The sequence below is a fragment of the Hydra viridissima genome, unplaced genomic scaffold (genome assembly GCF_058129835.1).
Source record: "Hydra viridissima isolate aposymbiotic clone 2 unplaced genomic scaffold, HvirCarnegie_v1 scaffold_6, whole genome shotgun sequence".
Taxonomy (NCBI): Eukaryota; Metazoa; Cnidaria; class Hydrozoa; order Anthoathecata; family Hydridae; genus Hydra; species Hydra viridissima.
In genome coordinates, this window is record NW_028324305.1 from 15,323,034 (window position 1) to 15,448,084 (window position 125,051).

The following is a 125,051-nucleotide window of genomic DNA, read 5'->3' on the forward strand; positions in this document are numbered from 1 at the left end:
TTGTCAATTGCAAATTTTCAAATTTCGTCTTATTCTGTTTTAACTAAAAAAGTCATTTCAAAACAAATATTCAATGTTGCAAAAAAAAAAAGTATCCTTCACGGGTTTTATGACTTTTTATGTTTTTATAGTAAGCTGAGGAAATTTGCTGTCGAATAAAAGACAAATCGTCAGGTTAGAATTATTTTGTTTTATCTCCTATTTTAGACGTTGAAAGAAAGTTTTTGATTTTTTTCTATAAGTAAAAATTACTTAAAATTTTATTGCTACTTTTTTAAGAAATAACTTATTCTATAAATGATTTATATTTAAAGAAACTATTTAGAAAAATTTAGATTTAAAAATAAAATGTATTTTAAAAGTAATCATTACTTAGTAAAATTAACAATTCATTTTCTCCCAACGTTTAAAATTAGAGATAGAACATAATAATTCTAACCTGACGAAATCCCCATCAATAAAGAGTTTTTTGGTTTTGTGAGAGCGAAGTTATATTTTATTCTAAAACTGGATTTATTTTTTTTTCGCCTTTCATTGCACAAAACTGTTTCGTTTAACAAGGAAAAAATTTTAACAAGGAGCTGACTTCGTTTACCTGAGTTTTGGCAAAATAAGAAAAAATGTTTTCAAATTTTAAATGTGTAGTTTTTAATCTTTGTTCATTTATTTAGTATTGTTTATGATAATTCTGGTCTTAAAAGTTTTTTACTTACTAAAAAACTAGTTTTTTAAAAAAATGGAATTCCTGGTTTTCAATATAAAATTTAAGTTTTGGAGTATTCAAAAATAATATTTTTTAGATATATTTTATAATGTAAGAAATGATTTGAAAAAAAAAAACAAATATTGTATATTTAAAAGTTTAATAGAAAAAGTGTGTAAATATTTAGCATATTGCTAATATATAAAGTAAACCAAGAATTCTTCTTCTGTTGATTATACTTCTGATCCTTCAGCTTCCGTATTGCTTTAAGTCAATCCATCTTTTGTCCCACATTTATTTGTAATTGTACCACTAAAATCTGCATTTTTTAAAATGAATTTTCCCTAGATTTCATGACACCTTGTTTTTCATTCATAAATGAAAGCCTTATATATGGTAACATTTTATTTGCCTTTTTTGTAATTAAGCATTATAAGATAAGGTTTTTTTAAAGAAGATTCATAAAAAGTTTCGAGTGATTGATCATTAAACGGCTTACACAACGGAAAGCTTTCTACTGACATTCTGAATTACGTATTTTCATGGCAAGCATACTCTTTCATATTTCCTCATTCTTGTTTTTATGGTACAAAATGCCCTATCACAAGACTGTCTTGGCTCAAGGAATCTGTGGACGATTTCAGTTAATTTCTCACTCTTTTCAAAATAAAAACAAAAACTGGGCTAAAGTTTGATTTTTATATTGGGATACGCAGTTGTTCGAGGTTTAAAATCTAGATACTGAGGTTCAATATAACACAGATAAAGAAAATGCTAAATTTTCAGAAGAACTGCTCTCAGACTTCATCTTTGAACAATATCAATTGGTTTGCATCAAAAGATTCAAAAGATCTTCACTAAGCTAGGAATGTTTTTACAATAAACAAGATCTTAATCTTAAGCAAAATGCAGGATAAAATCGTTTTCTTTGCATTTTCTTTTTCTTTGATTGCACGATTTTAGTATCACTAGTACTTGTTTGTACGATTGCAATAAAAAAAAAGCATATTTCTGCAAGATAGTCTAGATCCGAGAAGTTCAGCTGTATCTTTTGGCAGGCTTAGATCTCTCGTTAGATCGTTTAATTTAGAGTGTGAAATTAGCGGCGCCACATCCAGCTTATGATAAACCACGTACGTTTTGCGATTGCACATTTGGATATATTAAATCAGTTTTAGATTTTGAACTGTAGACAACAGTAGCAGTAAAAAAAAAAGAATGATATTCGACATGATCCCAGGGTTCATTTCATGACATAGGTGATTTTAAGTTATAGGTATTGTTCAGCCTTTTTGAACCATTTTTGTTGTTTCCCAACAACAAAATGTGGAATACAAATTTTATGTGGGATCCATTGCTAATTTTAGTTACCAATCAAAAAAAGCCAAAATGCATGTTACAAACAGTCTTCAGGAAATCAAATGTAAATATTTTTTTGTTTTACCAGCATGTGTTTACCAACGTATTTGCCACAAACGTCAAAAAAAGTTGTTCAGTGAGTTTAAACATGGGCGCGTTATCTTAAAATAAACATTAGGTAAACAAAATGTTGGTACTTATACAAAGCTCTGTCTCTATGTTTTAACCCTTTTCTAATAAAATAAATTGAAATTGGACGCACAAAAATGAAAATGCTCCGATAATGATTTCGTTACCAAGCGACCTAACGTTTCACCTTTTTTCGCATAATCAAAGTTTCTTGAGAAATTTCCATTCATAAGAATTCTTTCATAGAAACCAAGTTATAAAATTTAATTGACTTTTGTTGGTTATATAATAGTATATAATACTTTATCTGTTTTTCAATTGGTCAGCCTACCCAATAATATGATTGTGTTGGCTGAAATTATTGGCTATGGTCAAATATATTAATGCTTAACAGCAGAAAACCTAAATTAGCTGGAATTTTTTAGATATTTTTTTCGTAAGGAACATCCTAATATCTATCAAAATTAGGCACCAAATCGGAGGAGGGATTTTTCAATTCCGTTGCAAGCTTGACAAATATACTTTAAAATAAAAAGTTTCTTTAGGGTTCTACATGGAATCTTTGGGGTTCTTAACAACCTGAAGGGTTCTTGTTAATAAACCTAGGGTTCTTTACCATGTAAACTTACTTTACAATCCAAATTTCTATGCGTATAAATTATGGGGTTCGTTTATTGATTCAAGAGTTCACACAACATCTTGGTTTCGTTTATTGATCTAAGGGTTAACACAACATCTAGAGATGGGGCTCGCTTGTTAATGTTCACACAACATCTTTACTCATTTTAAAACATAGTGAAAATTAAACATAACCGATGAAATTTTTTTCTGGTTTGAGTACTTCAAAAAATCCTGTAAAATAGATCAAAAACTATTTCTCCATGTCTGCAAGACTGTCGATAGCGCTAAAATTAAGTTCGATGTTGGCTTTGGCCAACATTAAATTTTAGATCATTCAGGCTCGGGACCCTCCAATTTTCAGCTAAAAAAAAGAATATTTTGTATTTAGTAACTAATTTAATTACTTAAATTCATTTTGTATTTTAATTTTAATGTCCGTGTTATTTCTTACAACTGTTTCCTTTTTCTTTCCACGCTTAACTTTTTAAAGAGAGTAAAAAAAATTTTACCACTGTTACTGCTATGACGCAAACGCAAAATGAAGCAATTATGTATAACAGAAAAATACGCAAATACGAAAGAAATTTATTACTAATTTATTATTTATCAAAAAACAACAATTGATGGAAACTTTAAAAAACGTTTCTGCGCGCTTCTTCGCGTGTTTTGAAAATTTTTTAAAGCCCTCGTTTAGTTAAACATTTGATTTGAACAATTGTTAAGAAGGAAGATGGTTTGTTAAAAATTTGAAAGAAACTCTTCTCAAGATATTTGCAGCTATAAAACATTTAAAAACGGAGTAGTTATTAATGGTATGATTATGGATTGGGAGGCGTTCCTAGTTTTTTGGAAAGAATAAAAAATTATGACGCATACGTAGTAGAAGCATTGAGAAGTTAGAAGCTGATTTCTCATTAAGCGCTTCTGGGGACGTTTTTTTTTTTTTTTTTTTTCTACGTCCACTACCCAGGCATTTTATTTACTTTTAACAATAATATATAGAAACTTAGGTTAGAATCGTTACATATAGACACATATGCATTTGTTTCAACTTATGAATAAAGTTCTTCAAATAAACTCTTGTGTCTACTTGAACTAGGTAGACAACAATAATAATATATATACTCGTCTCCTGATATATAGCATTTATTTTCGTATAAAAAAATGTGTAATTGGTCAAGTTCTTTGTATTTCAACTTTATTCTATAGTAATTATATATAATTTAGTTATTTTTTAAGAAGCTCTTTTTAGTGCTAAGTGATTAGATAAAAAAAAAACTCTTTTTAGTGCTGAGTGGATATGTATATATGTACGTATACATGGATATATATGCATGTATATATCCATATATACATGTATATATATCCATGTATATATGGATATATACATGCATATATATCCATGTATACGTACATATATACATATCCACTCAGCACTAAAAAGAGTGTTTTTTTTTATCTAATCACTTAGCACTAAAAAGAGCTTCTTAAAAAATAACTAAATTATATATAATTACTATAGAATAAAGTTGAATATATATATATATATATATATATATATATATATATATATATATATATATATATATATATATATATATATATGCATATATGTGTGTGTGACAGTTTTATGTGTTTTATGTGATTAATTTTAATTTATTTTTTAAATATTAGCATGCTTTTTATGAAGTTAAAATTCTAGAAAGAAATATGGCAAGTAACTTTTCTTATACTTTACATATATTATGTTTTATATAAATTTACTTAACAGCTGCGTAAAGCACTACTGATACATAGTAATAGGTGACTCTGTGTTGGTACATAGTTTTTTACCGTACATTAATCAAAAGCTAATAATATGCTTATTAAACTGGATATTATATTTATTTTATACAGACTGACTTGGGGTTAAGTAGCAACCATGAAGAGGAAGTAAAAAAGTTCCTAAGGTTTGCTCGCTATAATAGAAATCAGCAAGTACGCTCAGTGGAAGGATGTTTTGAAGATCTCAAAGATGCAAGGTTAAAAAAATTTAGCAAAAATCTTTAGTTTTTATATATTTGAAAGAAATATTCATAGCTTTGGTCTTTGATGCTTTTTATATCTTTTATAATCTTATCAGAGTAATTTTTTGTATAAATAGTTTTATGAATGTAAAATATGAATAATATAATAACTCTTATAAAAATTCAGATATTCTTAACAATGTCAAATGTTTATAATTTATAAAGGATTTATATATATATATATATATATATATATATATATATATATATATATATATATATATATATATATATATATATATATATATATATATATATATATATATATATATATATGATTAGAAATGCGCTACTTAAGACTTACAATTTACTATGACTAAAAATTGGTCCTTAAATTTGAAATTAATTTTTTGACTGGAACTTAACTTGGTTTGAACTTAACTTTTAACTTTAAAATCTAATGGTGTAGACTTCATGAAGATACTTTCACTGTGGATGAAGTAGCAGATATGCTAGATGGACTCCAAACTGTAGTAAAAGCCTCTGTAGAATCTGAGCTCTTAAATGCAGCTCATACCAATGTTCTTTTGCTTGTGCAATTATTCACACAAGCAGAAAAATGGCATCTCAAGTTGCAAGCTGACATTTCTGAACTTGAAAACCAGTAGGCAAAATAAATTTTATGATTCTTACTGTAATATCTCTACAACTGTAATATGACTTTAAAATCATTTTGCTATATAAACACTTTTTTTCTGATTTTTTTCTTCTCAGAAAATTATTGAAAGAAATTGCAGATTTTGAAGAGCAGGAGAGTACTGGAAGAAAACCTAAAAATCAGGTATATGTTGTTTAGGCATGTTTAGGTAATGTACACATTGAAACAATATTATTTAGTTTTGACAACAGCTATTCTTTATTTCTTTTCTTTAAAAGAGTGCAAATCTAATATCACAAAAGACAAAACTTGAACCACTAAATGAAGGAGGCTCCACTGCTCTTTTACAAATGGTAAGTTTTTCAAGTTATTCAATTTTAAACAGCCACCTTTTGTCATTTTAAAAGAAGAAGTTTGATTTTATTAAAGAGTATAAAACAAAAAATTAACAACAGATAAATGAAAGGATTTTTTAAATTAAGAACTGATTGTGCTAAAATATATTTACAAAATAATTTTTAAATTTTTTTAATTTTTTTTTTATTTTTTTATTTTTTCTAAATGTTCAACAACATTCCTATTGCATCATTTTTTCATGATTTTTTTTCTTAAATTTAGACTTTTTTAAAAAAGAAAAGCTGTCAAAAACTTTTGATTATTTCAATAATTTATTGGTTTATAAGAGAAATAAAATTTCCACTTTTGTTTTTTATTTTTTCATTGGGTATTAATTATTCATACATTACTGAAGTCCATTAAGTGTTTCAAAATATTTCTCAGATTTAGCTTTGAAAAAAAAAAAAACTGCCCTCAGTTTTGGTTATTTTATTTTGTATGACTTTTACTGATGTTTTTACTGATGTAGCTTTTAAGTTTTTGAGTCAAGTATTTGACATGGTCATAAGGGGGCATGTCATGGCTATATGCTCCTATTCAGAACGTGAAATTTTGTCAGAGTTTATACAAACTCAAATGAAGGTAGAAATTATAAGTTCGTTTTTTTACTTGGAAAATATTTGTTATATATTTTGTCAATATTATGAAAGTTGACAAAGATTTTGTATTAAAATAGCTAAAGTGCTTTAACATTAAGAGCTATAACAGTTTGTTTTTTTTTATTATTAAAATAGAAAGAATTGTTTTTACTTAACTCTACAAAACATAATCATCAGAATTACTTTATAAGTTTTTTTAAACCTTTAAAGACTGTTTTATCAACAAGTAGTTTAAAATACTCTGTGTTGTTTTGTCATTGTGTATCTACAATAACTAGAAAAGAAATTTTTTCCTGCAGGAGATCAATCGGTTAAAAGAGGAAAATGAGGTACTTAGGAATAAAGTAAAAAGTCTGGAAAAAGCTGTATGTTTTTTTTTTCTTTTTCTCTTTATTCTTTATGTTCAGTTTTTGTTCTTATTTTCTTGCTGTAAATGGAAAAAAAGTTAGTGGGGCAATTTTATTTTGACTATAATTCAGTTTGTTTCTCATGTTGACAATGTTTTTTTGGGTTTTGTTTATTAAAAATTGAAGGCATCCTCTGGTTTGGATGAAGCATCAAGGTTACGTGCAGATTTGCACCAAGCTCAACAAGAAGCCAAGCATAAGAGCTCCCAATCACCAACAGTATGGCAGATTTTCTATTCAAAAATATATTATTTTAAACAAAAATATATTATTTTAAACAAAAATATATTATTTTTTTCTGTTTTATGTATTAACATTTTAAAGAAAGTTGCTGAACTAAAATTCTTGTTCAAAAACCTAAAAATCCAGTATTTATTATGCAGTATATTATATATATATTAGAAAAATATGAAATATTTGTAGTTCTAGCTATCTTGACAGTAGAAATAAACTAATGATAAAATTAATGTTTTTCCAGCCCGATGCTGAGATAAATGTTTTATCTGATAAGATTTCAATGTTGAGTTCCACTTTGCAAGAGGTTTGTTTTTTAAGATTTTAGTTTTTTTTCTTTTTTTTTTTTTTTTTATGTTTATTATGAATGTTTTACTTTTTATTTTCAACCCTAAAAATTTGATTTTAATAACTAATTCTAATAACTTGCTCTAATGACAAAATGGTGGGAAAAAAAAAAGACGAAATGGTGAAATGTAATGGTGAAAGTTTGTTTGTAAAATGTGTTTCAGGCCAAATTTCAATACAAACGAAAATGTTCTTCTATGGAAGAGGAGTTGGCTAGTACCAAGGTTTGTTGAGTTGTTGTATTGTTGTTGTTTGTTATATTGTAAACACAAGTTTTTGATGCAGAATATCATAGTACAAAACACAGATATATATATTTCTTTGGCGTGTTTTTTAATTTTTAGCATTACGTTCTCGCTTTGCAGCACGAGCTTGAAATCCTCCACGAGGTTCTTTTTTACTTACTTTATTTTAAATAAAAATCTTGCACTCAACTGGGGAATCCGATCGTGATTGTAAAATCTGCTACAGTATAAAAATTAAGCACAGGCTGTAAACGTTTATCTGCAAGTAAACTCTTAAGGATACTTGTAAAGCTGATTCTTGTCTGCATTTATTTCGAAAACTTCTATAGTAATAAGTTTTAGGAATTTTTGTAATTTAAAATGTAAAAAAAAATAAATTTGAAAACCAATTTCTTAAAATCCTTATAAAATTCTCAATAATTTACTTGCAAACAAGCGTGTCAAAACTCTTCAATATGATTAACTCCTCAATATGATTATCTCCTCCATATAGCTATCTCCTCAATATGAATAACTAAGTCTTTAAGGCTAAGCTTATAATATTGGAGGCTTGGGTTTTTTAATTCCTGCATTCCGGATTTTGATTCTGAACTAACGAATATAATTTTAGGAATTCGATAAGAAGTTTTCGGAAACCACTCAATTTAAAAACATGAAAAAGATGTTGGAAGGGAAGAACGTTCAAATTAAAGAACTCAGAGCTGTTCTCAAACGGTCAGTAATTTTCTTTGACTCGATTATGAAATTTAAACCAACTTATCATTTTTATACTTTTATTCTTATGAGATTATTTTCTTAAGGTTTTATTCTGTTTGTTACTGTTAATGAATTTTTATTATCATCATTATTATTTTTGTTTCCTTTTATGTTAGGTATGAACCCAATAGCGAGTTGTGAGCTTTGAAATATAACTTTAGGGTATTCACCAATCAAATAGCAGATATTTAGGGTACTCACCAATCAAATAGCAGATATTGTAAAAACTCTTTTAAAAAATTCTTAATTTATTAACTAGTTGTAAATAATTTAACAAATTGAAGCAAAATTTTTAAACGAGTTTTTTGTGTTTTTGATTGTAATTTTGTATATATGTTAAGAAACAAATGTTTCGTAAAAAAAAAACTAGAGAAAATAAACGTAAACATTGAATAGTCCCTCCGACGTCCACAATTATTTTTCGTAACTTAATTTTTTATCTGGTCTTTTTCAATTCAAATTTCTCACAAATAAAATCACCGATATAAACTTTTTTAACTCAATCTTTTAATGAATAAAATAATACGAGTCTGCAACTTAAATCATTTAAAAAAAAATCCATCGGAGATTTTTGAGATCGAATAAAACTGTTTTAAAACATCCCATTTTGATCAATACGACCCCCCTTCAATAACTATGACAGCTTCAAGTTGACTCTTAAACCTGCAACAGGTGGCCTGGATGTAATCTATTGGAAATGAATTTCAGACTTTGGCATTGTTCTCAAGGATTCAGATGTACTGAAATCAACTTTCTAAACAGCTTTGATTAAAACCGGAAGAATTTAGAAACCATACAATAAAACCAGTCCAAATACTATCACAGGTGCTGGATGTTTAGCCTGGAATGTGTAATTGGAATTTCTAGTTATTATTGCTAATAAAGCATGTGGCACACAATGAAATATGATAAAATTTAATTAAAATAATAAAAAAATTAAGGTTGCAAGTAATTTTATATAAACTTTAAAATTTTGTTTCTTTGTTTTTCGTTTTTTTACTTTTTTGCACTTGTAGCATTTATAAAACTAGAGGGGGGAGGGGGGCAGTATGTTGCTTTCTAGTTTTAAAATAATATCACTTTGTACATTTCTAAACATGGTAAGTCTGATAAATAATTTCACTTTGTACATTTCTAAACATGGTAAGTCTGATAAGTTTTCTTTGTTCGTTCATATTTACAGTTAAAGTAAAAACACGTAATTTGGAGCTATCAAAAACATACAGTCGAATAAAAATTCAAATAAAACCAACTTCTTTAATTATTGTGCAGCTGAACACGAATTTAAAGTAAACAAAGTATTTATGTTAATATAAACAAAAATTTCTAAGGAAGGTTCTAACTTATGAAATTAGGCATAAACGTACATTGCAAGTCGGCTAAACAGAAATTCAGTAACTCAAAAACAGTGGAAAGTCATATCGAAAGATTTCAACACGAATCGGAGTGGTTTAAAACGCTTTTAAGTCATAAAAAGAGTTGATTAAAATTATTATACTTGAAGCTAAAATGGATTCATTTATCGTAAAAAAAAAAAATTAAAGTTAATTGCAACGACACGTGAGATTAGAGGAAGTTTACGAAAACCTACTTTTACTGAAAATAGTGTTATGTTAAAATCAAGAGTTTTACCCATTTCCCCATTTGACATCCCCATTCCAGATGGTCAAATGAGAAACGGGGCACAGCAGATAAACTTAAGTTTAGTAATTTTGGATCAATGTCAAGGAGTATTTATGCAGACCACCAAGTAAAGAATTTACCCTCGCTGCATTAAAGATAGTAAAATTTGGTGGTCTCAAATTTTGTGAATTTCTCCCTATGAAATTAACATTTTTTTCTAATTTTATTTCCCACTGGATTCTCACAAGTTTTTTAAAAGTTAATATATTTTTTTTAAAAGTTAATTTTTTTTTTTTTTTAAATCAATATTTTTATTTTAAAAATTAATATATATTTTTTAAAAATCAAAAATTTTTTTTAAAAGGTAATATAAATTTTTTAAAAATTAATATTTAGAAGGAAAAAGTCAAAAAGAACTAACTTTTTTTTCATAAGATATGACGTATAAAGCTAAACTCTAAAAAAAAAAAATAATAAAAAAATCATGAGACGGACAATAAAATCACTGACAATAAAATATTTTTTTCTTAACATTAGTCATGTTATTTACTATTTATTTTATTTATTATATTTATTTTTTTCCATCACTGTACATCTAGAGAATGTCTAAAATCAAAATCTTCATCGTTCAAAGTTTTCAATTCTCATTTAAACTGGCTGTATACTATCTTTTCATCCAAAAATAATTCTAACTTTTTTTCGATTTCTGGTCAATTTATTCAGGATGAACCACATATCTATAAATTTTTTTAAATTTTTTACTTTTTGATAGTCTATTTTTAATCAATTTTTTAAAGGGAAGGAAAATTTTTTTACAAACTTCTAAAAACAAAAGATTGTTTTTCTTTGTTTAAGTATTTTGAGGGTAGTAACAAATTACCTAAACTTAGAAAAAAGTGCGGAATACCCAGGCTGAAGTACTTACCCTTTTTGATTGAAATTTTGAACATAAATCCACATCGATGTTTAGCAAGGGATGTAAGAAACAGATTTCTAAACTTTTTTTACAAATTGTACTAATTCTTTAAAAACCTGCTTTTAAGTAGGTGGTCTCCCTGAAATATAAAATTTTTCAATAAAAATTCCTACACCCCATTTACAACAGCATTAATGATCGCAATATAAATTTCTTTAAAGATGGTTTTACTCAACTTCAATCAATATTCTGCACCATACTTTCAGCCTTTATTTTGTCAAGCGACCCCCTGGGCTGGTTTAACAAAGTTTTTTTTTCTTTAATAAACATAGTTCAGATATTTTTTAATCAACTCTGAAAGTTTAATTGTCTAAAACGTATTGTGAAACATGGCAGGCACTAGAAAAAAAATGTTGCTGTTTTCTGGTAAGTATATGGCTTCTTTAAACGATGAAAGAAGCCATATCAAAAGGATATTTTCGCTTGGTACATGGCAGATGGTAATTACATAAGCTCTCCAACAGTTCTCCAAGCTCTCTTACATAATTGTCACACACGCAAATGAAGCAATAGAAACAGGCTTTGCACAACAAAGTGGACTTTTGAAAGGTCCACTTTGTTGGGCTTTGGATAAGTTTTCAAAGTTTAATGAAATCCAAATAATGTAAATTATTAAAACACAAATACACAGGTTGAAAAAAATAACCAACATGGTCTAAAATAGTACATATGTCGGGAGCTCAGCAACAATTTCTATCAAACACAAAAAACACATTGGTGCTCTCCAAAAAACATATCGGTGATCATATTAATCAGTTATCGAGACCAACTTTTAAGAAAATCTCTATGAATAGATATTCTAACATGTTCAGATAATTGTCCGAGTACAATTATCAAAACTAAGTTTGTGACAATACTGTTCTATGAATATATAACTATACGTAAAGTTTAAGCTAAAAACAAAAATAACATATAAAGATGGTTTTAATTTACGTAATAAAAAGAATCACTTTACAAAGTAAATTTCAAAAACGTATGATGCAAGTTATATTATCGATTGCATAATTAGTATTGGTGACCTATAGAAAACTTTTACGCGTACCAAATTTACAGAATGTAGCTGATAGTGTGTCACCAAATTGCTTTGCGATTTCTTTAAAAATTGTTTTAACTTTTATAACTGTTATATTTTACAACAGTTATTAAAAAAGTCTACAACTTGTTTTTCGGGAGCAAAGCAGGAGATCTAGACCCGTTGAAGAGAGGGGAGTGTAGGTGTGGGAAGGGGGGGGGGGAATGGTTGGGAGTTCCCCCTGGGCCTTGCACTGGGTGAGTCCCCACCAGTTGGATTGATGAAAAAGCCATTGTAGATGTACCCTAATAGCCATTTAAATTGCCCATCAGCTTTTCTTCATATGTGTCTTATCTTCTGAATGATCCTATTTTATGCAACAGCAGGGGGTAAGGTATGTGGAAAATGATGTTAGCAGACCATTCCCAATCAAAATCAATACAGTTTAAACGCATAATGTTAAGCAGTTATCCAGCTTAACATTATGCGTTCAAATTGTAGTTTCATGCTCTCATAATATTCCTCAATTTTTAGGTACACAGCATTTTTTTTTCCTAAACTCAAACTTCCCTTTTAAACCCCCTTTAAAAAAACAAAGGTCGGTTTTTTTAGAAATGTTTACAGCTACCGGTTGTTCATTTTCTGCTCTTTCATTATTAAATGATCCATAAAACAGCTCTGGATTATAATTCTCTTCTAAAAATGTTGCACAAATTTTTAGAAAACTCTCCATCAATCATTACCTGAAATAGGTTTCGTATTTTGCTTTGTAAAAGTCATAAGATATGTTAAATAATAGTTTTAAAACATGCAATTATCTAGGTCCCATTTTGACTTAGATGATTTCCTCAGAATTTGCCTAACAAAAAACTAATGCTTGCTCTATAAGATTCTATGTGATATTCATGAACTGATTTTTTTTTTTCTTATATTGAATTTATTTTGCATCTTACATTTCATCTAACAAAATTTCTTTGTGATTTATGGAGAAATTCAAGCGTTTCAATTCAATTCAATTCAAATTACCTGAAAGTTGTTTATTCTTTCCTTGAAAATGTGGTTGTCTCGTAGTTTGTGATTTATGGAGTATTCAAGCGTTTACCTGAAAGTTGTTTATTCTTTCCTTGAAAATGTGATTGTCTCGTAGTTTGGCAATTTTGGCAAAAAAAAATAAAAAAATATTAAAAACAAAATAATTCACTTCATGAATGCTCCTCATCAGAGCACTACTATTTATGCTACGTTTACGTTTTTGCAAGAGTTATACTTACGTTTTTGCTGAGAGAGGGTTAATGTATTTGGGGAGGATAAATGATTGCCTTTATTAAAAATTTAAATAAAATTGATAGAATCAAATTGCAGAGTAAAAAGATCAACCTAACAATAATTTAATAGTAATTGTGTGTAATCACGTGTTAACAAATCACGTGGTAGTAAATTAAATCGTGGTTCGCCATTTTTTTCTCTCATACTGACTACTTTTGACTTCATAAGTCAAAAGATTTGAAAATACTAATATAATTAAAAACCAGATTTGTCAAAAATTTGAGTTTGGAAGAAAAACTAGGCGTTTTTAGCATCCTTGTTTAAATTTTCCGTAAAGTTTAGCGATTTGGCTTTCATCTGAGAATTTTTTGCTGTTAACGAAGGCAAATTTATACAAAATTAAGATAAGCCTTCAACTGAAACTCTACTATTTGAAAAACTTTTCCATTTGAAAAATATCTTCTATTTGAAAAAACTCCTCAAGCACGATTAATGTGACTAGGTTCCACACCTTTTTTGGTCCCCTTCCCTCAAAAACAAGGCCTATTTATGAGACTGACTTTGGAATAGGATTTTTAAGTTTTGAACTTAATTCAGTTGCTGATCATAAAAATTACTATTTTTATATGATTGAATAGAGAAATAACAAATTGGTAATGGATTGCGTCCACAAAAAAAAGCTTTTCTAGTGAAAGATCCTATTTACTACGATAACTCCCATTAGATAAAAATTTTTCGTCTGTAGAAAAATTATCCTTATTAAATCTTATCTTATTATTTTACCATTTTTAATACGTAGCGGCGTTTTAACTATTAAAAACTTAACAACGGCAACAGGAGATAAATCAGCAGTTTAAAAGACTTACGTTTCAGTACAAACTTTTACACTATACCAATGGGCACAGTGATCGCTGCGTAATAGGCAGTAGCGGGCAATAATTGGCATATCTACGTAATATGTAGGTATTTACAAAACTGGTCATAACTTTTAAAGTCACAAAAATTTTTATTTATTCCTTTCAGTGTAATACACTACCAATAAAAAGGCTGCATAAAATGCCAAAAGGTTATTGAAAGTTATTGTTAATTTCAAAATATCTGTAAATCACAAAAAACGTATAAAACATAACATCAATAAGAAGTATATATTTATGCATATATTTACATATATTGAAATGTAAAAAGAGTAAACAATTGCAGGGGGTTACTTTAGATACTAATAGAATTAATATAAAATATCCACATTATTCTACATGTTTAAAAAACTATATGCAAACCTACGTTTATTTGTCGAGCCAACTTTACTAACTGTAAATTTATTACTTAGACGAAATTTTACGAATGAAGATAACGATGGCAAATGAATTACAACTATTACATATAAATCTGAACATTGTTGTTACTACTACAATATGCGGATTCTGGGACATTGATACTTTTCCATACTTAAGGAATTCAAGATGGCGTCGTGTTTTTAATTTTTTAATTTTTTAATTTCTGCAATCATTTTTGTTGACTTACCTTTTTTGTGTCCTCGTGTTCTAGACCAAAGAGTTGATCATAGTCCATAAATGTAAAGCGCGGTTTTAGTTTGTAATGCCCAATAGCCAAGGTGTGAATTCCGTCTTGCAAGATGTGTCTTTTGTCATCGTTAGCGCTGAGTGCGACTTTGTTGATCTCTTCGGTGTAAATGTTATGCTGATGAGATCGGATAACGTTCATAGCTGCAAGCTTTTCATTTCCACTTAATAAGCAGTCTTTATAATCTTGATGAGTGATTTTCTTTTCAACTACGCATTTCTGAATACCTTTGCATTTTTTCTCTTCTTTTTTTTCATTAAAGACCTCATAGGAGTAGAGCTTAGGACGAAGTCCTACAAACTCTTTAATTAGTTTTCCACCAGCCTCGTCTTTGAACATACCGATAATCTTATTATTTAACCCTACTTTAAACCCAGCGTTTTCAATAGCAGGATGGTCTTTAGAAAAGTTGCTCGTGTCAAATTTTTCAAGTACATCGTTAGCAATGTCCTGATAAAAATCTTCTGTTTCTATTTCGTAAAACAGAGAGTCAGTATCAGTCATGAGTAATTTCAGCTTATCCCCGTATTTAGGTTTCATGTAGTCGTAGTGGTGTTGAAACATGAGTGTTTTGCTCAAATCGAGGATGCTCATTCCCAAGTAAACAGGCTTGTCGTAGTAGACAATTGTTCTTTTCATGTGAACCGCAGCAAGGTTTTCATCAAAAATTCTGTTTCGTTCATATCGAGGGCTTTTAGATAATTTTAAGACTTCTTTTCTCGTGGTAACAAGCCTAACATCAACGCGTTTTAGAATATTCTCCATGGTCTTGCCAAAGACAGAGTTATTCATGAGTTTAAAAAATTCTTTATCAGATTCATTTTTAGCCTCGGTTCTTAATCTAGTGTTGAGGTCAATATATTGTTTCATAAAAGTTTCTTCTTCAAAGGTGATACCACGATGAATTTTTGTAATAACTAATCCCATCCGTTCATAGAGTTTTAGGTTTTCATGATGAATGACATATTTCTCCTTGTTGTTTAAAGTAGGGACCAGCTTTTCCACTTTTCCAATAGTTAATCTTTCAGGAGCTAAAGGATAGTCGTTGTGTAAATCGTGTAGACTTTCAGGATAGGTTAAATCGACTTCGAGAATGCAAGGTATGGATTTCCAATTGGAGAGTTCCTCTTCAGTCATCCATCTGAATCCTCTAAAAGGAAGAGGCTTACACATAGCCCATCCATACAAATTGTTAGCGTCTAAATATTGTAGGAATGTAGATGGTTTTGAAGGATTGTAGGAATTGTTCATGTATTTGTTATTAGCAGTTCCATATCGATTGGAGATCATGCTAATTCCACCACGTATACCTTTTTGTATCATGTTGAGCATATTAATATCAGTTAACAATTCCAATTTAATTTTAGTTTTCTTTAACATAGCGTCCCAAGCCAAACCAGGGGATGTGTAATACCAAGCAGGATCAAGACCGTAATGACTGAGACATGTGTTTCTGAAATCTTCAAATGCATCTGCAAGTATCAAGACGTCTGAAATATTATATAATTCGTGATAGTCTTTAAAGGTTTTACATCCAAATTCGCTATAAACGTTTTGAGCATGTGCATAGTCTTTCACTGTTGCTGATTCATCTTTTAGCTTGGAATAGAATGCTTCAATAGGAGGTAATTGCGTTTCAGTGAATTTCTCAATGGAGTTCACCCAGTCATAAGGGTAAATACCTTTTTTCCTTATCAAATTAAACTGTTTTTTTTCTTTATAATGTTCAGCTACGTTTTTGCACTGTTCGTCAGTTAGATTTTTAGCTAGTTTTTCTAAACCGAAGGGTAAGAATCTGATGCTGTCAATAAACCTTAGCTCTTTCATTACTTCCTTTAGTTTACCTTTCTTATCAGTGAATTCTCTCACTTTGATTTTTTTCGAGAAGCTGATATATTTTTCTTCATTGTTGGGTATACAATTGAGCTTTCCACCTAATTTCTTGATGAACAAATGAGCGTCATAACCGGACAAATTATGAAAGACAACAGGAATGAATTTTGGAAGTTTATAATTCAAGTTGCATTTGTTATGAGCAGCTCCTCGATACTTTCCAGTTAAATGACAGTGATCCCACACTTTGTCACTGTTAAGATCTGATTCACAAATATGACATAGAGTTGCAGTCTCAAAATTCTTTTCATCCTCATCCGTTACCACTTTCTTTTTTACTATATCAATCTTGTCGAAAATCTTTATAAGGTCAGCTTCAAGCATGGTTATAAACTTTTGAGCTACGTCATCGTCATCGCTTTCTGCTGTGTACATAACTGGTTTTTCTTTGTAAAGGCTGTCGTCAAAGCATTTGATGTAATAGCAGAAGGAGCTTGGAACGTGCTTTTGATATTGATTGGTGTATGACTCTTTCGAATTTGGGGTGCAAGTGCTGATAGGCTTTGTGAAACTTTCAAAGTCTGCGTATACGATGTACGGAACCCTCATAGACTTGCTATAGTTTTTAAATTCAACAGTTGCTCCTTCTTTAGGAAGTTCGATTCTTACTGGAGCGTTATTATAGCAGTCTTCTCGATGTTTTTGGAGCTTTTCTTCCTGGTCATAACCTTGCAGACAATTTCGGCAATAATGTTGTTTTCTTTTTGTTTTTGATGTTTGTGAAGATAATAACCGACTCAAACTTTTAATGAGACAGTAATGGTCAGTGTCGTCGTTTGAAATAAACAACAAATCAACACAGTGCTTTCGATCTGTAAAATCAGATACTCGCAAAGGGTAAAGTTTTTCATTTTCATACCCAAAGACGTTCACGCTAATGTCAGGATTATTTTTCTCAAACTTATCGATTTTATTAAGCTTAACAGGAAACTCTATTCCATCCCAATTCAGCTCTTCTGATTTTAGAACCAAGTCTTCATCGATTCTTTCGTTATGCGTATTTTTTAAATTCAACGCTCGAGTGACTGACCATTTAAAGCATTGATCATCCTTGTTTTCCATGTTGATGATCGCCTTTTTGTCTTTCAGCTCTTTAGGCAGCTCCATATAGGAAGAACCGCTGATAGGTTCATAAGCAGTAAAGTTAATGTCCATCCTTATAATCTTAGACAGGATACTATTAGATCCTAAAGCATTGTATTTAGCACTACTTTCCAAGACTTTTTCTTCCATTTCGCTTATGAGCGTTCTTACATCTGTAGCTGCTAGAACAATCTCTGATCTTGATGAAAAGCTTGCTTCCCGAGTCACTTCTTCACCAGTCATCATGCTTACAGATTTCATTTTACACGTTAAAATAATTCTTACTCTGGTGTTTCTTTCCACTTCCATGGTTTGAATAGCAGACTCTCTTACCAAATTAAAAAAGGATGCAATGTCTTGGTATCGAGAAGAAGGTGTGTAAGAAAATTGTCTCACAGAACTCTCCGCTGAATGTTCAGTCATTTTAAACTTTACTTTAATTGGTTTTACCACAGGTTGTTTTACAGCAGGTTGTTTATACTCTGTTTTTGATACAAGCGATTTGATAGACTTTATCTTTTCATCGATTTTGTTCACTGCTTCGCTTACCTGATTCTTGACTACTTCGGGAACGTAAGGCTCCACCCATTCTTTAACATCATTTAACTTAGTTTTAACATAGGACGTCACACTTTTTGTAACTCTCGTCAGAGTTGAAAATAAACCAGGTCTTGGTGCTGGAACCGGTCTAGGTGTCATGACAGGCGATGAATCTAAAACAGGTTCGTCAAGGATAGGCCTTTGCAAATGAGCTGGTTTTGGAGCAATAGGAGGCTTTACCATAGGTCTTGGTGGAATGATTGCTGGTTTCGGAGCAATAGGAGGTTTTACTACAGGTCTTTCAGGACTAACAACAAGTCTTACTTTTGCAGGCTTTATTGAAACTTTTGTCGGCTTAACAGAAACTTTTACAGCTGGCTTAACAAACCTAACCACAGTAGACCTTTCATTAGTATGCAAAGGTCTTGCCTCAGTCGTTCGTCTACGAAAAGAAGCAGGAGCAGATACAACTCTAGGTGGCTGCAAAGCCATTAAAAGTTCTCCTTTTCTCATTTTAGAGTAACCTCTTATTTTTTGCTCTTTAGCAATTTCTTTTAATTCTTTCACAGTTTTACTTTCCATTTTTATTACGGAAAGATTTTTGTTTAAGCCACTTTCATTTTTTTGCTTTTTAGCATCAGTTTTATCACCCATTTTATTAATGGAAAGAAATTTTTTTTCGATGCATTCAATTTTTTGCTCTTTAGCAATTAAATCTGGTTTTGAAGAATAGATACTCATTTTTATTATACCAAGATTTTCTTTAAGTCAATTCAATTTTTTAAATCTTGGCACACTTTCAGCATATTTTCTTCTTCGAAAAGTTTTTACCGTTTTTTAATTCTCCCGTGAAAAGAATTAAAAAATTATTTAGAAAGACGTGAATACATATTTTTAATCTCTCTAATATTTTCAGTGATTATACGACATTTATTACGTCCGCTAGCATTTAGTTTCCAATTTGTTCCGATCAGGAATTTATTACGCAGATAAATGTCTTCTTTTATAATTCTGATCACTTCTTCAAAAGGTGCTACTTCAACCATTTCTTTGAAAATGATTCGATGTTCCTTTGGAAGTTTTCTTACGTTTTTTAGAAATTTAAGCAAACTTTTTGATTTAGCCGTATCAGAAGTTGACTCAAAGCTATCATCAAGAGCATTTAAAAGATCATCCTTTTGCATGCTTTCCATCTTTTTTTATTTATGCCAAGAATTTTATTTAAGTCAATTTTTTAACATGCTAAAAGTTAAAAAAATCAATTTTGCTGCTTTTTACGTTTTTCAAGCTTTTCAGAATTTAAAAATTCAATCTTGATTCCATCATCCACCTTTCCATCTCGACGCTCTAAATATCTCCATCCACGTCCAGTCCCTGCCATCGCTTTGTAAAGAGACTTGTATTCAGTCACCTCACCTGTTTCAATGTTGGTTATTCTCACAGTGATAGGCTTTTTCTTAACTAAACTAAGCCATTCCCATTTCGGATCAACAGGTTTTTTTTCTTTTGGAGGAGGCTTTACTTTTTTTTCTTTTGCTCTTTCTAAAATCTCATCTTTACTGATCAAATTATTTTCAACCGCAAGCATCATCAACGTTATTAAATCATCTGCTGTTTTACTAACGCCGTTTTCATTCAACAAATTTTTCAAATACGATGTTGTATATCTCATTTTTATTATACCAAGATTTTTTTTAAGTCAATTCAAAAATCATGATTCTTTAGAATACTCTCCAATGACTGGTCTTGTGTTTTTTATTGCTTTCACAAGCTCATCCTTTTTCATTTCCGAGTAACCTTTTATCGCATGGCTTTTACCTAATTCACGCAATTCTTTTACCGTTTTGCTATCCGTTTTTATTCAGATAAAAAACTAATAAACAGCAGTCATGTTGGTTCCATCTGAAACAAATTTAAGCAGTTTGTCAGAAATAACCACTGCAAAAATAATGGTATTTGCAATAGTTGAAGTTCGAAATTTAAGGTTTACCACTAATTCAGCTGTTTCCGACGTCATTCTTTCTTTTTGCTTGCTGATATCCACAAAGAACAACGGATATAATTTTATATATTCAAGCAAGCTTAACCCAGATTGACAAACAAGTTCATTTGTACCGTAATATTTATCATCAAAAGAGAACGCATCTGAATAAGCCATGACCACTCTCTTTTCTCCAAAATTCAAGTCGTAATTGTAATTTGGATACTTTATTCCATTAACAGTCACGTAAAAATTGCTAACATCACAATGGTCAAATAGTGATGGATTAACTGTTTGACTGGAATTTCTGTTTGTCTGAAGTCCGAACAAGATAAATCTTGGAATGCTTTTGTCAGTGACTCTTCCAAGCGACCAGGTAAATTCTGTTTGACCGGCTGGAATAAGCTGTCTTTCACATTTGTTTGATTTATAAGCCACTTGAATGGGAATTTTTTGAGCTATTAAATTCATGAAATCAGTCTTTTTCGAAATATCCAATTCAACGCGAGGCATATAAAGTCTGAATTTTTTAAGGTTGATCATTCCTCCACTAACGCTCTCCGCTCTATAAATCGCATCATCACATTCTTTCTTTGTAAAGGTGATGGTATGCCTAAACCCATAAACAACTTTGTCATAGGTTTCGCAAAATCCAAAAATGTGTTTCAACGGAATTTTAAACGAAAAAGCTCCAACGGATGTAGTGTCTGCAAACAAGTGGTCTCGTCTAACATTGAATCCTGAATTTCCAACAAGATTTGACGTATCCATATACCACATCTGTTTTAATCCATCAGCAAACTGAAATCCATAAGGATATTTCATCAATCCAAGTATGGTGGTGGCTGGACCTGGATACATCACTCTTTCCACTTGCTCTCCCGACAAGTCATAAGTCACATCATTAAACAAATACATCAAAGCGTTGTTCACCAGTGCAATGTTGTCTTTAGCATCGTAAAAGGTTCCATCGCTCTTTTTCAACACTCCTTCAATAAGAATGTAAGCCTCTGATGGTACTGTTTGAATCGATTGACAGTCAATCTCAAAAGTAATCGTGCCTGAAGAATTTAAATCGAGATTGGTTGGAAGGTACTCAAAAAAATCAACTTTTTCAATACCAATATCATACTCTGGGTTCTCAGTAACTCTTAATCGCTCAGTACTTATCATTTTTTATATAATAAAAAATTATTTAATTCATTTAAATGTCTCTCATTGCAAGACATTGCAAGTTTATAACAAGTCATCGCAATAGAATGCTATCTTCATACTATTTTCATGCCCTGCCCCATTTTCACCAGGTCTTGAATTCGAATCGCGTTCTTTTTAGACATTTTCTTAATTTGAATAGATGAACCAGTCTTTAATTTTTCAATGGTCTTTTTACCTTTATCAATAGCCACGTCTTTAGCAGCGGAGATGGCTGAAAGGGCTAACTCTGTCCCAGCAGATTTTGCAGCTGTAATCGCTTCTTGCCCAATTTTGCTTGATGCAGCATTTTTAAGCAAATTCACTGTTGCTTTTGATACACTTGACGCAGCTGCTCTTTTTATGAAATTTTTAATCATGTCTACAATACCACCTCCACCAACAACGTTCTTTTTCACATATCTTCTTTTGTTCACAATGAGCATTTTTTAAATAAAACAATTTTTTTTAAATAATTTTATCAATAGCCTTCATTAACGATTTATATTCCTCTTTATTAATCTCTCCTTGTCTCAACAGCTCATCGCAAATAGCAACAGCCTCGTTTCTTGAAGCCGTGTTTCCAGCATGCCAAGCAGCTATACTCAATTCAAGCTTTTCCACCAACGCATTAGGATCGCTTGGAAGAATAATGACACCGCGACCTTTTTTACCTTTTTCAATACGCATCATTTTTTCCCAAATAGGAGCAATAAGTTGTTGATACTTTGGTCTTCTTGATGATTTCGGTTTATGCGGTTGCGAATCAGATCTTATAGCATCACTGTCCATTAAAATTTTTTCATAATTTTGCAAATCTTCATCGGTATAGCTCTTTGGTATTGTTAATTCAGTCATCAGTTCCCAAAGACCTTTTGTTCCATTATACTTTTCTTCACCGACAATGATATCATTTCCATCTATTTCAACCTCCATTTTTCCAATGTACATTTTATCTCCAACTTTGTTCACTTCAAAAGGCATTTTGGATACAAATTTTCCTTTAAGCATCTTTTCATTGCTCTCAATGATAGGTTTAAATAGCTTGCTCACATCAGCTTGAAAATTCGTATCTGAAATGTTGTCATTCACGCTGTTCTGATAAATCCTCTTTCGTCTATCATTAATTTCTTTCACAATTTCATCCCTTTTATTCAGGTCTTGTATTTTAAAGAAAAACATCTTTTTAAAATACGTGGAAAAAAAACATAAATTGGTTTTTACGGCTACGTTGATCCTTTCTTAAACAAATTGTTAAACGTTTGAATCGCGTCTTCTCGTCCTTTTTGGATCAAGTTTTCTTTAGTAACTTCATCTATCCCCTTGTTGGTTTTGGTTCGTATTTCCTCCATCAAGGATTTAAATTTTTGAAGCTCATCAATAATCAATTGAAACTCTGAATCGTTTATTTTTCCATCCATCAACGCTTTGGAAATGTGCTCGCTAATCGTATTCAATTTCGACTCTGCCAACACTTTGATCTTTTCATGCTTCTCTGCTTTTAATGCTAGTTTTTTGTTGACTTGTCCTCCTACAATGGATAAAAACCCCATTCCAATAGCCACACCTTCACACGCAATTGCAACAGGGGTAGCAGCGATGGTTGATAAAAGACCAATTCCAGTCACACCCAAAGCAATGCATAAGGTTTGGATTGTATTATCTACATTAGAAATGATCCTAAACACGCGATGGTACTTTTTGCTTAGATGAACTCGCTTTGCTTTTTCACTCTCTATCTCTTTCTGAATCTCGCTTATTTTATGAAGCCTATAAACATGCCCTTCATCTACAGGAGCTGATGGAAGAACTGGATAAAGTTTTTCATTCAATATTTCCATTTTTTATTAATAAAAAAAACTATTTTAAATCAATATAGTTAATCTTGCAAAGTTTTTCTCCTTTTTTAACGGTGACTTCCTTGTTGTTATAATTGTGTATGGTTATAAATATCTCATCCACAGACTCGGAAAAAATAGCATCGTTTTTGAAATAATTCAATTGGTTGCTTATTTTATTCATCAAAGTGACGACAGCAATTCCTTTGTCTAATTGTAAACCTACAGACAACGATATCTGCTTGTGAGATACAGGAGGAAATTTAATGTCTTGTTGAGCAAAAATCTCATATTGTTTGTTAACGTTGAAATAAGGTGGATGATCTAACGTTTTCGTAGACACAATAATGTTGTTTGGTTTTCTTTCCTCCAACTCTCTAACCCTCTCTTCCAAAATTTTTAATTGCAAATCCAAACTATGAACTTCTGCTGAGGCAACATTTCTAAAAAACTTGTGAGGAGCATGCATTTTACATATTAAAAATAAATTTTTTAGATCATTTTATTCTTTATATGTGAGGAATAAAATGATTATCGTTTTAAGCAGCAGAAGCACACACTCTATATTCATCCTTTTTAAAACCTTCAATCAACGCCTCAATCTTTAATCTATTTCTTTTCTCCTCCTCATCATTGATGTAAATGATAAAGTTGTTTCCACCCGTTTCATTACGCATATCTTCTAACAATTCATTATATATATAATCATCATATTCATTTTGTTCTTCAACACTCATCGAATTGTAATCTAAAACTATAGTATCATTGTAAGGTCCATTGTAAGGTAAATCTTCAGGATCAACATCTTCTGAACTAGGCAAACTAAATACAGCAGCTTCGTCTAAAACATTAAAATCATCATCGCTTAAATAATATCTTTCCATAAATTCTTGCGTAAATTTTTCAGTATATTCTTCCATAAATTGTTCATAAATTTCTTCTATTTCATAAGTAAATTCATCTCTCTCTATCAACTCTAACGCATATTCTTCAAGACTAGTAATTTCTTCCGGCGTTGGAGGTTCTATCCTTTCATTCATTGCATTTAGCCGTTCTATCATCGCACGCTGATTTTCTGACATACTCATTGTTATTTTTTATATGAAAAGAAATTTATTTAACTCAAAATTCAAATTTTTTTTCTTATCATACAAAAACAGCGTGTCTATTTTTGCAAACTTAACAATTCATTATTATCTACCCATGAATTAAACGAGTCTGGATATCCTAACCATTTGACTAACGACTTGCTCTTGGTTTTGCGAATGATTTTTTCAATTCTAAATATGTCTTGATTGGTCTTTTGCATCTCCTGCTCGTAAAATGTACCTTGAATTTCTTCACCGTTAGCATCAGCGATTTTATACGTGGGTGGATTCGTATACTGAACATTTGACACGGTAAAAACCTCTTCAGTCCATCTCGGTGTATACCCCTTTTCAAAATGAGACTTCTTTTTTACAATTCGCACTTGATCACCTATGGAAAATTTTGGTTTTGCTGGTAATGTTTGATCCTTTCCATACAGACTCCACCAGACCCTACCTTTATTCTTTTCATCGCTAGCTTCCACTGGTGTCATTTTAATAGAAGAGTGCTTTGTGTTGTTGTAATTTTTCACCATCTCATCTAATACGTCGATGTATTTATTAGTGTTGTTAGCTGAAAAATATTTAAACATTCTCTCTTTCATTGTTCTATTCCATCGTTCAACAACAGAACTTTTTTCTTCATTTTCAGTGGAATACAGTTGCACACCCAACGCTCTCACATGTCTGTTGTAAAACTCTTTTCCTTTGTCTACCCACAATTTGACGCATTTTCTTTCTGTGAAAATCTTTTTCAACGCTTCAGCCACTTCAAGACCTGTTTTGCTTTTTAACGGAACAATCCATCCATACTTTGAAAACACGTCGATCACCATGAGCAAATATTTTACCCCGTTGTTGAATTTTGAAAACGATTGCATGTCAACCAAATCAGCAGCCCATATCTCATCAATGTCGTTCACAATCACTTTTCTTTTCTTAAAATGATGAATCACCGGTTTATGAAGCTCCTCTGCAAGTTGATCCGTCCATTTCAAATCACTCACACCCAATCCGAATTTAGCTTTGGCTTTGATGATGGGTTCGATGATTTTTCGCTCGCTTATTTCTCTCTGAGTAGGGTTTGGAATGGAGTTCATTTCTTCAAGCATCATTCGATCTGCTAAATTTCTGTTTTGCTTGTCGTTAAAATACTTGTAAGCTAAATCGTGGTGATATGCAGCATTGTCTACTCTATCCACCGGTTTGCTCCACTCTTGATACATGTCTGTGGAAGTAAGCCTTTTGTCTAAATTGGTACCAGGCCCTGCAAAGTTCATCCCTGGAATGTGCATTTCTCCTGGAAACTTTGCCCATGGAAGCTTTATTTTTTTTGAAAAATTGTTGATCGATTCTACCAAGTCTCCTCCACTAAGCGCATGCGCAGAAACAAACTTGCATTTACCTCTTCCGCAGACGACACAAGCTCCTTTGACTATATGCTTGTTGTTTTTTGTGATCTCGTTTTTCAAGTGAATGGTATCAGTCTCTCTTCTACACTTAACACAGTACATTTTTTAACATATATAAAAACTTTTTTAATATAAAAAATATGGAAGTGATGAAATTGTCGTGTAAAATTGGGAAAACCAAAAGAAACAACAGCAAGCTTTTACCGAGAAGCATTCGAGGAATCATCGTTGGAAAGTCTGGATACGGAAAAACAACGTTGCTGCTCAATTTACTTTTAAGACCTGGATGGCTAGATTACAATCATTTGCAAGTGTTTGGAAAATCTCTTTTTCAACCGGAATACAAAATACTCAAAAGCTCGTTCGAAAATAAACTTCCTAAAAAGGATATTGTTGATTTGTTAACGGATGATGTACAAGACGAAATGGAAAAATTGAATTTAATCCATGAAGATGTTATTAACGATCTTTCAAAAAAATATTCCAACAATGATGATATGGAATGTCAATTTTTCGAAACAGCAGACGATGTACCTGAACCTGAAGATCTTGATTCATCCAAAAACAATTTAATGATCTTTGACGATTTGCAATTGACTAATCAAAACAAATGCGAAAAATACTACATCCGAGGAAGGCACTCTAACGTTGACTGCTTTTACCTCGCTCAAAACTATTTCGAGATTCCAAGACATACCATTAGAGAAAATGCTAACTTTATTTGTCTCTTTAAACAAGACCAAAAAAGCGTTAATCACATTTATCAAGATCACGTTTCCTGCGATATGAAAATAGAAGATTTTAAAGTCTTTTGCAATCATTGCTGGAATGAACCTCACGGATTTGCTGTCATTGATCTCTCTTCTAAAAAGAACGAGGGAAAGTACCGAAGCGGGTTTGATGATTTTTTATTTTTCTAAAACAATTTAAAAAATAATTATTATTTTAAAAATGACAGGTATAATCATCGGTGTAGATGGAAAATCAAGTGTTATCACTACTGAATTTTTGGATAAAATCGTTTTTGACGAAGGAAAAAGTTATGAAATGGCTTTTCTCGGTCTTGAGACTTACAACAGCATTCCAAATGTAAACAGTAAAAACAATTCTTTCAAATACAGCATGGACAATGGAGCTCATTGGGAGAACATTAACATTCCATCAGGAAGCTATGACATTAAAGACATCAACAATTATTTACAAAAGACCGTCTCAAACACAATAAAAAATTATGCGTCTCAAAGCGCTAGCTACGTCACAGCAAATAAAATCAGCTACTCTCCCGATAACATAAAAATCGGATCCAATTTAAGCACTTTAAAATCAACCATCACACTTGGAATGAATTATTTGATGGATTTGAACGTGGAAAACAGCATCGCATCAGTTTTAGGGTTTACTAAAAGAAAATTAAATTCCAATTCCGAATACGAGTCGGATCAAATCGTTAGAATTTCAAGCATTAGCACCATCAGAATCGTTAACAACGTTATCGGATCATCCTATATTAATGGAACCCAACTCAATTGCATTTACTCCTTTTATCCAAATGTTAGTCCTGGCTATAAAATCATTGAGAGACCAATGCATTTGATTTATCTTCCTGTTAAACTGTTTGAAATTTCAACAATGGTTACTCGCATCATTGATCAGAATGGAGATTTGGTTGATTTTCGTGGAGAGGATATTGCAATACGATATCATATTCAAGAAGTGAAATAAATAATTTTTAATACATAAAAAATGAGCAATTATCAAAATATCAAAATTAATATCTCGCAGAGCCAATCTGATAAAATTAAAAAAGCCATTCAAGACAAAACCGATACTAGCATTAAGCTTTCTCATCAAGACTTGAACGGTAAACATGTTCTCGCTATCACTAATGCGCAATTGAATAAAATTAGAAAAGCGTATGAAGCTGGTAAAGGAGTCACACTCAAACTGAGCAGAAAACAATTATCATACAACTCGAAAGTTGAAGGTGGATTTATCGGAGCTCTTTTACCGTTATTAGGTATGATAGGCAGCACTCTTGCTACAAGAGTAGTCCCAGCTCTAGCTACTGGATTGTTAGCAGGTGTAGGCTCTTCTGCCGGTTCTGCTATGGTTGATAAAATTGCTGGAAGAGGTCTTTTTTACATGAGCAAAAATGGGAAAGGAATGAAGATAAAAACTTTAGGTGGAGAAGGATTGTTTATCACCCCATGGACTAAAAATGTTTACGGTGATGGACTCTTCATTAAAACTGGAAAAGGCTATCAATCTGCTGGAGCTGGATTATTACTCGGACCTAACTCGCCCTTTAATAGTATACCCTTTTTAGGTGCTATTCTATGAAAATCGCTTGTTAAAAAATTCGGATAAACTTTTTAAGAAATTAAAAAAAAAATGATTGACTTTCAATGGATTGATGTAGAAGGAATTGTTTTACCTAATGAAGCTTTAACTAACTTTCAATTGATAAAGGCTGCTAAACAGTTAAAATTAAAAAACTTTCAAGGTGTGTTTGTCAGGGATGAGTTACCAAAAAAGCCAATGAAAAAAGAATGTGGAATCGTGAATACGGGAGATTCAAGCACTGGTGGATTTCATTGGGTCTGTTGGTATAAAGACGGAGACAAAAAATACAGTTTTGACTCTTATGCCCAGCCTCCTCTTGTCGAGCTCGTTGACTATTTGAAAAGCCCTGTTTATTATAACAGCGAGAGAGTTCAGTTTGGTGATACGTCTTATTGTGGTCATTTGTGTCTTTACATCTTAAAAAAATTGAATGAAGGTCTTGACTTTCAAGAAGTTATCAATACCTTGTGGTGAAATTTTTAAAGAATAAATTTTTTTTAAAAATAACAAACCATGAACGTTATCCGATCTCATCAGCATAACATTTACACCGAAGAGATCAACAAAGTCGCACTCAGCGCTAACGATGACAAAAGACACATCTTGCAAGACGGAATTCACACCTTGGCTATTGGGCATTACAAACTAAAACCGTGCTTTACATTTATGGACTATGATCAACTCTTTGGTCTAGAACACGAGGACACAAAAAAGGTAAGTCAACAAAAATGATTGCAGAAATTAAAAAATTAAAAAATTAAAAACACGACGCCATCTTGAATTCCTTAAGTATGGAAAAGTATCAATGTCCCAGAATCCGCATATTGTAGTAGTGTTGTTGTTTTTAAAACTACCTAATATACATTAGGGACGCGTTTCTAGTAAAAACTGCTTTTATCGAGAACACAAACGTTTTTATTATTTTCCAAACGATATTAAGCAGAATGTTAGATGTTATCGATAAAATAACCTACCGTGGTGTGACCTAACAAAATCCTATGTTTTAAGAAAGTGCTAATTTAAGAAATGACAAACTTCGTAGACATAAAATAAACATTTAGAGAAAAAAGTTTAGTTATTTTATCTAACTAGATATCTAGTTAAAACAACAAAGTTATTTTCCGCAAGTTTCTTTTATATATACGAAACTTATCATTTCTTAAATTAGGACTTTCTTAAAGCACAGGACTTCGTTAGGTCACACCACGGTATGTTCACTCAAGATTACGTATTTAATGCAGAAAGATAGTTTGTCCCGCAGCAACCGCCAGAATTTGTGAACAATAGAAATCTCTCTCCCGCGGCTACTACCAGTACTTTACGAGAGGTTCTTATAACCTTTCCGCTGGTAATATGTTAACTGTTAGAAATCACGCATAGAATTGTCATTCTTTTTGGCTAGCGTAATATGATATATAAAAACATTCTAGCCATTATGAATCGAAAATGTAAAAATTTGACACCTTATTTGGAATTTATCATGCTATACTTCCAAATTAAGTTACAAATATTTAAAAAGGAAACTTAGTTACCCAAAGTTAACTACAACAGAAATTAGAAACCAGGGAAGATTGGGGAGGGGAGAGGAATGCGAAAGATCATAATTAACATAAATAGACGTTAAAACCAAGGATAGTGGAGAGGAAGAGAAGAGGAACGCTAAAGGTTTTCATTAAAACATCATTTGTTAGAAATTAAGAGTAACGCTATATTTTCTTGAGAAAAAAAAAAAAAAAAAAAAAAAGACAAAAACCTTACGGTTGGTCGTTTATATGGATAATAATAAGTTATCCGCTTTATATATAAGTGTGACTCGAAATCATATAAGTGGAACAAAACGAAAAACGCTTGTTTTTTTAACTTAAATACAATATGTTACTTCTTGGCTAACTTTAAGACGATGCCTTTGTGAACTTTTTCTTCGTCTTCAATATGGGCTTTTTGAGTTTCACTGATCAGTTTCACAGTCCAATTTTTATCAACAGATGAGTTTTGATTTACAGGACTAATCAAGGGTGACGAAGTATGTCTCGATGACAATGGAGAACAACGAGGAGAAAAACGGAAAGAATCAGAAAGAGAGGGGTAACGAAACCAACCTTTATTACAACCGGAAGTTTCAATTTGCGTGTATTCTGAATCACCAAGCGGAAACTGTCGAATTTTCCAAGAATCATCCCGCTCATTTTCAGGTATAGGAATCAAAGTGGAAATTTGAGATAATCTTGGCAACAAAGTTGACCCGGAGCATGGAGAATCAACTGGTGTATTTAAGTTCGATTTGTAATTATCTTCGATTGAAGGTAATGGAGATGGAGGTTCAGAAAATCCTTCGCTTACACGGTTGGAACGATTGCGACGGCCTAATTGAACAAAATTTGTAAAACGCTTTTGTTCTTGAACTTCACAACGAGCATGTCTTTCTTCAAACAACTCATCATCGGTTAATTCAATCTAGATAAACATAACCAATCAAATACACAGAGATGTATAATACATTAGGATAAAACATTTATCGTATAACAACCGACTTACATCTTCATCATTTTCGCCGTCCTCTTGGAATTCATTGATATTTCGCCAGCCTGGAGTTGGTATTTCTTTATATTGGATTCTTTCGAGCCTGGTGGAAGCAGCTATCGAATACGGTATTATTATGTTATTTATGTCATAATCAACACTTAAAGATGGTTTTTTTCTTTGCTTGTTAAACGAAGATGACTGAGACAGAGGACTACACTCACTTGTTGGGGTCGAAGGTTTAGAACTATCGTAAGTTAGGCAGTCAGAAAACTTTCGTACCTGACGAATACGATCTGGAGTTTTGAATAAGAAAAATTTTTCAAATTTTTTGGAAGTGTTCCCAACTTTTGTTAAAAAGCCAATTAAAAAAAAGTTTTATACTCACTTGGTCTATGTAAGTCATTGGTAACAGAAAGCTTTCTCGAGTAATCCTCTGATACAAGATTATTTGGTTTTTTCTGTTTCAACTCTATTTTAAAAGTAAAGAAATATCTTTGAAAAAAATTTCTGAGTTAAAAAATGACCTATAAAGAGCAGATCAGTGTACTTTTAGGCTATAAACATGTTTAATTCAACATTATCAATACCAAAAGAAAAACAACATTTGTTTTTATACGTTAATAGAGAAAATCACAAAATTTTTAATATCTTATTTAATTATTTTTGAGTTTTTACACAACTTAAGGAAATAATAATTGATCGATAATTACATAGCAAAAATCAAATAAAAATATTAATTCAATAAAACAATTTTAAATCCTAAATAATTGAAGAATAAAAATATAATAATTCCCCTTGTCTAAATAGCAAATGTGTTGAAAAATGCATAAATAAAATTTCTGTAAAAAAAAAACAAATAAAAACAAACTAACTTAAAATGGGTTTCCTTTGAATCTTTTCTTTTTCAACTGGAATTTCAACATTCAGTTTCTGAACATCTTTTAGTTTAAACTTCTTCCTGAAAATTTAGTAGGATCAAAGCTGATGACAGAATAACAATAAAAAATTAACAAAATATTGAGTTCAATAAACCTTTAAAAAATATTTTTTCATAAATAAAAAATCTTAATTGGTAAATTTTATACCATAGAAATGAATTTCATGAGATTAAAAGAAAAGGATTACTTACTTTTTCTTCATCACTTTAGATATTTTTACTTTTGTATTAATTTTTTTATTTCGCAAAGTTTCTTCGAGTTTATAGGATAGACAGATATCTATATAAAATATTTATAAATAAGAAAACTAAAAACTGTAGATAAATACATGTACTTAAGTTATTAAGAAAAATTCTTACCAAATATGTTTTTATTATATTATATTTTTATATATTTTTTTTATATTTTTATATTATTTTATTTTGTTATATTTTATATTATTTTATTATTTATTTATTTTATTTTGTTTATTTTATTATTATATTATTTATTTATTTTATTTTGTTTATTTTATTATTATATTATTTTATTATTTATTTTATTTTGTTATATTTTATATTATTTTATTTTATTTATATTATTTTATATTGTTATATTTTTAGAAAATCATTAAAAAATGCAGCCCCTCACCTCCTGCAACCCCTGATGCTTATGGTTGATTTGGCAAAAAGCAATATGAAATATTTACTACTCTGTTAAAGTGTCATAAATACTGTTTTCTTCCCCAGTTGATTATGACATAAATTACACATGTTTTTATATAAAATATATAGCTAATCTGTAACCAGAGTATACTGATAAATACTATTGTGCTTTAATAATACTTAACTGACCTAAATGTTGAATTATAAATTTTAACATTATTTTTATTATAAAATTTAACTGAGAAAAAAATTGATAAATGTTACCAGTTGGCAGAGAGAGTGAAGAATGATAACTGTGATCAAGCTGTACTGGATTCAAGCTAACCTGATTCTGAGAACAATTTACTAAGAATGATTCACAAAGTCGACAGGGAGCAAGACTTTCTGAGTTATGACACTGCACAGCAGGCTCTTTGTGTACTAAAGTCTCTTTTCTGACATAACTATGCTTGTAATGACTAACAACTGGTAAAGTCCTTCGACTGCTCTCAAAGTCACTTTGTTTGATACCATCTTGAATACTGTTGCTAGTAGAGTATTTATTTAGTGAAAGTCTTTTTTGTTTCAACTTCACATGAATTTTATTTAAAATGTCTATCTTTTCATCAAGCAAAGGAATTTTTAAATTCAGCCAAGAGCATTGGGAACCAAGTTTTACTTGCTTACACCTCAAATTGTAAAGTTCTTCTGGAGTAGGTGGAGTACTAAAGAAAATTTAAAAGTTTTTTTTGAGGAAAGAATAATAGTTTGCCACAAACAATTTGTAGTTATTTAGTTGTTATTCACTTAAATAGAACCTTTAAAATTTTAAGAATTTTTATCAAGCCAATAATGAAAATACACCACAAAGATTAAGGATGCTATCTTTTCTTTTCATTTATTATAAAACTGTAATGCTTTTACAATATCTTTTTTTTTGCGTTAAATGTATTGATCAATTTTAGGAACAAAAACCTTTTTATTTTAAAAACCATATTTAAATTTCCAAACTTTCTTTTGATTTTTTTTTATCATTCAATAGCATCATTTTGGGATATGAACAGTGAAAAATAAAATTTTTAGAAGAAAAAGAAGTAACAATGACTTCTAAATGTTTCTTTCTCATCTTAATAAAACTAATAAGCAGTTACAATAAGCTAGTTATTATTGTAACCAAAATATGTAAATATTTTAATTGGTATGAATTAAATTTATCAATATTTTGAAACTTGAAAATCAAGAAAAAAATATTCTTGAGGAACATAATTCAAAAAAAAAAAAAAAATCCTGAGCAAGGATACAAGTTATTTTCTGTATACAGCTAGCTTACTATATTACTTAGTTATTAATCTTTGTTTTACTTTTATCACCAATTGGAAAATATAAAAATGAAAATCAGTTTACAATGTATATAAAACAAGAGTTTAAAATTAATTGTACCAAATGAATGCAGTACAGTTTTAAGAAAACCTCTTTAATCTCACATAGGCTTTTTTTACATGTCATATATTTAGTATAGTTTTTCTTTTAGTTAATTTTAATTATCAATCATATTATAACACATGGAAACTAAAACTATGTATAGAATCTAATTTGTAGCAATACCAACAGTGATATAGCCAGCCATAACTCATTTATGTTTATATATATGTTCCTTTTGAAATCAAACTTCACATATTTAACTTGATTCAAGGAAAAAAATTTAACAAAGATTATTCTAATAAGTATCAAATTTTTCAACTTTATTTTGACATTTTTAAAAATACTATTTTAGTCTTGTTAGTAATTATGATTACTTAAGTTAAACACAATAAGCAAGTAATTGCATTTCGTGAAAAATTTATTCAATCACTCACCTTACTAACTTTCTTTTGCCTTTTTTTTCTGAGAAATTAACATTACTCTCCAAAAAAGTTTCTTCGTCAGTTGTTTCATCATCCAAATAGCGTGCCAGATCAAACAAACGTTCAAGTTTTTCAGTTTTAGTGGATTCAAAATTATTACATGTTATATCAATAGTCTCTTCAGCAGTTTTCTTTTCAGAACCTTGCATTTTTGCATTTTTAATCTCACATGCAACATGAGAACTAATATGTCTCATTTGAAGTTTGCGTAGACGATCATGTAAACTGTTGATGTTACTACTTAATTCTATAAACTTCAATTGTACTTTTTCTTGACAATTTCTGATTTGATTGATAAGTTCTTTGTTTGGTTCTACAATTGGCTGAGATGGTCTCAGGATTTCTGTTGACTCATTATTTTTAGATGTTGTGGAACTAGAGTCATTGAGTGTATCTTCTAAATTGTAGTTGTTAATAGTTGAACTTTGAGATTGATCTTTGTTTGTAACATTGCTAACTTTTTTTAGATCAAGATTATTTACATTTATGTTTGCTTTTGGAAAGACAGGAACAGACATTTCTAACATAAGTCTAATTATTATGTAAGAAAACCCTGAAATATTATGATGTGTTGACTGAAAAAAATTTTTCCTCTTGACTTCAGAGTTGTAAATAGTATTGGTGGTTATGTAAAAATATATATAATTTTTTTCTTCTTGGTAATTGTTGCTTGTGGAGTGTTTCTCCGTTAACGTAATATGATTACCTAATGTCTGCGCCATTAACATAACAAGCCATTCACAAATTTCGACTAATTTCGAGCAACGTGAAGCCCAAGACAAAACACACAGCGGTATAAGCCTCTACAATTTATCTCTGATATTAGCTTATTACGTTCAAGCTCCACTTTTGAAATTTTAGGGCATTAATTCTATGAACAATTTTAAAAATCGCAAACTCTTCAATACCCAATAGGTTTTAAAAAGCCAAACCAAGATAAAAGAACTTTTTGAAGTGTTTCTAATACATTAAACGAAGGCTTTTCGTCTTAAGGAGACAACGATGCACCCCGACAAAACTGTCAGATGACCGCGATAATTGATTGCGCATGTGTACTAGTACTCACTCCCCTTAAATTAAAAATGGTGTCCTTAACCCAAATACATCTCATCTAACTTATCAATCCATAGCATGCGACTCGTGTAAACATGCATTTTTATTTCCTACAGGGAATTATTTTTCAGCAGATAACTTTATTCAAATAAGTAATCCCAGGAAAAATCTTTTAATTCCATGGCTAATTGAACGGTTTTAAAATCTGTAACAACATTCTAAAGAAAATTATAACATAAATGACTAAATTTACTTTATAAAATCACATATATATATCATATTTGTAATTTTACAATAATGTAAGTAAAGACATTAATATGCTAAATCATAACGAGATCTTACTACATAAGTTAAAGTTTCTGCTTTTCAACATGCTAAAAGAAAGTATATTGTAAACCACTATGTGGGTTTATGGTTGAGCATACTTAAGTTCTGCACATATAGGTTAATAGATTTTTAGTATTCGTTAATTTTGAAGGATCTTTTTAAAAACAGAGATTAAAATTTTAAAATGTTATTCTAAAATATAATTTCAGTTTTCTTCAAATTCTAATATGCAACTTGTTTAGAAACAGCAACACAAAAAGGTTATACTACTACTGCATAATAAATGATTACAAATTTATAAACATAATATATTAGCGTAAAATAAAATGCAGCATAACCTCTAATAAGTGTTATCTTCCCTTAGAGCAAAAGTATCTAAAAGTTGTTTTTCTAGGCAAAAGTTGTTTCTCTCCTGGAAGGAGAAAGGAAAAGAGAAATTCACTTATTGTTTTAATAAATTTCTAGATAATAAAATAAACAAAGAAACATCTTGGTAAAATTTTTTTCTGATGTATAGGGTAGAAAATACATAGGAATACATATATAGGAAGTATAGAGTTTAAGGGTACAGAACTTTTCTTTTCTACTTCTAAGGAATCATTTACACATTTAAATAAATAAAATTACTGAACAACTTTCCTAATAGCACCTGAATATATAAAAATTTAGGAAACAATCGTGGTATTTTTAAGGGTTATGCTTTTACATAGGTATGTTTGAAAATAACTCTTATATGTATCAAGAATATTACTTTCACAGTGTCAACATAAATAATACTTTATCCTGCATATACAAATGTAACAGTAAATAGTAAATACATCATGTACAAGATTATAATCACATTTAATGTAGAGAATGCTCATATACATTGTGTGTGCATTTCAAATAATATAATCTAATGATGGTTCTTGTGGATGGTTTTACAACTTAAAACCATGTGTTACATAAAAAGTGTAAGGTGACAATACTTGTTACACTTAATACAATTATATATAATAATGGTAAATAGTAATGCATATATATATATATATATATATATATATATATATTTATGTATATACATACATATATATATATATATATATATATATATATATTTATGTATATACATACATATATATATATATATATATATATATATTTATATATATATACATATACATAAACTTATATATATATATATATATATATATATATATATATATATATATATATATCCAGCAGTAAAATTATTAACTTACAGAGCATTCTTGATTATTTTATTTCTTTATGTTCTTAATTTATCTTTATGATAGCAAGGTACACTTTACTTACGCCTTACTTTGAATATGAATATTTAGAATTGTTAGAATATATATATATTTTTTCTTACATCTTATTGTACAGTTAAATAGTTACTATGATATAAGCTATGATCCTGTGACTTACTTTCGCTTATCTTTATATGAGATTTAAGGAGCTACTTAAGGTGCATAGATATCATGGGATTACCATCAGACACCGCTTAAATTAATAGGTTTGCTTTCTTAGAACAGACTTTAGTTCGCAATATGTTCTAACTAGCATGAGTTAGGAGCTTTCGTACATAACAAGCGAGTTTTTACACCGTCCCAAACGAACAACCGGGAATTTTATAAAATTTCAATGGCTTGCGTTTTTTCTGATATTCAGAGTGTACAATTCTTTTGATTCTTCTAGTTTTCATAATATATGAGAATGAATTAACGTATACGAAATTACATAAATAGAATAGTACATCATTAAATGATTACGTGAAATAAATATTCATAAAATGTGCATTATATGTCAATTTAGCATCAGCGTTTGGTTTTTCAGTTGTTAACGAATTTAAAATAGACTCTTTACTGCGTTTAAGACAAAAATTTTGTGACAAACCTATGTTTCTGTGTAGATATGGTATTTTAGAAAAATAAGTTTTACGGATTTAATGAAATAAAACTATTGCGCAATACCATTAGCGGTTGAAACAAAATAATTGAAGGTATGTGAGGTTTCTCAAATTTTTTTACGGAATCTTACAACGTTGTATGTCTTAGTTTATAGATTATTTTAAATTCAGTTTGTTTCAAACGAGTGATATATAGGTTTTTACTTGTTGTTGATCGTTATTAACAGTAAAAAAAACAACAACAACAAAAAAAACGCAGATGTTTAATGTCAATTACTTAAAGATAATCTTCGTGATATGCTGTTATTATAAACACATTAGATGGGCTTTGGTCCAGGATCATATTAAGACAGAAGCTGAACAGCTTTAGGGTTCTAAAATAGGCCAGCATTTAAAACTACTTCACAGAAGATTTTTTAAGTAAAGAGTTTGCTCGTTAGAAACTCATAAAATTTAACGTGAACTTGTCTAAAAATTTACGTAAACTAAAAAACCGTCGAACTAAAAAAAAAAAAACCATTTTAAAAAAGCACAGTAATTGAAAATTTCAGGCAGCTCAAAAAACTTGTCTATGCTTTTATTATTATTATTATTTGTTGTTTTTTATTTTTACTTTATATTTCACTTTAACCTTTTATTTGAAAATTTTGAAAATTATAATAATTTTTTTGAAAACAATGTTAACTGCATTATTTAAAAATATTTTATATCCTTATTATTGAATTATTTTATATCCTTATTATTGAATTATTGATTTCAATTTTTATAAAAGGTCTGCTTTAAATCTCCAGCGTCAAACCCACTTTTGGGTCCATTGTGCATTATTCACTATTAATGAAATAACATCTCACTGCTCATATTTACAGATACTTAAATGTGCTTATAATTGCAACAATCTCTAAGTATCTGTGATTATGCTTAGCAAAAAAAAATTTATGAACTTCAACTAATATTGTTTTAACAAACTTTTTGATGTCCAAAGACAACCAAAATATCCTTTCCAACTACGACTATTAATAACAAAATAAAAAAGAAAAGAAAAGCATTTAAATCTTTTAAGTGACAAAATTTAGATTTTCTTGAATCAAACAACTTAATATAATATTTTAATTAGATTTTAAATCATTCTTATTCACACAAAAGGGGCTCAAAATATGTCGGCTGCACTTCATGTAAAAGCTAACTGGTTTTAAGTCCTATCATCTATTAATAAATAAATTTACGGCACTTTGAGTGTTAAAAACTTGGCAATAAATAATTTAAATTGTTTTCATTTTTTAAAAAAGAATCACAAAACCTGAAAAAAAACTTTTCATACAGCTTCGTAAATTTTAAAGAAAATTTTATACTTCCTTGAAAATTTTATCATCGTCCTTAGAACATTTTGTTTTATCTTACTGACATCTTATTAATAATATCTTAAAAATGCAACATTTATAATCCATAAAATCACATTTGCTGGGCACCACTTGTTGGGCACTTCTTTAAGTGAATATATTATCGAGATATACAAACTTTGTAAAATTTGTTAAAAGTAAGGGTTTGACAAAAAAAAAAAAAAAAAAAAAAAAAAAAAAAAAAATTCAATTGCTTGTAAAGGAAAGTCAATCTCTCCTGATGCTGAATAAAAACGAACAAGCGTTTTTCGTTATACTCGTGTTTTGCAAGAACATCCTATTTCTCGTGAATATTCGTGTTTTTGATGAAGTTAATTTTGTTTTTAACGAAAAAATTTAATAAATTGTGATTGCTGCTTCAATAATAAAAGTTCATAATTATTCCCTCGTTAAGTTCTTTTTCTATCTAAATTATGACGTAATTATTGAGAGCGGAAATATTCATCGAATAATTTGAAATTTTATTATTAACTTTTTCACTCATGGCAACTCGCAAATCGCCTTTTGAACATGCTCAAAGTTTATAATTAATTAGTATAAAATTAAAAAATTCGTAATTACTTTCTCACTTGTGTATTATATATTTACTTTATCACTTGTATACCACATATTTACTTTATCACTTGTATGTTATACATTTACACCAGTCGTTAGTATTTCTGAGCATCGTAAATATTCGAGTGTCATAAAATATTTGGATATTGCCTACCTGCAAATTATTATTCCGTAATTTTCGATTGTTCATTGTTACAATTAACGGCTAGAAAGCTTTTCGTAAAAAATTAATTAGGAATTATTCACGAAAAGCCTTAAATGAATTAAAGTCTCTTAAATAAAGTCTCTTAAATAAAGACTCTTAATAAAAGTCTCTTAAATAAAGACTCTTTGCGACCTTCGAGGCGCATAATCTTTGCGTGTCATGAGAATTATTTTTTGTTCTAAACATCATCAAGCAGTCCCTTCCACTTTAATAAGAGGTTTTTTCTTGTATATATAAAGGTTTAACTTTTTGTAAACGGGATATCAATAAAGTTAGATTGTTTTATAGTTCTTATAAAGTTTACGGCATTTGCATCGTACTGTATATCTAAAGATTTTTCATTTAGAACAATCCGTTCATTTTTTACACTTAAGCTTAGCTATTTCACTGCGACTTCTGAAAGCATTTTATAAGTTAGGTTTACATGTGCTTAGAAACACAATATTTTAGATTAAAGTTAACATTTAAATAATATAGTTAAAGATGCTAAGATCGCCAGAGAAAAGTTACTAATCGTTTTCACCACTTAAATGAAGTTGAACAATGAGATATTAAATAGACCTTTAAGATTGACGGTAGACAAAATTTGATTAAGAAAAAAAGACATCGAAATCAAAGCACTCCTTTAAATTGTAATAAAAACGATTGTCGCAAAACATCTGCTACTGAAATACAAACATTCAAAAGACTTTAGAAGATTTAATAGACATTTGAAAGAATTTTTTTTGTTGGGGTTAGTGGAAGTTGGGAGTGGTTTCTACTCTAGGATGATATTCTAAGGTGTATAAAGAAGCTTGAGTTAAAAAATTTTTTTTGAAAAATACATTCAAAAATTTAAAAATTAAACACATTTAAGGGTTATTCAAAGATAAGAAAGATAAAAAGAAATCTTGAATGAAAAAATAATAAATAGAAATAATAAACTTAGGTCAGTTATTTTCAATTATAAGTCTCCGAAAGCTTGCGGTTTTATGAAGAGTGCTGAAAAAAAGACTGTTTAAATAGTTTATATTGTTTCATGGAGAATTAAATATTTAATGTTTTTTCTTCAAATTTACAATCTGTTACTTTAATTAACTCGATAAGCAATTAACTGAGAAAAGAATTATGATTTATTGATGTACACAAATTAACTTAACTAACCAGAAAGAATGTATATCTTAAAAAAAAACATAAGTTGATAGTACGAGCTCAAAATACACTAATTACAAGGATCTCAAATCAATTTATTGATAAAAGAGTAAACGGTAATTTTATAAATTTAAATTACTGATGATAAATTATCATTAGTTAAAACTAAAATCCCTTTTCATTGCAGTGTTGTCATTGCTTAAAATATGCTTTAAAAATCAATCCTTCCTCTTAGATTTTACCGTTACCAATTTTACCGATTTTACCGATACCGTTACCGATTTTACCGATTCAACCGATATTCAACCTTCCTCTTAGATTTTATCGTTACCGATTGTACCGATTTTACCGATTTAACCGAGTTCCTCTTAGATTTTATTTAAATTATTACTGTGTGTTGCGATGATCCAAGAAAGAACCCAGCAAACATCGAGTCTAAAAAAGACGTCTTTTAGATGTATAAAAAACGTCTAATACGTCTAAAAGACATATTTAAGACGTCTTTTTTAGACTAAATGTTTGCTGGGAATATCCTTATTTTGCATCAGTACCAACAAGTTAAGAAAAATAACTCCAACGGTTTAGATGCTGAGTCAAGTTCAACCGAGAAAGAACTTGTAATGGCATCTAATAATGCAGAAAAGATATCTGAAAACTTGTTAACAAGGTCTTCAGAGAATTCTAGCTCTGGAAAGTCTGCTACTTCTGGAGAATTGGAAGACGGGTGAGTACATAAAAACTTGGTGTCCAAAGACACAGAAAATGTTAAAAACCCCATATCTAGAGCGATTGAAGAACACAACATCGGTCTTCTAAAGTTTAGTAAAAAAAGACAATTTTAACTTACGCATTGAGAATAGAAATAAAAAAACTCGGTTCTAAGTATTTTAAAAACATTAAGGGCCCTTTCTTGCCTAATAATAATTGTTCTATGAATAATACTTGGTTAAAAAAAAAAATATTAGGAAATGGTCTTAGTAAGTGATGCGTTTTTGGTTAATTTATTCATCTGGTTTAAACAATGGAAAGCACTTGAAAAAACGTTCATGAAAATTCGAAAAATCAACGACAATACTTTACTCAGCACAAAGAAATGGAAAGAAATTTATTTATTTAAGATAATTTACTACAGGAGCATTGTCGATGTAGAACCTCAAGAGCAAATTTAAAGAGAAAGTCAGAAGTGGTATAATATTTTGAAAAGACATTCCATGCAGCCAAAGGAGAAATAACGATGGTAACTTTTTTCGGAATCATCAATTAATATTATGTTTTCTCCTCTCGTACAAACCCAGCGCTGGGCATGGAATGTTAGCATATGACTTTCTAACGTTGCTAGAGTTTTGGAGCAATATTTTAATTTATAATAACCGCGTTCAAAAGAGGTTGCAAGATCCTAAAATGAACTTTCATGATCTAGCTTTGATTTAAAAGCTCTCCAAAATTACTTTCGTAACGAAATGAAGTGTTAACTAGTGACTAACTGAAAGAAGGAATTCGAATATGCAATTAATGAGGCATTGAATTTGAAAGACCTCAAAGAAGATAGAAAAGACTGGATGGAGATACATCGAGAGATAGGTTTATGAGCTAAAGAAGAAATGGAAAGAGAGGGGCGCAAGATTTGTGTTTTCCATAGGCGCCATTCACTTTTAATACGCCTCTGAATGCTCGATCTCTGCATTGAATAAACGCTTACCTTGTTACTCCAAATAAACATACGATTAAAAGAAAATAGGAGGGAAATTTGTTCATTCAATGTTCCTTCTAAACCGTTCGACAGTAGCTAAAATTATTCTTGTAATATAACCAGCAAGTTGCAACAACACGTTCTGCACTTTTGATAAAAGCAATAAAGTACGCAAATAACTGGACATAAAATTTATAGAATCGATTTTCGAACTTATTTATAACAAAGAATTGAACAACGAGAAGAAAAATCTCATAAGAAAAAAATCTGAAGAAAGCAACAACTTAAAGTGTTAAATTTCTAAACGTGAAATTTAAAAAAAAGTTGAGTTACAAAAAAAAGACCATCTTTTAAAGCTTGTACTATGAGTTGAAACAAACATTGTAAATGCTAAAATCCCAAAGTCCGTTGAACCTACATATATTTTTGAATACAATGAATTTAACGGCGGTGTAAATAAGTATTGTGATGTAGCAAACTCATCTTGTGATTTAGTGAGATGAAAAACTTTAAAATTCAAAATAGATATATAATGCGTCTCTTTTAGTAACTGCATTTGGAATTTATAAATTAGGTAAAATGGATGAAAAGTGGAGGTGGAGTTGGGAATTTGTTAACCAAATTAGCTTTTGATAATGTGATGAGTTTTGAAACGAATGATCCCTACGTACTGTAAGTTAAATCGTGAATCTAAAAAACGAGGTTGTGTTAGCATTATCAATAATGCATCTATAAATTCTGTTCAAATTAATCATAATCAGATCATGATTAAATTGGCGAGGTAAAGTTATGCTTTTGAATTCAGTGATTGAATAGATACAGTTGTGAAGATAACGTCATTAGGGAAATTAGAATCTGGAGTAAAGAAATATCTTCACTAGTGACCGTAGTAATAAGTGGAAGAAAAATTTTTTTCAAAAATTTTGTCAACTGAACCCCACTAAGTGATCAGTCTTTGTAGATTTTACGATAGCCAAAGATGGAGCACGATTAAGTATGTTCACCGGTGCCGCTTGGAGCTCAAAGTTTTAAAAAACAAGATTTTTTTTGGCTGCCTAGCGACGCCTTTCCCAGTGGGCACAGGAACGTTTTGCAAACGTTTAGTAAACGTTTAATGGTCGGTTGAACGACGAATATATTTGTAAAACGTTTTAAAAACGTTTGATAAACGTTTTGATAATTTTTTTTTTTTTATTCAATTTATAATTTTGCGGGACCTTAGAAAAACCTTTAAAAAACGCTTTTTGAAAACTGTAAACGCCTAACTGCGCATGCGTAACATTAGACAAAATTGGAGTGCTTTATATATATATATATATATATATATATATATATATATATATATATATATATATATATATATATATATATATATATATATATATATATATATATATATATATATATATATATGATAAGGAAGTTAAACTACCGTTTTCAATTATGAGCAACAAAGAAGCAATTCTAGTTACAAGGAAATGATCATAAACTTATACAAGGTATATTTGAATTGAAAACAATTAATAAATAAACTATTTTTGTTTATATGATTTGTAAAGTTAATTTTTGAGGTTTTTCACATAGTATAAATTATTGCATAAAGCATCTCCAGCTTACAGTGGATGAGATTTTACTAATTAGAGTTATATATATATATATATATATATATATATATATATATATATATATATATATATATATATATATATATATATATATATATATATATATATATAAGTGTCTATATATGTATATATATATATTTATATATATATATATAAACATATATATAAGTATCTATATATATATATATATATATATATATATATATGTATGTATGTATGTATGTATGTATGTATGTATGTATGTATGTATGTATGTATGTATGTATGTATGTATGTATGTATGTATGTATGTATGTATGTATGTATGTATGTATGTATTTATCTATGTATCTATGTATCTATGTATGTATCTATGTATGTATCTATATATGTGTGTATGTATATACTAAGCTTCCATAGCTAAAGTTAAACTACCATCCTCAAGTATAAGCAAGAAGGAAGCAATCCTAGTTACAAGGAAATAGTCAGAACCTATAACAAGGTAAGTTTGAATTATAAAAATTTTTTTTTTCATTTTTATTATTTATGTATGTAGCTATTTTAGCCGGACTGTTTCTACTCCTGCTAGAAACAGTTCTACAACTTTTGCACAAATAAAAACATTTTTTTCCCCTCATGACATATACAGGATAATATTTCTATAAAATTATTGAGCGATTACATGTTTTTAGCTTAATGAGAATTCTTCATTATGCAGTATCAATTATTGAGGAATAAAAATTTCTAAAATGACTGTAAATTTAGTAGACTTACACAAAAAAATTCATTTCACCTTTTAAAAGTTAGTAGGAAAATATATTGACAAAAACAAATCTTATTTTGTTGTTGTTCATTTTTGTCTGAAAAAAATGATATATGTAAGAATATATGTACATATATATTAGGGTGTCCCGTTTTCAGGGTCACATTTTATTTTGACTGCTCCTAGCATTTTTCTGCTGTGTATATGTGAGAAAATGAGATCTGTAAAGTTTTAGAGCTCTAACTTTATTTTTGTGACTACACAAGCCACATTAAGTTTCAAAAATCATGATTTTTGGGTGAAAAAAGTCTATATTTACAGTGCTTGTGTAGTCACAGTTTGAAAGATGCAGGCTAATCTTATAGTGAACCATGTACTACTAACCCTCATTAGTTAGAAAAAAATTAGGAGCAGTTTGAATAAAACAGTTAGTTAAGTTTGAAGTGAGTTCAAAGATACGCAGTTGACACAATTTACTCATTTTTATGCGGTTTGACGCGGTTGACAAAATCAAACAAAATACTGATCTAAAATCCTAAGATCAAAGATAACACCCTTCTCTGCTGTGGATTTCCAATATATAGAGTGGACAAAGTGTAGAAGAAAATGATGGAATTACTGATTTCTCTTCAAAAAAGGCAAAACACTAAAGAAAAGACTATAATTTTCAAAGACAATATTTTTTCTGTACTTTTTGATGTTATGCTCAGTGATGTGATACAAATATTAGAGAAAGATAAGAAAAGATCTCAGGAAGACAAGGCAGAAGATATCATTTTCATAAATGATCAAAGAAGTTGCAGGAAAATGTACATTAGGAAGAAAGATGAAAGGTACATTTATTCTGCTCAAAGATCTCAACAGGCAAGAGTAAGAATGTCTGGAGCAGATCATGACCAGAGTTATCAGTCTGAGCTGCAGATTTCATCTTCAAGTGAAACAGAAGTATCTTCAGAGGAAACAGACACCTCTAATTATACAGACTTGAGTAATGATGAGATAGATCCACAACCATCTACATCTGCTGGCATAGTAGGATATACTGTCCTTGTTTCGAAGGTTAAACATGTAAGCATCAGAGCTCAATCCAATATTTTAAAGCAGGTGGCTGATACAAATGGACTTTCCAGTAAAGGTATGTCAAAATCCAATATACACAGAATTCGTAGAAAGGTCATACCAGAAACAGTGGAGGAAGCCAGGGAAGCTTTAAAAGCAAAGGCTGGATCAAACATGATTCTTCATGATGATGGTAAGCTAGTCAAAGAGTATACTATGGAAAGAAACACAAAAGAGAGCGCTTAGCATTGAGTATAACTTGTGATGGAAAACATTTTTTGCTTAGAGTACCTCCTATCACTGATTCTACTGGAGCTTGTCATACTGAGAAGATTATTGAGATTTTAGAAGAAAACTCACTCAAAGAAGACATTAAAGGTCTAGTATTTGACACCACTGCGTCAAATACAGGTAAAAAAAAAGGAGTAAATTCCAGCTTAAACATCTATCTTGGAAGACCTGTTATGCATCTTGCTTGCAGACATCATGTCTATGAGTGTCATATTTAAAATGTTGCAAAGCTCTTCAGGACAACCTCAGTCCAGATAATCAACTCTTCAAGAAACTTTTGGATGAGTTTTCTCTTATTCAGATTGAACAAAATAAACTTTGCAAATTCAAATATGGAGTATATCAACAACTTGACAGTGCTGCTAGAGTATCCCTAGTAATCATCGCAAAGTTGTTGGATGAAGACAAATTACCCTGAGGTAATTATTGGGAGCTAGCGGAAATTGTTCAATTCTATTTATCCCCAGAGATTGATCAACTGTAAGTGCGACAATCTGGAGCAATTCATCATCAAGGTTTATGGCACAGGCTATATATTTCATGAAGCTGCAAATTCTGAGCCAAATGACAGATATTGTTTACACAGCTTCTATAAAAAGAGAAGTTGAGGCCATCTCTCAGTTTGCAGCATTGCATTATGCAAAGCGGTTTTTAACCTCGTCTCAGACTGCAATTTCTTCAAGACATGACATAGAAGCAATCTGGGAGATGAAGTCATACATGAAGAGCAGACCTAATGTTGCAGCCGATTTTCTCGATAGCTTTGCAAACTATACATGGTATCTTCATCCAACTTTGATCCCATTTAGTTTACTGGATCCTGGAGTGTCAGATGAGGAAAAGACTGAAATGGCTGAAAGAACCCTGATGTTAAATGATTCAAAGGAAAAAGATCCTCTGTCATTAATGTATAAGAAGGTTAATTTATCAGGTTTCATTGACAAAGAAGAAGAGAACCCCAGGTTGTCTGGGTTTGGTGATTCAGAATCCATTTTGATATTTAACATCTTAAAAATGGATAGCCAGTAGCTTAAATGGATGATGTAGCTTAAAGTAAAAATAAAGCTTAAAATAAAGATAAAGCAGCTTAAATGGATGATGATTCCACCTAGTAAGTGGAACAGATTGTCTGGCTACACAAAGCCCAAGGATTTAATCTCTAACATTCCTGTAACTAATGATGTTGCAGAGAGGATTGTTAAGCTTATACAGGGCTTTGTTGATGGAAGCCATGATGAAGAGCTGAGGCAAGATTTTCTCCTAGCAGTGGACCAGAAAAGAAAGGCTGGAAGACCCCAAGGGGTGGAAAGAAAAGAAAATGTTAATATGTTGTAGAATTAGTGGTTAAAATATGTCTAGTATAATATATAAATAAAATTAAACATATAATTGGTACTTTTTAACCGATTTTGAATTTTTGTTGGTCTAATTAGGTGTGCAAGGGGTTCGGAGATCGATTTAGACCCATTTCATAATGATTAGATCAGTATTTTGTTTGATTTTGTCAACCGCGTCAAACCGCATAAAAATGAGTAAATTGTGTCAACTGCGTATCTTTGAACTCACTTCAAACTTAACTAACTGTTTTATTCAAACTGCTCCTAATTTTTTTCTAACTAATGAGGGTTAGTAGTACATGGTTCAACATAAGATTAGCCTGCATCTTTCAAACTGTGACTACACAAGCACTGTAAATATAGACTTTTTTCACCCAAAAATCATGATTTTTGAAACTTAATGTGGCTTGTGTAGTCACAAAAATAAAGTTAGAGCTCTAAAACTTTACAGATCTCATTTTCTCACATATACACAGCAGAAAAATGCTAGGAGCAGTCAAAATAAAATGTGACCCTGAAAACAGGACACCCTAATATATATATATATATATATATATATATATATATATATATATATATATATATATATATATATATATATTAGGGTGGGTCGAATTTTTTTATCTTTCCTGTACATGAATAAAAAGTTGTCTTGGCATCAGTACAGTATGAAAATAATATTTAAAGATTTTTTATGAAACGTTTAGGGGTCCCAACTTTTGATTAAAGCCTTACCTTATTTGATGTATTTTAACCATTTCCTTGGTACAGTCTAAATACGTACCAACTATAAATCATGGACTAAAATGCGTTGGCAAATGGTTTAGCACCTAACTACAAGTGCTAAAAAAGAAATAAAATAAATTTTATAACGTTATTTACATGTGACGTCACCAACATTAGCAACAAACCATGTGCTGGATTTTTTAGAAACAAGCAAAATATCTAATATATTATTTTGTAATTTTATTTTCTTCTTTGCAATAATAAATCTATAGTAAAATTCAAGTAGGCTAATATAGATGTATACTACAGTAGGCTATAGTTTAGACTGTAGAAAGATCACTTCGTTTAACATGTAGGCCTATTTATGAGAGGGCTAAACATATTATAGTCTGTATAAATATTGGAATATTTATTGACTAAATTCTTATGAAAAATTGTTTTAACAGCTTTTATTTATTGTAACCATAACTTGTTGTAGTTTTTTTTATTATTTTAGACAAATATATTAAATATCCATATAAAATAACTAAACATCCATTGTTTGGACAGTTAGTTGATCTTCCTGAAAATCAAATCCCATCATATGAAGACGTTATTAAGGCGTTCTATTATAATCAGAAAACAGTATTAGAAATTAGCTTGCAAGAAAGATATTCAATTTTAGCAGACAGAGTGAAATGTATTTATTCAAAAGCAAGTATTCCCACAATAGAAGTGAATAGCACAATCATTAGGGTTAGAAGACTTATGGATAAAGTACATACACTTGAAAAATATTCAGATGCAAAAAGAACATCAGACACGTTCACTGAAAAGTTGAATTCTTTTCAGCAGTTATTTAACATTTGTACCTGCAAATGCTTTGATTCGGGCATTAGAGATAGGAACTTATGCACGTGCCCACTGCCAAATAAAATTCCATTGATAGGGTGGGATTTCTGGGTTGACCAGAAAACTGTTAGAAATATGATAATTGGTGGAGTAGACAAAGAAACGACAGCAACACTGGAAAAGAGACAAAAACGCAAGTTTATGAAATTAGTGTGTGATGAAGCACAGTCAAAAGAGGTTGAATATGAAACTGAGAAAGATATTGATGAGGATGAGCGTAACACATCTGAAAGTAATTATACATCAGAGGAAGAGACAGTATCAGTGCAGAACAGAAACAAGTACAAGGAATTATGTAAAGCAGTTGATCGATGCAAAATTAGCAACAGAGATACATGTCTTATTGTTAATGCTGTTTTAAAAGACCTCAGTATGTTGTCTTCAGCAACAATTCTTGATCCTTCAAAGCTACGTCGACAAAGGAATTTCTGGAGAGATACTCTGGTTGAAGAACATATGCAGAGCAATAAGGAATTTTGCTGTATAGGCTTTGATGGAAAACAAGACGCTACATTAGTTGAGAGTTTTGGTTGTAGAAGAAGTAAAAAAGAAGAACACTATAGTATTGTCTCGTATCCAGGAAACATATACATCGATCATGTAGTTCCTGAAAGTAGTAAAGCTGCTGATATAACAAAGGAGTTAATGTCAGTTATTATAGAGACAAACTCCGTAGAAAGCATTCAAGGTGTTGTGTGTGATGGCACAAATAATAATACAGGTAAAAGCAACGGAATCATAAGAAAATTGGAGGAGAACTTAGGTAGACCATTACAGTGGTTGGTATGCCTTCTACACTGTAACGAGCTGCCATTTAGAAGGTTTTTGGCAGGCGTGGATTTTGCTCGAATTACAGGACCTTCCACATCGACAGGTACAATTAGCTCAGCTCTAGAATATGATCCGAATGAATTGCCTGTCGTTAATTATTTGCCCATTACTGGTAAGGTGACTGATTGTGATGAAGCTGTCAAGAAGGATCTTAGCACAGACCAACTGTACTTTTTGAAAGCATGTCTAGCAGTACAGCGTGGACATCAGGCTTCTACAGACATTGATTTCCTCGAGAAGAGTTTACCTGGAAATGTAAGTCATGCTCGGTGGTTGACGAAAGCCAACAGGATTTTGCGTCTCTACATGTCTAGAGAGGTGGCATCTGAACCTCTCAGAAGAGTAACGCATTTCATTTTGAACTTTTACGGACCCTCTTGGTTCAAAATCAAATCAAATTCTTCTTGCCAAAATGGTGCTAACAACTTCTTTTACTTAGTTCAGTTGTTTCAGGAACTTGATGCATTAGATCAGGCTGTGGTTCGTCCTGTTCTCGAAAATAACTGCTACTTTGCACATGCTGAAAACATTCTGTTAGCTGCAGTTAGTGATAGTGATATGGAAGTCCGTCGTTTTTCAGTAGAACAAATAATAAGAGCAAGAGAGAAGCAGACTAATAGTAACATACCGGTTCGCGTCTTTGATAAGAAGGATATAACATTAAACTTGGCTGCGACATCGTTCATTAACATGATTGACTGGGACCAGAGTAATGTTACATCTCCTCCGATGCTATCACACCTTTCAAATGATCAACTTACTTACACACATCCAATACTACTGCCCGATGTTCCATGTTATTCACAGGCAGTAGAGAGAACAATTAAAGACGTTAGCGCTGCGAGCTGTAAAGTTTATGGGAGAAAGTCCCGTCATGGCATGGTGTTACAGAGTAAGAAATCCAGATTAGAGATACCAAAAATAGACAGCAAGAAAGATTTTATTAACAGTTAGGTTAAACAACTTTGTATTGTTGCTGTTTAACATTGATTCGTTACAGTTTACATTATTTTTAATTTGTAATACATTGCAATACATTACATTAACATTGGGTATTTATGTAGTCTTTCTAGTCAGAGTTGGGACCTGTAGACACTGTCCATAAAATAAAAAGTGAGGTTTTTTCAAACGAGTACATCAAAAAGCAACTTTTTAGACATGTACAGGATCTCCAACTTAATATTTTTTACATTTCGACCCACCTTAATATATATATATATATATATATATATAAGTAGTTGTTTTTTTTTTTAATTTAGTGTATAAAATTTTAAATTTTTTAGTATTTGTAATACACACTTTATTATAAAGTATTAAAATAAAATTATTCAATTTTAACAACAATTTAGTACATTTCTAACTATTAATTTCTAATTTGTAGTTTTTATATTTGTTACTGTAATTTATAGATATAATGTAATACAAAGATTTTTGTGCATATGTTCTTAGTAATGAGTAGCAAAGAAAAAGTTGCAAGAAAACAATCTCAACCAAATTCAAGGTATTTTTAAAGAGCATGTTTTATAATATGCTCTTTAATTTTTTTTTATTTTATTTTTAATTTTTATTTATTTAATTTATTTAATTTTTAATTTTAAATGAATTAAGTTTTTTAACTATATATTTATGAAATGTAAATGAGATAAAAACTGCTATTTTAGTATATGGAGAAAAAAAAGAAATGCAGTTCTAGAAAAGTTTGGAAATAATCATCAAAATTTTTTAGTTGCCCAAAGCGATAATTATCCGACTGTTGAAGTGGAAACAGAATTTAATAATGATTTCATTGAATCTAATTTTGACGAGTTTAAGTTACCAAAATCTCAGAGTGATGATCTTAAGTATCATAATTTATCTCAAAATTCAGCACTTGAGGAAAGTAGTAACAGTCTTTCTGACTCTAGATATGTGGTATCTGATTATAAAATAGAATATGATCTAGTGTTATGCTCAAAAATTAAGGAATGGTCACTTAAAAACAACTGTACGCGACAATGCACTAATGAAATTTTAGCTATATTTTTTGAATATAAGTTTAAAGTGCCTTTGGATTGTAGAACCTTATTAAAAACAAAAAGAAGTATTTGTTCCAAAAATGTTGATGGTGGAAATTATATATATCTTGGATTAAAAAAACAGATCACTAATCAAATAATTTATCATTCAATTCTTGATGTTAACATTTCTTTAAGCTTTAATATAGATGGTTTACCACTGTACAAATCCAGCTCTACACAGCTGTGGCCTATTGTTGGTCGTATTAAAGGTTACAATCCGTTTTTGTTTGGAATGTATTGTGGATCAATTAAACCTAAATGTCATTTATTTTTAAAAGATTTTTCAGATGAATTAAAAATACTAACAAGCTCTCCATTTGTAGTTAATGACAAAAGTTACATGGTTCAAATTTATGCTTTTATTTGTGATGCCCCTGCTCGCTCCTTATTAAAAGGTATAGTTAATCATACCGGTTATCATTCTTGTGAACGATGTACTATTGTTGGAAGATGTATATTAAATCGAATTGTTTTTTCTCATATAGAAGTAAATGTAGATTTGCGTACAAATATTGAATTTCTTGATTATACTTATGCTAACAGAGATCACAATGGAAGATGTCACCAACATGAAAAGTCTATATTCAGTGAAATAAATTCCCTTGATTTTATAAACATGTTTACTTTGGACTATATGCACCTTGTTTGTTTAGGAGCTACTCGGAGAATTCTATATTTTTTTAAGGGTGGGATTAAAGGAACTAATCATGGAAAAATTTCTTTAAACATGTTAGACCAAATTTCAAACAGTTTATTGCAGCTAAATGGAAAATTGCCCAGTGATTTTGCTAGACAGCCTAGGTCTCTCTCTGATTTAGATAGATGGAAAGCAACAGAATTACGTTCTTTTTTACTATATTACGGCATGATAGTGTTAAAAGACATCATTGATTTGCATACATATAAACATTTTTTAAGTTTATCAATATCAATACGGATTTTATGTGATAATAATGCTGAGTTTCGAAAATCAAATTTAGAGAATGCTCGTCGGTTGATTAAATACTTTGTTATAAACTCAACCGAAATATTTGGTCAACTATTTTGTGTTTATAACATACATAGTCTTCTGCATATATGTGATGATGTTGCGTTTTACAATGCTCCGCTTGACAGTTTATCTGCTTTTCCGTTTGAAAATTTCTTACAGCAGATTAAAAGATTAGTTCGATCTAAACATAATCCTATATCACAAATATGTAAAAGGCTTGATGAAATCAATATTTTTAATAGGTTTGAGCAAAAAAAAAACCAAAATTAATACCAACTTAAAAGATGGTTGCTTCTTAACCAAACATGGTGTGGTTTTCATAAAAGTTAATTTAGGGAATGATCAATACTCGTGCTTCTATTATAGAAAAGATTGTATGGATAATTATTTTACACACTTTTTAAACTCAAAGGATATAGATCTATATTTCTTAAGAAGTAATGTTCGACATGTTGTCAGAGTTAAACATAAAGATACTTTGGTTAACAAATGTGTTTGTTTACCAATAAAAGATGGCTTTGTTATTAGTAAACTGTTGCACAACATATGCTAAGCTAAACTTTGTAATTATCTATATCTACTTTTAATGTTCAATACATGCTATACACTAGAGTTGTGTTAGTTAACTAAAGGAATTTATATATATATGTATATATTTTATATATACATATATATTATTATTATTAGTAGTATTATTATTATTATTATTATTATTATTATTATTATTATTATTATTATTATTATTATCATTATTATTATTATTATTATTATTATTATTATTATTATTATTATTATTATTATTATTATTATTATTATTATTATTATTATCATTATTATTATTATTATTATTATTATTATTATTATTATTATTATTATTATTATTATTATTATTATTATTATTATTATTATTATTATTATTATTATTATTATTATTATTATTATTATTATTATTAGTATTATTATTATTATTATTTTTATTAGTATTATTATTATTAGTATTATTATTAGTATAATTGCTTTTACTTTTTTTACTCTTTACTATAGCCATATAAGTATTTTCTTATATCTTTGGTGGCCCACGCACACACACACACACACACACACACACACACACACAGATATATATATATATATTTTTATATATATATATATATGTATATATATATATATATATATATATATATATATATATATATATATATATATATATATATATATATATATATATATATATATATATATATATATATATATGAATCTTTCACAATTTACTTCGAAAGTTAAGGAGCTGCTCTCAATTATGAATATTAAAGAAGCAAGAACAGTCACAAGGAAGCAATCACAACCCAATACAAGGTAAGTTTGATGAGAGAACAGTTTTAAAATAAATTCTTCATTATAAATGTTGCTAATAAATTTTTTTATATTTTATTATATAAAGTCTGTTTATTTATATTAACTGTAATAATAAACAATCTTATATGTTGACATCAGAAAATCTATGGATCATTTTTTCATTTTTTTGTTTTTGATTTTAGCCCAATAAAAAGACTTTATTCTGTAGTGACTATCATTGAAGATGAAAAACAAAAGAAAATGACTGTACCTGTGCATTGGGTAGATGAACTCAAAAGTATTGTATATTGGCCTCCGAAAGACAAAAAACAAATAAACTACTATATTAGTAATTGGGTTTCACCTGATAAAGGGTGGGGAGAATATATATTGTTAAAAATAAATCTTGACAAGGGAACAAAGGAGATGTGTGATATTTGCATGAAGTTTGACTCTGAGTCTTCAAATTCTGATTTTCAAGAAGCAGGTATTTTGTAAATTTAACACACATGCTTTTAAACTTTAAAATGTTTTTTTAAAATTAGTTTTGTCAGTTTTCTTTATTTAGGTACTTTATTGCAAGTACCTTATTAAAATAATACAGTCTTGTGTATTCATTTTTTAATATCAATTTTAGAATGCAATAGTGAAACATATTGCAATCGTCTTTGGGTTAGAGAAAGTAGTCCTGACATTACAGTTGAAAAGGTTGCTGAATCGCCATTATTTTCTTCAACATCATTTTGTAAATCTCCTAGAAAACATCCTAAGATAGTATCTACTCAGAAATATCAAGAAGAGAACGTTTTGAATTCAAAATCATATCAAATCAATAAGTCAATCTAGTTTGTCCTCTGTTTGTCAACATGATTTGTTTTTGGAACCAGTTCAAAAAACCATTCCAAGAGGGATTGGTGGTACTTTTTTTTATGATGAACCACCAGCTAGCTTTAAAGCAATGGATGAAAGGCGTATGTTATAATTTATTGAACCTTGTATTGAAACTATGATTCTATTGAGTTTATATAAAATTTTTATTAAATTAGTTCTAACTTATCTATATTAGGTTTTCAATATGCAATATTTATGGAGTAAGCAAGTTTAAAATCTGAAATACAAAAATCTTTATGTTCAATGGAAAAGCTGGGAAGAAGAACTGAGCCTGAAGAAACCTTATTTTATATTTGTAAATCAAATGATATAAGAGAGTTTGATGAAAGAGAAACATTTTTAAATGATAAAGAAAAGTTTCATTTGTTGGTATGGTTTTTGTATATAATAATATATATAATATATGGTGCTTTTCTAAATAAATCTAATTGAATGGCATTGTTAATTTTATAATTTTTTTTGTCAATTAAAAAAATAGTAGTGATATTGATAATGATATTCTATAACTTTTGTAGGTCCGTCAACTTAAACAAATAGGTGGTAGTTCGATTTCAGCCTCAGTTAATAAAGTTTTAGATGAAACTATGTCTAAAAGTGTTCAATCGCTATTTAACAAAGCAGGGAGACATGGCAAAAGATCATTTAGAAAAACATTATTGTATAAAGCTATTATTGGTAATTTTTAAATATTGATATAAAATTTTTTTTCTTGTGGAAGTGTGTGTTTATGAAACCGCTTTTGTATGTGCTTTAAAATGCATAAATTTATTTTATATTTTAGAAACATTAGTGTCACATTCAACAAAATCTGTTTTGGTTGATAAGTTAATAGGTGACCATTTGAAAAGAGCTCCAGATCGAATAGAATAACAAATAGTTTATTTAGTATTTTTATGTTCACATTATAAATGAATACAAAATAAATAAACTTTAAAAGTCTTAGTGTTACACCTAAGTTTCTTTTTGTTAAGGACTTTTTTTTTGGATAACATAAGTTATTTAACTTATAGATACAAAATGTTTTTACTCAGTGGGCACGAGAATGTTTTGCAAATGTTTAGTAAACAATTAATGGTCGCTTGAGCAAGATTTATGTTTAAACACGTTAATAAACGTTTTAATTGTAATTTTTTTCTCAATTAGTTTATTATTTTACAAGTTCTTTACCACGACTGTTTTTTTTACAAAAAAATTTACTTAGAGACAAAAATTTTATGTGCACACAAAAATGTCCCAAATAATCTGTTTGTCCCAGAGCTATAACTTTTTGGTAAATTTGTGAGTGATATATGTGTGTGTGTGTGTGTGTGTGTGTGTGTATATATTTATATATATATAAATATATATATATATATTTATATATATAAATATATATACATTTATATATATATATATATATATATATACATACATACATAGATATAAATATATATATATTGCATGTAATTTTTTTTTAAGATTTCATTTTAAGTATTTAAAAATGACCACCTACAAAGAAAGATATCATTGTAGAGTCTTAATACAGCTTTTTAAAATCGAGTATAGTAAAGAAACTGTTAACTGGCACCACACTCCGATGCGTTCTGCATCTCGCCACAGTCATAGAAGTTGATTTGTGAAAGAGATAGTTTGATCAAATAATAACAGAAGTAACTTCTTCTCAAATTGAGTTATCGACAGCTGGAATTGCCTACCAGGTGAGATGGTAAATGCTGAAAGCCTAAATGCTTTTAAGAATCAGTTGTTAAAATTATTATTCGCAATTATGAGTATCAAAGGTGCAGACATAGTTACAAGCAAATGAATGCAAGGTATGTTTGAGTTAAAAATATTCTATAAATAAATTTTTTAATAAATGTATGAAGCTATTTCTATTCATATTTGAATTAAACAGTGCAGCATATCACAGTTATTTGCACATAAGAGAAGCAAGTCCTATTTTTAAAGTGCAAAAAGTTGCTGAATGTAAGTTTATCAAAGAATGTCATCTGGTTTTATTAAACATTTTTTGTAAATAAATATTTTTTATCAAGTTTGAAAGTATTTCCAACGTTAATAAATAATATATGAAGTTTTTTTTCATCAAGTTTAAAAATCTACCCAAGAAGCATCATTTGAATTTATTGTTATGAGGAACTTTCATCAGGTTTTTTTTTTTTTTATTTTATTACATAATCAAATTATAACAAGGTTAAAAAAATTGTTAAATAAACTAAAAGTAAAGTGTAGAATTTACCATGAGTATAAATGTTTGTTCAAGTAACACCCTTTATATGTGCTAGTTGGAATCCATGAAAGATTTCTATAGTATTTCTGTTTTTAGAAACACTGGTGTCACATACAACGAAGTTCGATTCGGTCGATAAGTTGAAGATCATTTGAAGAGAGCTCTTGACAGAACAGTGTAACAATTGTTTTATTACGTTTTTGTAGGCTTATTTATAAATGTATGCTTTTTTTGTATGCTTATATTATAAATAAACAGAAAATTCAACTTTTAGAAATTTATTAAATTATTGGGATCAAGGCTGTTGCTCCTAAATTTTCGTTTGTAAAAGATTTTTTTTCTGCATAACATAAGTTATTTACTGAAATAACTTATACTTAAATAAATCCATTTAGGATAATTCTTGAAAAGATTAAAACGTTTCATTTACACAATAAAAACCCATCAAAAAAACGTTTTCGTGAGACCCTTAAAAAACGTTCAAAAAACGTTTTTAGGAAAACGTCCGGTCACCGTTTCATATGAACGTTCAAAAAACCATTAAAAAACGTTTTTGTGAGACCCTTAGAAAACGTTCAAAAAACGTTTTTAGGAAAACGTCCGGCCACCGTTTCATATGAACGTTCAAAAAACCATTAAAAAACGTTTCACGGGACCTTTAAAAAACGTTTGCAAAACGTTTTTAGGAAAACGTCCGGTCACCGTTTCATATGAACGTTCAAAAAACCATTAAAAAAACGTTTCACGGGACCTTTAAAAAACGTTTGCAAAACGTTCTTGTGCCCACTGGGTTAGACCGTATCTTATAAACATCTCATTAATTTCTCATGATGTATATCTCAAATCATAGATTTGAGATATACAACATGAATCTGTGTTAAGGAAAATATGATATGAGAATTATTTAATATTTTCCAGAGTTTGAAATTAACTAAGATAAATAAAACGACAATATTTTTTTAAAACCCATTTCAATGCATTTAAATGAAAAAAGAGTGACATTTCATCGTTTTCCATCTTTAAGAGGAGCCAATAATGAATAATCTAATTCTAAAGGTTCGCTTAAAGTGTTTTTAGAAATATTAGGTTGCAACTTTCGGCGTTTGGTACTTGTGAAGCATTACTGTTTCTGCTCTTCATTTTTAGTGAGAAGGTTATTAAAGCCTGTAACTATTTTCACTCGTTGTTCTACCACATCAATAACAACCTTTAGTGACTTCACAATCTCCAGTTCGTACTTAAAGTATATATTTTTAGGCAAGCTACTGGTTTGTTTGTGTTCTTTTCGCATTCCTCAAGACACTGAATACAACCATGACTCGTTCTTCACCAGTGCTTCTGTCTACAACTTTGAACTCGTCAGGATTCTCCCCAAGTACTTTTATGGTGGCTATGAGTATTCGTGTGGCATTTCTGTCAGATAACTTTAGCCGATCCAACAACAAAGATAATTTCATGATTAAAATTTCCCTAGGGCCACGCTTCTTCTTTTTGCTATGAGATGTTCCCGAAAGTTTCTTGGTTTTTTTGAGAAGTACAAACGTCCATTTGCAATACACCTTATAGATATCTATCATCAATAGATATCTTCATCGCATGATTTTTTCTCTTCATCACCATAGAGTCAAGTATAGAGTTCTAAAATGTAACTTTTTTGATTTTTAACCACCTGATTCCACACTGTGCAGCGGTTTTAACCATGGAGTTTACTCAGCTCACCTAAGGAAAACGTCTTGAGCTGTTTTAAGTTATTACATAAGACCATATTCAATGTGCAGAGAAAAAAACAATACTCTCCAATAATGCAATTGTAGATCTGCCCTGCCGTTATTTCAACTCCTTAGCTCGGGTTAAAATAATCTAGCCTGTTGGTTTGTGCTGCGGTATTCCTGTTGGTTTGTGCTGCGGTATAACGCCGATCAAGTATTTTACTAAATGCACTTTTAAGATATTAGTTACCAAAGGCGTGTCAATTTGTAGGACTATGGTACTGACGGTATCTTAGTCTGCTAAAGTCTTGTAGAGAATCTACAAGATCTACAATCTAGGTTTTTATTTGTTTTCCTTTTTTTGACAAATCTTATCATGTTTTTTGGGGTAATGTAATTTTGAAGTAAATGTATATATCAAAAAGAACAAAGCTTAAATTTTAAAAGCTTAAATTTTACTTCCGAATACAAACTGTTAAGATGAAGAAGTCTTCCTTCAATTGAAAATGATTTGTTGGAAAAACTTTAAGGTAAAAATCTTTTTAAGCCGAATTTTTTTGGCCGGAGAAATTGAATGAAAACCAAAATAAATTCTCCTTTGAAAAACCAAACCACCTCAACTTGTCGAGTAATCGACCAATCAGCCGGCAACTTGTTGGGAAAAGAGCTATAGAAACGGATCTACCTACTGTTTTTGGTCGTAAAGTTAGTTATCAATAATTTCAAAAACCATATCTGATTCCTCTGTATTACTGTAAAGCTTCAGTAGATTATGCACAATTTTACCTTTTTTTCCGCATAAAGGGCACAAAATGAGAAATTATGGTTATGGGTAGGTTGATATTAAAAGTTATAAGAACGATAAAATCCATATATATATATATATATATATATATATATATATATATATATATATATATATGTATATATACACATGCATACATGCATGCATGCATACATGCATACATACATACATACATACATACATACATACATACATACATACATACATACATACATACATACATACATACATACATACATATAAATATTTATATACATAGCAGTATAATGGTGTAGTATCTAGTTAGCAACCTACATCACAATATTTTAGCTACCTATTTTTAAAAATTAATGTCAAATTAGCTTACATAATAATTATTTTAAAAAAAATTAAAATAAAAAAACTAAAATTGATGTAGTATTTTTAGTTTATAAAAGAAATATAACAGTTTTTTTATTACAGAAAAATGAGTTTACATGCCAATGTAAAGTGTTTTTATCTTATAAAACATAAAGTAGGTGGGATTAGGTTTATTACTAGATAAGATGATTTTTAATTTACGTAAAGTTGTATCTAACTTTTTACATATATTTAAAATAATGAACAAAAATATTTACCATTTTTATTAGATGTTTTTATATGTTTATATATGCATACTTTTCAGTTTTCTATTTTGACCTTTTTTATAGATGTAATACTATAGATAGACAATGAATGAAATGGCTTTTTCAAGCATCCATGATGTTGATCATCACCATCATGGGCACCTTCATTGTCACCCACCAGAGCATTTGCATTGTGTACCTGCAGAGCAATATGTACCATCAGAATGTTTTTCAAATGAAGAAAAGGTTTATTAACTTTTATTATAATCATTTAGAGGTAATGAAAACAAAATGTGAATAAAAAAAAAACAAACAAAAAAAAACAACAAAAAAACAAACAAAAAAACAAACAAAACAAAACAATATGATCAGTATGAAAAGACTTCACTTTCCACAAGTAAAATTGTAGCTTAAGTCAAATTTTTTTTATATCTGAGGTTTGAACTTTCCTAACTTTCTTGTACTAATTCAATTGCAATAAATGATAAAAACCAAGACTATAAGTTAGTTTTTATGCAATATATTTGTAATTGTGTGTTTTATGTACCTAATTTAGTAATATACTGACTTAAATGACCAACAAAGTAACTTTAAATAAACTGAAAATTTAAATTCCATTAGTTTTAAATACTAGGAATGTATATTCTTTTGAAATTTGTGGCAGCAAATTGATTTTTTGCCCTTAAAACTTGTTTACACATAAGTAGAATTTTTTTTTAATTATTTTTTTATCTTGCTTTAGCATTTCATACCTAATCCTGATGCAAAGCCTTTTATTCCAAACTTACATACATTTTCAGCGAATTGGCATTTTTATCGGAATGAGACTGGAAAGGTATAAAGAAACTTGTTTATAGATATTGATTTTTATTAAGTTGTTGCATCATTAGAACAATCATAAAGTACGGAAATTTCATGCAGAGATTTGGAAATAAGTTCAATGCAGAGATTCGGGAATAATTTCAATGTAGAGTTTTGTAAATAAACAAGATCTGAATATTTAGTGGGTTCAAATCCTTAAGTATTTAAATATTGTTGCTTGACTTTTTATTAACTATGAGAATCTGTTCAACTACAATAGATAGAATTGCAAAGAATTTTATTAAAAAAAAAATAGAAGAATAATAAAATAGTAGCTTGTTATATATGTAAATTCTGTAGTTTTTTAAATTTATTTTCTTCTTCAATTAAACCAAGGTTGGTATAGTAACTATCTCTTAATTTTTGCAAAATTAATCGATTAATTTATAAAAATGAATTTTTATGATTTACAAAAAGTAGCACAACCGCATATTGCTACCTATTTAGGTTTTCTCTTTTTTTTCATTCTTAAAAAACATAAGTTATTAATAGTATCATTTGACAAGCAAACAAGCAAACCAGAGGTACTAAAACTTCTTTCTATAGAAGATCGGGGAAGCCTTAGCATGGCATTGTAAATCTTTTCTAAATAGCATGGGATTTTTCCAGTGCTTTCAAGTATTACCATTTAATGTTTAAAACAACTCAAAATATTTTGAGGGAATGAATTACAAATTAGTCCTTTATTTCTTCCTGTTTTTTCTGCTTTTAAAATCAAATTTGTTTTGGATATACCCCCAAGGGCTTTTCCGATAAAATTTTTTAATTCCAAGAATTATTTTAACATGCTAATTAGAGAATTCCATCTTGTTTTAGTATCCAGAATAAGCTGAAGCACTTCCTAAATCAGTTCTACAAATGTTTTGAAGAGTATCATTTTTAAGTGGCAATTTTCTAAACAGTTTGACTGTTTTACGTAACCTTTGATATAAGAGTACCATAGTCGTCATTAAACTGGATTCCCTCATTAACAGAGCTGTTACTTTTTTCATTCCAATATTCTTCTTTTTCATTATCATGATCATCATTAATTAGTTCTTCTTGAGTTGTTTCTGTTGCAAAACCTTTTTTTCTAGTAAAGAATATCACATACTGCAAGATTCCATAACAATGGCAAAGTTGGTGGATAACTCCAAATTCTCATCCCATTTTCTTTATAACTGATGCACTATCAGTAACACATCCAAAGATATCTTTGGATATGTTACTGATAGTGCATCAGTTATAAAGAAAATGGTTTTTGTTATTTGCTAATGTTTTGTTTAGTACTTTGCTATTTTTTAGTACAAGATAATAAATGAAAGCCTAAAATTCAAAAAGTAAAGAAGCAGATGCTTTAAAATAATACAAAAAAAACTGATAAAATAACTTGAGGATTGCTAATGAAAAAAAAAAATTGTCTAAAAATACCTCATGTTTTTCTACCAAATGGTGTAAAATTCAAAACTAACATTTATTAGGGTGGTTCACTTTCAATCGGAAAAATATATAACTCATTTAATAACATCAATTTTCATCATGTAAATTTTGTTTTTCCTGTACCTTTTAATATCTTTTCTTTTTGGTATTAGTGCTGCTAAATCAATCGAAATGTTTTGTGATTTGCTATGTAAAAAAGAATAAAATTTTTTGTTTGAACAAATAAATAGATAAATAAAGTACATAACTAGCCCCTATTGATTTTTACAATTACAAATCCAGATTTATGATTGTTCACCATGACACTTTGTTTAAGTTAAGAAAATTATCATAGTAATGCACTAAAGGTGCTGTTTTTTTAGTGAGGCACAGGAAAAATTTGATGGATAGTTCCTAACAAGTTTAAAAGCTTTCAGAACTTATTTTGATCATCAAGAATGAAAAATGATCACAAAAATATGATATAAATTTGCTGTAAAACTGGTCATTCCACAGTTAAATTTTGGACCAACCCAGCTGAATTGAATATCAACACAAAGTTAAAAAAAGTACAGAATTAAAGTTTTTATTAGGTTACTAAAACATTTTTGCGCTAAATGTTGAAGAATGGCAGTTAAATAAATATTAGAGAATGACAGTGCAAGTATTCTGACTTGTTGTCTTAACTTGTTGTTTAACCTTTCTTGCATTGCATGAGTTTTGATTGGAATAGAAAAATTTTTGTTTGAAAAGATGATAGGAGTGTCTGAAGAGATGAAAATATGATTTAAAGAAGAAAAACAAAATATAGGTAAAAAATAAATATAGAAAAACAAAATATAGCAATTCTGTCCAAATCAGATTTTTTTATTTGATCAGGATCTGTATCTAAGGACTCAATTGCTGTGAATTGGCATAAAAGATATAAAATCAATTGAAAACATGTCATATTGATCAGTCAATCTGCCTGTATCTAAACCAATTCAACAGGTGGGTGTTTAGAGATTTGAAGAATTCTTTCCAACAACATGATTTTACATGTGCAAAAAAAATTAAGGAGGCCAAGCTGCAGTGGTTCAGATCTCTTCCATCTGATTGATTTGAAATGGAACGAAAAAGCTTGTATGACTAATGTAAAGATATCATAAGGTGTGATGGAGACTACATTACATGGAAATAGATTCTTTCTTATGTTATTGTGTAATAAAAAATGTTTTTAAGACTTTTTGAGCATGCCAAATATATTTTGCATAATGCATTTTTATATATATATTTATGTTGCTTGATGCATTTTTATATATATATTTGGATGTTTCATTTTGTAAGGCAAAAAATAAAATGTGACATTTTTCCAGACTTTGCTTATACCAAAGTATGACAAGGTAACAGTAAGCATCAGAGTCTCAGTATCGAAAGTATTGTGTAGTCACTGAATCAATCATTTTTTATGATACCCATCCTACGATACCAATACTGATACAGAATTGGCATCAGTCATTGATGGTAGTATCATACATATGAGACTTCCAAGACTCTGATGCTTAGGCAGCATGTGAAAGTAAACTGTCATGTTCTACTTTCACATGCTACCTTATCATTACATCATTATGTCATCATCACAATGAGATCATCATGAATCATTGTTATATATTTTTTATAAAAAAATTGAGATGTTTTTTAATTATCTACCATTACTATAGAACATCATCAAGTGTGTATAACACCTTTGCCATCCATTTAGCTTGATGCAGAGCTCCTGGGATCATGAAACTAAAATTATCTTAAAATCAAGCTCCTATATATAGGAGTGAGAGTTATAATAACTGTTTGTAGTTTTCTCTTAGATGACTTCCATCTTTTAGAAGATTCTGGAAGATACTTAACTGTTTTAACTTGTTTTTCTTGTAGAAAGAAGGGAAAAAATTATTCGACTATTTATAAGGATATTGAATGCTGAATAATTGGTAATAAATACTATATTAATAAATAGATACTAAATAAAATTACTTCTAGATGATTTTTCTGAAGAATTCTGGATGGTTGTCTTAAAATGTGAAGTTCTTGGCTAAAATAAATTGTGTAACTATTTATGATGGGCTTTTTTCAATAAACTCTTTATATTTCGAGACTCAATTTTAAAAATATTTTGTTGTTTGATCAATATGACATGTTTTCAATTGATTCTATATTATTTATGCCATCTGTTCTCCCCAAAATCTCATCTGTTGCTTTTTAAGGCAACAGATGAGACTTTTATTCTAAACAAATAGTCAATCTTAGCCAGTCACTTGAACTACAGCTCTATCTCCTAAAGTGTTGACACTTCCATAAATAACTAAAGGCTTACTTTCCCAATGGAAGACCAAATAAAGAGGATTTTTTAAAAAAGATTTTTTGATTTTCTTTGCAATTTTAGTCATTGTCTAAGCTTAGTGAATGGAGATATGGAAGTTTTTAAAGCTTGTCACTAAGGTTATTTGCAGTTGCTATAAATGAAGTACTTGCTTGTTGACTCTCTACTGGAAAAGCAACTATAATCATTTTTTTTGTTGCTGCAGGTAAAAGCTCAGCTTCTTTGTCACTTTGGTGCTGATGATGATTGAGATAAGATTTTCAGTAAACCAATACTTCAGTAATATCCTTATAAAAATCATTTTTCTTCTTTTGTAAGTGTTCTTATTTCCAAGGTGAAAACCTTATCTAATATTATCTAAAACAAATTCATAAATTCTTTGCCTAAGAAATTCTTTATCTTCTTGTAATTTACTAGTCATCTCCATTACATTTTATTATAATCATCTTCCAAAATCTGCTGTTTCACATCTAGTTTTTCAAATTTTTCTTCCAGATCTATATACTACCATATTCTTAGTAGAGCTTCTCTTTACTAGCATGTAAATTTTCCTCCGTCTTACCAGGCATATTTGCCTTTCTTCATACATCCTGTTGTTTAGTACTGATATTTTTAGCATATATATATATATATATATATATATATATGCTGCTAAACATGCCTATATATATGGATTTTCAACTTTTGTTGAAAGCAAGCTTGTTAAAATTAATGTTTTGTATTTTTAGAACCTAAATCTGCCATTTATTGTAAATCCTCAAATCGACAGTGATGTTATGTTTGCAAATTTCTCTCCAAACTCATCCAGAAAACATATTGCTTTTCACCTGGTGTCTAATGTTTTGGATGATGAAGTAATGGAAGAGATTCAAGTGTCAGATGTCTCTAATACTCTCTTTAATAAACTGCACCCTCCTCAACCATTGGGTCAGCCAACTGAGCAAAACTTGTGAGATATGCACCTGATTTTTATACTTGTACTAATTTTTTTCAATCTCAATTCAATCATTTTATTTCATTAATGCTATTTTATTTTAATTTTTTAAACGTTAAGTTTAAGGAAATAATTTTTCCTCTTTAAAAACTTACTGAAAGTTTATAATCAGAAGCTTAAACCACAAGCTGCTGAGTGATGATTTTAATGATTAAATAGTCTATTTCAATTAAAAGACTTTTTCTTTCTATAGGTATTCAAATGCATCTTGGCAAACAGGAAGTTCTTCCAATTTCTCTTTACCATTGGGAGTAGGAAAGTCTTCCTCTGATAAGAGTTCAATTAATAACAAATCCATTCATGAGATATGGTCACCTGATCCTTCACCAAATGAATTGACTCAGCTTTCTCAAACTGAGGATGTTATGAATACAATTAGCCAGCAATCTCTTGAGAGTTCCTTCACTGAAACTCAAAGATCTTTTGAGCAGATTGAAATTGAATCTTCACATGTAGATTACTCAGGGATGCCTAAAGATGACTCCCAGTACTTTACTCAATCTCCTGAATACCCTATTCCCTCTCCAGTTTTTCCTCAATACCAATATTGTAATTCAAATGAAGTTCAACAACCCATCCAAAAAAATATAAGTCATCCTGAGCATCCAGTGTATCTAGGGCAACCACAATTTTACCCCAATTCACAATACTATGGCCATGATTATGGGCAACCAAAAATGATTTGTGAGCTATGTGGCTATCATTCATGTAATCATTTTAACTCTCGAAACCGACCAAAAAACAAACAAATGCACACTATGTATGATTTGAAAGTAACATTTTTGGAAAAGTTAGGAATAAGTTTAGATGCATGTTTTGATCAGCTGCGCCATCTTGATAGAGATAGTAAAAAGGTCAGCTTTTTTTTTTAATTTTTAAATATTTATTTCTTTTAAGATTCATTGTATTTAACCTTAGCAAATGAATAGCAAGTGTCAGTTAAGCTGTTCCCAAAAGTTTTTCTGAAATCTTTTATTTGGTCATCTAGCCTTTTTAAAAAACTTTGGTTCTCCAATGAAATAAAAGTTATAGAAAGTATTTATTTTACATAATGATTATTGAAATTTTTTTAAAAAGTTTTAATTCAACCAGTAACTACTTTTATTGGTCTTTTAAAATACAGTGAGAACAGAATTTAATTGTACAAAGTAATTTTTCAATAATATTAACATCTTTGAATAAAATACTGTATCATGCACTAATTATAAAGAACTTTTTTTTTCTCCATTTGGTTAAAAACTTTCAAAAAAGTTGTTAAATTTGTCTTTGTGCTTTTGAATTACCTGGTTAAGAATTTGAAACAAAAAGAAGGGGATAAAAAAACTTGCAAATAAAATAATTGTACAAGAAAAATGTTATAGGTTAAAGCTAAGAAAAAATACCAGTTTATTAAAATAACTGAGAAACAGTTTCAAGTTTTTATATTTTATTAATATACTTTAATATTTAGTTGGTCCTCATTATGCTTTAATTACATCTAACAAGTGTTTTGGCGTTGATTCTACTACACATTTCATTTGATTATTGTTGATGTTAGACCATGATTTAAAAACAGCTTTCTTTAAATCTTCTTTTTTCATAAATGTTATGTCAAAAATTACCTATCAAAAATTACCTATTATTTTGTCTAATAAAGTCCATAAATGCTCTATTGGATTCAAATCTGGACTCTGTGAAGGCCATTCTAAAACGTTTATGCCATTTTCATCAAAAAAAGTTTTAGTTTTTTTAGCAGTATGTTTTGGACTATTGTCTTGTTAAAACAAAAAACTGTTTCCCAATCTAAGTTTTTTAGCAGAAGATTTTAAATTTCGTTTTAATATATTGTTCTAGAAATCAGCATTCATAGTTTCATCAATAAATTCAAGTCTACCAACACCATTCCATGCCATGTTTAACTATTCCTCTTGTGCAACTCAAATAAAATGCTTCACCCCTTTTTTTCCAAACTCTCTGTGCACCATCAGATTTTTTAAAATTGGATTCATCAGACTAAAAAACTTTTTTCCAAAATGATGCTGGGATTAAATAATACTTTTTTGCAAAATTCTTTCTTCTCTTTATATGATTTTTAAAATCATATAAAGAGAAGAAAGAATTTTGAAATTAAAAATGGTTTTTTCTGAGTTATACATCCACTGAACCCTGCTTTATGAATGTTATTTAAAATTTCTCTAACATCATGTGAGGCTGTCTTCAGCTTTCGTCCTCGTCCAGTACGAGTTTCAAACATTTCATATTGTTTGTATTTGTTTACCTTGGCTCCAACTGTTGTAAATGGAATATTTGTAAGTTCTTTAACTTTTTTTTACATATTTCTTATTTAACTAAGTCTATAACCAGTTTTCATTGAGTAGTATTTTAATATTTACCTTTGGGTGCCATAATGTTTGATGAACAGAGTTTTTAATGACTTTTTTTTATCAAAAATGTTGTTAATTGCTGAAAATAATATTCTAGAAATATAAATTTAATAGTAAAATTGATATTTTATAAATTAAAAAACCCATATACATTCATAACAAGTAATAAGAGTTATGTACAATTAATTTTTGTGCACGCAAATTAACAGCTGTTTAAGTAAAAAATCAAGCATTATATAACAAACACATTTTCTTATATTTTTACTGATTAATTATAAATAAGAAATAGCTATAATAAATTTAAAAAAAATTGGTTCAGTTATTTTCTTTATTAATATAAAAGATAAAAGCAAGTTTTAGCAAAAAAAAAAAAAAAAATCCAAAAATTACTTTGCACAATTAAATTCTGTCCACACTGTAAATAATATTAGTGTAATCAAACTCAACGTATATTTTATTAATCAATACAATGATTGAACTTAATTTACCTATAAAGTTTTCTTGTATAAAATCATCTTCAGAATCTAAGTTGTTCAGCTTACAAGCAAGTGGATAGCAAATTTTTCCTCTATCCATTTTCTATTTCTGGGAAATAATTTGTAATGTTTGATTTTTTCATTAACATTTGAAGACCACACTGGAAAAACGATCAAGCTACATTTTTATTGTTTTGAGTAAATTAGATTTTAAACTTCAAAAAACCATAGCTCACTTATTTTTTAAGCTAAATATCTGTGTAATTTGATCAGTTTTCTAGTTATATAGTCAATTATTATATAGTTAAACTGCAGCTGAATACAGCAGGGGCAAAAACCCAAAAAAAGCAAAAATGTAGCTTGATCGTTTTTCCAGTGTGGTCTTCATTTGTTTCTCTATTAACAATACTAATTTTTCTTAAAGATTTTTTTCCATAAATAAAATAACTTAACAAGATAATGGTTTTTCATGTACACAAGTATCATTATGATTATGCATCATTACCTTGCAATTACAAGTTCGAAATGATGAATACTTCGAATAAATCAGCTGAAAAAGCTGTAATAACACTAATTTCATATTTGAGTTAAAAAATAATCCATGTTGTAGTTTCTTATGGTTTTATGGTCAGTAGAGCTTATCAAATAACAAACCAAATAGTGAAACATATTTTAACTTCTCTCTATTGAAAACTGCTTGGTAAGAAAGTTTAGGATTTCTCAACTGCACTTTTGTCCATGACTAATGAAGTAATATTCGTGGTCATAGAAATTTTTAAATTTTATATATATATACATATAAATTTTTCTGAAAGTTCGTGTGACAATTCTTCTGGCAACTTCATAAGATACTTAAACACTTGCATTAGGGTTTTGAGTGAATGTACCAATAACTTGGAGCTAACTCTCAGTTTAAGAACCTCTGGAATTAAGTGACATTCTTGTTTCTATTTTTCTCAAGTGTTAAATAAGGAAAAAATACTAAAACATTGAACATGATATAAAATTTTAATTATTGTTAAAATTTTTGCTTGAGATTTCAGGCTGACTCTAGTTTGTTGCAAACTTGTTGCTTGAGGAAGTCTTCGTCTTCTGATTTGAATACTGTAAAATATCCTTCTAATTCAACTCGAGTTGACAAACTTGTGATGGATCAGGAGAAAGAGCATCAAAAGGTTTTAATTTTAATAGTTTGTCTGAATTCATTCTCACACATATACATATAGATATAGATATACATATAGATATGCATGTAGATATACATGTAGATATACATATAGTTATACATACATACATACATACATACATACATACATACATACATACATACGTACATACATACATACATACATACATACATACATACATACATACATACATACATACATACATACATACATACATACATACATACATACATACATACATACATACATACATACATACATACATACATACATACATACATACATACATAACAGTACATACATAACAGTACATACATAACAGTACATACATAACAGTAATGATACAATAGAATGCATAATATCTAAATATAAATATATAATAAATGCAACTAATTGCGAGCATTGTTTTCTTGCGTCTTACAAATGGTATAAGTCATTCCAAATATTTTTGTTCTAAAAGTGTTTAACTTTGTTTATTTTGTAATTAGTTTAATAAAGGTAAGCTGTAGAAATCTTTTTCACTTTTTTTCTAATTATTTTACATAATCAAAAGAAAACAGAAAACAAAAAGGTTGTTAAGTCAAGACAGATAGGTGATCTTGATTTATGTGTTTATATATTTACAATTGAGCTTGCATAAAGTACATGCATAACTTAGGTTGAATCACTTATCGGACGAATTGAACGCCAAGGACTCACTCCTCTACATCCTAATGTAGGGCTTACACTCGACCAGTGGCATACAGTCATCAAAGAGTTGCGAAATACACGTAAAAGTGAACTGGCAAGCTTAAGCGATGTTTCCGCTGAATATTGCGGAGGGAAGTCGCACACAGAATCAGGTTTCTTGTTACATCTAGTTTTATTCAATCAAAATTGAATCTTTTTGATGCGAGGGAGCAAATTTTAATGAAGTTTATTGAGTAAAGCTTAAAAAAAAAACTATAAAAAGTAAAACTTATCAGGTTTTCACTCTTCTTTAATTTTGGTATTTAAACCTGCGTATGGAATAATTTCATACGTAGTTTTAAAACTTTAGGGACAGCCCCCGGGAACATTTGGTATACACAACATAAATTCGGTTTTAGTTTTGACTTTTTATTCTGATTCAGTTTTAATATAGCTTTCTTCAATTACGACACTTAGATTTTAGCACACTCTCACGATGCCTCAACCAAAAAAAAATCGTGTGATTTTTTTATAATAACTTGACTTTAAAATGCCATATCAAAACTTAACGATATTAAAATCGAATGTGCAAAATATTCAAATCTTTGAGTTTTGATGCTGCATTATACCCACAATCCTTTGCGGTAAATTAAAAAGAATAGTTTGTGTTTAGATATGACGAAGCTGATTGATGCTGTTTACAAATTAACAAAACAAACACGCGCTGCACGCACAGCTGTATGGTGCGCTATGCAAATGTTTTACGCAAATGATAAAACTGAACCAAACGAGTGAGAAATCTCCAATGGAGTTCTGCGATCGCCATTGGTTGGAAATATTCCCTTAATTTCAAGCTTGGTCACGTAAATATTATCGAGTGTGTTCCCTGTAATAAAATGGCACGTTCTGATTTCAAACCATATATAGCAGGCAGTTTTTAAGCTCGTGCTGATTGGTTTTTCTTATGCGGTTTATATACATTTAAAGGCGCTTTGAATAGAGTGACAAGTTCAGTTTAATGTTATCGAAGACTTTAAAGTAAACAAATGTACCACGAAATGTGCAATAAAAATGTTTTAAATGATTGTTCTGTATTCTTCAGACACATCAGTCGTATCGTGTCATAAATGAATTTATTTATTTACTAAATAAAATTTAATATATAATATCTTATATATTGAATTTTAGTTTATCAACTATATTTTCAGTTTTGTCTATTTTTCATATATATTACATTCATATATTACATATATTTCACATACATACATGCATACATTCATACATGCATGCATGCATACATCAGGTTGGGTGGAATTTTTATTTTTGTAAAACAGATTAAAATTACATTTTGTGTCTCTATTAATGTTTTGTAAAAGAAATTTGCCAGCTTTAACTTAAATTTAACTGTCAATTTAAAATGCTCTTTTACAACAGTCGTTTAATTACAGGATAAAGAAATTAAGTTTTTCTGATGATTCACGTTAATAGTATTATGTTAATAACATAACAGAGTTTTGCAAAAGTTTAGAGCACAATATGAAATACAAGAACTGTTATTGTTGTTTGTTGACGTACGATTTGGTGGGAATCAATATTTTTGAAAAATTATCAATTTAGAAATAATTTATAGTTCATAATAATTTATTGCAAAGTAAGGTTAACTAAATTTACAATTACTTTTTGACATTGTTGTTGTTGATGTTGTTGTTTCATATAGCAGCATGGTAGATTAGCAGTTTTTTAAACATAATTGTTTTTATTTCAGTCATTGATAAACAAATTGTACACTTCAAGCATGACAATTTGCAAGACAAAGCAAATTGTGCTACTAAAAACTGAACAGAGCAAACTAGTAAGAAATTGCCAAGCGTTGTTTCATCTACATAATGATAAACATTTGTTTAGACCACATGATCGAGCAAAAGGTATTACTAACCAAGTGAAAGAGATCTATGATAAAGCAAGTGTTCCATCAATACATGTCAGCAGCATTGTGGTTTAAGTGAAGAGGCTTATTTCACTTGTATGTGACCTTGATAATAATCGTTAGAAAAAAGACCTTCATCAGTTGAAAATAAAATTCAATCATTTCGAAAGTTGTTTGATGTGATGTAAAAAATTGTTTGATGTTCTCTTATGTGCAGGAATTTCTGATAGAAATCAAAGTGTGGAGAAAAAAGTGTGGGTGTAAGTGTTCATGTTAACAAAATTAAAACTAGAAATGGCTGATGAATATTATGATAATGAAAAAGCTGAAGAGCAAGAAGATCAAAGGAACATGTTAAACAGTGATGATAACATGTTCTTAAGTGACCAGATCTCAGCACAGATCAGGGATATCTTCTAAAAGGATTTTTAACTGTGCAGGTAGGACGTGATTCAAGCTAGTACACGCCATTTCTAGATTGTAGTAAATCAGGTAATATAAATCATGTTGATGGCTTACAAAAGCTAGCCGAGTCTTACGTTTGTGTATGTCACAGACAGTTGCGTTAAAATTATTGCAGAGAGTAGTTAGTTTCATAGTTAATGTCTTTGTTTCTACATGGTTTCACATAAAAGTCATAGTCGATGTCAAGATGTGTTAAAATTTTTTTTTTTCAACTCAATAAGTTAGATCAAGGAGTTGTGTTTCCAGTACTGTATTTTTAACATATGTTGATAGTTGCTGGTTTGCTTGTTCGCAGGCAAGCATTTGAGATTATAATCTTATAAAGACAGAAAGTGCAATCTAATCTGTTCGCTTTTTTGATAAAATTGGCATCAAGCTGAACATCTCTGTTGGAACGTATTTTAAGATGAATGATTGGGATAACTGCCAGTTAACTCCGCCTCTTCTGCTATCATGTGTCCAACCATGACCTTAAGACATGCCAGCAAGTTATTCTGCCGACGTTTCCATGCCATTCACAAGCTCTTGAACAAATAATCTTATTCCTATCGGAAAAAGGTTTTGACACGTGCATTGACTGTCCACATATTGTCCGAGAAGGCTATAACCCCAACTTGATGTTCCGGAGAAGCCTTTAGAGAAAGTGATACACACCCTTGATATCAAAAATGCAAAAACTGAAATGAAACTATTTTGTCTGAGAAAAAAAAAATCATTTTTAAAATTCTCACTTTATTAAACATAATCTGTAAAAGACAGCTTACATTTTGCATTTTTTACAGTATTAGCAATGCTTTTCTAAAAATGAATTCTGAAATCATTCTTTGATCTGATATTAGACACATGACATGAAGTTTTTCAGTCTATAATGCATCTTTCTAATAACAATCAATGACAAACACAAATGAACATAAAATTCATGCTGCATATTTCTGTTATTTCTGTTGCAATTTACAAATATTAAATGTTGTAGTCCACAACACAGAGTTACAGCCATTTCCCCTATCCAGGATGGTTTGTTCTCTTGTATCGCTTTTTGCGATTTGGTTTGCTCTCTTGTATCGCTCTCAGTGAGAATAAAAGCTGTGATGCAGAGATTCAGCTGCTTGTTCGCTGAACTTACCAAAGGCTCTTTTCGTTTTTCAAGAAATTTTATAATGTGATAGAATACAGTATGAAATTTGGGAGTCACACTTTCCAAGGCTATATATGAGCACTTAAACTCAGTAAATGTTTGGATGTAGTTCTCATCAAGAGATGTTCCAAAACAGAAACAAACAACTTTTCCGAATTTTCTTAGTGTGTTAATGCCAAAAATCTGGAAAAAATCTTAGTGTGTTAATGCCAAAAATCTGGAAAGCGCAATTCCGTTAAGCAAGCCTTTGAACCACATCAATCTTTTACAAAAGACTGTGGCAGTCATTTCCTGCAAAGTGACCTCCATGAAAAGGCTGAATTTTGATGTAAAGTGCAGTAGGCCATTCTTGTGCCGTTGACCACCTGTATTTCAATGCTTTGTAGAGGAGGTTCACTACACCCAGAAGATGTAGTTCTATGGAATCAAATGAAGCACAAGTTCACTATTTGACATAGAGATAAGGGGCTCATGGGGTAGATTTTTGATATCTTTTACTTTTTTTCAAGTCTTTTACAGCAGCTTTGAAGGCTTCAAAGCAAAACAAACATTCCCACAGTTTTCCAAATTTCGCCAGTCAGTATCACACCATGTGCATGGGTGACTACTTGCATGTGACTACAAACCACAGAGAACGTTTGCCAATCTTAAGTCACATGACACAACAATTGGAACATTTTCAGGACAGTTTAAGGTCAAAAGTTTCTTGACATTATCATATTTTTCTGGTACATCTTGAGAAACTGCAGCAAGAAGTTGTTATTTCACACTGCTGTCTGCTGCAGTTTGACAAAGTCAAGGTCTTTTTGCTGGGTGAGCATGGAATGGGACTATTTGTATTGAGGTCTTGAATGCCCAGACTGATTTTGAAAAAGCCACCACCACCATCCAACCCCAGCTTGAAAATATGTTCTGAGTATATTTATCTCTATGGCAAGATCGCATTTTAAATCTCTTTAAGATTCTTGCAGAGTACAACAATTTTTTGCGTTGCTTTTGTTTGATCCAGGGAAATATCAATTACACACTAAGAATTTCCACGCTAAGAATTTCCACGCTAAAATTTTTAAAACTACACGCTAAAATTTTTAAAATTACACGCTAAGAATTTCCACGCTAAGAATTTCCACGCTAAAATTTTTAAAATTACACGCTAAGAATTTACACGCTAAAATTTTTAAAATTACACGCTAAGAATTTACACGCTAAAATTTTTAAAATTACACGCTAAGAATTTACACGCTAAAATTTTTAAAATTACACGCTAAGAATTTACACGCTAAGAATTTACACGCTAAGAATTTACACGCTAAAATTTTTAAAATTACACGCTAAGAATTTACACGCTAAGAATTTACACGCTAAAAATTGTTAAGTTGACTTCCAAGTTACATAAACTTTGATCTAAAATTTGGTTAAAAAAATGGTGATTTTTTTTAACTTGATTCAGAGTGGCGACAAGTTTTTTAATACCTGAATTACACAACCCTGTATTTGACTGAAGTTACACTAAATCCTCTACTGTCAACTTTGGCCTACTACCAAGAAGGTTTTTTAAGCAATAAGGACCTAGAATTACATTGAAGTATTTTTGTAATGAAAAGTGGACATATTTAAGATATTATTTGCATTTTCTAAAATTTAGAGTTTGAAAAAATACCACTGATAAGTTGCTGCCAAAAACAAAAGTCCAAAAAACATTCACTTATATTTAAAAAAAAGAAAATAAAACATGAAATATGAAAAACTTCAATTAACTGTTGCTGGTTTTTAACAAATTCAAATAAAAAAAACATTTTTTAAAAAATGTTTCTTCAACTGATAAAGACCTGTTACACATAGACCTAGTATTAGTTCTTTCATATCCAATCTCTAAACAAATAAAATAAGAAATGGTAAATAAAAAGTTGTAATTTATTCAATTTGTGTAATTAAATGAGTCTGCAAAAATTTTTTTATTTTTTTAATTTTAAAAAAATAAAAAAATTTTTGCAGACAAAAAGTTTTTTGAGACATATATCTATTATCAAAACAAAGGTAAAATTTCATAATTCGATAGAAAGAATATAAAGCAAAAATGAAAAGAAAATAAAGCAAAATATGCAAAGTATATGAAGCTAGACTTTTAAAAATGATTTTTTTTCGAACGAAATAGTTTCATTTCAGTTTTTGTATTTTTGATATCAGGGATGTGTATATATTACTCCCTCCAAAGAGTTTCTCCGGAATATCAAGTTGGGGTTATACCCTTCTCGGGCCATATGTGTGTCAGAAACGTTTGTGTATTTTTTAAATTTTTAGGCTTACGCTACAACACTTTTTTAGTACTAAAAGTTTGCAAGTGTTAACATTTAATAAAAAAATTGAATTAATATTTTTTTTAAACATTTGATCATACAAAAAATTTTTAGCAGTACTTCATTACTGCAACACTCACATATACACAATTTTATAAATAGGCACACATAAATGTAAACACACAAGTACATATACACGCAAACAATTTGATTTTACAAAACTAGTTGAGTGTTTGCATTTTACTTTGCTGTCATACTTTGTTACACTTTTTTTAAAATCAATGATTTTATTTTTTGGAATTTAGTTTTAGATTTCTTTTCTTTAGTAAAATTTTGCTTCACTGAACAACCACTTGAAAGTCAACAAGTTTTCTGTATCAAACGTAATTAATATTTATGGTTTTCCTAACCTTATTTTCATTTTAGCTTTGGGGAGACGGAGTTAAGTTGAGTCAACACCCCATACTTTTCCTTTGTGTAACAGCAAGCTTAGGAAGTAGATATTGTTTTTATGAAGCCGTGGTGAAGAGAAGCTCACACTAAAATTAAATGCTACTAAAGATATGAGCATTTTTTACTCTCAAAAAACCTCAATTTTTTTATTGTTTCCTTTAAAAATAAAATTCCCAAATTTTAGACATAATGAACCAATGGTATCATTGTAATGAACACTGTTCTAAAACATGTTTATGTTAAGATGAAAGTAATTCCCTTCCCCATCGCCTACCCCCCCCCCCCCCCAAAAAAAATGGTGAAAGTAAAAAATGAAGCAGATGATTTTATTCAATAGTTATTATGATTTGGAAAAAAAGTTTTTTTCCAATATAACTTTTTTGGCGCTAAGTAAGCTAACAGCTGTAGTGTAAAGTCAGCCACTAGCTTCACTTACTCCAGCATTAAAAAAATAAAGTTCTTTTTACTTTCTAGAAAAATTTGTTAAAAACTTAGAAGTAACGTTTTTGTTGTGTATTTGCAGTAAAATAACCAATAAATAAAATATAAAATTTTTCTTTATACAAGTAATATTTTCTTTAGCTTAAAAATTATTAAATGCCTAGAAACTATAAGTAAAAAACAGATTGAGGTTGTAATGAAAAAATATCGGGTAATTTTATCAGTGGGAAACCAACGAAAATTGACAGTTGAAAATTTGAATTTGTGCAGATATTTGAAAAAAAAGGTTAAATTTTTTTTACAAATTTCCAGTTCATAACCAAGAATTTTACAAAAAGTGGACAGTCGCATAAAAACATGAGAAGTTTACTACATCAAAGCACTCGGTTCTTTGCAGTAATCATTTTTTAATTATTTAAGTCATTACTAATTTTTTAATTATTTAAGTCGAAAAATTTAGATGCTCTAAACATTCACTTTTACTTTTATTTCGCACGTCGGATGTAGCTTTTGCCCTTATTACAAATGGCGGATAAACTTTGTCAACAAAAAAAGCGGCTTCACTTTTCGTTCAATAAAACCCCGTAAATTAGACATCTAGTATAATATATATATATATATATATATATATATATATATATATATATATATATATATATATATATATATATATATATATATATATATATTAGGGAATCCAATTACGATTATCAATTACCCGAGTACCCGAGTAATTGATACTTTATAAGCAAGTTCCGAGTAGTCGACTACTCGGAATATTTTTTTCGAGTATCGAGTATAATATTTAAACAAAAAAATGTAAATATTGCACATTCATTTAACTATTAATCAATCGAGTGTCGGTATTCTACCGTTTTTTCTTCTTTTACTTCTATAATAAAGTTGCTTAGCAACCGTTGATTTTTAACTAAGTTTCAAAAATTTTTTGAGTAAAATGTACTAAATTTCAAGTAATAAATGCATATTTAAATACGTATAAATTTCAATTTTCAATTTTTATGTTGTGATTTTTTATTTTAGTGATTTATTTACATATACCCAGAAATGTCATCGAAAAAATCAGAGGTATGGAAATATTTTACAAAAAAAGAGAAATCGGAGTCAGTTTGTAACATATGCAAATCTATAATTCAACGTCCGGGATCTAATACTACTGGAATGATTAATCATTTAAAATTACATAGCATATCTTTACAAAAAATAAATTTGGGCGACACAAATGAAACTGATGCGTCTTCTTCGAAAAACACAAAATCAGTTGGAAATGGAATAATAAATTTCATAAGTCGAGAATCATTGAATGATATATTGGCGAAATGTGCGACAAAAGATGGATTTAGCATCAAAGGAATTACTTCATCTGAAGCCATTAGGGGTTTCGTAGCAAGTCGTAATTATAAAATGCCAAAAAGTGAAACAACGGTAATGAAATATATAATGGATTTTTATAAAGAAAAAAAAGAAGAATTAATGGCGTCGTTATTAGAGCAAAAAAAATCTGGAGAGAGATTCAGTATTACTGTCGATGAATGGAGTGATATAAACGTTAGAAGGTTCATGAATATCACTCTTCATTCAGCAACAAAGCCACCTGTAGTCTTGGGTCTATCTGCAATAATAGGTTCTTGTGATTCAAATGCCACTATCGATTTGGTAAAAGCAAAACTTAAAGATTATGGAATTGAAATGGATAATGATATCGTCGGATCCACACATGATGGAGCATCAGTCATGGTAAAATATGGGAAAAATATTTTACCATTTTCTCAGTTATGCTACAACCATGCTATACATCTTGCTGTACTTGATGTATTTTATAAAAAAAGTGGGAGTTTAATTACGAATGATGATGCGGTAATTGATACAAATTTCCAAGATGATGAGAATTTAGAATATGATGAAAATTTAGCAGATGATGATTGTGTTGAAACTACCGAACAAAATGATGAGGTAGCTGATGCATTTGCTTTTGATGGTAACTTAAATTTCCAAAATGATTTAGTTAGACAATTACCAATCTTTCGTGAAGACATTGGCAAAATTCTTGATGAAACACGAAAAATTATTAAATTTTTCAAATATTCTTCAGTTCGAAGCAGTGTTCTTGAAAAGCATATAATAGATCAAGAAGGCAAAAAGTTACGATTGCTACTCGATTGCAAAACAAGATGGAACTCAATAATACCAATGGTAAATCGTTTCATAAAAATATACGATTGTATACAAAAGGCTCTAATGGAATTAGGTCAGCAAAAATGTTCACAAAAAAATATCAAAGTTTTAGAAGAAATATCACATGTTTTACAACCGGTTGAGCTTGCTGTTAAAGAGCTCAGTAAAGATAATAATAATCTTTTAAAAGCTGAAGGAGTATGCATTTTTTTGCAAAACAAACTAAAAGAAACAAATACGCAGTTAGCCATGGAAATGTTCACTGCTTTGAAGAAAAGAATTGAAGAAAGACGAAATGAGGATGTTGTATCACTCTTGCGTTTTTTACAATCTGGAAATTATCCTAAACCAGAGATAACCTGCCATTTTACTTATTTAAAAAAAGTTCTATTCATTTATTGGCTAAAGAAACCTTCAAAAGGCTGTTCAATGAAGATCCTGCAAACACACAGATGGATACAGAGTTAACAATTGAAAATGAAGAAATAATTTCATGGTTTGGTTTCAAATTATGATGAACTCCAAAAAACAATTGAATTAATTATGACTGTTCCGAAAGAAAATAATGAGAGAAAATCCACATTGGAAAAAGAAATGAAGTTGTGGGAGAAAGATTGTTCAAAACGAGGTGACTCTATTGGAAAACTTTTTACAGCATTATTGACAATACAACCAACGTCAACAGTAAGTGAAAGAGTGTTTTCGGTAGCTTCAGCTTTTGTCACAAAAAACCGAAATCAGTTGAAAATGGAAACGGTTGACAAACTTGAATTTTTAAAGTATTATTTTTTAAATAAAAAATAATTTAAAACTAAAATTTTTGCATTTTATTTTAAATTTAATTAACAAAACATGGTGTGGGTAAATTTTTTTTTCTTTACCCGGATACCCGGGTAATTAAAAAAATGAATACTCGATTACCCGGATAACGTAAAAATACGATTATTTGGACTCACTAATATATATATATATATATATTTACATCATCAATTGAGAAGTAGTTCACAGCGATAGTTTACATATTTCTGAAAAGACATCGTTAGGAAGGGCTACAGCATTTACAAAAAAACTAGAGATTTGACGTTTTTTTGATATCTTCTAGTATTGTGCTGTTATTTTATAAACAAATATTTTTGATTTATATTAAAATTGGATGGAAGTAACTTCAACACAACACTTGAAAAGTTAGATTATCTTTAACAAGTTAAGATAAAGGGAATCCCGATATACAAACATCTGAGGTTAACTAATCCCGATATACAAACATCTGAGATGAACTGATGTAACTATTGCCGATTTTTTAAATCAGTAAAAGATGCAGCTTTTGGAAATAGCTATACTGAAATTTTTGAATCCCTACAAAACGACATTGGATATAAATAAGTATACGTGTGTGAAGTGGCACAAGCAGGATTTCATAACAGTTGAAGGACGATTCACCGTGTTAGTATAAAATGTTTAGAGAGTGCGTTTTGTACACTCTGAATCAGGATCTCGATTGTTCAAAGTAGTACATATGATTAAAATAGACCAAATGGTGTCTAGGTTCGTGATTCGTCTTCACACTAGCTTTGTGTAAAAAAAAAAACCCTGCATCAATTGAGAGCTACTTTAGTTTACAATAGGTTTTAATTGAAAGTACTTTTTAATTTAGTGGCATTTTAATATTTATTTTAAATATTTAGTATTTATTAATGTATACTTAGTGTTACTACGAGTGTTTTTATCTTAGAGGTGAGGCTTAACATTTTAATCTCTTTACACCACGCACAGCCTTTAACAGTTCTTTCCATTTTTTCAAACAATGTTTCTAAAACATTTTTGCTTTTTCCGCAAAAGCTCTTTGAATTATCCACAGCCTCTAAATCATTGAACCTGACAAGTGAAGCTTATATAAACGCGTTACTATTGCTTTCACTTCTTGAAAAAACTATTAATTTCTGCCCAGCTTTTCTTGTCTTTCTGTATTTGATTTTCCGATTCTTTTTTCAGTGATAGAATTGCAGGAGTAAGTATTTGGGAATTGTTAATAGAATCTACAGTTTCTTTTTCTTCGAGTTCATTTTCTTCGACTTTATTTCTTTCAATTGTATAAACTCTTATCAATGTTTTGTTTATTTCTTGACGCATAACGGTTCTGCTTGGCATTGAAAAAGTATTTTCATTTTTTTAAAATTTCTTGTTCATATTTTTTAGGATTTTGGAAGTAAACTAGTAGCCTATTTAAATACTTATTACGACGTTGTGTAAACCTCTCACGAAGTGCCGCGGCTAAGGGAGCCGGAAAGCATTCTTTGAAAACAAATACCGTAAATCTGAAAATGTGCAAAAACTATTAAATGTAAAGCCATCTTTTGCAACCATGCGCGATACCATTTTTTCCGTAGAAATTTCCTTTACGAAATGCGTGTCAATTGTTCTGATCTTTTTCGATGGAATTATTTCTTCGTCTTCGCAGTCGATGTTTATTTTAGGCTTAAGTTCAACTGATTCATGCTGTTTTGAAGTTGATGCTCTGTCTTGTTGTAAAACGTTTGATTTTAAATCGGTGCCATGTTTAGTTTTTAAATGGATAAATAACCCTTTAGTTGATCTTTGACTAATTTTTAAAATAGCTGAACATAACATGCACTTCGCATTTTCTTCTTTATCACTTTTTTAAAATAATTCCATATAGTTTTAATTTGCGACATGCTTAGTTGGAACTTTTGTTTTAAAATCTTGATGTAAATAATTTTTAAAGACTTTTTAAAAAGTAGTTTTTAAAAGTATATTTTTTATAATTATGCACGCACGTTTTCAATTTCACGTTTTCAACATACTCATTAACAAAAATTTCGACATACTCGTTAGCGAAAATTTCAACATAATCATTAACTAAACAAAAAAAAATTTGAACGAGTTCGACTAATGTTTTGCTAAATAATTGTTTATTTTTGAATGATTTTTTTATATTTACAGCTAAGAAAAATATTTTAATAGCTGAAGATAAATTTTTAAACTTTTAATTTGATATCTTTTTTGTCTTTTTTGTTTAAAAGAATTGACTTTTTTTGTTTAAAAGCAATAGTTTCAAAATCCCGCAAATCCCGCGGATCCCGCAAATCCCGCGGATCCCGCAAATCCCGCGGATCCCGCAGTAGTTTTTGCGAGATCTCGCATGCACAAAATGAATGCGGGATTGCAATCCCTACTTTGGATATGCTCTTGGTATTGCTATTTTAAGTTTTTCTGGGTATAAATTTTTCCAAGCTATACTTTTATTCTTCTTTAAGCGTCAATAGGAGTCATTTTTATCGAAGAATGAATGGTATTGTTATTATATTATTTGACTTGGTCATCCAAAACGTTTATTCATACGTAATTTGAATTGGCACTAAAGAATTTTCACATTTTTTTCTTTCATCGTACGATTCAATCTTTCTACTACACTCGATTTTTCTTCATTTTCGGTGGAGTAAATCTCAACAATACTTTGTACATCTCCATTATAAAATTCTTTATCTTTGTAAAACACAAATTTTACTCGGCTTTCTTTCCTTGAATAAAGTCTTAAATGCTTTGCTACAGTCTTACCAGCTTTATCTTTTAAAGGAACTGACCAGCCATATTTGGAAAAAATATCAATGATTGCTAGTAGGTATTTTATACCTTTATTAATTTTGAAGAATACTTGCATATCAACAACAGCCCGTGCTTCATTTATATCGTTAACAATAACTTTTTACTTGTTTATGTAATTCATTAGCCAGCTGATTGACTAGCTCCTTCGGATCAATAGATTGGAAGGAGCTAGTGAATCAACTGGCTGGAAGTGAGCTCTATGCGCTCTCGCTCGCTCGACTGCTCTTTCGGAGCCCGAGTGCTTCAAATTACACTTTTTTGCTTTTTCTTTTGCTCTTTTCAAAAATGTAGTCAATAGGTCTCGCTCACTTGATAATCCCATTTCAAACTTTATCTTTGTTCCAATAATGTTTTCAACAATAGAGTTGTCTAAATTTTGCCAAACGAAGGATTATCAATACTATTCATTTCTTCCAACATTTGTTTATCACATACATTATTGCGAGTGGATGTCTTTATTTAGTAGATAGCACACATTATAATGATATGGAGCATTGTTAACTCTATTTTTAGGTTTACTCTATTCTTTTGGAGTAAGATCCTCATTCAATCTTTCATCAAGCCTCGTACCAGGTCCAGTAAAAGTATGACCGGGTAAATGCATTTCAAACGGTAACCTGTTAATAACGGATTTTTAATATTGACCCACCTTTAGCCTTCGAGTCACTTTTGGTAGTTTTAACTAAAAAGAGTCATTTTGTAGAGCTTTTCAAATCAAGTTTTTTTAGTGTCACATTTCAAAAATCACCTTTTTTTTCAGCTTTAAATTTAGTATTAGCATAAATTAATGATTTGTTTTAAACTCACTTGTATCAAATCTAGCTTCATCTGGAGTAATATCTCCGTAAAAATCTTCAGTTTCTTTTTCGTTGATTTTACTGTCAGTATCTGTATACATTTGTCCTGATTTATCTAAATATTTATTCTTTGTATAATCCTAAAGAAAGACAAACATTTTGTTCTTGCTATAATCTAAAATACACAAAAATAAGATTACTGGTTTGTTAAATACCAGCTTTGTCTTTTTCGTATGCGTACTAATTTGATTTTTATCAATAATATTAAAGTTTTTAAAGTTTGGTCGGGCAGGTTTTTTGCTTTAACTTCATCATTAGCTAACCTGATATCAACTCTAGTTCATATATTTTCAATAGTTTTTCCAAAAACAGAATTGTTCATTAGTTTGAAATAGTCCAATTCAAACAGGTTTTTAGCCTTTACCCTCATGTCAGCATTTAATTCTATGTATTGCTTTAAACATGGGCTTTTATTAGATTTTAATCCTCTATGAATACCCATACCATATTTCACATATTTATAAAACAACATATTTACTTTTATTGCTTAAATTAGGTACTAGCTTATCAACATTACCTATTCGTATTCTTTGAGGAGCTAAAGGGTTGTTACCATATGCTTTTATACATACATCTCTAAAATTTTCAAAAATATCAAGACTAAAACATACTTTTGTGCATGTTCATAATCTTTATTAGGAATATGCTCAACACATGGTATTGAGTAAAATTCTGCTTTTAGAGGTAGCTCAGTGTCATTTAATTTCTCAATACTTGTCATATATTCATTTGAGCATGCACTTTTTCGCAAAAGTAATTATTTACAAATATTAACATCATGTTTGTATGAGGAGCACTTTAGAGTAGGGAATGTCCGGGTCTCGATAGGAACCGAACGAGTCCCAACCCGAACGGATATTGGACACCGATAAAAGCTAAAAATAATTTTATTGGACTCTGATTACCCGAACGGGTATTACCCGAAAACGCTGATAAAATCGGGTAGTCGAACTTTTTCATACCCGACCCGACTCAATCTTTCTGTTAATTTAAATAACCGGTTCCCGAAAGTTATTGATCCTATCGGTTCCCGAACCCGATTATCCAAACGGTTCTGTCGGGCATTCTGTGAAAAAGGTCCATTTTGATTAAAGATAATTGATATTTCTAAAAAAAGTTACCAAAGTGGCATATAACCGTAATAATCGCAATAAAAACTTTTTCACTTGGCCTTTTGGCAGTTAAACAAAATTTTATATATTTCCTTATGCTTTTCACGCCATCCGTTTGAAATGCTCGACTCTGATTGATTGTTACAAAAAAACCCAAGGTAAGCCAAAACCAGTAAAAGTGATTGTAAAGCATCATTGTGTGTCAGAATTGTTTCCTTTTCCGTTTCTTGAAATGATGTTAAAAAGGTTGTAATTTAAAATTTTTGAGTTTAAATTCGGGCGTGTGTAAAAGAGAAAAACATTTCGAAAATGTTTGCTTGCCAGTCAAGTCACAAAGTCTAGGCGATGTTGATACTGAAAACGAAGAAGGAAATGAATGTGAAAAAGAAAATCCAACACTATCTTCAAACCCAGATGGCATGCTTCCCTATGTAAGCGATGTCGAAAAAACAGGTAATACATTGTTAAGTATAATCAGTTTAATTTCTTTGCATAGTGGTTATAAATTTTTTCACAGGGTGCTAATTAACTTCAAGCATTGCTTAATCAAAAAATCAAGAGACGACGGGAGACATTCAAAGTTTTGTTTAAAACTAATTTTAATTGTATGGCTAATTATCTGCCTAATTTTTATTAAATTTGTCATCTTAGATGTCCGCCCAAAACTGAAGCGTTCCCGTACTCAAGGAAGAGCCCAACTGGATTGAAAGGAGAACTTTTTGCCTTTGAAAATGATGTTGAGGCAGTTTCTGCATGGATGGGAAAGCCAATGAAGTTCTGAGTGACAAAACGGAACATTTTTCCAATTCTTTCCATGGCTGCCTTTGCTATCCTGAGTATTCCTGCAAGTTCAGCATCCTCAGAGCGCTTGTTCAGCGCTGCCAACCTGACAGTCACGAAGGGAAGAAATCGTATGGATCCTCTGAAAGCTGAAAAACTCCTCTTCATAAAGAGCAGCTACTCTCAGTGTAAGAGAAAAATATTGCTCAAATTCTGCTCAGAAACCAACAGCTCTTAATCAATTTCAAATAAGGAGTCAGATGATGACATGGAGGAAGCCCCTGCTGACGCAATTAATATTATGGACATGTATGAAATTGAAGAAGACAAAAAATTTGTCGAAAATGATTTTTTAAAATTTGTTTCAGAATTCTTCCAATTTATTCCTTGCTAAGAAACTCATAAAAACAATCTTCAAACTTTAAATGTTTATTTGTAATCAGTGTTAGGTAAAAATTCTAAGGTGAAATTGCTATACTTCCCATTGTTTTTTTCTATGATGACTAAGGCAACTAGTGAGTTTAGAAAGTTAACTTTTGGTACCAAAATTGCATACATTTTCAAAACATTAAACCTCTTTCATTTACTCATGTTGTTTAATTAACTGTAAACTTTGATTAAATACTCATAAACTAACTTCCTGTTTCAGAATGTTTAATTTAGTACATTTTTAAAATTTTACATTATACATTTCACAGAATCTTCCAAAGATGCTAAAATTACCGTAAGCAATAATTCGTAGCAAAAATTTAGTGAGTTTTAGTGATTTTCGCAATTTTTAAAAATCTTTTACTTAGTTTCGGGACCCGAACAATGATAAAGTAAAAAACCGAACGGCTTCGGGTTTTCGGGTAAAAAAAAAAGTTCAATACCCGAACGGGTACTCGATAATTTATCGGTTTCGGTTCCTTAGCTTTCGGTGCTCGATAACCCGTTTGATCATTAGTTCAGGTTATCGGGATATCGAGTATTTACCGGGTTTATACCCGTACGGGTTCGCGACCCAAAAATTTTTTTTAAATTACCCGTTCGGCGGCCGACCGGGACCCGATGACATTCCCTACTTTAGTATTGAAAAAATTACTTTTATCAAGATTTTTAGCGAGACTAAGATAGTTGCCATAAATCTTAAACTATCAATAAATCTATCTTTTTTTTTGAGCTCTCATCAGTTCAACCATCCTTTGAAAAGATGAAACTTTTCCTAACTGTTATACACTTGACATTTTACCAAAATTTTTTATGAATATGTGACTGTCATATCCTGTAAGATTGTAAAAGACGATTAAAATAAATTTTGGTATGTTTAAACGTAAGTTGCAAGAGTTGTGAGCTGTTTCTCTATACTTTCCAGTCAAGTGAAAATGGTTACTTCACTTTTTATCTTTTTTTGAAAAGTCACTCTGACATATCCAACAATTGTTCTTTCAAAGTCTTCTTTACTACCTATTCCGAATACAATATTTTTTTTTGTTTAATTTTACATATGGTTTTAGCACCATTCTTTTACATCTCCATAAGCTTTTACATCTCCATAAGCTTTTGTGCAATATCTTTTACATCTCCATAAGCTTTTACATCTCCATAAGCTTTTGTGCAATATCTTCATCAACTGTTGTTGCAGTATAAGTAACATTTTTGCTGGAAAAAAATTTTTGTCATCAAAACACTTTATATAATAATAAGAGCTAGAAGGTAGATACTTTTAGTGTAATTTTTACCATCCACTGTTTAGTGTAATTACACCATGTAACAACATTTTTGTTTATGTTAATTTTTTAATGTTTCTTACATAATTTTTGTATGCTGATTTCAGTGGTACCATTGGTTTTTCTCTATCATCAAGATTTCCTGAGAAAAAGCATAAAGTATATTTCGGAGTTTTCGTATATGTGTAATGCAATTAAAACATTATATATATATGCTGATTTTAACTATATTCGTGTGTTTATTTTCAGTTTAACTAATTACAACTGTTACATGAAGTGGTGAATATGTCTAGTAGATCCTGCAAGCTTTGTCCTGACTCATTCTGTTATGTTTGTGGTTACTATATTAGTCCAACACAAGCTAAACATAAGATTGTCAGTGGTACAAAATTCTTTACTGCATATCATGCTTATTTTGGCATGGCTATGGGAGATCAGGACAAATCGTGGGCACCACACTACAGTTGTGGTAGCTGCAGATCAACTCTGGAAGGATGGCTGCGTGGAATCCGAAAGTCAATGCCCTTTGCGATTCCGAGAATATGGAGAGAACCGACGAACCATCATGATGACTGCTTTTTCTGCATTGTTGACATTTCAAAGTATAAAAAACCGAAAGATAGGCTGACTCTAGTTTATCCAAGTACACCATCTTCTATTGGACCAGTTCCACACAGTGATGAATTGCCTGTTCCTACTCCACCTCAATCCGAAGAAGCAGCTGCATATCATTCTGAAGTAGACTCACCGGATGAACTCAATGATGACTGTGATTTCAGGGAACCGAATGATTCACCTCATTTCTCTATCCAACAAGAACTTGATGACTTAGTACGAGATTTAGGTCTCACTAAATCAAATGCAGAACTTCTGACATCACGTTTGAAAGAATGGAATTTATTAGATCCAAGCTGCAGAACCTCGAAATACCGAAAAAGACATGAAACATTCGCATACTTTTATGTAGTATCAGAATCACTGTGCTATTGTCATGACGTTCGTGGTCTTTTCAATGACATTGGCATTGTTCACAATCCTGAAGAGTGGAGATTATTCATTGACAGCTCAACAAGAAGTCTAAAGGCAGTTTTGCTCCATAACGGAAACCGATTTCCTTCGATTCCAGTAGCTCATTCCGTTCATCTAAAGGAAGACTATAAGAACGTGAAGTTGTTGCTTGAGAAAATCAACTACGACAGTTACAAGTGGGATGTATGTGGAGACTTTAAGATGCTAGCATTTCTTCTCGGTCTGCAAGGAGGATACACAAAGTACTCGTGTTTTCTTTGTTTATGGGATAGCAGGGCTGCAAACCAGCACTTCACAAGACGTGAGTGGCCAGTGAGAGAACATTTACAGCCTGGTTCGCACAATGTTATTAATCAATCTCTGATACCTGTTGAAAAGATCTTACTACCACCCCTTCACATTAAACTTGGTCTTATCAAACAATTTGTCAAAGCATTAAACCCAGATAGTGCAGCATTCCAGCATATTCGGCAGATGTTTCCAAAGGTGTCAGATGCAAAAATTTCAGCAGGTATATTCGTTGGTCCACAGATTAAAGTTATGTTGGCATGTAAGGAGCTTGAGGACAAAATGTCTGCTGTTGAAAAAGAAGCATGGACTGCATTTAGACATGTTGTTCATAGCTTTTTAGGCAACAATAAGAGTGATAACTACAAAGAGATAGTGGAAAACTTAATTGTACGGTACGCAGATATGAAATGCAGAATGTCAATAAAGCTGCATTACCTGCATTCACACTTGGAATTTTTCAGACCAAATTTGGGTGATGTGAGTGAAGAGCACGGGGAACGTTTCCATCAGGATATTCTTGCAATGGAGAAAAGATACCAGGGCAGATGGGATGCAGCTATGATGGGTGACTACATCTGGTGTTTGATACGCGATGACGAGAAACTTCATAAAAGAAAACCTCGTTCTACTGTTCACTTTTAGTGTTTTTTGAGATTGTGAGAGACTGTTACAATACAATATAATGTAACATGATTGCAAAACGATTTATATTAATTATATGTTTAATTGATTTTTTTTTTTTTTACGACCAAACGATTGATGCAATAAAAAATCCAATGTCATATTTAGACTCAGCATACTCAAATTAATTAAGAAACATCAAAAAACTTTGATAAACAGAAATTTTTTTTTTTTTTGTTACATTGTGTTATTTTTGTGGATTTGGTTGACAGATATCAATAGGTTTGATGATAGATTCAAATTCTGCGTATATAATAAAAGCTACTCTATAATTATATAAGTATAAGGTTGTACCTTTCTTTGGCACTTCTATTCTAACAGCTTCATAAGTAATACAATTCTCTAAATGTTTATCCATGGTTCTTTGTGAATGAAATGAGTTTAAACATCTAATGCAGAAGTATATAAGCCTTTTTTGTTGTTTACAATGATAATAACTTGCTCATGCCAGCAATTAGACAATACTAATCATTCTTCATAATATCAGAATGATCAACTTCAGAGATGAGTAATACACATGATATGAGTAATATAGTTAACACACAAGTCACTATCATATTTTTTACTTGCTCTAATAACTCCTATCAATCCATCCTCATAATCGTTTTAATTAGTTGATATTCTTGGTTTTGCTTTTCAAACTTGTCTATAGATTTAATATTAACAGGGTAGTCAAAACCAGTCATATTCATCACATTTTCATGACTTTTAAGAATGGTATCAACACGTTTACTATTATGTTCTTTCAGATATTTAGATCTTAATACAGACGAATGGAAACATTTTCATCCCTATTGTTAATGTTAGTTATAGACTTTTTAGAAGCCAGTTGATTAAAATGTAACTGGTCAATCCCTAATGTCACTTTTCATGACTCAAATCATGTTAATCTAACCAACTACATTTTATCCGACGGAGGACGGAGCGAGAAAAGTTTTAACTTCAGGGTTCCGTGACTGGACGGTTTAATCTTTTCCGATAATGCGAATCAAATTTATGGGAATTTTTTTCCGCTAAAGTATGAAATATTGTTACACTGTCTTAAGGTTGGTTCACCTAATTATAAGTACGAAGCAAATCCAGCCATGCAGTTTAAGCCAATTGTGGAATTTTCAACACCAAATGCTGCTCTTCTTTATCAAGGGTTGTCAAGCTGGGGGGGAGGGGAGTTAGGATTGGACAACTACTTTCAAGTTGATTAAGAAAATTTTGGTGTCGTAAACATGATTGCTACGCAAAGAAAATATAAAGCTTCAATATCTGTAATGGTAGCATCATATTACATTGAGTACAGTACAGGTTAAATTACGTTTACAAGATGTAACAACTCCTTCACCATTCCTCCTAATACCCAAAATGACAGTAACCTTTATCTATTTTGCACTGACCGGAATTTAAGCTCAAATGATAAAAACTAATCTTTATACCAATAAAACTTATAAAACTTTGAGAGTTAAGTTGTATGGAACGAAAACACTAAATCAATGCAAGTTTTTAACTCTCAACAACTACAATCAAAACAATAGCATATACAGTACTGTGAATATGTTTTAGACCACTTGTATAATTAGACGTATTTAAAATTTTTTTCAAATGTAATTTTTTTAAAGCTTACTTAAATTTAATAATATATAAAGAAAAGTTGAAAGAGTATATTATTTTGAATAAATAAACAAAACTGATGAGGGAACATAAGGGATTTGTTTGTTTATTTATTAAAACGATGTGTCATAATAACTACCGACCAAGCGTTTATCTAAATAAAAAATAAAAATAAACTGGTTTAAACTGGTTTGGTACATTTTTAAAAAATTGTTATTTTTTTATGAACACAGTGAAACAAATTGTTAAAAATAATTAAACAAAGTTATTAGCTTGGATTTTTAGATTAATTAAATGTTTGTTTTCATTTTTAAATGTTTAATTTGCATTTTTGGATTAACTAAATGGGCAAAATATCTTTAATAGGTAGACAAAAAGTTATTGTGCTTCACGAAGAACGTTATTCGCAGCGTCAAATTTCGTCCAAAACAGGATATCCAAAGACTGCTGATACAAAAATCATTAAAAAGTTTGAAACTGGCTCCCTTGAAGATAGAAAGAAAAGTGGTAGACTTCCTAAGTTAACAATAGATGACAATAAATATTTAAAAACCCTTTCATTAAACAAGTTGGCAAAGGACATTAACACAGCAACTGGGAAAAATGTCAGCTCTTCTTGTATTCTACGACACTTACTCAAATCAGGATTAAGAGGGTGTGTTGCAATTTGAAAACCATTATTACGGCATGGCAATAAAGAAAAACGACTTAAATATTCGAAACAACACAAAGATTGGGCCCAAAAGTTTTTGGAACAAAAAGACGCCAAAATGTTCGAAAAAAAATTGGAGAAGTCCGAGTGTTTAAACCTTACTATTAAACACGGAGAAGGCTCTTTACAATTTTGGGGCTGTTTATCTTCATCTGGAGTAGGTGATTTGATCAAAATAGAGGGGTGACTCACCGGGGAACGTTATGTGGATATCCTAAGGCACCATGCTGTATCATCCGAAGTGAGACTAATAGGTCATAATTTTATTCTGCAGCAGGACAATGACCCAAAACCTTGTTCCCGAGTGGCAAAAAATTTTTTAAACCAAATGGTAGAGGAAGGAGTACTGGAATTGATGACCTGGCCTCCCTAGAGTCCAGATTTGAATATAATTGAGGATATTTGGGATTACCTGGACAGAAAGAAGGTCGAACATGCTCCCCGAAATGCTAAAGAATATTTTGAAGTAAACTGCAACATTGGTAAAAAAAGTCTTTAATTTAATTAGTTCTCGTGGCAATTGGTTCGATTGCGAAAAAGAGGAACATAGACGAACGTTCGTTACCTATTCCAATGACTAACCTCACATGAAATGCCAAGGTCGTATATTTTAACAACACAATCGGTGGCTACAATTGCGGTCGCAAACAAGGCTTCTTAGACTCTTTTTAAACTACTAAAATTTCCAAAGTTTAACACTTAGACAACAAGAATTTATTTTATAGCTTTTTCAAGACTTTTTACGAGATAGTGTATATTACGAAATGGTTTACGCACTATTTTTGAAGCGCTAAAATAAAAAGTGAACATCTTTCTAAAAAAATTCATTTTCATCGAAAGTTTAGATATTGTAAACTAAATTAAGTGCATTTTTATGTTTAGACGACGCACAGTGGAATATTTGTATGACAAAACCGCTAAAAAATATTTTATGGATTTTTTTTTCACTTTATTAGTTTAAAACACAGAATTTTAAAGAGTAATTTATTGTTAATAAAAAGATATATTCGCTTATCAATGCCTCATGCTGAGATCATCATATTGACTCCTTCTTTGGAAAAAGGCAACGTTTTTTTGTGCCGTTTTGATCTAGAACTACTTATGTATGGGTCTGAACTCAATAGCAGCCTGATTAATACGTTTGATTGCAGTCGATTCAAGAAAACATTCGACTAAAATTTTGTCTGTACTGCCGAAAGTGTTTGTTTCGGGCTTCAGCTGCCTCCTCGGATAACGGGGCGATAGAGAGGATTGCATGAGTTATTACTTCAGCACCATGCATCAAAACTTGATGAATGGTTGGGGACATGGAATACCAACCATACAGATTGACATACAGTTTAGCAGTTTCATGAGCAAAAGCGTCAAAGTTAACAGCATCAATTTTATATCCACTTGACATGACTTCAAGAATAACGTGTAAACCTTTTATCAAATCCAAGTTAGCACCAGTTATTTTTGAAGATAATTCCGGGTTTAAGAAAAATCTTCTTGACGTATTGCCGTCTTTCGTATTTCCAAACCCTGCTTTAGGTATATCTACTTGAAGCCCTAATTCTTCTTTGAAAGATGTTTGTATTTTCTTCTTTGCTTCTTTGACATTTTTTTTTCCTCGTCTGATCGAGCTTGGCACTTTTATAAAAGTATTTTATAAGCTAAATGAAGAAGCGATTAAAAAAAGCGGATCCTAGTATGAAGAACCGAGAATCCAAATGAGATGGTTTCCGTATTGATTGGCTCTTTTTTTTATCAATTTATTAAAATCTTTCGATGTTTATCCCCAAATGTAGCACCTCAAAGTTGATGTAGTATCAGTTGCAGCGTTGCCATATAATTTTTTCCTGTTGACCATCAATTTTAACAATCATTCTCAGAGGTACTAGAGAACTTTGAAAAATATTTGCACTATCGGTGTTTTGAAATTTTTGCTTAAATTTTGCTTGTTGCGATCCATCACAGCCCCATTTCGACATTAAAACCATATTTTTCTGTTCTTCAAATGAACACTTTTCTACAACTTTTAAGACATATTTATATAAGCGTAATGAGGTGTGGTCAAGTAATGCTTGTAGTTGAATTTCTGCTGTTATTTCGGTTACTTGTATCGATTGCTTATTAGGGTAACATTCTTTTTTGGTTTGCTGTATTATTGAGTAGCAGGGGTGGACATTTTTGTTTCTACTTTGAATAAGTTCCCACTTTTTTCTAGTAAAATCGCCTTCTACAAACAGTGCCAGTGCCTCTTGAGGTGTTAATTTATTGACAGTTACTTTTTTCAAAGCAGAGTTAAATGCTTTTCGGTATTTCTTTGCTGTGGTAGGCGTGGCAGTAATTTTTTAATAAATTTTAAAACATCAGTATTTCCTGAAGTGTGCTAGCTGCATACGTCAACTCATCAACAAAGACCTGTTTGCGCAATTCCATAGTTTTTCGACGCTAGCTGCAATCACTTAGTTCTATAAATGATTTTGATGGTCGTCCAGGTTTCTGTCGAATGTTTATTGACCAATAAGGTAGCTCGATGTTTGATTTGAGCCATTGTTTATTGTTTTTTATAAAACTTTCTTGTTTATAACTTGCAGCTATCCATCTTTTCTTGAAATCGCTCTTAAAGAATTTTAAAATTCTTGTTATGGTACTTTTTTGATCTATTGGATATTTCATGACTGTTATAAGGTGTTCTTCTAACAACGAAAACTTTTCATCAAATTTTTTACCTTTACAATCTTTCATTATTTCATATAATTCTCTTCTAGTGAACAACTTTTTGACTTCTGTCGAATCTACATAATAAATAATAAAATCAGTAAATACATAGTGGTGTGACCTTAGTGAAAGACAATTAAAATTTTTTTTTTTTTTTTTGAGATTTTATAGTTTGATAGTTTAATATATTAGATACAATTTAAGACTTACGTAGTTTGGTTAAGTTTGTACAAAAATATTAAAAAATTAGACAACAAGAATTTATTTTGTAGTTATTTCAAGACTTTTACGAGATAGTGTATATTACGAAACGGTTTACACACTATTTTTGAAGCGTTAAAATAAAAAGTGGCGGACGTTGGCGGATAATTTTACAAAAGTATCTGATTGTTTACAGTTATTGCTCGTAAAAAAATTATTACTCGACAAGACCATACTTGTTAACAAAAACATTATTATCTTATAATTTTATATGAAAATTAAAACTCAAATAGTAGTCCATCATAAAAACGCTTTATATTATGCACAATTACGACAGAAATTTAACGTAATTTTATTTTAAAATATAGGCCATACCTTCCTCTGCCATAATTAGCCGTTTATTTTAATAATAGCTGCTATAGCAAATGCCAGAAATTTTTGAATTTTTTTTTTCCCACGAAATTTCAAAAATACGACAAAATAAAAAATCGAGAAGAATTTTCTGTTACATAGTTTAATAAGGCAATTATCTAGCATGAAAATAATAAAGTTAATAAGATTTTATGCGAACTTGATTTTTTGACTTTTTGAGCGATTTTGTCATAGAAATTCTCCACTGTGCGATGGAACCTGTTGGTTGGTGAGAGGTCACAGTATTTAGTTTTAGATACTTTAACATACTTTTATACTTTAAAATCTTTAATATTTATTAATACTTAATATTACATTTTTGACTAATATACTTTGCAGTTCTAGTTTGCTTGATTAAAATGATCCAGGTGATCAAGGTGATCCAGGTGATCAAGGTGATCAAGGTGATTAAGGTGATGAACAAAATACTTTGTTAACAATTCAGTTATTAAGAGTGTAAACCAGTTAAACAAATAAAAATCCAAAAATAAAAAAAATCGTCCAAGACTTTGGGTTTGAATTTTTTCTGACTCTACTGATTGTACTTGAATGCATTTTAGTTTAAAAGTTAACATAGACAAACTATTTTTCATTTTTGCTTTACAATTGTGTGTTAATAAATTACGAATGGCTATCAACTTTAAAAGCTAGCTTTTTTAAATCTCATTATTTTCTGTCTGTTTTATCATTTGCAAAGTCTATTTTTAAATTTTACATTAATGAATGCACTGATATAGATAAAAACTCATTATTCCCACGGAGATAAAATAAACTGAATCAATCAATAAAAGGTTATAATTGCTCTTGTGTAAATGAAAATTGCATTTTAAGATATAATATTCAAGGACAAATATGAGAAAGTTTGTAAAGTATGTGATCACATACTGATGTTCAAACACATTAAGTATTTTTTTTGCTGTAGAAAATATAACCACAGAAACTATTTGCAGAATCATCTGATGGGTATGTTCTTCTTTTCAATTTTTTTTTTCAATCAATTTTTGTTTTGCTTTGTTATTTTTGTTAATCTTTTTTCGTTATGAAATATTTACAAGTATGAGTGAATGCAAAATGGGTGCGAGGTGTTTTATTCTAGATTTGCTTAATTTTTTTTTTTTCTCCTTTTATTGGAAAGCGGAACCGAAACTGAAACCGAAACAGGTTAACACTTAAAAACCAAATTTTGGTTACGGTTTTACAAAATCAAAATTTTGGTACTATCGGGAAAAAATGGCCAAAAAAAAAATTATATTTGAGTTTTTCGTAAAATAAAGTAATTCCATTGTGAAAAGCGCTGGAACATTCGATGACATTACGTAATCGACAGTTGTATTAGTTCTTCTCTAACAATACTTGTAAATATGTTTTGTAAATATGTTTTGTAAATATGTTTTGTAAATATGTTTTGTAAATATGTTTTGTAAATATGTTTTGTAAATATGTTTTGTGAATATGTTTTGTAAATATGTTTTATAAATATGATTTGTAAATATGTTTTGTAAATATGTTTTGTAAATATGTTTTGTAAATATGTTTTGTAGATATGTTTTGTAAATATGTTTTGTAAATATGTTTTGTAAATATGTTTTGTAAATATTTTTTTTAACAAAGATTTTTGAGGGCCATTTTTGTGGAATTTCATCCTACATAAATATATGTAAAAATTAAAAAAATAAACCTTAAGATTTTTAAACTTGTAAAAATGTTTTTGATATTTCCAGTGAATTTGATCTTTTATTCGATATAAATAAACACGAAAAATTGTAAAAAACAAAATTCTTTTTATAAAAGAGAAGACAACTTAGTATATCCTTTCAAGAAAATTATGAAATTATAAATTTCAAGAAAATTATGATTATATTGCGCCGTTGAATCATGCATGATACTATTTGGTATGTTTGAAATGTATGATAGCACTTCGGATGCTGTTATCTGAATACAACAAGCGAAAGTATTTATTGAAATGCAGAATCAAAAGCTTGAACAAATTTCTCCAAGTCGTCTAATAAACGCTGTTTATTCAGTCTACGATGCTTTAACCGCGAAAGAAAAAAAAGATGCAATAGAAGTCGAGAGTGTGCTGTTAGCAGCATTCTCTGTAGATGCTTATGCTACATATAAACTTTTTTTATAAAACGAATACTAAATTACAGAACTAAAAACAATTAGCCTATTTTGCCAATATGTCAGAAGAATACATTGAAGAGAAAGAAGTAGAGTCAGTGTGTTTTGCATTTCTCGTAGGTTTACCTGAAGTTTTATCATCAATATTTTGGGCCGTGAATGATCCAATTAATATTATGTTGCCTAAAGTAAGAGTTTCTTTGAACCGTGAAAATGTGATTGACAGTGATGCTGTTGACGTTGTGTCACGACATCGTGGTATATAAACTCCTTTAGTGTATTATAACTGCGAAAATTTTGAATCACAAAGAGCTGTTTGTTTTACAAAAGAACTTTTTCCCCATGGGAATTTAACAGTTTTTAAGGAACTGTTGATCAATCAATTGAATCAGCAATCGTAGCTCTTAAGGGTGATAGCATCAAAGTACGTGATGAAGTTATCTTTATGGATTTCTGAAAATTCGGAGTTGATATGCAAAGCTCGGAATGAATACCAGTAAATTACTTTTCATCGGAAAAAGTGAAGTTTTGGTCCAGTTATTGTAAACAGCAGTTTTAAACTACGATAAAGTCAATAAAATTGAAATTAAAATGAAAGGTCATGAAGCAGTACTTGATAGTCTTGAATGAGGAGTCAAATGGAAAAGAAGAGATGGTAAGGCCCTGACCAGCTGTTTAACAAAGTTATGCAGTACGTGACACCGAAAGGTGCTAAAGCAGAATATTAAAATGAAATACAGGATTGGATCAATTGAGAATTGTGCCTAGAGTATAATAAAAAATGAGATAAAACCCCCCAAAGAGCAAATGACTTTAATAGCAGTTATTCAAAGATACAAAGATAATAAAATCTGACCTGAAGAGAAATAAAATCTGGACTGAAGAGAAGTTCATAAAATCTGGACTGAAGAGAAGTTCACAATTTAGCCATTTACAAGAAATGCAGAGGTGCGTGTTAAGAAGCTTAAAGAATGAAGAAGGAAGGCAAATAAACCGGGAATTATTGATTTGCACAAGACTTATCCCAGCTTAAAAACTAACGAATCTATCTGGCAGGTTCCAAACTGTGGTATATTGAAACAAAATTTATTGCTTGACACAACTTGGTTTTGGATTGAACGTTGCACTAATTATCATGAAATTTACTTATCAAGGCAAATTGATGAAAAACGGAGGCACAGTGTTTTTAGCTTTCCAAATAAAAAATTCATTTTAAGGACTCTGAAGATATCCCCATTTTTTCCAGAACGAAACTTCCAGCGACTGTTCACATGTTTAATATTGTATCCAATAAGAGTGTTGTCATTCCATTGCATTGTATTAACAAATGGGAGAAAAAAGTCACGAAAAAAATTTATTTGGGTCTTTTGATAAATATAGTGATCCCGTGGATGGATTTTTAATTTTAATTGCGTTTTATCTGGAAGGTCGTTTACTATTTACAGGACGGTGCGCCCGTCTAAACGAGTCATTTGATTCAAAAATTTGGTTGTCAGAAAATGTCGAAAGTTTTGATCTAAAGATTTCTGGCCTTCCAAGAGCCCAGATTTAAATCCTTTGGATTTTTATGTATGAAGCGTAATTGAAAGGGTCACCAACAAATCCAGCCGTCTAAAGTTCATTATTATGAGCCGCTTTTGAAGCAGCATTCGCTGATATGGACCATGACGCATTAAAGCGGGCTTACTGAAGCTTCAAACCAAAAACTGAGTCATTCAAGCAAATATGGATATATTGAATAAATGTGTTCTTTATGACCTTATAAATGCTCACTGGTTAAATTTACTAGCTATTTTGAGTTGACAATTCTCATAGTGGAAAATAAAGATTCACATGTGTACATTGAAACAAATACCGAGTTTTACACCAATCTTTCTCAGTTGAGGATATTTATATTCAAGCACGATCTTACAGAAATCCAATAAAGTGAGTGCTTTATCCAACATCAAAGGATTTTGTTCTAGGAAACCAAATAGTTCTATTTCAAATAAGATGCTTCTTCAAGGATTTTTGATGGTCCTGGTCAACCATCCCATATAAAATCAGTTTAAAAAAGGTTTGAGAAGTTTACTATAAATCCAAGAAATGATTTAAGTGCAAATCTTTAAACTCCTTTAAAGTTCTTTAAGAAAGTTTTGTAGCTTTTTCTTCTTTGATTAAATCTTATGATCATCTTCCTAAATTGAAAGATTAGAAACAATCATCTTCTTTATATGAGGAAAATGATTAAAAGTTTTTAAAGTTTGTCTAAAAAAAAAAATAGGGCAATTATTCAAACTTGTTTGCCAAAGATTGCTGGTAGCAACACTAACAAGTTTGTTGTTTGGTGCATTGGCTTTAATTAGAACTACTTCAAGGGCTTATATCAACTTCTTGAGTTGTGTCTTTCAGCTTAATCATATCTGGTAATTCTTCCTTCACAATTAGATTGGTTACATATCAAATAAATACTGCCATTTAGAGTTTATTTTGAATATCTGATGATTTATACATAAATAAACTGAATGCTTCACAGTTTTCTAAGTCATTTAATAAATGATTTCAACTTCTACAAGTCTTGTTTCAGTTGTACGTCGAGAAAAAATTAATTTGTTGATCGTTAACTCATGTTTTGAGAAATTCAATTCTGTTTTTACTATGATTTGAATTTAATGGATGTTCCACAGAAAAATGTATATGTTTTGTTTCAAAATGGCTTTTAACATTTTCTGACTTATTCTCGACAAGTTCTTTATTGCAAATTAGACAGATCTGTTTATTTACTTTTTTTAGTAAATGTGTTAAATCTTTCAAGTGGAGTTTTTCCCGCAAGACACTCCTCCAAGCCTCATGGCGAAAACCTTTGTTAAGGGTATATTTATTATTATTGTGCAACAGCTAGAGCGATTCACTTAGAGTTAACAAATGATCTTCAGATACCTTTATTTTTAAGAGGTTTGCGAAGATTCATATCTAGAAGAGAAAGTCCTGAAATTTTAATTGGCAATAATGCAAAAACTTTCAAGGCCAAACCTGTATGTGAATTTGTTAAATAGGGGTATCCGACAACAATTTATTCTTCCTGCTTCATCCTGGTGCGATAGGTTTTATGAGCGATTAGCTCATTATGTAAAATTTTGCCTTAAGACCTTACACAAAGAAACTACATACGATGAGTTCTCGTGTTTATCTAAAGGTTTAGTTTACTAAATGTCATTTCCCTTTCTTAAAATGATTTCTATTTTAAAAAATACCCAATCTTCATGAAATATTCTTTTCTCCTCATCAATTTTTCTTTTCTTATTGCTGTTTTGAAATGAATTATAGTTAGTATTTGCTTTAATTTCAAATAAAATGTTTTGGGATAAGTTAGAGGTAATACTAAGCTAATAACACTTCCGAAAAGAGCCACGATAACATTTCAACAATCGCAGTTTTGATATCCCTGGTTCTGACTGATCCGAAAGTGATCACACGAATAATACCGATTGTGTATTATAAATTATATTTAGAAGATCAACACCGTTCGTATTTGTTACTTTTAAATCAACATGTTAATAATAATATTTTTATTCTATTTAAACTATTTAAAGCTGCTAAAAATAGATAAATTAGTTTTTAATAGCCCCCATAAATGTGCTATATATGGCACATTTATGGTAATTTGGCACATAAAAATACCCAGACACCACAACTAGGATCGGCACGTCCCTTCATATGCCAAGTTACAAAAAATAGTTTTAAGGTAAATTTCTTCCGATCACTGACCCTAAGAACCGTTCCAAATCAATCAGGTTGATACTTATTTAAAAATTAAGAAACTTAGCTAATGTTGCTGATAGGCATTCAACGTGTAAAAATAACCTCCCGCAAAATCCACTAAGTTTCGCGATTTTTGTTCAATCCGCGAAAATTACTGAGAAAACCCTTTTCACTTTAATGATGTCATAAGTAAAGGTGAATTTCCACTCAACTTAAGACCTTTCATCTTTATCACATTCTAATGTTTCCGTTAGGTCTTCAACATCTTGAGCTGACGTAAAACTCTTTTGATTAACTTCAGAATTTTTATTTGCCACCAAGATAACTTAAAAAGTGGTTTAAATTTGGGCATTTTACCCCGTTTTCCCTAATTATGTGCAGGAGAAGTCATAAACTACTTTTTACATTCATCCAACTGAAACTAACCGGCACCGAAAATTATAATTTAGGCTGAAATTAATGCATTACCGAAAATTTATGCAAAACATTTTATCATTAAAAAATTCAAATCTTGGTTGTGATTCTGTGTTTTTGTATGTGATCCTAGCTCGAAAGTTACAACCTAAGTCGTTAGTCAGTCTTTGCATTGATTTAATTGCGATATTTAAAAAGTAGATTGGAAATTGAGAAACTCTTTCTAAAGAAGATTATTATTTCCTTACTTTACAAAACAATCTAAATATATCTAACAGCTGTTTTTTTAAATTCATTCCCGATAAATGAAGCTTAAGCTTCATTCTCTTGCCATACATAATGGTCTTGGGGCCCCGTTAGCTTGAATCTCCTGAAACAAATTATTTAATAGTTTATTTAAATTTGACAATTTTTTCACGAAAATAGAATTTCAAGAAGCAATTAGAAATTCCTATGAAACGAAATTTCTGCAAATTTAGAATAAATAACAACTGCCTACCCTTGATTCCTGAACAAGAGCACAGAGAGGGCAAAACCAATGACATAGACAGTCTTCAGGGCATGATCCCTAAGAAAAGAAGAATTCCATTTTAATCTTTTTAAAAAGTTTTTTACAGATTTATACATTTGCTATTGAAAAAAAGAAATTGTAAAAATTATTTTTGAAGGTTAAGTTAATTCATAAAAGATAAAAGAAGCAGCAAGTTTGATACCTGTATATTGTATTTTTCACGGATCTTTGAACGAATTATTGTTCTAGTTATTGGCCCAACACAGGTTACACCTAAACAGCCAAACAGGCAGCAACTTTCATTAACGTGTTCAGCGTTTTTACCGGCCGTAAAACAGGGACAGAAGTATGTTGAACAACATAGGCTGATATCATCGCAGCAACTACAAATTCCATTCTGAAACTGCGCCATAACTATATTTTACTATTCGTTTCTTCTTTCTTAACCTTCTGTTCAAATAAAGTTTGCATAACAATGATTAGTTTTATTAGAGCCAGCGCTCTGAGAACATTTTTAAAGATGGGGGTTTAATTTTTGTTTGTTTATTAATACAAAAATGAGTACTGTCTATTTAAAAATTGTTTACAAAAACTGTTTGATGAAAAAATATATTTCTGTGGGTTTTTTTTATTTACATGAAATTTTTGTTGAATTTAGAGAGGGTTTATTTAGTCAAAATAATTTTTAAAGTTTTCCTAAAAACTCGTTTCTCCACCCTACAAATACGTGTTTTAAAATTTAAGGTTTGCCGTATATGGGTGACACATTCTTAGAGAATATTGAGCATTTTTTAATCAATGAAAAAGTTTGAAATGCCAGCTCATTAATCTCTTGTACCGAATACTCATTAATCTCTGGCACCGAATTTACAATAAAGTGTGTATTCAAAAACACGAATTTGTAAAAACTCTTTTTGTAACAACATTTTTGTTTTAATCTTCCCAAAAATTAATTTTTTTTTTTCCTTTTTTTTTAATCCCTTTTCGGTTGTTTACAACGAATAATAATTTAATTTTCATAGCAAAAACATATTTTATTGAAAAAGTAATAATAATGATAAGTTTTGTGTTTTGTTAAAAATCTCAAAAAGGCGAGAACAATATTGGATTAAGTTAACAAATGAGAATGCAAATAATCTTTAGCTCTCGTGATCAGAAAGCCCGAGTTTGAAATGAAAAGATCAACCGAACTTTTATTTGATATTCGGTTTTCAGAAGCTCGCCGTAGATCAAACTTTTTACCATTAAAAACAACATCAAATAATGGAATTGGCTTTTTCAATAGTAGATGTTATACTGTGAATTTGATTTACAAAGCAACTAAGATAATAAAGATAAAAATCTCAAACTTAATGGTTTTAAGAAAAGTTAAAAAATCTCATGTTGTTTTTTGCGTTAACATCTAATCTTTAACAGTTGGTTTTTCCGTTAATTAACGTTGGTTTCCGTTATTAACGAATAAAAACGAATAAAGTACAAACTTCTATAACAGTCTTACTACTTCATTAGATTTCCTTAGGTTTATTAAAAACTTTATGCGTTTAAAACAGCAGAAGTATTTGGTGGAAAAGATTTATACGCATTTTCATTGTTGTTTCGTACTTTTAAAAAATAAATCTAATGGATTTATACACACATATGTAGATAGAAAGAGTAAAAAGGATTTAAACATCTGTAAATTTTTAGATGTATATTGTATATTTTTAGTAGATATATAAATTTTTTAGTAAATAATTTTTTCAATCCCATCATTAGATTAAACTTCCGAAAATGTAATCTGTTGACAAAACCGGCATTGTTTTACTTGCGAATAACTGCTAAATGTTTTAACCAGCACCGAACTGATTTATAATCTGTTATGCTCATTACTAATCAATTTTGAAATAGAGGCTGATAATCAGTTTTGAAATAGAGGCTGGTAATAACCATCAGTGCTAATATTAATGATTAAGAGCTTATTGTGAATTCTTTTGGGAATTATTCTGCAGATATTGATTTGTAAAAGTTAATTGTTGTTGTTGTGGTTTAATGATACTGCGCTGTTCATACTTACCCAGAATTGAAAATGATTACTCTTAAGAGACCAGAAAAACTCTTCAGAGGGAAGGTAGGAACATGGAGGGAACATTTTTCACACTTTTTTCAGATAAGAAAAATCTAAAAATTAAACTCTTTCATGACGTCCGAGAAAAAAAAATTAGTTTGACATTTATGGTATTAAGCTAAATTTGTAAAAGACGTCAAACCATCTTTCCGTCCTCTGGGTGATCAAAAAAACAAAAATTATATAGTTAATCATTGCTGGATGAACTTGTATGATATAGTTAATGATTGTTGAATGAAGTTGTACCTTTTTTTTTGCATAGTCAGAGTGCAATTGATTTCCAAAATAAGAGGACACAACTGCATTGAATTTTCTGACAGTGTCAATGGAAAAACTTGAAAAGTCTTCCTCTGCAAGTCTTTTGAGAATATCAACATTTCACAGAAGCTTTTGCGATCATTGCCAGAAAACTGACCTCCATGGAAGGGCTGAAGCTTGATGTGAAGGGCTTTTGGTCACTCATCAGCCTTAAGCCAGAATTCTTATAGTGCTTTGAACAAATGGTTGACCACACCAAGCAAAAAATGAAGTTTTATTGGCGGGGTATGGTTTAGAACAGCTGTCGATTCAAGCACATTTAAGAGTGGTTTATGAACCTTACTTGGGAGATTAAAGCCCGGAAGCAAGTTTGCCAACTTCTTGTCACATGGCAAATCAACTCCACTTGTACAAATTAAAAGCTGGATATTTTTGAGGTTATCACATTAAAATGGAGTTGGCACTTAACCAGCTGTCTTATATGAAAATATCTTTTGACTAGTGGGGGAGGGGATGGAAGGCTTTATTCATCCTCTTGAATGCAAAGACTGACCTTAAAAAAACCATCCCCAACATCAATTTCAAGCTTCACTAAATAGTCACTGTAAATGTGTCGTTTCAATAAAACATCATTCAGAAGGTAAAAAAGATTCTTGCAGTGAACCAATTGTTGCTTTTTCTGCTGCAGTTTGTCATTTGTCAGATGTATTTATCTCTGCTAATATAATTAACAGAGACCAAGAAAAAATGCAAAACACCCTAGTAACATGTTTCTAAAAATGAAGTATAAGCCGAGGTTATTGTTTAGCTGGAGTAATTGACATAGAGGGCCTCTACCACTTTGTACAATTCTGACAGTTTATGAGGTGAGAATTCTTTTGAAGCGATAACAGTTGATTCAATCTGTTCACTGACTTTTGGATTCTTGGAAGCTAGTTGCTTTATATTCTCTCTGAAAGTGTATTGATGAGGGACTCCTCTTTCAACTAGGGTGAAACAGTCAGAACTTCTCCTTTGGTTTTGTGTAGCTCCAGAACATTGTGAGCTATCTGAAGTGTTCAGAAGCAATTTCAACAAAATTTCAAAACTTTAGATTTCTTTTAGGTGAGTGTTTGCTATCTTAAAAACATCATCGTGCCAAATTCATAAATATCTCCACAGTAATAGCCATTTAATGATAGCGTGCATATCACCATAAATAATCTTAATTTAAATTTAATGTTTTATCTTTTTCTAACATAAATAGCTTGTAAATATAAGTAAAAAGTAATATTTCTTCGATGAAATCAAATGTAAATGAAAATGCAGTAAGAATCTTAGAAATATTAAGTAATACATAATCAGTATTATTTTGTAATCACCATCGGATCATAGAGGTTGGGTTTGGAGTGCCTTCATATGAACAATTTGACAAATGATGCAATCACAAGGCTGACCACCTGTCTCTGGTCTCGTCATAACAGTTTTAAAATCATAAAGCTTTGCCACGTTCTCACCCTTACTCTTTTTTCGTAAAAGAACTCTGCAGGAATTGCTTATTCACTTGGCACCTTTGGGTCATAAAAGTCAGATGTGAAAGAAAAAGACTTTTTAATTTTTGAAATCAAAGAAGTTTTCAGCTCTCGCGAACATTTGCTAAAACAAAGAATACAAATAGTTTTTCTACAGTCTTTATATTTTTTGGAATAGTTTGGCAATTTTATTTTGAACATGAAAAAATGCTGAGAATAATAAAAAGCCATAAGAAACCTGCCCTTTCCCAGAATTTGAGAAACTTATCTATTTTGTTAAATATCATTAGAGTTGTGCAAGCTTTAAAAAAATATTGATGTAAATAGATTATTTGGCTATTCAAACTCCAATAGTCTCATAATTTATATTACAAAAAATTTTTTTTTAAAGGTCATGCTTAAAATTTTATCTTTCTCGATTAACTTTAAATATTGGAATTTTCAAATCAAATTTTTTTTCTCACACGGTCATAAAAGATTTCCATTTTTTTTAATTTTCTTAACAGGAATATTGTTCCTCCCCCCCCCCCCCAAAAAAAAAAGGTTTTTTCTGGTACTCTTAAGAATAATTATTTTCATTTCTGGATAAGTGTCTCATCAAGTATTAGCAAGCAATCGGTGAATCCTCGCATTTCCAAATAACCAAACCTGTTCAGGTTTTAAATTCGTCCTGCATGGACTAGTATAGGTCTACAAACCCAGAGACCCGACTCGAAGCGACCGAATCCCTAATCCCAATCCTAAACAACAAATCCTAAATCCAAAAAAGGTGAGACCTTTTTTTTTTAATTTTTTGAGAAGAGAAATAAAAAGTCAAATGAGGGCGGGGTTCTCCATTCTTGAGAGGCGTGAGAGGTGTGAGAAAAGAATGTGAGTGATGCAGTGTGATTAAAGTGAAAGACTTTTCAATAAAAATATTAATGTATATAATAACAACAATAACAACAATAATAGAAATATATACAAAAAAATACTTACCACTGGTTTTTCTTTTCTTACTTATTCTTTTTAACAAATATTCATAATTATTTATATCATGAATATATTCTTTTAACATTAACATTTCCCACTAGTAATAATAATAATAATAATAATAATAATAATAATAATAATAATAATAATAATAATAATAATAATAATAATAATAATAATAATAATAATAATAATAATAATAATAATAATAATAATAATAATAATAATAATAATAATAATAATAATAATAATAATAATAATAATAATAATAATAATAATAATAATAATAATAATAATAATAATATTAATAAAAATAACAATAATAATAATAAAAATGTATTAATACAGATAGTAATACGTAATTAAAGTCATGTCTTCTCTATAATAATAAAATAATAATAATAATAATAATAATAATAATAATAATAATAATAAAAATGTATTAATACAGATAGTAATACGTAATTAAAGTCATGTCTTCTCTATAATAATAAAATAATAATAATAATAATAATAATAATAATAAAAATAATAATAATAATAATAATAATAATAAAAGTGTATTAATACAGATAGTAATACGTAATTAAAGTCGTGTCTTCTCTATAATAATAAAATAATAATAATAATAAAAATAATAATAATAATAATAATAATAAAAATAATAATAATAATAATAATAATAATAATAATAATAATAATAATAATATTAATAAAAATAACAATAATAATAATAAAAATGTATTAATACAGATAGTAATACGTAATTAAAGTCATGTCTTCTCTATAATAATAAAATAATAATAATAAAAATAATAATAATAATAATAATACTAATAATAATAATAATAATAATAATAATAATAATAATAATAATAATAATAATAATAATAATAAAAATAATAATAATAATAATAATAAAAAAATTAATAATAATAATAATAATAATAAAAATGTATTAATACAGATAGTAATACGTAATTAAAGTCATGTCTTCTCTATAATAATAAAATAATAATAATAAAAATAATAATAATAATAATAATAATAATAATAATAATAATAATAATAATAATAATAATAATAATAATAATAATAAAAATAAAAATAATAATAATAATAATAATAATAAAAATGTATTAATACAGATAGTAATACGTAATTAAAGTCATGTCTTCTCTTATCAACTTTGGACTCGTGGCATATTTGAATTATTCTCACATTTAAATTTTCTTTCTCTTTTTTTTTCAAAAATCTTTTTTTAAAAACTTCCTCATAAAATTCTCATAAAATTCTCTCATAAATCTCCAAACATTCTTCACATGAAATTCTCTCATAAATCTCCGAAAATTCTTCACATGAAATTCTCTCCAAGAGGAAGATCCCCTCAAAATCTCCTAAAAAATCTCCTTCCAAAAAAAAAAGAAAAAAAAAAAAAAAAAATTACTAAAAATTCTATAAAAGCTTCCCCTTTAAAGATTTTTCTCAACCGTTCTTTTCTTACCCGCAGATGTTTCTCGAATTACAGACAATGGATTTTATCTTCAAGTTCGTTTAGTGTTATTGCTTTAATCTCAGTCATGGTTCTCTAAATCAGATTTTACCGGTTTTCTATTGATTAGCGTTTGTTTCAAAACGGCTACAGAATTTTCGCGAACTTTACTAATTAAACTAAGTTATTTTATTAGTGATGTTAAAATTGTATCTCTGGTCGTTTTTGCTATGACAATGTTAAACATTAATGGTGTGACAGATTTATTTTTCATGTAATTGCACATGTGTGTCCACCTGGTGTTATAGATCTCTCGCTCTTTTCTTTGATTAAATGTTATGTTTAAGTTGGGCAAAACTTAAGGATACCATTAATTTCTTTCTCATTTTCCCTTCTCACAATAACAACAAGCAATAAAAAAAATAATAAAATTTATTTACTAAATTTAAATATTGAAAACAGGGTAGGTGTTAACATTTAGTAATTAAAAATGATATCTAATCAAGTTAAAATTTTATTTTAAAATATCTTAAAAATATATAAAATGAAATATATTTTGATTGTATAAAAAAATATGCAATCAAGTTATTTAAAAAACAAGTTTGAGTAATCAGGACAAGCCACGGGTTCTACATATTGCATGCCAGAAATGTGTTCGTGTTGTATGTCTACAGTTATGGTTCAGTAGAAAAAGGGATGCAATAAAGTTCGTAACATTCATAATTTGGCGAGAACCTCGAAACCACCATAAAAACTGCTATTCTTCCTTGTGAAAATAAATGGAATTAACCCTGGAAATCGAAGTAAGTGGTCATATCCTAACTTATCTTCTGCTCAACGACCAAAAGAAGTTTAAAGTGTGTTTTCTTCATAACGGTAACAAGTACGGATCCATACCCATTGAGGAGCAAGGTGAAAGATTTCAGCAAGATATTCAGACAATGGAAGAGCGTTAACAGGGAAGATGGAACTCACATATGATGGCAGATTACTGCTGTAGATTTCAACTAAATCTACCTAAAATCGTTCATTCACGGAAATCTTATAAAAGATCGTTTGATTATGTTAAATAGATATTTTGTTAACATATGTATTAATTTTTTTGTAATGTTTAGTCAAAATAGTAAACTCTATATTTCAAAAAGTAATAGTTTTCCAATATACAATAAATGGAATTGGTATACCATTGACTGATCAAAATGGAAATTTTTATCTTTAAGATTTGATCTTCGAGGTTTGTAGGCCAGCCCGCTTAAGTAAACTATGGAGTGAAGCCCTTGAAATTCTATGTTACAGAAAAAAATTAACATATATAAAAAGTAAGGAGATGGAAAATGCAAGAAAATTATTAGATGCATATCGTTCTGAACTGAAAAAGAAATCAGTGCAATATTTGAGAGGTTTTTCCAACTTAAACAGAGGAATAATTTGCTGCTTTAAATGATTTTATGAATGGTATGTGTCAAAAAATAAAAAAAAATTAATGCAAGTTAGTAGCAGGAAGAGGCGGAAGCTGGCTCACCCCATTATTTGACTATGAACAATGGGATTTATTATTTTTCTATATAGCATACAGTAAATATTGTGGAATGTCTAACGAATCTTTTTTATCTATTCATGAGTTCGATGAGTCTACTAAAGATTTTGTTTTGTTTTTTCTTAATCACTTTTCAAGCCTAAATGCATCTTGCTTTTGCATTTCTTCCTCGTAAAATGTTCCCGCAATATCTTCATAATTTAAAACTTTAAGCTTATATGTGTGTAACTGTGTAACTGGAGTAGTGTTTTGCACTACAGATACTGTAAAAACCTCTTCAGTTCATCTAGTTGTGTAACCCTTTTTGAAGACTTTTTTCTTGATTATTCATGCTTTATCACCAACTGAAAACATTGGTTTTGATTTCGGTTCTGTTATCTGAAGATCATCTTATTCTTTGAAAAACAAAAAAAATAAAATAAAGGTATATTATAACTACAAGCAGTCATTGATACCTTTACCGAATATGGCTGACCAATTCAATTCATGTATGTATAAACGTTTTGGATGACCTAGTCAAAGAACATAACAACAACGCCATTCGTTCTTCGATTAAAATGACTCCTATTGAAGCTAGCTTAAAGAAGAATATAAGTATAGTTTGGAAAAATTTATGCCCAGAAAAACTTAAAATAGCAGAACTAAGAGCAAAATGAAGGATTATCAATACTATCTGTTTCTTTCAACATTTGTTTAACACATACATTTTAGGAGTAGGTGTGCCTTTATTCAGTAGATAGCATACATCATGATGAAATACAGCATTATCAACTCTATTCATAGGTTTACTCCATTCTTTTGGAGTAATATTCTCATTCAATCTTTCATTTAGTTTTGTACCAGGTCCAGGTCCAAACTGTAGCTTGTTGATATTAGAGTTTAATATTGATCCACCTTTAGTCTTTAAGTCATTGGATGAAGCTTTTGCAAATAGAGTTTTTGCAGTGCCACATACTTTACATCTTACTTTTTTCATGTTAGGACCATTTTTGAAAAGTGTAAACTCTTCACCATCAGATACATTAACTCTTTTACATTTCATAAAATAGATTTTTATTTACAAAATTTTTATCTCTGAAAGAGTCTGTAGTCCATATGCTAGTGTATGTTTACCATCATCCGTGAGTATTTTTTTATCATCATCAAAGCTTAAAGTTAGTTTATTTACTTCTTAAGTATTAATTCATTATTTTCAGTATTAGTCAATTTATTTACTTCATATCTACAACTACAAATCACATTTATTGGTCTCTAATACTTTTCTTCTTAAAAAAGCAATCATCATTGATCTTCGATTATGATCTTAAGGATACTTAGCTCTTGAGATCTCCAGACCATAGGACACGTTTTTCATCTTTATTCCTAGTGTGAATTATAGACTTTTTAGAAGTCACGTTTAGGAAGTGCTGTGTTTGAACTACCTCTTAGTGGAACTTATTTAACAGTATGAATTTTCAGAGACACTATCGACTCAAACATCCAACTTCGACCGTTTCTTGAAAATCCCTTAAAATTATTAGCATTGTGATCAATTTTTTACTATTGATCTTACAGATTTGAAGAAAGATTAAAGATCACTAAATATTTCACATTAATTCGTTGTGCTACATCAATATCAATAATAATCTGAAGGTACCACTGAAGGTTTCACAAATTCATTATCAAATACTATTAACTCAACCTGATTTTGTGCATTATTTGCATCTAATATTAATCTAATCAGCTCAATATTTCTTAGTAATGAATAGCCAGTTAGACCTAAACTTTTAGCTCTTTAATTGTGTAGATATAATTTTTATGAGCAAAAAAAAAATCCTAATATCATTTTCATTAAATAAATTAATTGAAAATTCTAGTGTTTCACATGCTACCAGAGATAGCATGTGAAACACTAGAATTTTCTAGTGTTTTACACGCTTGCTTAATCGGATCTAGCGCTTTGCACCAGTCGAATGTGCGAGGCCGCACTTGCTCATTCGGAGCTAATTACATATTTGTTGTTTATCTTTTACCTATGAATTGAAACGCTTTGTACAAGTTTTAAAAAGAAATTATTCTCCAGTCTCTTGAGACTTCGATTAGCAAGATTTTGGATTTTTTTTAGCGTCACAAAGCCAAGGAAAAGATTTTTTCGAACGTTCTTTATCTCTAGAGTTGGTGGAAATTACGGTTGAATCTGAAGGAAATAAGTTTTGATCTTTGAGCAAGTTTTTCACTTCTTTTTTATTTAAATGTGACCAACACTTGACCTTGTTGTCTTCTTTAGTACATCTAGCTTTACCATTTTTTTCTTGTAATGATAATTTTTAAATATATTATTTATTGAAAATATTTTATCTTAAAATGTTTACATCTAAGTAATCAATAGACCGACATAAATTTCTCTCCATCAGATGACAAGTCTATCACTAATGACAACTATGACTAATAACACCTGCAAAAGTTTGAGTTATTGCATGCAATAACTCAAACTTTTCATGGAGTTGTAGAATGAAGTATGTACTGAAGAAATATTACATCCAATAACTCAAACAATAAAATATTACATCCAATAACTCTTTTGCAGATGGACTTGCTGTTTTAGATTAGCGAAATGTTCCTGCAGGGACATTTAGCAAGAAATACCATTTGATGTGAATATCAGTTATAAATGACTTTATTCTTTCTACTTACTTGCTAACATCAAGAACAGAGATTGGGAATAGAATTTTATAATCAGATGGTGTTATATTTTGATTTGATAGAAATTCATCCATATTGCAAAACTATGATCTGAATGAAACAGCATTTCCATAAATACGACCCATATTTTGTTGAGCAAAATTAATGACTAAGCAGCATGATACATGAGAAGTCATCAGTAATTTTAGTAAACCAAGCATAGTTGTATATTGACCAGGACTTTTTATAAATTTAACCTCTTAACCTCCTAGTTCACTTAATTTTGCTGAAAAGATACATTAAACCATTATTGGTAAGAGAAGTATTATCTGCATTAGTATAATCAGTACCATCAGCTTTCGTTAGTCTTCCTTCAAATTTTGAGATAACTCTCACTTGGATGAGTATTCATATTTGGTAACTCAATACAATCGATACTCATACTAATGAATGCTTTCGTCTTTTAATAGCGTTTCAGTGATATTTGAAATGTCCATTTTATAATAGAAAATATATATTTTTTTATTTCAAAAATATTTTGAAAAATTATTTAGAAACTATATATTTGGAAAAATTTATTTTAATTTCTTAAAAATTTCAAAAAAATATTTAGAAAAATGTTTTTATGCGATGTGCCACAACTCTTTCGGAGCTAAATTATCCAAATCTGAGCAAATAGTTATACAATGCCTAGGAATCCCAAGCCTAAAGTTGTTGCTTCAATAATATTATTATCTTTTATAATATTGTTGCTATTATTAAATGAAAACCAGCTTTGTAAAGCTGGTTTTCCAAGAATTGACCAACATTCCATTTGACCTGGATGCATCAAAACATAACGATAAATCCTTAGTTTATCCAGCTGCTATGGCAATATTTCCCATGAAACTGGTGATTTTTTTACAGCAGGTTTTTTGATTCGTCTGCTTCGGCTTCCAAAACACACTTTTTGGTTGTAGTTTTGTTTTTACTTCTTGAGGATGTATAAAGTTGTAAATAAGAATTTATATATGTATACAGCTATTCACGAAAGTTTAAACGATTGCAGAATTTTCAAATCTAATCTTCGGTTTTTCTTGAATAAAAATCTAACGGAAATAGATATCAAAATAATTATTTTTCCAATTTGGTAAATAGGTTATTTGTTAATAGAATAAAAAAAAGTAGGTTTTGACTCATTACCGTTTACTCAGAAATTTCATTAAAAGGTAGGTGATACAAATTAAGAGGTTTCACAAAAGTTTAAACAATTTTATTTAGGATCAATTATTTGCTAATTAATTGATAAACCGCCGCAAAACTTTTTTTCGCAGCGAATTTATCAATTAATTAGCAAATAATTGAGTAGTTTTTCAATCAAAAAACTCATCACAACATCATCAGGCAGCTTTTAATTCATTAAAAATCAACTTAAAATATTGTGAATTTCAAATTAATTTCAATTGCGTGCAAATGGGTCGAAAATCAGTTTCTAGTGACATCAAATGGAAAGTTATTGGTATGGCGCGGACATAAAAATCACACAAACGTTCAAATAGACAAAATACTTAACATTTCTGAATATTGCGTTAGAAAAATCATCAAAACCTGGGAACTTATCAAGGACGTCTCCGACATGCCGCGTACTGGGAGACCATCCAAACTCAGCAACCGTGACAAAAATGGTTTATTCAGAATGAGCAGAGAAAACCCCAGACTCAGCTACAAAAAGCTAGCACAAATCTTCAATGAGTCAAAAAATAATCCAAAAGTTAGCAGAGAGCTCGTGAGACGAACATTGTCGGACAAAGGTATTGGAACGTACATAGCTGCTAAAAAACCTATTCTTTCAATCACGGATAAACGTAAACAACGAGTGTGGTCCAAAGAAAGGCTGGACTGCTCTGTAGAACAGTGGGCAAAAGTTATTTGGAGTGATGAAGCTAACTTTCAAGTTGTAAACCGCAAGGGAAGAATCTATGTCAAAAGATTTGCAACTGAGAAATATTCAGACAGGTTTTTGCAACATCGTCGACAAGGCGGTGGAGGTTCGGTTGGCATATTTTTCTCACAAAGGTATAGGCTTCTGTGAGCTGTATGAAGGCCGAATTAATCAATACACCTACAAGAACACATTGGAGACGTGTTTAGTTCCATCAATCAGACACTTGTATGGCAGAAGCAAGCAATTCATCTTTCAACAAGACGGGGCTTCAGCTCATACAGCACACTCAATCAAAGAATATTTTTTGAAAAAAAAGTTCAATGTGATGTCCTGGTGCCCTTGATCACCAGATCTCAACCCAATCGAAAATATTTGGTCTTGGATCGACAATCTACTGACATACCATGAAATTCAATCGACTCAGCATTTAAAGCAACTTTTGAATGAATACTGGCTGAAGGTACCTCGCGTGATGTTAATGAAATTAGTTGAATCAATGCATAAACGAGTTTATCTTTGCTATAAAAACAAAGGAGGACACTTCAAATGTTAATTTCGCATTTTTTTTTCATTTTTTGTTCGAATGTTGCAATTCGTTTAAACTTTTGTGCTTCTTATTTTTCCTATAAGATTTTTTGTAATAGCTTTTTTCTAACTAAATATTAAAATTTTTATAACATGTTCATATTCATTTTAAAGCTAATTAATTTTTCTTTAATAAATAAAAAAAATTAACTCGATATCATTTTACAGTTTTTCTTTATTAAACAAAAACCAAACATACTTGATAAAAATTCTGCAATCGTTTAAACTTTCGTGAATAGCTGTATATATATATATATATATATATATATATATATATATATCATTAAAAGAAAAAGTATATTAATGAATGCAAACAATATATCAGTATATCAATATCCGCTCAAAACTGCACTTAGTACACTTAAATCTCTGCAGAGTTAAAAGGACTGTTTAGTCCTAGTTGTAAACCATGTCCGGTTTTTTTTTTAACTTTACAACTGACCGGTAGGGGGGCGTTATTAACAATTAAACGATTTAATGTTTGTTTGTTAGTTGGTTTAACTGTTTGTTTTTTTGTTGTATGTAGCTGTAGTTTTGGTTTTTGGAAAAAGTCATTTTCAGCCAGTTACCTAATGTGTTCTTCACCACAAGTGTGAAGCCTTTTACACTAGTGGGGGACATAGTAATGTGCATTGTATCTTCCTTGCACAAAATCATTTTAAACTTCCTAAACAAACAATACTTAAGAATGCAAATTTTATTTGTCTATTTCCTCAGGCAAATCTGTCATGATCATGTTAGTCAAGACATGCCAGTCATTGAGTTTAGAAAGTTATTTAAAATGGAGGAAACCACATGGATTTTTTTGTTATAAAACAAACTAGTTAAGTAACAAATAGGAAGTGTAGATGTTGATTTGTTACCTTTTATTTTCCATAGTTTTGCTTTACGGAGCAGAATTAAAACTTATTTCATATAAAAATGGAATGACTTTAGAGGAGATGAAACGTACTCATGCTTAATTGAACCCGTCATTTCGAAAAGGGCACAAGTCACACTTTTTTCGAATTTCACTTTTTTGAGCCATTTTATTTATTTTTTTATTTTTTTTAATAAGTAAAGTTCACAAAAACTCTATTTTTTTTTTATTTATCTACTCCTATATTTAGTTTTATAAGCACCGTAGACTTTTTTTGATAAGAAACATATTTTTTGTTGATCCTGAAAAGTTTTAATAAACGGACTTGTGTCCTTTTCGAAATGACGAGTTCAATTATATTAACAACACAGCACATAAAGAAACTATGCAAATAGTACTGACTAATAACAAGACATGAATTAGAACTAGATTTAACCCTCCATTACAGCTTGACTGAAATAAAAAGTATAAATGCGCATTGGTTAACTTGGAAACGTGCTACTCATTTCCAAAAGTTGAATCTACAAATAGCTATTATAAATATTTTACAAATGATGGAATATCATGGTATGTCATTTATTTACTAGGTAGTTATGTGCTGGCATCTATTAACACTTCAATACAAAAACAAATAGAGATCATTATATTATTTCAAATTATCAAAACTATATAACCATATCAGCAAATCAAAGTATATTGAAATTTGTATTCATGTTGGAAACTAATTATCAATTGGGTTTTCACAGATACAAGATCCATCAGTTTTGGGTTTTAACAATATCAAGTATACCCAACTAAGAATCAAGATGTATCAATATCAAGTAAATTGTAATATTGAAATTACGACAATTCAATTAATTAGCAACTTCAAGTAATTTGCTCGAAAGGTTCGTCATAGCTTAAGTGAATCAATTAGTTTGCTCAAAATTTCCGTTAAAAATTACAAAAACCGTCGATTAATTGATAAAGATCCTTTCCCGTTAAATTGTCATACATTTTCGAAACTGACGATTTTTGCGATAACTACTTTCAAATTTAATTTAGAAACTCATTCATTATTAACGTATTGTTAAAGAATTTTATACACATACACAGCATAGTTTCACTTTAATTGAAATTGTCATTAAAGTTTTTATAATTATAAACTATCTAACAAACTATTCTTCATCATCTGTCTCTTTCTCTAAATCCAAGACCTCAGTATTTTCTTTTTCTTCCGAGCCATCAATAAGTACATGAAATACCAAAGGTAAAAACTTCTGGATGTTTAACTGTCAGGCTTCAATTTTTTTCTTTTTTGGGTGATTATTATTCCAGCTTGTGAAAAAGCCCTCTTTGAGCTTGATGATGTGGGCGGAGTACACAAGAATGCACGTGCCAGACTGACAAGCAACGGTAGATGCTTCTCATTTGATCTCCGCCAGTCCAGAGGGTCAACCTTAAGAAAAATTTTTCACAACTATTTCTATAAATAGATTTTAAAAACGAGTACAAGCACATGTTATCAGAAGTTTCCGTCAATAACTAACTTTTATGCTCGAGCGAGTAAACTATCATCAACAGTTACTGACGAAATGTTATGTACTTCTAACAACAAACTATCAGTTAAAATCTTATTTTTTTCAAATTAAAACTTACATCTAGGTCAAGTTTTGAAAATTCAAAGTATCTTTTGAATTCTCTTTTCAATGAAGGGTGCTAATCCTCATTTTCAGGTCCAATTGGGAAAGCCATCTCATCCAAATGCATTCTTAAGATTTCATCAATGTCCTTTTCTTGGCTTTGTAGCTCAGCATTAACATCGTTGTTCTTGTTGTCATGGCGATCATGGTAAGCTTTTGTTGAAGAAGGTGTTCTTCAATAATCTTTTTCACCAGTGAATCCCTTTCATTGCTGATGATCAAGTCCCCGTCCTCATATCGCTTCTGGAAGTTTGCCTTTTTTAGAAATGAACTTCTAAATAAAAGGGGTTAGACAAGTTTCCCATGGCGTACGCTTCTGTTTTGATGCCTCCCTCAGGGAATCTTTTGTCAAGTTTCTCTTTGAGAGCATTGCACAATTGCACCCTCGGACCATCAAGATCCTCACCAATCTTTGCCTGTTCAATCTTTCGCCTAAGGAAGCATGAGTATTTTTTTCAGAAGGTTGAACTCATCAGTAATTGGCACATTCTTCCACCCAGGAGTGTTTTGTTTCAACTGCTCCAGTGGTTCCCGCAGCTGTGTGAGTCCAGAGATCATTATCTGATGACTGTTCCAACGGGTAGCAACCGGGTCAGGGATAACCATGTATTTGTCTTAAAGAAAATTACTTATTTCAATCAATTTCAAATTACTTTTTTGTTAAAATAATTAAACTATTGTAGTTTGTTTCGTTACTACAAAAATGATTTTTAGGTCTTGACTAACTCACAATGGTTAGCTTCACACTCTGCAAGAAGCTGCAGCTGTGCAAGAGGAAATTGATGTATCCTGGTTGACACTTTCGTCCCGTCATCATTAGCAGACTTCAAGACATTAGCCTTTTAAATGGAGTTGCTGAGAATCATGTTCAATTTGTGATCTGCAAATTGGATTGAACCTTCGTTTAGTGATTCCACTTTTAGGAAATGGGTGAGCGAAGTTTTTATATTGTATGCCTGGTCAACTACAACAACTCGACGCTGGACTGAGTTTAAGGCTTTGTTACACTCGATTAGTTTATCAAGGCATTCTGCTATGTTTTTGCCAGTGTGGCGTATCGAAAAGGTTCTGACATCCAGAACCCACCTTCTTAACTTAAACTTATCAATGATGTAGTGCAAGGTTGTCGCTTGATAGGCATCATTAGAGCGATCGGTCCAATGATCCAACGTTAGGGCCACCTGCTTGCAGTTGGGCAGTTCTTCATCCAAGATTTCACTATAGCGAACTCTCATGGCTTGGTAAAGTAATGGTAGTTTTTACTTAAAATAGAACAAAAAAAATTTTTTGGTTGACTTAAAACTAAAAATATTGATCATCAGTGTCAAGAGTGACGAATCCTGACCGTTATTTTTTCGTCAGTGATTGAAATTACAATTGCTTATTGTCAGTAATTAAGTTAAGTAGGTTCAAATATTATGTCAATGACGATATTTAGCACTACTATTAAACTACTTTTAAAGTATTTGGCAAAAGTAGAAGAGTGTTACACGTTGTACTTCTTGCACATGATGCCCATCATCTAGGAAAAAGCAGGTGTGTTGACAAGTTTAAAGGGCAGGTTATCACTTGCCAACCATTCCATGATTGCCATATCTCTTGTAAGCTGATCATCTGAACAAGGAAGCCACTTGTTTGCAGCTCCAGTATGCTTCCTCTTCTCACCACGGTCAGTATCTTTGACTTCAGCATTGTTGTTGGAATTTTGTAGGAGTTTTTTTGCTTTTTCTGCTCTTTCTTCTATCTGGAATTGCTTTTATTCTTCCGGATGCTTATGTTGAAAATGATATCTGATGCATGAAGTGGTGCCCTTTGCCATTCCAAGGGTGATTTGCATACCCTCAGATTCACATGCCTCGCACTTGATCTTGATATGCTGATTACACCTGAACTGTAGAAATTTACTTGAAACAAAATGCAGTTAAATTTCGTTAGTGACGAATATTTACGTTTACGAATCGTAAATATCGATTAAAATACAAATTGATCCGAAGGTGATTACGAATAATACCGATTGCGTATTATAAATTATATTTTGAAGATCAAACCGTTTACATTTTTTACTTTTAAATTAAATGTTGTTAATAAAATTTTTGCTCATGTAAATAATAAAGTTATTACCCTAATATACTCCTGTATATTAGGGTAAAAATAGATAAATTAGTTTTTTTAATAGTCGCCATAAATGTGCTATATTTTGCACACTTATGGTAATTTGGCTGGTTAATTTCTTATATAAATTTGTACGCATGCGTACAAATTCTTACATTTTTTAAATATGAAAGTTTCCGCATAAAATAATAAAACCTTACAATAAAACCGGCAACTTCCTTGTACTTAAAATTTTAGTTGTTTTGCTTTTATAATTTACCAAAGATCCAGTATCTTTTAAGGTAATATAAAGTAATAGCTACTTTTTTATCTGCTGATAGAGCTCTAGAGTTAGGCGAAAAAGGGTCAGGAGATAAATAAGGGCTTAACTCTGAAACCATGAAACAATGAAAAGAAACCGTGAAAGCCTAAAATTTATTTTCCATACATCAATGGGAGCTACACCAGTTATTATATTATGCCACCATAAATCAGTTCTGCCATTTTTAAACCAGCAACTACGATTTTTTCTTTTAAAGCGCCTCTCTTGCTTGTTTCATCTTTTGAAGTGATTGTGATCGTTTTCGTAAAAGAATAATATTTAAAAAGTTATCAAATTTAAATTTGTGAAGCTTATATAATACAATTACGCTTTTAAGAAGCATTATTTGTATTATAATACCAGTTAAACATATTGTTAAAATGCAATGTGTTTTTTTGTCGCTAGCCGCCATCTTTAAAGTTATTATTTTACCAATAAAGAGGCCAGCCCTGCTGGAAAAAGCCAGGCTGACCTCGATATCATTTTTTATTTTTTGGGAAAAAATTCATATAAACGCAATTTTAAAAGTGGCTCGTTTTCCGGGCTAGCTCGGCAAACGGGTTAGCCCTTGTCCATATAAGCAGGCCCTAAAAAACACAATTTATAAAAAAACCCATATCGTTATTTACGAACTTATTTAGGCAAATTATTAACGGAAGTTTCTTATATGACGTAAAGAAACAAATTATTACGATTGAATTTTCAATTAATTCCGTTTGAACGTAAGTTACGAATATTACGAAAATACAATTAATTTAATCGATTTTTGGAAGATCATTATTTTCCTCGTTCGCGATTAAACTGACGCTACTTCCGTTAATCGCAATCGTAAGTCTCTTTTCTAGAAAATTGATTTTAAATGATTAATGATTTAAAAACTTCTTATAATATAAAAATGCCGGTTGACAATTTCGGAAAAACTAAAAGTTTTATTAAGATCAATCATTAACAAAACTTTCAAGATCTTTTAACGAACGTAAAGCTATGACTAAAATAATGGAGACCTTAAACTCTCTAGGAAAAACTCAGCAAAACTAAATCAATCAACTCATTAGTGAAAAGCATAAACCTGTAATAGCAATACAGGGTGTGGTACCAAAACTGAGAATCCCATTTGTTGTTATTTTTTACGAAAAGAATTTAAATTTCCCGCGTATTTTTTCGGTAGCGGATTTTCAAACAATATTGAATCAAAATAATAACAAATTTTCAACCAAGCCTCAAGATCCAATTATAAAAAATGAAAAGATTCCTGGACTTGCTCAGCGCCCAAGTGCCAATTCCAAAGATTTGTGAGACTGTAGGTTTATCCAGATACACTGGGTCCAGAAGGGAGGGTGTTCACCAGGAAACCAGGAAGTGGTGGACACAATTTATAAAGTAACAGAAACTTCAAGAACGAAATCAGATACCATATTAAGAACAATCCACTAAAAAGTATCAGGAAGATAGCGAAGGAGCTCAAGAACAGTAAGAAGAACTTTAAAACAGCTTGGGGCACACAGCTATGTTTGTAGGAAAATTCAGCCTCCAAACAGTCAAGACAGGTTCGTGGATGGAAGATCCACAGTTCGAATTTTCTTAGATGAAAAACTCTGGTGTTAAGCAAATAACTTAGTATTGGTTCCCTCAGGACCTTAAAATTGGTCAGAATAAGTACCTAGAAGTGAAACCATGAGTTAATCTCAACTACAAAAATGTTGACTAGGTATGGCAACAGGACTTACCCCCTGGACACTACGCCAAGAAACCCAATCCTGGTACAAAGAGAACTTCAAAAATTTCTGATCAATTTTTAATGTGGCCCTCAAACTTACCCGACCTGACACCCTTTAACTAAGAGATCTGGAGCTTTCTTGAGAGTAGGGCTTGTGCTAAGCCTTAAAGCAAGTGGTCAGCCTAAAGGCATCTGTTAAAAAGGAATGTGCCCTGATGCCTTAAGAATTGCCAATAACACCTGCACGGACACGGCTTGAGAAGATTATCGAGACTGATGGCGACTATATTGAAATTTAAAGTTGCTTAAGCATCAAAAATATTATTTCCAAAATTAAATTAAATTTTTTATTTCCGTTTTTTCAAAATTGAAATAAATGTGTTCACATTTAAGAGAGTCTCAGTTGTGCTGTCACACCCTGTATGTAGGGTAAGGTTGCCAATATTGTACCGATGCCCATATTGTACTTTTAACATAACTCGTTATTTTTACAACCCACAAGAAATTTTTTAACTTAATTTTTATCTTTGCTGAATGAAATTAAATAGTCAACTGTTTTTTTTTGTCATCCAACTGCATTAAGGCCAGAGAAAGCTCTTGTTGGTTTGTTATTGGAGATTTCTTATTTTAGGTTTTTATGGCTAAGCGTATTTCACTAATAAAAGCAGAAGATATGATTTGTTCAGTGTATTTATGTTAAAGCATAATTTATCTAAATTCAAAATAAATACCTAGAATTTAAAATATTTTATTTTTCGTTGTCAAATTTTTTACTTAACTGTATCTCAGATTAGTTGCGTAAATTGTACCTCAAGGCATGTCCTAAATTGTACCGACGCAAACATTCTGACCGCTAAAAAACGCGTGTAAAGTTTAACAAATTCCTTTTGAGATTCCAATTAGAAAAATATTTATACTTACAATACGAACTTCACCACTGAAACAAAAAAAGAAAAATTTCAGTAATACTCTTGTATTGACAAGCAGTCCTTAAAATGATGCACTCTCTAGTTCAGTTTTACCAATATGTCAAGGCTGGTGTCATGTTGGCTGTGCAGGTGTTAATCAAAAACAGACACAATATATCTGAAACTTTTGTCAAAAATATTGTTTTTATGTATTTTATTTTACAATATTTAGTGTGGTTGTTTTTAAAACAGATATAGTATATATTGTTTTACATTATTTAGTGTAACTATCTTTAATACCTACCTTCCTCCTCTATTCTAATCTTAGCTAACCCTTTGTTAAACATACAATTTAAATAAAAATTGTGCCATATGTAGTGATACCTGTTTTCGGCATTTTCCAGAAGAAAAAAATTCAAGTTGCATAGAGTTTATTAAATAAAAAACTTCATTTCATTATATTATGGGGAGTTAGTGTTATGTTATGTTATATCAGAATATTTCCAATGGCTAATTTTATAAAAACCATTCCTTTTAATCAGTTCTTTAAGTCCCTTAAATCTAAAATCATAAAATATTTGCAAAGCTGTAAAGAGATTGAAATCAAGAAAGTGGTACAATATTGGATTACAATGGTACAATTAAGAATCTAGTTTCCTTAATTGTACTCTTAGCGCTATTTTTTTCATTTGATTCTTCAAGACTTAACACTTTTTAAATTTTGAGTTTTTTTAACATCTTTACAACAAACAATCCCTAAATTATGAAATCCAATTGAAAATCCATGTTTTCACTCAGTAGATTACCTACATTTTTTAGTTTTGTCTTAGGGGGTACAATATTGGCAACCTTATCCTAGTAGAGATTTATGTAAACTGCTAAATGAGTAAGATTCTGATCTGCTGACAATCTTAAATAAAAAAAGAAAAGATTATTTTGGTATTTATCCGATGATAAAAATAGTTAGAACATTAAGAATGGGTGTGAAACATCGTAATAAAAATGTTATTAGAGTTGGTGAACATATAATCATTTAGATTAAAGCATATAGAGTGTTATACAAATTTAATGATTTGGATTAAAACATATAGGTGTTATTCAAATTTAATGATTACGTTTGCGACTTATTTGAAAACTATTTCAAGAAACCTCATTTGGTAGTAGAACTTTGTGGTGATACTTTGATGAAAATAATTTCAAAGAATTCAAACACTTTTTTTTAAAAAAAATACAAATTCTTCGGAACAAATTTACAACGATTTCATCTAACTTTACCATGTTTACACATACTAATTACACCACATTCTACACACGTCACCACATTCCACATACGTCACCACATTCCACACACGTCACCACATTTCACAAGCCCATCTTAATTTGTTATGTTAACATAAACCGACACCTTTACATTCTTTGCAATGATTTTTACCTCTGAAGTAAATACAAAGTCTTTTTGTTGGCTTACCCTCATTCAAACACTGTGCCGATGTGCCGTGCTCTTATTTATACCGGTGTTTTATCGATCTGAACAAGTCGTTCGGGGAGCTCGAGTCTTTATTTCTTTCTCATTTAACGTAAATTGATTTATTTGCTTATTCTTTCTACATCTTGAGCATTTCTTTTTCATTTTTTCTTCTAAAACAAAACTTTTTTAGATGACTTTTAAGATTGATTTTAAGGGGAGATTTAAACTTCTCAAAATAATAAAATCTAGAGTGACATTATCAGTGATCAGCATCAGAATGCTGTCATCTTTGATAAGGTGATCTTGAAAAAAAATTTACCTAACATTGAATTCAACTAGATATAATTTTTACTAATTTTGTAACTTTTGTAACTACAAAAGTTACAAAATTAGTAAAAATTATATCTAGTTGAATTCAATGTTTTAAATTTTTATTTGATTAAAAATATTCTACTACAAAGCAAAATATATTTTTTTCTTAATAAAAAACAGCACTAGCAATTGAAATATTTATCAATTTAATTAACTCAGCCTTTTTTTAGTCTTATAAAATCAGTTAGAAGAAGGACCTTTTCCTAACTGGTTTTATAAGACTAAAA

General features: G+C 30.0%; 5 protein-coding genes, 2 long non-coding RNA genes and 1 pseudogene across 10 annotated transcripts; 4 read left to right on the forward strand and 4 right to left on the reverse strand.

Moving 5' to 3' along the window:
* The first annotated feature begins 3,463 nt into the window (after window positions 1-3,463).
* Window positions 3,464-8,761, forward strand: LOC145190107 (leucine zipper transcription factor-like protein 1). Of its 2 annotated transcripts, XM_090091152.1 has the most exons (13): window positions 3,464-3,624; window positions 4,487-4,525; window positions 4,709-4,833; window positions 5,288-5,482; window positions 5,593-5,659; window positions 5,755-5,829; window positions 6,771-6,836; window positions 7,005-7,097; window positions 7,357-7,419; window positions 7,625-7,684; window positions 7,805-7,849; window positions 8,316-8,419; window positions 8,578-8,761. In XM_090091152.1, exons 1-13 carry the CDS (start codon window positions 3,622-3,624, stop codon window positions 8,600-8,602), a joined length of 960 nt encoding a protein of 319 aa, XP_089947278.1. In that variant the 5' UTR covers window positions 3,464-3,621; the 3' UTR covers window positions 8,603-8,761. The 2 variants fall into 2 exon arrangements, with proteins under 2 accessions (XP_089947278.1, XP_089947279.1); XM_090091153.1 differs by lacking the exons at window positions 3,464-3,624; window positions 4,487-4,525; window positions 4,709-4,833; ... (1 more) ...; window positions 5,593-5,659; window positions 5,755-5,829 and adding an exon at window positions 6,231-6,454.
* A 21,281-nt stretch (window positions 8,762-30,042) lies between these two features.
* LOC145189780 (uncharacterized) lies at window positions 30,043-37,291 on the reverse strand. The gene is made up of 8 exons (XM_090089764.1): window positions 37,085-37,291; window positions 34,229-35,547; window positions 32,658-33,097; window positions 31,941-32,028; window positions 31,684-31,769; window positions 31,197-31,280; window positions 30,824-31,104; window positions 30,043-30,742 (listed from the first exon to the last, which is right to left on the reverse strand). The coding sequence occupies exons 2-8, from the start codon at window positions 35,002-35,004 to the stop codon at window positions 30,164-30,166; spliced, it is 2,334 nt and encodes a 777-aa protein (XP_089945890.1). The 5' UTR covers window positions 35,005-35,547; window positions 37,085-37,291; the 3' UTR covers window positions 30,043-30,163.
* Window positions 37,292-37,503: 212 nt separating this feature from the next.
* LOC145190255 (uncharacterized) lies at window positions 37,504-72,029 on the forward strand. Of its 2 annotated transcripts, none has more exons than XM_090089570.1 (8): window positions 37,504-37,658; window positions 60,729-60,890; window positions 61,387-61,479; window positions 65,985-66,205; window positions 66,444-67,104; window positions 70,133-70,264; window positions 70,935-71,118; window positions 71,619-72,029. In XM_090089570.1, exons 2-8 carry the CDS (start codon window positions 60,750-60,752, stop codon window positions 71,738-71,740), a joined length of 1,554 nt encoding a protein of 517 aa, XP_089945696.1. In that variant the 5' UTR covers window positions 37,504-37,658; window positions 60,729-60,749; the 3' UTR covers window positions 71,741-72,029. The 2 variants fall into 2 exon arrangements, with proteins under 2 accessions (XP_089945696.1, XP_089945697.1); XM_090089571.1 differs by lacking the exon at window positions 37,504-37,658 and adding an exon at window positions 59,873-60,087.
* On the forward strand, window positions 51,485-56,480 carry LOC145193785 (uncharacterized; annotated as a pseudogene). The gene is made up of 8 exons (XR_016453098.1): window positions 51,485-51,546; window positions 51,707-52,689; window positions 54,374-54,449; window positions 54,632-54,915; window positions 55,033-55,399; window positions 55,495-55,688; window positions 55,835-55,994; window positions 56,101-56,480. The product of XR_016453098.1 is annotated as an uncharacterized LOC145193785 (transcript).
* A 357-nt stretch (window positions 72,030-72,386) lies between the features above and the next one.
* LOC149887207 (uncharacterized) lies at window positions 72,387-76,565 on the reverse strand. Its single transcript, XR_016453099.1, has 3 exons — window positions 75,662-76,565; window positions 74,461-75,499; window positions 72,387-73,771 (listed from the first exon to the last, which is right to left on the reverse strand). It is a non-coding gene; the product is annotated as an uncharacterized LOC149887207 (long non-coding RNA).
* Window positions 76,566-87,360: 10,795 nt separating this feature from the next.
* LOC149887208 (uncharacterized) lies at window positions 87,361-90,883 on the reverse strand. Its single transcript, XR_016453512.1, has 2 exons — window positions 90,234-90,883; window positions 87,361-87,870 (listed from the first exon to the last, which is right to left on the reverse strand). It is a non-coding gene; the product is annotated as an uncharacterized LOC149887208 (long non-coding RNA).
* A 1,002-nt stretch (window positions 90,884-91,885) lies between these two features.
* LOC149887209 (uncharacterized) lies at window positions 91,886-92,212 on the forward strand. Its single transcript, XM_090091485.1, has one exon. The coding sequence runs from the start codon at window positions 91,886-91,888 to the stop codon at window positions 92,210-92,212; it is 327 nt and encodes a 108-aa protein (XP_089947611.1).
* Window positions 92,213-102,059: 9,847 nt separating this feature from the next.
* LOC145190252 (uncharacterized) lies at window positions 102,060-102,842 on the reverse strand. The gene is made up of 3 exons (XM_080067070.2): window positions 102,564-102,842; window positions 102,350-102,418; window positions 102,060-102,220 (listed from the first exon to the last, which is right to left on the reverse strand). Exons 1-3 carry the CDS (start codon window positions 102,771-102,773, stop codon window positions 102,170-102,172), a joined length of 330 nt encoding a protein of 109 aa, XP_079923196.2. The 5' UTR covers window positions 102,774-102,842; the 3' UTR covers window positions 102,060-102,169.
* Between the last annotated feature and the right edge of the window lie 22,209 nt (window positions 102,843-125,051).

What these genes read in the sequence shown, in the direction of transcription:
- LOC145190107 (XM_090091152.1), top strand. An exon ending in AGGAGTTGGCTAGTACCAAG is followed by an intron (nt 7,685 to 7,804) that starts GTTTGTTGAGTT and finishes TTTAATTTTTAG; the next exon opens with CATTACGTTCTCGCTTTGCA. An exon ending in CTCAGAGCTGTTCTCAAACG is followed by an intron (nt 8,420 to 8,577) that starts GTCAGTAATTTT and finishes CTTTTATGTTAG; the next exon opens with GTATGAACCCAATAGCGAGT.
- LOC145190255 (XM_090089570.1), top strand. Translation starts at nt 60,750, where the DNA reads ATGAATGAAATGGCTTTTTCAAGCATCCATGATGTTGATCATCACCAT. An exon ending in ATCGGAATGAGACTGGAAAG is followed by an intron (nt 61,480 to 65,984) that starts GTATAAAGAAAC and finishes TTGTATTTTTAG; the next exon opens with AACCTAAATCTGCCATTTAT. An exon ending in GAAGTCGCACACAGAATCAG is followed by an intron (nt 71,119 to 71,618) that starts GTTTCTTGTTAC and finishes GTTTGTGTTTAG; the next exon opens with ATATGACGAAGCTGATTGAT.
- LOC145190252 (XM_080067070.2), bottom strand. Translation starts at nt 102,773, where the DNA reads ATGGCGCAGTTTCAGAATGGAATTTGTAGTTGCTGCGATGATATCAGC. An exon ending in GTGAAAAATACAATATACAG is followed by an intron (nt 102,419 to 102,563) that starts GTATCAAACTTG and finishes TTCTTTTCTTAG; the next exon opens with GGATCATGCCCTGAAGACTG. An exon ending in CTCTTGTTCAGGAATCAAGG is followed by an intron (nt 102,221 to 102,349) that starts GTAGGCAGTTGT and finishes AATTTGTTTCAG; the next exon opens with GAGATTCAAGCTAACGGGGC.
- LOC145189780 (XM_090089764.1), bottom strand. Translation starts at nt 35,004, where the DNA reads ATGTTAATGGCGCAGACATTAGGTAATCATATTACGTTAACGGAGAAA. An exon ending in TTCACTCTCTCTGCCAACTG is followed by an intron (nt 32,029 to 32,657) that starts GTAACATTTATC and finishes TATTTTATATAG; the next exon opens with ATATCTGTCTATCCTATAAA. An exon ending in TCTAAAGTGATGAAGAAAAA is followed by an intron (nt 31,770 to 31,940) that starts GTAAGTAATCCT and finishes CTAAATTTTCAG; the next exon opens with GAAGAAGTTTAAACTAAAAG.
- LOC149887209 (XM_090091485.1), top strand. Translation starts at nt 91,886, where the DNA reads ATGGGCAAAATATCTTTAATAGGTAGACAAAAAGTTATTGTGCTTCAC.